The sequence below is a fragment of the Mytilus edulis genome, chromosome 2 (genome assembly GCF_963676685.1).
Source record: "Mytilus edulis chromosome 2, xbMytEdul2.2, whole genome shotgun sequence".
In the NCBI taxonomy this organism is placed as follows: Eukaryota; Metazoa; Mollusca; class Bivalvia; order Mytilida; family Mytilidae; genus Mytilus; species Mytilus edulis.
This window is the reverse complement of record NC_092345.1, coordinates 11,887,020-11,993,607: the sequence shown is the minus strand read 5'-3', so window position 1 is coordinate 11,993,607 and position 106,588 is coordinate 11,887,020. Positions and strand designations below refer to the sequence as shown.

Below are 106,588 nucleotides of genomic sequence, written 5' to 3'. Positions count from 1 at the left end.
TCAAAAGATATAAGAAGATGTGGTATGAGTGCCAATGTGACGACTCTCCATCTAAGTCACAATTTGTAAAAGTAAACCATTATAGGTCAATGTACAGTTTCAATGAGACAACTCTCCATCTAAGTCACAATTTGTAAAAGTAAACCATTATAGGTCAAAGTACAGTCGTCAACACAGAGCCTAGGCTCACACCAAACAACAAGCAATGAAGGCCCAAAAAATTACTAGGTTAAAACCATTCAAACAGGAAACCAACGGTCTAATCTATATAAAAAAACCTGAAACTAGAAACACTTATGAACAATTACACCTTAGATTTCTAAATTAGGACAGGTGCAAACAAATGCAGCAGGTTTAAACGTTTTATTGGCACCAAACTTCACCCTAATCAGACATTATTGATAATGATAAAAGTAATCAAAACCTAGTCAAACTTGACATTGGTGATAAGTCTATGTCAAAGTAATTACGGCCTGGTTAAACATTATATTGGTGATAAGTCTTGGTCCAAGTTATTAAGGCTTGTTAAACATTATATTGGTGATAAGTCTTGGTCCAAGTTATTAAGGCTTGTTAAACATTATATTGGTGATAAGTCTTGGTCCAAGTTATTAAGGCTTGTTAAACATTATATTGGTGATAAGTCTTGGTCCAAGTTATCAAGGCTTGTTAAACATTATATTGGTGATAAGTCTTGGTCCAAGTTATCAAGGCTTGTTAAACATTATATTGGTGATAAGTCTTGGTCCAAGTTATCAAAGCTTGTTAAACATTATATTGGTGATAAGTCTTGGTCCAAGTAATTAAGGCTTGTTAAACATTATATTGGTGATAAGTCTTAGTCCAAGTTATTAAGGCTTGTTAAACATGACATTGGTGATAAGTCTTGGTCCAAGTTATTAAGGCTTGTTAAACATTATATTGGTGATAAGTCTTGGTCCAAGTTATCAAGGCTTGTTAAACATTATATTGGTGATAAGTCTTGGTCCAAGTTATTAAGTCTTGTTAAACATTATATTGGTGATAAGTCTTGGTCCAAGGCTTGTTAAACATTATATTGGTGATAAGTCTTAGTCCAAGTTATTAAGGCTTGTTAAACATGACATTGGTGATAAGTCTTGGTCCAAGTTATTAAAGCTTGTTAAACATTATATTGGTGATAAGTCTTGGTCCAAGTTATTAAGGCTTGTTAAACATTATATTGGTGATAAGTCTTGGTCCAAGTTATTAAGGCTTGTTAAACATTATATTGGTGATAAGTCTTGGTCCAAGTAATTAAGGCTTGTTAAACATTATATTGGTGATAAGTCTTGGTCCAAGTTATTAAGGCTTGTTAAACATTATATTGGTGATAAGTCTTGGTCCAAGGCTTGTTAAACATTATACTGGTGATAAGTCTTGGTCCAAGTTATTAAGTCTTGTTAAACATTATATTGGTGATAAGTCTTGGTCCAAGGCTTGTTAAACATTATATTGGTGATAAGTCTTAGTCCAAGTTATTAAGGCTGGTTAAACATTATATTGGTGATAAGTCTTGGTCCAAGTCATTAAGGCTTGTTAAACATTATATTGGTGATAAGTCTTGGTCCAAGTTATTAAGACTTGTTAAACATGACATTGGTGATAAGTCTTGGTCCAAGTTATTAAGACTTGTTAAACATGACATTGGTAATACATCTAGGTTTAAGTAATTAAGGCCTGGTTAAACATTATATTGGTGATAAGTCTTGGTCCAAGTTATTAAGGCTTGTTAAACATGACATTGGTGATAAGTCTTGGTCCAAGTTATTAAAGCTTGTTAAACATGACATTGGTGATAAGTCTTAGTCCAAGTTATTAAGGCCTGGTTAAACATGACATTGGTGATAAGTCTTGGTCCAAGTAATTACGGCTTGGTTAAACATTATATTGGTGATAAGTCTTGGTCCAAGTTATTAAGGCTTGTTTAACATGACATTGGTGATAAGTCTTGGTCCAAGTTATTAAGGCTTGTTAAACATGACATTGGTGATAAGTCTTGGTCCAAGTTATTAAGGCTTGTTAAACATTATATTGGTGATAAGTCTTGGTCCAAGTTATTAAGGCTTGTTAAACATTATTTTGGTGATAAGTCTTTGTCCAAGTTATCAAGGCTTGTTAAACATTATATTGGTGATAAGTCTTGGTCCAAGTTATTAAAGCTTGTTAAACATTATATTGGTGATAAGTCTTGGTCCAAGTTATTAAAGCTTGTTAAACATTATATTGGTGATAAGTCTTGGTCCAAGTTATTAAGGCTTGTTAAACATGACATTGGTGATAAGTCTTGGTCCAAGTTATTAAGGCTTGTTTAACATAATATTGGTGATAAGTCTTGGTCCAAGTTATTAAGGCTTGTTAAACATTATATTGGTGATAAGTCTTGGTCCAAGTTATTAAGGCTTGTTAAACATTATATTGGTGATAAGTCTTGGTCCAAGTTATCAAGGCTTGTTAAACATTATATTGGTGATAAGTCTTTGTCCAAGTTATCAAGGCTTGTTAAACATTATATTGGTGATAAGTCTTGGTCCAAGTCATTAAGGCTTGTTAAACATTATATTGGTGATAAGTCTTAGTCAAAGTTATTAAGGCTTGTTAAACATGACATTGGTGATAAGTGTTAGTCCAAGTTATTAAGGCTTGTTAAACATTATACTGGTGATAAGTCTTGGTCCAAGTTATTAAAGCTTGTTAAACATGACATTGGTGATAAGTCTTGGTCCAAGTTATTAAAGCTTGTTAAACATTATATTGGTGATAAGTCTTGGTCCAAGTTATTAAGGCTTGTTAAACATTATATTGGTGATAAGTCTTTGTCCAAGTTATCAAGGCTTGTTAAACATTACATTGGTGATAAGTCTTGGTCCAAGTTATTAAGGCTTGTTAAACATTATATTGGTGATAAGTCTTAGTCCAAGTTATTAAGGCTTGTTAAACATGACATTGGTGATAAGTCTTGGTCCAAGTTATTAAGGCTTGTTAAACATGACATTGGTGATAAGTCTTGGTCCAAGTTATTAAGGCTTGTTAAACATGACATTGGTGATAAGTGTTGGTCCAAGTTATTAAGGCTTGTTAAACATGACATTGGTGATAAGTCTTGGTCCAAGTTATTAAGGCTTGTTAAACATGACATTGGTGATAAGTCTTGGTCCAAGTTATTAAGGCTTGTTAAACATGACATTGGTGATAAGTCTTGGTCCAAGTTATTAAGGCTTGTTAAACATGACATTGGTGATAAGTCTTGGTCCAAGTTATTAAGGCTTGTTAAACATGACATTGGTGACAAGTGTTGGTCCAAGTTATTAAGGCTTGTTAAACATTACAGTGATAATACATCTAGGTTTAAGTAATTAAGGCCTGGTTAAACATTATATTGGTGATAAGTCTTGGTCCAAGTCTTGTTAAACATTATATTGGTGATAAGTCTTGGTCCAAGTTATTAAGGCTTGTTAAACATTATATTGGTGATAAGTCTTGGTCCAAGTTATTAAGGCTTGTTAATCATGACATTGGTGACAAGTGTTGGTCCAAGTTATTAAGGCTTGTTAAACATTACAGTGATAATACATCTAGGTTTAAGTAATTAAGGCCTGGTTAAACATTATATTGGTGATAAGTCTTGGTCCAAGGCTTGTTAAACATTATATTGGTGATAAGTCTTGGTCCAAGTTATTAAAGCTTGTTAAACATTATTTTGGTGATAAGTCTTTGTCCAAGTTATCAAGGCTTGTTAAACATTATATTGGTGATAAGTCTTGGTCCAAGTTATTAATGCTTGTTAAACATTATATTGGTGATAAGTCTTGGTCCAAGTTATCAAGGCTTGTTAAACATTATATTGGTGATAAGTCTTGGTCCAAGTTATTAAGGCTTGTTTAACATAATATTGGTGATAAGTCTTGGTCCAAGTTATTAAGGCTTGTTAAACATTATATTGGTGATAAGTCTTGGTCCAAGTTATCAAGGCTTGTTAAACATTATATTGGTGATAAGTCTTGGTCCAAGTTATTAAGGCTTGTTTAACATAATATTGGTGATAAGTCTTGGTCCAAGTTATTAAGGCTTGTTAAACATTATATTGGTGATAAGTGTTGGTCCAAGTTATTAAGGCTTGTTAAACATTATTTTGGTGATAAGTCTTTGTCCAAGTTATCAAGGCTTGTTAAACATTATATTGGTGATAAGTTTTGGTCCAAGTTATTAAGGCTTGTTAAACATTATATTGGTGATAAGTCTTGGTCCAAGTTATCAAGGCTTGTTAAACATTATATTGGTGATAAGTCTTGGTCCAAGTTATTAAGGCTTGTTTAACATTATATTGGTGATAAGTCTTGGTCCAAGTTATCAAGGCTTGTTAAACATGACATTGGTGATAAGTCTTGGTCCAAGTTATCAAGGCTTGTTAAACATGACATTGGTGATAAGTGTTGGTCCAAGTTATTAAGGCTTGTTAAACATGACATTGGTGATAAGTCTTGGTCCAAGTTATTAAAGCTTGTTAAACATTATATTGGTGATAAGTCTTGGTCCAAGTTATCAAGGCTTATTAAACATGACATTGGTGATAAGTGTTGGTCCAAGTTATTAAGGCTTGTTAAACATGACATTGGTGATAAGTCTTGGTCCAAGTTATTAAAGCTTGTTAAACATTATATTGGTGATAAGTCTTGGTCCAAGTTATTAAAGCTTGTTAAACATTATATTGGTGATAAGTCTTGGTCCAAGTTATTAAGGCTTGTTAAACATTATATTGGTGATAAGTCTTGGTCCAAGTTATTAAGGCTTGTTAAACATGACAGTGGTAATACATCTAGGTTTAAGTATTTTAGGCTTGTTAAACATTATATTGGTGATAAGTCTTAGTCCAAGTTATTAAGGCTTGTTAAACATTATATTGGTGATAAGTCTTGGTCCAAGTTATCAAGGCTTGTTAAACATTATATTGGTGATAAGTCTTGGTCCAAGTTATTAAGGCTTGTTAAACATTATATTGGTGATAAGTCTTGGTCCAAGTAATTAAGGCTTGTTAAACATTATATTGGTGATAAGTCTTGGTCCAAGTTATTAAGGCTTGTTAAACATTATATTGGTGATAAGTCTTAGTCCAAGTTATTAAGGCTTGTTAAACATTATATTGGTGATAAGTCTTGGTCCAAGTTATCAAGGCTTGTTAAACATGACATTGGTGATAAGTCTTAGTCAAAGTTATTAAAGCTTGTTAAACATGACATTGGTGATAAGTCTTGGTCCAAGTTATTAAGGCTTGTTAAACATGACATTGGTGATAAGTCTTAGTCAAAGTTATTAAAGCTTGTTAAACATGACATTGGTGATAAGTCTTGGTCCAAGTTATTACGGCTTGTTAAACATTATATTGGAGATAAGTCTTGGTCCAAGTTATTAAGGCTTGTTAAACATGACATTGGTGATAAGTCTTGGTCCAAGTTATTAAGGCTTGTTAAACATTATATTGGTGATAAGTCTTAGTCCAAGTTATTAAGGCTTGTTAAACATTATATTGGTGATAAGTCTTGGTCCAAGTTATCAAGGCTTGTTAAACATGACATTGGTGATAAGTCTTGGTCCAAGTTATTAAGGCTTGTTAAACATGACATTGGTGATAAGTCTTGGTCCAAGTTATTAAGGCTTGTTAAACATTATATTGGTGATAAGTCTTAGTCCAAGTTATTAAGGCTTGTTAAACATTATATTGGTGATAAGTCTTGGTCCAAGTTATCAAGGCTTGTTAAACATTATATTGGTGATAAGTCTTGGTCCAAGTTATTAAGGCTTGTTAAACATGACATTGGTGATAAGTCTTGGTCCAAGTTATTAAGGCTTGTTAAACATTATATTGGTGATAAGTCTTAGTCCAAGTTATTAAGGCTTGTTAAACATTATATTGGTGATAAGTCTTGGTCCAAGTTATCAAGGCTTGTTAAACATTATATTGGTGATAAGTCTTGGTCCAAGTTATTAAGGCTTGTTAAACATGACATTGGTGATAAGTCTTGGTCCAAGTTATTAAGGCTTGTTAAACATGACATTGGTGATAAGTCTTGGTCCAAGTTATTAAGGCTTGTTTAACATAATATTGGTGATAAGTCTTGGTCCAAGTTATTAAGGCTTGTTAAACATTATATTGGTGATAAGTCTTGGTCCAAGTTATTAAAGCTTGTTTAACATAATATTGGTGATAAGTCTTGGTCCAAGTTATTAAGGCTTGTTAAACATTATATTGGTGATAAGTCTTGGTCCAAGTTATTAAGGCTTGTTAAACATTATATTGGTGATAAGTCTTGGTCCAAGTTATTAAGGCTTGTTAAACATTATATTGGTGATAAGTCTTGGTCCAAGTTATTAAAGCTTGTTAAACATGACATTGGTGATAAGTCTTAGTCAAAGTTATTAAGGCTTGTTAAACATTATATTGGTGATAAGTCTTGGTCCAAGTTATTAAGGCTTGTTAAACATGACATTGTTGATAAGTCTTGGTCCAAGTTATTAAGGCTTGTTTAACATAATATTGGTGATAAGTCTTGGTCCAAGTTATTAAGGCTTGTTAAACATTATATTGGTGATAAGTCTTGGTCCAAGTTATTAAGGCTTGTTAAACATTATTTTGGTGATAAGTCTTAGTCAAAGTTATTAAGGCTTGTTAAACATTATATTGGTGATAAGTCTTGGTCCAAGTAATTAAGGCTTGTTAAACATGACATTGGTGATAAGTCTTGGTCCAAGTTATTAAGGCTTGTTAAACATTATATTGGTGATAAGTCTTAGTCAAAGTTATTAAGGCTTGTTAAACATTATATTGGTGATAAGTCTTGGTCCAAGTTATTAAAGCTTGTTAAACATTATATTGGTGATAAGTCTTGGTCCAAGTTATTAAGGCTTGTTAAACATTATTTTGGTGATAAGTCTTAGTCAAAGTTATTAAGGCTTGTTAAACATTATATTGGTGATAAGTCTTGGTCCAAGTAATTAAGGCTTGTTAAACATGACATTGGTGATAAGTCTTGGTCCAAGTTATTAAGGCTTGTTAAACATTATATTGGTGATAAGTCTTAGTCAAAGTTATTAAGGCTTGTTAAACATTATATTGGTGATAAGTCTTGGTCCAAGTTATTAAGGCTTGTTAAACATTATATTGGTGATAAGTCTTAGTCAAAGTTATCAAGGCTTGTTAAACATTATATTGGTGATAAGTCTTGGTCCAAGTTATTAAAGCTTGTTAAACATTATATTGGTGATAAGTCTTGGTCCAAGTTATTAAGGCTTGTTAAACATGACATTGGTGATAAGTCTTGGTCCAAGTTATTAAGGCTTGTTTAACATAATATTGGTGATAAGTCTTGGTCCAAGTTATTAAGGCTTGTTAAACATTATATTGGTGATAAGTCTTGGTCCAAGTTATTAAGGCTTGTTAAACATTATATTGGTGATAAGTCTTGGTCCAAGTTATTAAGGCTTGTTAAACATTATATTGGTGATAAGTCTTGGTCCAAGTTATTAAGGCTTGTTAAACATGACATTGGTGATAAGTCTTGGTCCAAGTTATTAAGGCTTGTTTAACATAATATTGGTGATAAGTCTTGGTCCAAGTAATTAAGGCTTGTTAAACATTATATTGGTGATAAGTCTTGGTCCAAGTTATTAAGGCTTGTTAAACATGACAGTGGTAATACATCTTGGTTTAAGTAAATTAGGCCTGGCCTGGTCTTTGGTAAGAAGTCTAGGTCACTAAAGATATTTCTCCACCTTCTGTCCTTTGCTAGGCTCTCCAGATCAGGCTATTTGTACCCTTCTTTCTCCATCTTGGCTGCAACATTCCTTCTCCATGTGTATCTTGGTCTGTCTCTGCCACGTTTTCCTTGTGGGTTACACCTTAAGGCCTGCCTTGTAATGTTGTTCTTTGTCTTCCTCAGTGTATGCCCTATCAATCTCTTCTGTCTCTTTTTTAAAACTTCATCAACTGAGGTTTGGTTGGTCTTCTCCCATAGATCTTGGATTTATATCTTTCCAGGCCATCTGCTTTTAAGGATGTGCCTGAGACAGTTGTTTATGAAAACTTTTTGAAGCTGTTTTTTCTTCTTTTTTCCAAGTCTCAGCTCTATATAAGAGAAGGGTTTTTACCTGGGAATAGAACACGTGTATTTTTGGTCTTTAGATTGATGTTTATTGCTTTTCAAATTGATCCCATCATATTAAATGCAGTTCTAGCTTTGCCAATTCTGATTTTTACATCTATATCCGAGCCACCAAGATTGTCCAATACCCTTCCAAGGTCTGTAAAGGGATCAACTTCTTCTAAAGCTTGGGTGTTAACCATCAGACTTGCTAGGAACCTTGTGTTTGACTTTAAAACTTTTGATTTTATCGTGATTGATGGAACAGCCTGTTTCTGCTGCTCTCTTTTTAACCTGTGTTAGTTTGTCCTGCATTTGTTTATGGTAATGGGACAGAAAGGCCATGCCATCGGCAAAGTTCCACCAATGACCAGATTATGATTTGCACAGTAATTGACAAAGAGCTCTCCACTTTCATTCATTTTTCCTAGTCCATGTCTTCCCGTCACTTGATCATAACCGATGTTGTCCCTTCCTACTTTAACATTTAGGTCTCCAATTAATATTGTGATGTCTTTTGAGCTACATTTCCTGGTGGTTTCTTCTAGCATTCAATATAATCTTTCCTTGATGTTGTCCTCTGCGCAATTTGTACGAGCATAGCATTGGAAGATGTTTATTGATATTCTTTTATGTGTGGTCTTGAATTTTGCTATTATAATTCTGGCACTTATTGGCTCTTATCCAATTAATGTTTTCTGAGCTTCTTTTGATAGCATAACGACAACTCCTGCAGACTGCAGGGCGTTCTCCTCCATGTGTCCAGAGTATATAATCACTTTTCCTGGCGATTGTCCTGTATCATTCCATCTTGCTTCTGCTATTCCTAGTATACCTATTTCATCTGCTGTCATTTCATTTGCGATGTTGTGCGCTTCCTGGAATAATCATAGATTTATACATTCTGTGTGCCTTTTTTTGTAGCGGATTTAGTGTTAAGAAGTCTCAGCTGTGTAGCTTCCTTTCAGATTTGGCCATCCAACATCATTCTCCTTCTATTTAAAGTTCTTCTTACTCTTTCACCCAAGGTTCGTAAATTTTCGTTTAGTATTTCTGTAATCCACTTTAACCTCTATAATCGGGTGATTAGCCTACCTGAAGGTTCGAGGAAGTTTTGTAAAGCATCTGGAATGCAATCTTTCCCATTAGTGTCACTAGCCGGTTAGATACTGTTTGCCATCCTACGCCCTTTGTCGTTGTACCCGTTGACGAATATCTTCTGCTGGGACAGTGATCTCACCACTATTTGTCCAGTAGCTAGAGTGGTTGTCTTGAAAGGACTATTGGTTACCACCAACCGGTATTTGTAATCAGAGTTTTCCTTCTCCAAGACATGCCGACCCATCTTCTCGTCGCCCTTGTAGTTTGGTCTGAGGCCTTTACTCAGTATGAATCTTTTATCACGGGGAGGTACACATGGAGAGGCTATGTACTGGTAGGGAGAGACTAGGTAAAAGTTATTAAGGCTTGGTCAAACACGACATTGGTGATAAATCAGTCATAGTAATTAATACCCCCCCCCCCCTCTTATTTTTTATTCACCTACCCCTTCCCTTATTTCAAAAATAATCTCAATTCAAATTTCTAATGGACTTTGCAACAATAACTACTCATTTAAATTCATCATAAAATATTAGAATATAAAATGACATACATGGATTTACTTTTATAAATTGTTATTTGATGGAGAGTTGTCTCATTGGCACTCACACCACATCTTCCTATATCTATGGTTAAAATTGATTAATTGTAACTTCTAAATATAAATTTACAGCTAATGATCTCAAGACAATAATAATTTTCTAGAAACAGTTTAAAAAATTTCATACTAGAACTAGCAAAAAAATAGCAAAGAGTACCAACATAAAGAAACAAAGCTTAAGTAATTGTCCATGAACCAGGAAACCCTTGTTTTCCCTCTTTTTGCCCCTAATTCATAAACAGATTTAGTCATAACTCCAAAACTCCAATCCTAACCATCCTTTTGTAGTGTGGAAACTGGAGATATAATTTCAGGCAATTCTATTCCAAACGTTATTGTCTGGACATGGATGCTAAAATGCTTATGTGGACCCCTTGTATACTCCTTTAATATTCCTAAACCAAAGGGACCAAAACCCCCAAATCAATCCAAACCTTTCCAATTATACTTAAGTTATTGGCAAATTTCCAATGAAGTTTATTAAACTGAAGTTATTGGAAAATTTCCAATGGAGTTTATTATTATACCCCCGCTTTAAAAAAAAGGGGGGGGGGGTATACTGTTTTACCTCTGTCTGTCCTTCCATCAATCCGTCAGTCCGTCAGTCAATCCGTCCGTCCCATGAATATTTTTCGTCGCATTTTTCTCAGGAACTCCAATACAAGGATTTTATACCCCGCTTTAAAAAAAAAAGGGGGGGTATACTGTTTTACCTCTGTCTGTCCTTCCGTCGGTCTGTCAGTCCGTCAGTCAGTCCGTCCCATGAATATTTTTCATCGCATTTTCTCAGGAACTACAATACAAGGATTTCTGAAATTTGGTTTCAGGGTTTATCTAAGTCAGCAATACCGTGTGATGCGTTTTCAGATTGATCACTTGACAACTTCCTGTTTACCGAACACTTGTATAATTTTACACATGATAGCCAAGTTGAAAATTTTCGTCACATTTTTCTCAGGAACTACAATACAAGGATTTCTGAAATTTGGTTTCAGGAGCTATACCGTGTGATGCGTTTTCAGATTCATCACTCGACAACTTCCTGTTTACCAAACACTTGCATATTTTTACACTATTAATATTATCCACTTGCAGGGGGGGTATCATCAGTGAGCAGTAGCTCGCAGTTTCACTTGTTAATACTGAAGTTATATATATTGGCAAATTTAAAAAAAAAAATGCACATATTTAAAAGTTGTGTGAAGTTGTTCAAAGATTACTTTTGGATTACCTCCCTTACACTGCTTTCAAATTGTCCTAACTGTCCTTTAACCAGGAAAAAAACCTTGTTTTTCCCCTTTTTTGCCCTTAATTCATACATGGTTTGAGCCATAACCCCCCAAAGTCAATCCTAATCATCCCTTAGTAGAATGGAATCTTGTGGTATAATTTCAGAAAGAATCATTTTACACAAGTTATTGTCTTGAAACTACAAAAATGCTCGTTTTTGGCCCCTTTTTGGCCCTTTATTCCTTGACTGTTTGCCCCATAACCCTTAAAATAAATCCCAACCTTCTTCTTATAATATTAAACATTTTGGTACAATTTCAGAGCAATTGAAATACTTATACACAACTTATTGTCCTGAAACAAGATAAATGCTTGTTTTTGGCCACATTTGGGCCCTTTATTTCTAAACCTTAATGAGACCATGACCCCCAAAATCAATCCCAATCTTCCTTTTGTGGTTATAAACATTGTGTTCGAATTTTATTCATTTCTATTTACTTAAACTAAAGTTATTATCCGGAAACCATCCGTCTTTGGATGACGCTGACAACGACGACGTAATACCAATATACGACTGCAAAAATTTTACGGTAGTATAAAAATTACTCAACCTAAATAAAAATGATTTAACAAGTGAACCTGTGAGCTACTGCTCACTGATGATGCCCCCCACCGAAATATTTCAATTAACAGGAAGTTGTTGGATGATGAATCTGAAAACACATCACACAGTATAGCTGACCTATATAAACCCTGAAACCAAATTTCAGAAATCCTTATATTGTAGTTCCTGAGAAAAATGTAACAAAATTTTTCAACTTGGCTATCATGAGTAAGTTGATACGAAAAATATTCATGCGTGGGATGGATGGACTGCCGGATTGATGGACAGAGGTAAAACAGTATACCCCCACTTTTTTAAAGCGGGGGTATAATCAGTAACTTCTTATGAAATGATTTATGATATTCCAAATATCTTATAAATATATCAATGTATGCCTAATGTCTAACAGCAATTATAACATATACTGGACAATAAAATGTTATATAATATGAATATATCCTGATTTGTACTATACATGTACCAGCAACTTCTTCATCATTTGTTCTCTGATGGAGAGTTGTCTCATTGGCAATCATACCTCATCTTCTTATATCTATATATCCTGATTTGTACTATACCAGCAACTTCTTCATCAATTGTTCTCTGATGGAGAGTTGTCTCATTGGCAATCATACCTCATCTTCTTATATCTATATATCCTGATTTGTACTATACCAGCAACTTCTTCATCAATTGTTCTCTGATGGAGAGTTGTCTCATTGGCAATCATACCTCATCTTCTTATATCTATATATCCTGATTTGTACTATACAAGCAACTTCTTCATCAATTGTTCTCTGATGGAGAGTTGTCTCATTGGCAATCATACCTCATCTTCTTATATCTATATATCCTGATTTGTACTATACCAGCAAATTCTTCATCAATTGTTCTCTGGTGAAGAGTTGTCTCATTGGCAATCATACCTCATCTTCTTATATCTATATATCCTGATTTGTACTATACAAGCAACTTCTTCATCAATTGTTCTCTGATGGAGAATTGTCTCATTGGCAATCATACCTCATCTTCTTATATCTATATATCCTGATTTGTACTATACCAGCAACTTCTTCATCAATTGTTCTCTGATGGAGACAGGGTTGGCAAAAACCCGGGTTTTATGAGTATTGCCCAGCCCAGTGGGAAATACTGGGAAAACCCGGGTTTTACTGGGTTTTAATGGGTAATACTGGGCAATACTGGGTAATATAAAATACTGGCCTGAATTTTAAAGAGAATTCAGTGATCAAACTCAATGGCAATGCATTTAAGATATTTATAAACACATTTTGATTTATAAATTAGTTGACTTGTTTGAGAGTGATGATAAAAGTGTATATATACATTTGAAAAAGTACTATTCTTGCAACTATGAGACAAGTAAACATGTAGGCACATTTTACACAAATATTAATGGAATAATTCTCTTCTGAAAGTCTATTAAATCACCCTCTCGTCTAGATTGGTCAAACTGTTAACATAAATTCAAAGAATTCATTTTTCAAATGTATATATCTTACATTAAGAATTAACAAGAAAATGTAAGAAAAATTACTTTTGCATTATTTATATGTACATCACTAATTAATAAGTAATTATTCAGATTAGGACATTGATATGTTTATATAACAATATTCAGCCTTTTCATTTCTATAAGGGTTAATGACTTGACCCTGTAGGGTGTTTATTTAGCAATATGATTGCATAGACATTTAAATTTATAATTCACATAAACACTGGTTTAAAATGCATTTTTTTTTTAAAGTTTGGATAGTTGAAACAACACATGGAAATTAACAAGGTATTAATAATCCTAAAATATTCAAATTTTGTATTCTGCCTACATAGAAGTAGTGGAGAAAAGAATGAAATTGAATTTTCAATCTTCTAGAAACATGACTCTCAATGGTTATCTGTATAAAATGTATATATTTAGCTATAATACTATGAAACTACAACAAGACTTTACTATTTTGTGTTAAAATAAGCTTAAAAAGTCTTATTGCCCAGTATTACCCAGTAATACCAATTTCTGGGAGTATTGCCCAGCCCGGAAAAACCCGGGAATTCCCGCCTGGGTTTTCCAGGGCGGGTAATACTTTGCCAACCCTGGATGGAGAGTTGTCTCATTGGCAATCATACCTCATCTTCTTATATCTATATATCCTGATTTGTACTATACCAGCAACTTCTTCATCAATTGTTCTCTGATGGAGAATTGTCTCATTGGCAATCATACCTCATCTTCTTATATCTATATATCCTGATTTGTACTATACCAGCAACTTCTTCATCAATTGTTCTCTGATGGAGAATTGTCTCATTGGCAATCATACCTCATCTTCTTATATCTATATATCCTGATTTGTACTATACATGTACCAGCAACTTCTTCATCAATTGTTCTCTGATGGAGAATTGTCTCATTGGCAATCATACCTCATCTTCTTATATCTATATATCCTGATTTGTACTATACCAGCAACTTCTTCATCAATTGTTCTCTGATGGAGAATTGTCTCATTGGCAATCATACCTCATCTTCTTATATCTATATATCCTGATTTGTACTATACCAGCAACTTCTTCATCAATTGTTCTCTGATGGAGAATTGTCTCATTGGCAATCATACCTTCTTATATCTATATATCCTGATTTGTACTATACATGTACCAGCAACTTCTTCATCAATTGTTCTCTGATGGAGAATTGTCTCATTGGCAATCATACCTCATCTTCTTATATCTATATATCCTGATTTGTACTATACCAGCAACTTCTTCATCAATTGTTCTCTGATGGAGAATTGTCTCATTGGCAATCATACCTCATCTTCTTATATCTATATATCCTGATTTGTACTATACCAGCAACTTCTTCATCATTTGTTCTCTGATGGAGAATTGTCTCATTGGCAATCATACCTCATCTTCTTATATCTATATATCCTGATTTGTACTATACCAGCAACTTCTTCATCAATTGTTCTCTGATGGAGAATTGTCTCATTGGCAATCATACCTCATCTTCTTATATCTATATATCCTGATTTGTACTATACCAGCAACTTCTTCATCAATTGTTCTCTGATGGAGAATTGTCTCATTGGCAATCATACCTCATCTTCTTATATCTATATATCCTGATTTGTACTATACCAGCAACTTCTTCATCAATTGTTCTCTGATGGAGAATTGTCTCATTGGCAATCATACCTCATCTTCTTATATCTATATATCCTGATTTGTACTATACCAGCAACTTCTTCATCATTTGTTCTCTGATGGAGAATTGTCTCATTGGCAATCATACCTCATCTTCTTATATCTATATATCCTGATTTGTACTATACCAGCAACTTCTTCATCAATTGTTCTCTGATGGAGAATTGTCTCATTGGCAATCATACCTCATCTTCTTATATCTATATATCCTGATTTGTACTATACCAGCAACTTCTTCATCAATTGTTCTCTGATGGAGAATTGTCTCATTGGCAATCATACCTCATCTTCTTATATCTATATATCCTGATTTGTACTATACCAGCAACTTCTTCATCAATTGTTCTCTGATGGAGAATTGTCTCATTGGCAATCATACCTCATCTTCTTATATCTATATATCCTGATTTGTACTATACCAGCAACTTCTTCATCAATTGTTCTCTGATGGAGAATTGTCTCATTGGCAATCATACCTTCTTATATCTATATATCCTGATTTGTACTATACCAGCAACTTCTTCATCAATTGTTCTCTGATGGAGAATTGTCTCATTGGCAATCATACCTCATCTTCTTATATCTATATATCCTGATTTGTACTATACCAGCAACTTCTTCATCATTTGTTCTCTGATGGAGAGTTGTCTCATTGGCAATCATACCTCATCTTCTTATATCTATATATCCTGATTTGTACTATACCAGCAACTTCTTCATCATTTGTTCTCTGATGGAGAATTGTCTCATTGGCAATCATACCTCATCTTCTTATATCTATATATCCTGATTTGTACTATACCAGCAACTTCTTCATCAATTGTTCTCTGATGGAGAATTGTCTCATTGGCAATCATACCTCATCTTCTTATATCTATATATCCTGATTTGTACTATACCAGCAACTTCTTCATCAATTGTTCTCTGATGGAGAATTGTCTCATTGGCAATCATACCTCAACTTCTTATATCTATATATCCTGATTTGTACTATACCAGCAACTTCTTCATCAATTGTTCTCTGATGGAGAATTGTCTCATTGGCAATCATACCTTCTTATATCTATATATCCTGATTTGTACTATACCAGCAACTTCTTCATCAATTGTTCTCTGATGGAGAATTGTCTCATTGGCAATCATACCTCATCTTCTTATATCTATATATCCTGATTTGTACTATACCAGCAACTTCTTCATCATTTGTTCTCTGATGGAGAGTTGTCTCATTGGCAATCATACCTCATCTTCTTATATCTATATATCCTGATTTGTACTATACCAGCAACTTCTTCATCATTTGTTCTCTGATGGAGAATTGTCTCATTGGCAATCATACCTCATCTTCTTATATCTATATATCCTGATTTGTACTATACCAGCAACTTCTTCATCAATTGTTCTCTGATGGAGAATTGTCTCATTGGCAATCATACCTCATCTTCTTATATCTATATATCCTGATTTGTACTATACCAGCAACTTCTTCATCAATTGTTCTCTGATGGAGAATTGTCTCATTGGCAATCATACCTCATCTTCTTATATCTATATATCCTGATTTGTACTATACCAGCAACTTCTTCATCAATTGTTCTCTGATGGAGAATTGTCTCATTGGCAATCATACCTCATCTTCTTATATCTATATATCCTGATTTGTACTATACCAGCAGCTTCTTCATCAATTATTCTCTGATGGAGAGTTGTCTCATTGGCAATCATACCTCATCTTCTTATATCTATATATCCTGATTTGTACTATACCAGCAACTTCTTCATCAATTATTCTCTGGTGAAGAGATGTCTTCTTGGCAATCATACCTCATCTTCTTATATCTATATATCCTGATTTGTACTATACCAGCAACTTCTTCATCAATTGTTCTCTGATGGAGAATTGTCTCATTGGCAATCATACCTCATCTTCTTATATCTATATATCCTGATTTGTACTATACCAGCAACTTCTTCATCAATTGTTCTCTGGTGAAGAGATGTCTTCTTGGCAATCATACCTCATCTTCTTATATCTATATATCCTGATTTGTACTATACCAGCAACTTCTTCATCAATTGTTCTCTGATGGAGAATTGTCTCATTGGCAATCATACCTCATCTTCTTATATCTATATATCCTGATTTGTACTATACCAGCAACTTCTTCATCAATTATTCTCTGATGGAGAGTTGTCTCATTGGCAATCATACCTCATCTTCTTATATCTATATATCCTGATTTGTACTATACCAGCAGCTTCTTCATCAATTATTCTCTGATGGAGAGTTGTCTCATTGGCAATCATACCTCATCTTCTTATATCTATATATCCTGATTTGTACTATACCAGCAACTTCTTCATCAATTGTTCTCTGGTGAAGAGATGTCTTCTTGGCAATCATACCACATATCTTATTTTTTTATGAACTACCGGTATATTTTTGATTTGATAGCTCTTAAAGTAAAAATCTGCAGGAAAGACATGTCACTCTACTTAGACACATTATTGCGACTTCCTTTCAACAAATATTTGTCTTTACTTCTAAATGATGCTGGTTAGGCATAGCAACAGCAATTTTTTAATTCTAAATTTTGACACTGACAAGGATCAAACTTAAAGCCTCCTACACTGACAGCAAGCACACTACCACAAGAGTTATTGAATAGAATAAGATTGAAAAGACTAAAGTAAACCTGATATGCAGATTGCATAGCAAGTTATAATAAACTTGTAAATTAAAAAGAAAAGATAACTGTTTGCTTAATATCTGGAATTTATTGGATTTTTTTGTAATATTATTATTTTACACTGTACAACAATAAAAAAGCTAAATATCAATATCATATTTTAGCACTAAATTGCACATTGTTTGCTGTTTATAATGAGACTGGTTTTGAAACCCTATTGGTAAAGAAGTACAGTATACACACATGTCCAACTCTTGGAATACATTTATATCATGACTATCATTGATTCAACCCTAGACATAAAGAATTGATATTTCATCAAAATGACTGTCTATAACAATGACAGGTGTATAAATGATGATCAGCAGATCATCAAATATCTATGGCAGTATAGATTATACTCAGCAGCAAAAAAAATGCAGAAATTAAAAATATCAGTGGAATGTTTTACTGGCTGGAACAAATTAAGATGATAAATTTTGAAAAGTTATGTTTGTTCTGTTTTGTTCAGAATATCATTTCCTGATGATTACTATATCAGTAAATTCATTCTAAAGTACATAGTATGTAACTTCAGAGAAGATATTTAAATAAACCTCAGAAAGCATTTTGGGGTTGAATTATCTTTAGTATACTGGTAACAAGATTAAGACCAACTTTTTTCAACAAATGAAATTATTGTAAAAAAATAGGTCTATTTGTTAATTATTGTTTGTAGAACTTTTTAAGTAGCATATTCTTAACAGTGAAAATAAAACCGGTAAACATGTTAAAATTATGTACTTTTTTCAAAAATTTTAAGTGTTTAAATGTGGCAATTACCTATTACTTTAAAACCTGTTTTATTTTATTTCTTAATTATGCAGCTTTTGTTTGAAAAATATTTATTGCTAAAAAAAAGTTTAATTTTTCAAAAGCATTTCTATTTTTGTTACATAAATATCACAAGTTATTGATTCTATTGCCAGAAATATAATAACAGAACTTGGCAATACTTAAAAAAGGCCCATGTAAGTAATACCTCATTAAAATGCTAAGACTTGGTTAGGTGGGTAAAAATGTGTCTTAAATGATTAAAATGCCAAATGGATGGAATAAATAATTCTGTATGAAATTGAAATATATCACAAAATTATGCCAAATGATTTGTATAACAAAACTATATACAACATGTATCAATAAAATGACTAGAGTTAAAAATTGACCACTTATCACAAACTTATACAGTTGTTTGCTTCTTACATACAAAACTTGACCATGTGCATAACAAACTTGTTAACAATCAATGAGGGGTATTCCTTTAAAATGGATGAAGGAGGTATGAAGAAACTGGATAATTAACATACTTTCTAGTCACTGTTAAACTAAAACAGCAAACTGTTACCTGAAGCCAGGAGTAAAGGGAAACAGATAAAGTCATCAAAGAAAACAGCAGTATCTGATTCGTTTTACTTTATATCAGAAAAAAAAACAAATAATATAATATGATTTCCATGCACACAGAATTGAGGAAATGAGGTAATAAACCAATCAGATTAATACATGTTGTCAACAATTTAATAGCCATCCAACAGTCCTAAAATTATTCCCTTGAAACAGTCATTTTGAAAAGTTGACCATGGCCATATCATAAATATATTTAAATAAGATCAGAAAATAAAACATAAGTTATAACCAATTTAACTGTTCTTTTATGTTAAATGCATTCAACATTGTAAATCAACCCTGTCATCCATAACTATCTTTATACAAATTAAAGAAAAGAAAAACATTCAAATAAAAAATGTTCAATGCCCTTAAAATAAACAACGCATAAGCAGTAGTTAATCTGCAAGGACTTCTAGAGGTAATAAATTGAGAAGGGTTATAAAATCTTTATGTCTTTGGTATCCTCTTCCACAGTCATAACAATTTCAGTTATTCTTCACAAACAAATTAAAGCAAGATCAATCTTAACACTTGGATCAACTAAAATCAGATTATACTTTTAAGCTTTCTACATAAAATGACTTTAAGGTTTAAGTACCAAAATTGCATGAATATCCAATTTCCACCCATTTAGCATAAAGGGTCTACTGAAAAAAGTAAAATCTACTCATCAATACAGAATCTTAGACTGTTTGGAGGTAGGATCAAATCCATTTTCTATGATCAATATAGATACAAAATTAAAATTAAAAATATGTAGAACTTAACTAAGGATACATCTACAAAATAAATTCAAAACAGAAACTTTTTTCTAATTTTTAAATAAATGGATGTGAGAAAACTGTCAAAATAGGTGCAAATTTGGTACCTTGACATTAGAGGCTTTATAAGTTAAGCTCTAGGTCTATATGAAGTGACATTAGAGGCTTTATAAGTTAAGCTCTAGGTCTATATGAAGTGACAGGATACAAATACAAAGGCCCATGTCTTTCATAAACGTCCTCCCTATTTTAATTTTTCAATTCAGTATAAATGTCAGATTTGTTTGTTTAAAAAACATGTTGGTAACAAGTAAAAAATTGTCTGAATGTTAATATCCATTACTATTCCCTTGACCATGCTGACAGTAAGGCCAGTATTATTTTTTCCACTTTGTTTGTGTGTATGGTTTTACTTCTTCAATGGGAACATTTGATAATCAGCAATAGTGTTAAATACTCAGCTCACACTTACAAAATAAATACATCTGAAATCCCTCAACAGCTATAATAGTTTCACAGCCTTAAACATTCAAAACAAAAACAAAACATAAACAAATCTATAAAAACAGACATTCTACATCCACTGTTGCTCTGATATAATGTCAACTCATAAATACAAAATCTTTCATCCACAAACAAAACAACTGAAACATATCCATCCATTTTTCTTTTACAAAATAAAAACTTTTAACAAGTTGTAACGTTCTAACTAGTAGTTACGTTCCTTCCTTTATATGATTATATCCTTTAAAGAGTCCATAGTCTTTTTGTCAACAAGTATCTAAAATTATTGTAATTCACTACAGTAATCTGCATGTCCTTTCTTGCACGATTTGTCCCCTCTTTTAAAGAGTTGATAGTCATTTGAACCCGAGTGTTTTTTAAATGATTGTAATTCCTGAACACTAGTCTTTAGGATCCTTCTTTGTGTTATGATTTGTCACCTCCTTTAGAGAGTTGATAGTCTTTTGAAACCAAGTGTTTTTAGAAGATTGTAATTCAGTTATAGTAGAGTTTAATTGATGTGTTAAGTCTTGTGTTTTACATTCACTTTCTACTAAAGCTAGCTTTGTTTGAGCTAGTTCCAGTTCAAGCTCTCTAATCTGTGCCTGGAGGTCTAGATATTTGGGGTTCAGAGCATCAGGGTCAATCTTTGGTTCAGGAAGTTGTATTTTTCCATCATCTTTAAACATCTTTGAACAATTGTCACAGGACTTAACTTGTCCCTAAAATAATATATAAAGAAGCTCAACTAGAGAAATGTATCATAAAAATTCTCATATTTCAAATAGTTTTAAACATTTCCAGCATTACATTGACGTTTAGTTGTTAAATTTTATGTCATTTGGTCTTTGTTGGAGGAGAGGTGTCTCATTGGCAATCATACCACATCTCATTAACTTTATTCAAAACACTTTTCTAAGGCTCAAATGATTATGTTATCATTAAATACAAGAAATTGAAAAAGAGTTTTTTTTAAATTTCCTCCAAATACTATCCTTGATCATGAAGATGCTTCTGTAAAAGTTTCATGAAATTCTTTGAATGTTTGAAAAGTTATTGATATAAAAAAAATAACAGATAGAACCTAAATGGTGAGGATGCAGACAATACATTAATTCTTAAGGGGGCTCACGGGTATAAAACAATATTTTTTTTAATATAGGATTTCGCTTTATTTTTCTATAAATGAACTTTATCGTATACTTAATAGATAAATGAAATAAAAAAATGGGGTCACCATTCATTTAAGTTTACAATCTGCCTTTGAAAAAAGCAAACATTTTTGTTAATGTCCTTTTTTTCTGTTGAACTAACAGAAGAAATAGAGGTAATATCGAAATAAAAAAAGAACTAAACTACAGAAATCGCTTATATTTTACAATTATTTAATCGCTTATATTTTACAATTATTTAGTTTATGTACAGCTTATTTGAAAACAATAATAAAAAATATAGGTCACCAAAGAGTTAAATAAGATATTCCAATTTGAATGCAAAAATATGGCATTTTTGCACCAAAGGGAGATAATTTAAAGCTTTTTCAATCATATAAACATTTCAAAAGTTATCTGGGGCCTAACCAAATTGATTTTTTGGGGTTGATTTTTGTACCATATCATAAAGTTATTACTAATAGTGTGATAAATAAAATTTGTAATAAAAAATCAAATGTTAAATTTTTGCCGAAATTTTTGTACCCGCGAGCCTCCTTAAGTTATTATGTCTGGCCGTCCTGCCATCTTACTGAACAGGTGACACAAATATGTGTAAACTGTAATTCAACAGATTGTGAAAGAGAACTGTTTTCTGCGTGATACTGATGGAAGGTACTAGCTATCTAAAATGTTATCAACATGAAAATGATATAAATCATTTGATAAAATATTTTGCATTTTATATTTCATTGATATATACTTAAATAACAATACAAAAAATATTTCATTTAAATGCATTACAAATTTTCATTTTCAGTAATTTTATATATCAACAGGTTTCTGTAAGCCGCAAACAAGGTAAACACATAGAGATATGATATAGACATCAAAGATTAAAACAACCCAACAACACACTTGTTGCAAAAAATGTATGTAATATTGAAAAATCATTGGTTCTTGAATTCTAAGAATATTTGTTTGAGATTGTACTATAATGACATTGTAACTATTTACCTTAATTCTTCCTATTTCTTCTTTATTTGCTGTTTGTTGTTTTTCAAGTCTTTCACTCAACTGAGAACAAATCTAAAAAACAAAATTGAAACTTGTCAATAAATCAATGTTTTTAGAATAGAGTGGCAAGAAATTTATATAAATACATACAGATTCATTAACAACAAGGTTGTTCTTGTTTTTTTTTATTTCAAAAAAACATTTATAATAAGATGTTTTTTATTAGCAATTCAGTTTTGGTTATTTGAGCAAGGACTTCTTTCTTCCCATATTTGACCCCCCCCCCCTTTTTTTACAAGAGCTTCTTCATGCGAACTCTTTGATATGTTATTTAGATATGCAATTTTAAAACAAACAGTTCAGTGATCAATTAAAACTAGCTGAAGCATCATCAATTGGAAAGATCATTCTTACACTAAAAGAATAGAAAAATTCTAACCACAGTTTATACAATGCATTTTCAAAATAATACCACAGTTGTCTGTATTTAATTTGAAGCTATTCATATGTTTGTTTTCAATATGTAAAGTTTAGGATATCAAATATTGGTTGCTTGTATTAATTTATAGTGCATTTCTGATTTCAGATTTTATATTATTCATATGAGGGCATGTTGCCATTAATTTTTTTCTATAGTCATTATTTGATGTTGACAATATTATAATATTGATGTTGTACATATGAGGAATTCGGGCGTATGACATTTGCGCCGATTTTTAAAATTTTCATTCTTTCATTTCCGCCGATTTCATTTTTTCATTTGCGCCGATTTTATATTTGCTCCTAATTGGATTTACAGGTAAGTTAATACTTGTACATGTACTATACCGTGCAGGTATATTGGAAAAATCTGTTTATAAACAAAGGTTTTAATTTTGATTCATATTGTTCTGAACTTTGCTGTAATTGATGGACATATTGCACACTGCAACGAGCCGAGGAGTCAATTTTTTTTAACCATCCACGGCCATACACATAAGTACGTTAATAGCAAGACAAAGAAAAGATGAATTTCGTTATTGACAATTACAACAAATATAGAAGAGACGAAATCACAAGAAAGGAATATATTAGATATGTTGCCTATAAATACTCAGCAATAACAGATTTATGATTTTAATGTATTCCGTTTTTATGGATTGGAATGCTGTAAATAGATTTTCAATTCGTCATTTTAGTATAAACCAGAGTGCTTTTATCTAAAGTTTTTACTTCTTTATTTTAAAGTATGTGAATATAGTGTACAACTGGATGACAGAAGAGGTCTATAATGATAAATTTAAAATAACATGACTTGGATGGAGAGTTGTCTCATTTGCACTCATACCACATCTTCTTATATCTTTTCACCTGTAATTAACCTGTAATTTACCTGTAAAAAATCGGCGCAAATGAAAACAAAAATCGGCGCAAATGAAAGAAAAAATCGGCGCAAATGAAATGCAGATCGACGCAAATGCAAAACGCCGGAGGAATTCACCTTTTCCAACTCTTTGTTACCTGTTTATAATCTGCAATGATTACAGCATTCCTTTTCCCATCAGCTTCAGATTTTTCCAGTTCCCTTCTACACATTTCTTTTACCTAAATTCCAAATGATCATGAAATAGTTTGTGTAATATAAAATATATTCTTCATGCTGAATTAAAAAATAATATACAACTTTCTTCATATCGTTCAGTGATTTTAGTTACAATTATTTGCTCTACATTTCATGTTATTCTGAGTTTAATTTGGAACTAAGTCTTACATATCAACATAATGTAACTACATCTAAATTTATAGCTCCCTTTAAATTTTTCTCCATTAAATTTATTAATACTGATGTGAATTAAATGAATAATATCTGCACCTCCTTTTCATGTTTCCCCTCTTATTTTGTCTTAAAGCTGCTTTGATGGTCTTCTGATAAAATGCTGGTTATGTTTGAGGTCATTGTTAAAATAATCCAATATTAAAACCAGTCACAAAACAGTGAGATTTTGAATTTGATTAATGACTAGGTTGTAAAACAGACTGGTATCTGCTTCTTTTCTATAGAGATTGTAGCATGTACTAATAGGCAAAGACAGATCAGTTGTAAGTCAGAGTAATTGTTCCATAACATAAGATATAAGCAGAGGAAAGCTTGCTACTATGTTAAAACTCTCATTAAGAGATTCAGTTTGAACAAAGGATAATTTATCTTTATATAACATCAACATATAAATTTCTGAATAATTCATCCCTTCATCCAATAATTCTTGTGCAATTTTTACAATTAAACAGAAGGGATAAGTTGCATGTCCCAATATCTACCATTGGTGCTAGTTTGTAACTTTGTAACACCTTTTTGAATGTTGTTCAAATGTCATCATTCCTTCCTTACCTGTGATGATTCTACTTTTAATCTTTATTTTTCCTCGTGAATATCTTTGAGTATTTTTTTTAGTCACGACTAGCTCACCAGATATTGTGTCAACCTTACCTGTGACGACTCTACTTCTTACCTCTGTTTTTCCTCTCGAATATCTTTGAGTATTTTTTTAGTCACGACTAGCTCACCAGATAATGTGTCAACCTAACCTGTGACGACTCTACTTCTTACCTCTGTTTTTCCTCTCGAATATCTTTGAGTATTTTTTTAGTCACGACTAGCTCACCAGATATTGTGTCAACCTAACCTGTGACGACTCTACTTCTTACCTCTGTTTTTCCTCTCGAATATCTTTGAGTATTTTTTTAGTCACGACTAGCTCACCAGATATTGTGTCAACCTAACCTGTGACGACTCTACTTCTTACCTCTGTTTTTCCTCTCGAATATCTTTGAGTATTTTTTTAGTCACGACTAGCTCACCAGATATTGTGTCAACCTAACCTGTGACGACTCTACTTCTTATCTCTGTTTTTCTTCTCTAATATCTTTGAGTATTTTTTAAGTCACGACTAGCTCACCAGATATTGTGTAACCCTTACCTGTGATGACTCTACCTCTAATCTCTGTTTTTCCTCTTGGATATCTTTAAGTAATTTTTTAGTCACGAATAGCTCACCAGATATAGTGTCACCCTTACCTGTGACGACTCAACTTCTAATCTCTGCTTTTCCTCTTGAATATCTTTGAGTAATTTTTTAGTCACGACTAGCTCACCAGATAGTTCCTCACATTGATCTTTATACTGAAAGTTAAATACAATATTAACACATGTTAACCAAATCTGTCCACTATAATGCATTCAATTATTGTACTATTAGCATCCAGCGTTAACAGTAGGTCAAAGTTAATTTATTAATCTCAGTACAATCTGAAAATGTCATTGTCAATACATTTTGTACTAATTTTCAAATGTTATTCCAATTTTAAACATATATTTAGTTAAGTTCTTTCAAACCCTTTCTTATATTTAATTGGTTATAACTTTTTTTTAAAGTTTATAAAAGTAACATGTTTTTATAAATATTAATGAAATGAAACCTTATTCGTAATTTTTTCGTAATTTTATACACTATTTTGGAAAAAATGTAAAGATCACAATCCTCATACTGTACATGCTTTTAATAAATAAATATGTGGTAAAAATATCCATCAACTTAACAGACTATTTAAAGCTTATCATTTGTCAACTGTCCATAATTTTGATGGAAATGAGGAATTAACCTCAGTGATGATGAAATTTGTGAGTGTATATGTAACCCAAGAATGATATTTATAAAGGTTGTATGTGGGTATATAACTGGAGAAAAAACATGATCACTGCATTAAGTGTAAATTTGCTTGTCATCTATTATTATAAAAGGCATGAACAGGAAATTATGAGCTTAACTACGGAGTCATTCCAAAAGTCAAGATAAAAGTTCAATGTTGAACAGCATATGAAATATGCACTGGGCAAAAAAACAAAAAAGGTGTTTCCAAAATTAATTTTAAATCAGTCTCATATATCAAAATATTTTTAATGTAGGAATGTTTCTATAAATCAATGACTGAATATTATGGGTTTTCTGGGTCATTACAACACATTTTAAGTGAACAAACTATAGATATTAATGAATAGTTTGTTTACCAAATCTTTCTTTTGTTTACTCTCACAATGATAAGAAGCAATTATACTTAATACAAAGCATCAGTGATAAAGGTAACAGTTTTCAGGTCACAACTGCAGTTTTATTAAAGCTTGAATCTATATGTATGATAATGGATAGCCCTCATGAAGTTTTAACATCTTGTAGATGAAAGGAAACTCAATTCTAAAAAAAAACCCAATTGACCAGACCATTTAACATTTTTACCCCCATTTAATCAATTGATTGAAAGGTGTTTAACTCCTTTTCAGCACTATTGTGTCGTATTCGAACTAATTAACTACCCTAGTTTTTACAGGCTAGCGATACAGTAGTCTGACTACTTAGACCCCTCAGCCACCCTTATACGTTTAATGTTATGATTCTAAATTCTCAATATTCTGCTGGTAGTTGCAGAAAAAAAAAATACAAGAAAAAACACATGCATACCCAATGACAGATAACACATAAAGGTGTTGAATATTAACAGCCTCTTTATATCTAACTATGCTTCAATTATATATTCCCTGTATTAATTGTCTTGGAAATAATTTGTGATTTGAAATGTATGATTTTTATTTTGTTTTAAATTTACAGACATATATCATATTTGCAATGCATAATATAGTATTGTTAAAGTCATTCACTTATAAGAAACACAGTTTTAATTTTGTAACAATTTAAGTATATATATATAAGCAAAGTTACTATAGTTCTAGACATATTTGATAGACTGTGTATTAAAGTTAGATATAAGCTTCCTATAAATGGTGACACATAAAGTTCATTCAACAATCTGGCATCCAACTGTTTACCTGCTCTAATGGGTCTTTCTCAATTTCTGGCTGAAATATTGTCATAATATGTGTACTGTGACTGTTTAAGTTATAACTGATGTATGTATTCTTTAATTTTTTGTAACAAAAATGTGTTCCTTTAATACACACACACAACTTCTGAGGATTCATTAATATTCTTTGTATACCGTTGAAGTTTGGGGGCACAGGTGAACACTAATTTAAATGTTCAACAAAGTACAAATTATCTATAGTCTTGTATGCAGACCTTGCGAAAACCACAGGGGAAAAAAACTTTTCCTCAATCCACAAGTTTAGTACCCACAAAAATAAATAAATCAACAGTAATCGAAATTTAATCACAATATAGTAATGTGTTCCTTGTTCTAAGAATTAAAGTGTGCATAGGTGAGAGTGATACACTACTGTAAGTTTGTGTATGTTCAACAAATCAGAAAAGTTGATTCACAGACCAAATATTTTTTCACATTTAGATGATTTAGTTTCATAAAAGATAAATGTGTTGCCTACCAAACATCTCTGGTTTGTACATTTGTAATACATATATGAATAACACATTTCACTTTACATTATTCTTATTTCATCAAGGACTTCTAATTCTAATCTAATCATAAGGGTAACCATATGCATACTTATATCTTAGTTATTTTATAAATCATTTTAAGGTTATAATTTTTTTTTAAAGAACTCTTAAAGAGGTATATTTATAGATAAATTATATCACATATGAATGTTTAATAACATTCTGGTCTATTTTTCAACCAGAAATAATCAAGTGCAAAACTGGCATGTAATAAAAACTAACACATATTTCATGCAAAGCTTCTACTGGGATTTTTTTTACATGAACAATGCCTACCGTGCAAAATTAGCCATTTTGCATTTTGCATTTCTGAGTTAGAAACTTTAACTTCAAAATATGGCAAATTTTATCATCACAAAAATCTTGCATAAAGTGATTAATGCCTTCACATCCCAAATCATATATTACAAACATTTCTGAATACAGGCATTCAACTAGATTGAAGGAATCGAAACATTAATTAAGAAACTGAAAAACAAGATATTTTTTTCAAAACACATTTTTATGTTATTTTCCTAGCATTCCTACAGAAATTCTATGTATTAAAATGTAGCATGATGCGGCAACCCAAACTTTAACCAGATGCTCCGCAGGGCGTAGCTTTATACGACCGCAGAGGTTGAACCCTGAACGGTTAGGGCAAGTATGGACACAACATTCAAGCTGGATTCAGCTCTAAATTTGGATTGTGATTAAATAGTTGACACAGCATAGGTTTCTGACACAGAATGAATGTGTTCTAATGAACTTAAAATTTTTGTTTCTCTTCGAGCAATTCACTATGCTGTTGAATATTAATCCTCTCAAAAAAATGTTTGAAGAAATTTTCTTTTTTATTTATGAAATTTCAAATGAGAAAAATTGAACCCAATTTTTTTAATCACATCCCCCTTTCCCTTATTCCAAAACTAATCTCAATTAAAATTTCTAATGGAGTTTGCAACAATAACTACTCATTTAAATACATCATAAAATATTAAGATGTAAAAAAACTGCTTGTTATCACTGAATGGTAAAGATTATTTTAATTTATCAGTTGGTAGTAAAAAGTGAATATACATTGTATATTGTATATAACAAAGATTTAAGTTGATTCTGGACAAAGAAAGATAACTCTAATTAAAAAAAAATTTGATATTTCACAATATTGTGCAATTAGATATTTCTTGCCATTGCGCAATACTGTGCAATTGAAAAGACTTGCTATTGCACAATACTTAATATAATAATTTTAGATCCTGATTTGGACCAACTTGAAAACTGGGCCCATAATAAAAAATCTAAGTACATTTTTGGATTCAGCATATCAAAGAACTTCAAGATTTCAATTTTTGTTAAAATCAGACTAAGTTTAATTTTGGACCCTTTGGACTTTAGTGTAGACCAATTTGAAAACAGGACCAAAAATGAAGAATCTACATACACAGTTAGATTTGGTATATCAAAGAACCCCATTTATTCAATTTTTGATGAAATCAAACAAAGTTTAATTTTGGACCCCGATTTGGACCAACTTGAAAACTGGGCCAATAATCAAGAATCTAAGTACATTTTTAGATTCAGCATATCAAAGAACCTAACTGATTCATTTTTTGTCAAAATCAAACTAAGTTTAATTTTGGACCCTTTGGACCTTAATGTAGACCAATTTGAAAACGGGACCAAAAGTTAAGAATCTACATACACAGTCATGACAGTTAGATTCAGCATATCAAAGAACCCCAATTATTCAATTTTGATGAAATCAAACAAAAGTTTAATTTTGGACCCTTTGGGCCCCTTATTATGTTGGGACCAAAACTCCCAAAATCAAACCTAACCTTTCTTTTATGGTCATAAACCTTGTGTTTAAATTTCATAGATTTCTATTTACTTATACTAACGTTATGGTGCAAAAACCAAGAAAAATGCTTATTTGGGTCCCTTTTTGGCCCCTAATTCCTACACTGTTGGGACCTAAACTCCCAAAATCAATACCAACCTTCCTTTTGTAGTCATTAACATTGTGTTTAAATTTCATTGATTTCTATTTACTTAAACTAATGTTATTGTGCGAAAACCAAGAATAATGCTTATTTGGGCCCTTTTTTGGCCCCTAATTCCTAAACTGTTGAGACCAAAACTCCCAAAATCAATCCCAACCGTTCTTTTGTGGTCATAAACCTTGTGTCAAAATTTCATAGATTTCTATTAACTTAAACTAAAGTTATAGTGCGAAAACCAAGAAAATGCTTATTTGGGCCCTTTTTGGCCCCTAATTCCTAAAATGTTGGGACCAAAACTCCCAAAATCAATACCAACCTTCCTTTTGTGGTCATAAACCTTGTGCTAAAATTTCATAGATTTCCATTCACTTTTACTAAAGTTAGAGTGCGAAAACTAAAAGTATTCGGACGCCGGACGACGACGACGACGACGACGACGACGACGACGACGACGACACCGACGCCAACGTGATAGCAATATACGACGAAAATTTTTTCAAAATTTGCGGTCGTATAAAAATGACTCTTAAATTCTTTACTCTGTTTAATACATTAAATGGTGAAATAAATCAGACAACTAGCAGTAAACACCTCCTGTTGATGAGAAATTAATCTAGCAAATAGGATACATAATCATACATTTACATCATTTTTCTGAAAGCAAAGTTATATATATTTATTAGTCTTGATATCATTTTCTATCTACCTTTCTGTCAACATAATGTACCATAACAAAGTCACACGAGAAAAGTTGAAAATAATTCAAATATTGTCAAGAAAATTATGGAAACTATTTTGTTTCTTAACATATCAACAGAAAATTTAACCAATTTCTAAAGGACTCAATACATGATTTAATTTTCAAACAGCTTCTCATGTTATTAGATAATTTGCTTCACTCAATTATATTTTAGTGATAATTGTCTTATTGGAATGGATTTATTTATTCAGTGAGAACATAAATACTTTAAATCACATGCATCCAAAGAATAAAAAGATTTAGTGTTGAAACAACAATTCAGTTCTTTGATTAACAGGTCTTTCCTAAAGCTATGCTAGAACACATTACATAAGGGTTTCTAAGGGCACTCTTTAAAAGCCACTTTTCGGAAGTCACCAAATAGTTAGTGCCAAAATATGTTAAATTTATTTGAAAGAGCCAACAATGGCTTTAGATAACCTCTTCAGGGACAGTATATAAAATGTGTAACTGCAATTGATGACATCATAGACTCTTACTTTTGTTTTTACAATACCCAGCAGTAGGAATGCTTAAACCATTAATAGAAATAAAAGAAGGCAACCCAACACCACTTTATCTAAATCAAAGCGCTGTAAGCACTGTAGGCAGTTAACCAAAAACAAAGGCAAACATAATAGACAACTTTCGAGTTCGATGCATTTCCGTCAAAAACTCTGGTTTTAGTGAACGTCATTTGTGCATTCAGGGGCGTCGTCACTTCCATTCCAATATTGAGCGAGTGGTTGGAAAACTATAATTCTATATTGTACGAATTATTCGGCAAATTGAATTCTCAAAATTGACAATCAGCATTGCTGTCATTAGGGAATTGGCATTAAGTACCTACAGAATAACCATTATTTCTAGTTTATCCTGCACAATGACGATCACTAAGACGCTTGATGGACGTAAATAGTGCAGGGATACAGGCGACCCCCTCTATCTGGTAAATGACGTCATAAAGGCGCATATAATTGACCAGTTTTTAACAGCGACGGATGAACTTGAAAGTGGTCTATTATGAAAACTGTGGCAATGTTGCTTCAATTTTTTTTTTAAAGATTTAAAAGAACAAACATTAAACATTTTTATATAATTGTACATTATGTTCATTTAATGAATTAATCATTAATGCAAATAATTCATATTTTATCAAGGTTTTCAATAGCAACGTATATATCAAGTATATTTTTTTTCGTGGTCATGAGTCTTGAGTCAGCAGTGGTACAAATTCCAATGATTGCAGTTCTTCTAGTTGATCGTAATTGTTCGTATTAGTTGACTGTTAGTAGTTGAAGTTGACTTTAGTACGAGCTTGTAAAAGTATGAATGGACTTGCTTCCCTGGAAAGAAAACTGAGTTTGTGTTCTACAGTACAAAAGTTATGAGACACAAATCAGACAAATGTTTACTACTACAGGGATCAATGGTGAGGTCTGACTGACTTGTCCATAGTAAATGTAAATGACTCCCACCTTCACCCCAAGTCCATGATGTCTAAGTTTGGAATAAAATGACAGGTGTTAGGTCTAGCAAAGTGATATGCATATGTGACGCAGGGCTTCCAAAACGGTCATATATTCCGGACATTTGATTAATGTCCGGTAAAAGTCCGGCTGGGCAAAGCATGAAACGGTCATATACATTTTAGTTTTCAAGGCTTTTTCGGTCATTTTAACATAGGTCACGATCTTTTTGACCCAACCTTTTGCCTTTAACATCTACACATTTCCGGTCATAAAAGTGACATGATGATTAATTACTATCAAAACAACCCCTACTTCAATACTTTCTAATTTTAATCAAGGCTAATTAGTTGTTGGACAGGTTATATCTACCTGTTCAGTTGACAGGTAAACTATGTTCAGTACCGGACATCGTATAAATTGATCGGTCTATTCACAATTATTTTCTTACATTTCAGCGGTTTGTAGCTCATTGATTTAGTCCAAAAGATTAAAATTATAAGAAATTAGTTTATCTACATGATTTGATAAAAAAAATTTAAAAGGTTTAAATGAAAAATTGTCAGAACTACGTCGAATGAACTAGAACACGTGTGCGCATGTGCAAAGGTGGGAAATTTAATTATGCATCCTTTATTTCTTCAAAATGCTAAAATTATCATTAATACCTGTATCTTAACGTTCATTTCAAGCATTTTGTTGAAGAAATAACGTGGAAAGAGCTTCTTCACTCAGTCATGCTTTGCAAACGTACACGGATTTTACGTATCCGGTTATGGTCCATGTTTTACCATTGTCAAGTCAACATCCGGTTTTAGAAAAACGTGATTTTCAAAACACAAATATAGTTTTTGACATGTCATTTTGCACAAATAAAGAGTCTATGGCAGATATGAGCACGCTGAAGTGCACACTTTGAATGATGCACTGCCAATTTAACAGTTTACATCCAAACATCCAAAACAAAGTAAAGTTTAAAATCGTTTTTTAATCTAATGTCATTATCATAGGAATGGCCATCTGATTACCATAATTGTGACTTAGTCTTAAGGGATTAAAATCGGGATCAGATATAAAATGTCCGGCTGGCTCAAATGTTTTTTGGAAGCCCTGAATTGTGGCACCTATGAGATTGACCTTGTATGTCATTCAATATTTTTGAAATAACAAACAGGAATGAATATGGTTTAGGAGTTGGTATCTCAATCTTTTACAAGTTCTCAAAACACACACAAAAGGGTGTGGGGTGACCCTAGGGACTACCCCTATTTTTCATTTGATTTTTTATATTGTTCCATACACGAATATATATGGTTTAGGGGTGGGGATCTCGACCATTATCAAGTTTTCAAACAGGAGGGGTTAGGGGACCCCAGTGACTTCCCCTATATTTCATTTGATTTGTTATATTGTCCAATACATGAATATATATGGTTGAGGGGTGGGGATCTCATCTGTTTGCAAGTTATCAAACAAGATTGGGTAGGGTGACCCTTAGGACTCTCCCTATATTTCATTTGATTAGTACTTTTGTCCCATACATGCAAATATATGGTTTAATTTAAAGATGGGGATCTCGACTGTTTCCAAATTCTCAAACAGGAAGGGGTAGAGTGGCCTCACGAACTCCACCTTTATTTCATATGATTTGTTATATTGTTCCATACATGAATATATATGGTTTAGGGGTGGGGATCTCGACTGTTTCAAAGTTCCCAAACAGGAAGAGTGGGGTGACCCCAGGGACTCCCCCTGTATTTCATTTGATTGGTTATATTGTTCCATACATGAAGAAATATGGTTGAGGGGTGGGGATCGTGACCGTTTCCAAGTTCTAAAGCAGATGGTGTTGGGTGACCCTAGGGACTTCACCTACATTTCATTTGATTAGTTATATAGTCCCATACAAGAATGTATATGGTTGAGGTGGGGATCTCATCTGTTTCAAAGTTATCAAACAGGAGGGGGTAGAGTGCCCCAAAGGACTCCACATACATATCATATGATTTGCTTACATTAAGGTATCATATAATCTAGTTGCACTATATGTGTAAAATAAGAATCTTCCAGCTATTTTAACTGACCTATCAAAATTGAGAAAAAAAATTGAAAATTGCAGTTTACACTTTAAAAGCATCTAACTTGCTTTACCAACATTTATTACTGATAAAGAAAATTTATACTGTCACCAGGACCATATATATTGTTAGATATACTGTTCCCAGCTGTCACAAAGACTCACATTGTATTGGACTTTTTGTTTATAAAATTTGTCAAAAAGTAATTTTGAGTTTCAGTACAAAATATTGTTTTTTTCATTCTTTTACACATATCTTTTGGTTTTCAATTCTAGTGTTTATATATATTTATTTACCATGCAAAGATGTATTTTGTCATCTGTCTGATGATTTTAAAAGTTGATCGCCAAAACCCGGAATAACCCACATCCGCTTCAGGAATCGGATCCGATAATGAAATTTTTTTCTCATGTCAGCCATTTTGTTTTCAATGTTGTTTCTGTCAGATACGATTTTATTCAAATTTAAACATTATTTGTAGGCGATTTTCTGTATAAAGCTAGCGGTTGAACAAAATGAACATCGCTGTCATGAATAATACAGTACATTCCGGTTATTTGCATAGCCTATTTGTCAGACGAAATTATGCAATAAAGCGGAGTATGCTTATATCCGAAATGCCAAATTACGGAGTCAAATAACATCGATAGTGCAGTTCAACCTGAGACTAATAGTAGTCTCAGAGTTCAACAAAGAAGGAAGATGAACGTCCATAGTCCACTTACAACATATTGAATGCTTATTTATTCTAATAAAAGTTATTTGTCTAGTGTCATACATTTTATTTCATTGTGTATTCTTTCAATAAAGATTATAAACACATTTTGTTTAGTTTATTTATGTACCGATTTTTCCTTTACCTGAGATACGAAAATAAAATTGTTCTAAAAATAGATTTGTTTCTATGACCCAGATGTACAAATTACATTGTTACACCTTGTTTAAAATAAACTGTTTAACAATACTACACAGTTTATAATCATTGTAAACAATAATTGTGCAATGAACTGCCTTTGATATTCAGTATTTACCGATTACACAGTGATGTGACACTGTTACTTTAACACCGCTAGTTTCGTTTATGCAAAGCAGTTCACAGGTGATGGGGCCATGCACGGGTTATTTGCTGGACACGAGTGTTGAAAGTGAGAAATATATAATAATCAGAAGTTAATTTTCTTTTAAAAAATATTAAAAAGAAAAGATTAATGTATAAAATTCTTCAACCATATATAAAAGCCCTGTAATATTTAACATAAATGTAGATCACCCAAGCTGAATTACGAGATTTATACACATTGGATAATGATCGATAATTAGCAGGCGTTAATGTTTTAAAAATTCACCCAAAATGGAATCTATGAACAATGTTTGAAATCCAATCAATAATTAACACCTTTTGAGATAGAAGATCATAGAATGGTTGTGTTTTTACAACAATCAGCTGATTGACATTTTTATGACCTCGAGGCTTAAAATAGAATATGGGAAACTTTACCTGTGTACACATCGAGGACTTTTTTATAATCATATAAACACGAAAGATACTGTTTTAAAACTTTATTTGAATAACACACAAGTAAATGTAAAATAATAATGAAAATTATGATGCATTCAAGTAAAATATACTTACCAAATTGCCGTTTCCGGTCAAAAATCTCGTCAGTTTTAACAGAGCATATCTAGCTGGCGATTATTTTCTATGCAATAAACCGAAATGCCACTTGTAAGGCTATGCATATAACCGGACAATTTAACATTAGGTGAATGGGAAATGGTTTCGTGCAGGAGAAAAGTATGCAATTAACCGAATTATGCTATTAAGCGGTATGCAATTAAGTGGAATCGACTGTAATGCTAAAAATAAGTTTTGAGATCGTTTATTAGGAGACTTTGGTAAAAAGGTTTGCAAAGTAATTTTTTATTTCCTCTCAAGTCGGGCATGCCGAGCGTAGCTAGTAAACAAGTCAAATCCGACTGCAAAAGTGGAAGGTCGCAGACCTCGGACAACCGCTAATTTTAACCCCTGCCTCCAAATTGAAAAGATACAAAAATTTCGTCTTATAATTTAAATTGCCGCCAACAGCATGAACAGTGGAACTTATTTTAAGACTACTGACGTAGTTGACTACGTATTGACGACAAACAATATTCCTACGACTTTTGCCATTTGGGAAATCTAAACTACTTGTCTTTAGAAATTTTCGGCGATTAAACATTTCATACGTTTGTTCTTTGACAGCTTAGCCAAAATCTCAGGGGATAATAAACTACATAAAGATTCCTAATGTGCCCTACTTCTTATGTGCAACTTCAAAACTTTTGGATAAATCGACGATCATTTAAGGTTTTTCTGGTCATATTTTTTGTAATCAAGAATTAAAAGTATGAAAAACTGTCCAATTAGTTATAAATAACATAATATCCAGCTAGATAATAACAATGGCACATATTTCAGCATTTATTGGGTAGACCACAAATCTAGGGCGCTCGCATAAGGCAGCTTAACTGCCTAACAAAATAGTTAGTATTGATATTATGTGTGTTATATGATTAAATCACAACAATCTACAAAAGTCAAAAATACTAATTCAAGTTGTATACCTTGTCTAATTCACTTCCTAGTTTCAGCTTACTTTCCACCATTTCATGTGCTAAATCATCATTTTCTTGTTCCAGCCTCATGTTAGCATCCAGTAATCTCTGGTTTTCTCTCTACAGAAGATCAAACATTATACATGTATCTGACAGTTTCAAATAATCAATGATTATATCAAAACATTGCTATTCATTACATCAGTTGAATTGTCTACTCTTTTAATCCTCAGTTAGAATTACAAAAAAGTATTTAGTACCCAATTTAATTCAAAGTAAATAGTGATATGAAAATTAATATGAAATGAATGTGTCTGAAATAAACATTTTTATTGAAATAGTACATTCTGAGTGTTTGTAAGTAAAATTATCGCACACAATACATCACTGTTCACACATTAACTTGAATTACACAAATATAAACAAACCTCAAACTTCTCCACTGGATTTTCTTGCTGTAGTAACTGCTCCTTCATTGCGTAATATTCTTTTTCATATTTCTTTAACTTGTTGGTTTTTACCTATAAATATATAAATTATGTAAAAATATGTTGCTTATGTGTGTATTTTTAAATAGAAGTCAATGACGATCTATATATAAAACAAATTACAGAATGAAGAATGAAATTCACAATTCTAAAACAAATTTTAATCGTCTTTGGTTAGAAACTTATTTCCCATTTTAACTATCTTTCGTTAGAAACTTGTTCCTTAACTAATTGTTGTTCTCCTGTCATGAGTTTTAAATTCAAACTGCATTGTATATCTATACATAGTAAAAACTATTATAGTATAACTAATCGCCGTATTTGAATATTAAAAATAAGACAACGCGTGATCGAACGACGCATGGATTAAAAGAGTGCGGCGATTAGTTATTCTTTTTATTACATTGGCAAATGGCTTTTTTTATGAAATTAATGTAGAAAATGTAAGGAACTATATTTTTTTCCTACGCATTGACAATTTGTTTTGACCCGACGTTATCGACGTCTTGACAACGCCTATTGTTGTATGATGTCAGAGAGTGAAATAACCAGGTTTATTTCACATGTGAAACTATCGGTTTTTATCTAACTGGGAAATCAATGTAATTCATTGCAACCAATGTAATATATATGCTTATCAACTTCTGGTTTTTGCATTTCGCTTCCAAATTTGGGAGTTAAGTATTGTCTTATTGGCAATAATACCACATCTCTTATTTTTATAAGTATACAAATACCAAATATCAAAGAGGAGATTGCAATTTTATTTTTTTTTGGGGTCAGAATTTTAATCTTTTTCAAATAAAGATTCTGGTTTGTTTAGCCAAAGTAAGATGCTGCTGATTTCAAGCATCTTTTTACCATTGTATCGACTTCTGTAAAGGTATAATAAAATGTAGAATCAATGTTATGATTATTGAACTACTCCTTTTAATACCTTTGCATTAATGGATGCCTGAATCAATTCTTTGGCAGCGGTGTCTCCTCGATATTTCTTTGGTAAGCTTACTCTGAAGAACTTCAGTATACCTTCAAAGTCTAGTGCTAATAAGTCTTTTCTAGAACACTACAAAAAGATTCAAAACAATAAGTATTAGTCAGATTAAAATACTATTCAAATTTTTGCTGATTACAATGTTAACCAGATGGTCCGCAGGGCACAGCTTTATACGACCGCAGAGGTCGAACCCTAAACAGATGAGGCAAGTATGTACACAACATTCAAGCTTGATACAGCTCTGAATTTGGATTGTGATAAAATAGTTGACACAGCAAAGGTTTCTGACACAGAATGAATGTGGTCTAATGAACTTTAAAAAAAAAATTGTATGCTTTTGAGCAATACACTATGCTGTTGAATATAAATCCCCTAAAAAAAAGTATTTGAAGAAAAAATATTTTTAATTTCTGAAATCTGAAATGAGAAAAAGAATTTTATCCCTCACCCCTCCCCCATTTCTTTAACCTCCCCCAATCCCTTATACAAAAATAATCTCAATTTAAGTTGGCAACAATAACTACTCATTTAAACATCATAAAGTATTAAAATATAAAATAACTTACAGTCATGTTTACAATTAATATTAATTAACAGTAACTTCTAAAAATAAATTTACAGCTACACATCGCAAGAAAATTATCACTTTCTTTAACATAATTTCCAAGCAGTGTAAGGGAGGTAATCAAGTAATCAAACAATATATTTTAATTGGAATTGGATTACCTCCCTTACACTGCTTTTAAATTGTCTAAATTGTCCTTTAACCAGAAAAACTCTTGTTTCACCACTTTTTTGCCCCTAATTGCTTTACAATTTGATCCATTACCCCCTGTAACAAACTGTTTGTAGTATGGAAACTTGTGGTATAATTTCAGAGAGATTTATACACTTAAACACAAGTTATTGACTAAAAAAAATGCTTATTTGGGCCCCTTTTTTTGGACCCTCAATTATTGAAACCCCCATGGAGCAAGAACCCCAAAACTCATTTCCAGCCTTTCCTTTGTAGTATGAAACCTTGTAGTATAATTTCAGAGAGATACATACACTTAAACAAAAGTTATTGTCAAATGCTTCTTTTTGGCGCTTTTTTGGCCCCTTATTCCTAAATGTTCAGGGATATTAACCCCAAACTGACCCCAAGCCTTCCCTTCATTAAATGGAACCTTGTGGTACAATGTCAGAGAGATCCATACAGTTAAACACAAGTTATTGTCCCAAAACTTCAAACATGCTTGTTTTTGGCCCCTTTTTGGCCCTTAATTACTAGACTGTTTACCCCATAACCCTAATAATCAATTCCAACCTTCTATTTAATGGTATGAACATTGTGGTACAATTTCAGAGTAATTGAAATACTTATACACAACTTATTGTCCTGAAACTAGATAAATGTATGTTTTGGGCCCCTAATTCCTAAACCAATGGGACCATAACCCCCAAAATCAATCCCAACCTTTCGTTTGTGGTTATAAACATTGTGTTAAAATTTTATTGATATCTATTTACTTATTCTAAAGTTATTATCCAGAAACCATCCGTCTTCAGATGACGCTGACAACGCCGACGACGTGATACCAATATACAACATACCAAGAATGTGTCCAAAGTACACAGATGCCCCACTCGCACTATCATTTTCCATGTTCAAAGGACCGTGAAATTGGATAAAAAATATAATTAGGCATTAAAATTAGAAATATAATATCATAGGGAACATGTGTACTAAGTTTCAAGTTGATTGGACTTCAACTTCATCAAAAACTACCTTGACCAAAAACTTTAACCTGAAAAATGCACTTTCATTTTCTATGTTCAGTGGACCGTGAAATTGGGGTCAAAAGTTTAATTTGGCTTTAAAATTAGAAAGATCACATCATAAGGAACATGTGTACTAAGTTTCAAGTTGATTGGACTTCAACTTCATCAAAAACTACCTTGACCAAAAACTTTAACCTGAAACATGCACTTTCATTTTCTATGTTCAGTGGACCGTGAAATTGGGGTCAAAAGTTTAATTTGGTTTTAAAATTAGAAAGATCATATCATAAGGAACATGTGTACTAAGTTTCAAGTTGATTGGACTTCAACTTCATCAAAAACTATCTTGACCAAAAACTTAAACCTGAAGCGGGACAGACAGACGAACGGACGAACAGACGAACGGACGCACAGACCAGAAAACATAATGCCCCTCTACTATCGTAGGTGGGGCATAAAAAGGATATTCATTTTACAGATCTTATCATATCATTATTTTTTTATACCCACTCTCCATTATAGATACATTTTTTAGCTTCCTTAGTAACACTTTTTATCAGTCCTTTTTTCTATGTAAATGGCAGACAACTACACCTGGTAAATAATCTGGATTTGATTTATTTCATTGGCACTAAATGGCAGTAATACAACCACTGTGTTCTAAGACTTTTTCCCCAAAAATTTTACACTTTTGAAATTAAAGTTACACTAAGTGGTTTAAAATACAGATACATTGTTCAGTTCCTTCTAATTACGGATATATTTGATTAAAGCTCAAATTTCAACAATGAGGAGCCAACATTCCATTTCATGAAACACTTGTAGATGTATTTGTTCGTTATTCACAGAATTTTTATATTATATATGCGCACTAGTCCAAATATGTAGTCTTTTAAAAAAGGTAAAGATAAAACTCGTAATACTATACATTGCTGCATGTATTTGCCATAAATTGATATATACATGAAGACTGTCCAATATTTATTTCCTTAATTTGACGCTAAAAATCTTACCTTTAACAATGCCACTGCCACACCCATCAGAAATGTGCTGCCCTGGAAATACAATTACAAAATTTTCTTATCATAATCATCATATCCACTGCTTTTCTTATTTATTCTTGATTTTTATTCACAAAGTTATGAGTTTTATTGTCATTTTTTTCAAACTTATCTAGTGTTATTTCAATTGCTATATCAAAAGAAAATGTCATGTTCAAATTAAAAATTGGTATATGCTACAAAGAAATGCTTCCTAAGAAGGTATGATGTAATGTAAGTTATTATAGATTACACCTTATCCCAATTTTTCTGCCATTACTAGACATTACAGAGGTTTATTAAAATGTTGACGCTGATGGAAAGGGTGATTGTTGTATGACGTCAAAAGTGTAACCGGCTCAGATTTCCAAATAGCAATAAGGTGTATATATTACCTCTGACAAAAACATGTCCAATATATGGAATACCAAGTGAAGAGGAAACTTGGCAGTAAACAGTGTCAGGAACCATTGCGATGCAAACATGTGGATTTCTAAGCCCATCTCTGTAAAATGCTCAAATAAGTCAGGAATATGGTCCTACAAAATGAATTTGAAACATTATTTTTTTTATGTATGTTTCAAAATAATAATCTTCTTGCAAAGTCACAGCTAGTTTAAGTGGGACAGAGCTTAAATACTTGAGAGGATTTCAGTCAGACTTTCAAAACTTCAATCTGATGCCTTACACATTATAATGGAAATGTCCAATAGTTTTGCATATCACTGATATTATCGTTATGTATCAAAATGGGTTCCTTGACATATTGTTTTTTTAACAATATTTATGAGATGCTCTGATCTTGTTTTGATATATGTATTTTACAATAACTTATTAATAATCACTAAACCGCTACAGCAGAGTTATTTTTTTTAATTGAACCTGTACTATTTTTTAAGAAGTGAACAATAAAAATAACAAAACTGCTTAATAAATTTGATAACATATTTAGGAGTTGATACTGTATATGGATACTGCAAAAATGTAGGTTCATGGGCTAAAATTGGCGCTATGAATTTAATGTATTTTATTTTTAATCTGGCATAAATACTTCAAATCTCAGACAGAAATTGTTGTGATATTACTATGCGTCAATACAAATTTTTTGGCACATCGCATTACAAATTCAGGTTATTCAAGAAAATACTATGTCCAACCAGAAAGATGACAAATTGAAAAAATTTTAGAACTTAAAAAACTCCTATTGATGTAATGACTATAGTAGTTATGCCATCTTCATAACAAGTTTACCTCCATCAGTCTTTCAAGCTGATAAAACTTTAGATGTAGATCTTCAAACCCTGGTTTAAACAGCTCTCTAACTTTATAATCAAAACAAATCTTTATCAACACTGAGAAGGCCTGCTCTTCTGGCATCTATAAATATAATAAAATGTGGATGAGGGCAAGTTTTACAATAAATGTGGAATCAGGTCAAGTTTTACATGTACAATAAAATGTGGATGAAGTCAAGTTTTACAATAAAATGTGGATGAGGTCAAGTTTTACAATAAAATGTGGATGAGGTCAAATTTGACATTAAAATGTGGACGAGGTCAAGTTTTACAATAAAATGTGGAATCAGGTAAAATTTTACAATAAAATGTGGATGAGGTCAAGTTTTACAATAAAATGTGGATGAGGTCAAATTTTACAATAAAATGTGGATGAGGTTAAATTTTACAATAAAATGTGGATGAGGTCAAGTTTTACAATAAAATGATGATGAGGTCAAGTTTTACAATAAAATGTGGATGAGGTCAAGTTTCACAATAAAATGTGGATGAGGTCAAGTTTTACAATAAAATGTGGATGAGGTCAAGTTTTACAATAAAATGTGGATGAGGTCAAGTTTGATGAGGTCAAGTTTTACAATAAAATGTAGATGAGGTCAAGTTTTACAATAAAATGTGGATGAGGTCAAGTTTTACAATAAAAAGTGGATGAGGTCAAGTTTTACAATAAAATGTGGATGAGGACAAGTTTTACAATAAAATGTGGATGAGGACAAGTTTTACAATAAAATGTGGATGAGGTCAAATTTTACAATAAAAAGTGGATGAGGTCAAGTTTTACAATAAAATGTGGATGAGGTCAAGTTCTACAATAAAATGTGGATGAGGACAAGTTTTACAATAAAATGTGGATGAGGACAAGTTTTACAATAAAATGTGGATGAGGTCAAGTTTTACAATAAAATGTGGATGAGGTCAAGTTTTACAATAAAATGTGGATGAGGTCAAGTTTTACAACAAAATGTGGATGAGGTCAAGTTTTACAATAAAATGTGGATGAGGTCAAATTTCACTATCATATAGATTGTCCATTTGAACAATTTTGTGACCTGCTAGATTTATTGAGTAATTTTCTTAACCTTTCCTTCGTGTACACTATTTTCCTCATCAACAATAATCAGAAAAGGAAAACAACTGTTAATATTGTGTTTTGTTCATTATGTGTAGTGTATTGTCTAGTACAAAATGTATAATCATCTAGACAAATATAATCATAAATATTAAAACATAAATCCCTTCTGATGTTTAAAGCCCCCTCAGAACAGGTCATTGCTCTGTATTAGGACCTTTTTCAAAGCAATTAACTAATTTGTTTTCATTATTTGAAAATACACGGAAATCACATTTTAAAGTTACTATTTCAAATATACGGTTATTTTTAGTTATTCCCTTTGATTTTTTCCTATGCATAATCACACACCTTATCAAATGAGCTGAAAAGGTTTTCTTAACTATAGGTCTGTAAAACAAATAATTTATTCACATTAATCTGAGTTATACCTTCTAAATCTTATTTCCTGTTTTGAATACACAACTAGATATCCTAATTTACTTACATGAAGCAGTAAGGAAGCAGCTACAAATGAAATGCCTTGTACATATCCTATTTCTTCATCATACACTGAATATGCCTGAAATATATAATGTTATCATTACAACATATAATGTTATCAATACAATATCAAGTAACTACGGTAATATCTGAACATATAGTCTTTTTTTGTGAAAGTTATTGTCTTATGTCATGCATTCAAGCTATTGCTTTTCTTCTGTTCAAATAACTTTTAATGAATGAATGATCTCCCCTATTTGAGGTAGATTGCTTCTAACATTTTCAACTCTTCTTAAATAATTAGTAAACCTCCTGGATTTATCATATGTGATGCATTTACACAGGTGGTCAATTATTTGTAACCCTTCTGGTTTTATCATATGTTATGCATTCTCCCTGTTGGTAAAAAAAACTCATCATAGATACCAGGCCAGAAACACATTTCATCTACAAAAGACTCAACAGTTAAGCTCAAATAAAAAAAATTATAAAAAGGCCAAATAAAGTACATTGTTGAAGAGCATTATTTCAATTTCTTTTCATTTCAAATTATTCATTCAAACAGCTCATCATTCATTTTCTGTCGGAAATTTCTTAGCTGTTGCCCTTATGATATTGTTGCAGAGAAACTCCTTCTCGTTTTTTACAATAGATAATCTATAAATATCTTTTTTATTTAAAAATGTTATTTGAATAGTTCAACAGACTCTGACATGAGAAATATTAGCTTCTTGTTGGACCTTCATACAGACAATACAGTACTCACCTTACTAATTCTATATAAAGAATCTTGACCCAGTCCTCCTGTTTCTTTGAAGAAATCATGTGCTGGGAATGTTCTATTTATATCTCTTTGTATCACATCTTCATTTGGAGAATCCTTAAAAAATAAATCAAATATATCTTCATTTGGGAAATCCTTAAACATTATTCAAATACTTAGCCAAATTTTGATCACATGAATTTCACATTGAATTCACATTAATTTTGAGTTAAAAAACGTGAAATGAAATTCACTTGAAATATTTCACGTGAATAATCGTATAAGCTTGATTAACATGAAATTCACGTGAATTTTTTCGCGTTAAAATCAGGTGAACAAAATTTGTCTGTGATATCTCATTAGGGAATCCTTAAAATATTAATATATCTTAGGACATAGGACACAATGTACAAATGACACTATCACATTTCCAAAGAAAGGGAGTTCGCTTCTCAGTTTCAAAATAATTAACTTTTCAAAACACAAGTTAACTAGTTTATATTAAGAGGGGATTAATAAAGGAATCAAAAGAGCAAAAAAAATGTATAGGTCAATGTGCTTGTTTTCGAGATATTAGCCATTAAAATGTTGGCGGGAAAATATTCTCTCTTGACTTTTCATAGCTTTATCATTGACAAGTTTAAGTTCTCAAAACCAATTAAAAATAATTAAAATTGTATAAGACGTTTTACAGATGGCTTCTCATTATACATGTCATGCATGTAAAAGATTTATAAAAAGAAAAATAGGGGTCAATGGGCAATTTTTTTAAGGCATTCAAATGGATAAAACCAGAGGATTCCGAAAATCTGACAAAAATTCCAAAAGATGACAAGTGAACATCCTGAAAGAAAAACACTAATTTGGTATGTATTTTGTTTTTAAAAGTACAATCATTGTGAACTTGCATAGCAAACTTTATGTTCAGTCTTAGTTGATGAAAGCTTGACTTCATGGTTAACTGTCTTAAACTAAAACTTTAACCTAATACAATACAGATGGACTCCAGACAGGCCATAGACCATACATACATGTTGTAATGCTCCCTTCTATCTTTGGAAGCCACGGAGGGACAAACAAATTTTTTGTTAAAATGCATTCTCAGCACAAATACAAAGCTTTAATACATGTAGTACATTACATGAAAATTTATGTAATATCTTTAGCACAAGAAACTGGAATTTCACCTTAGTTATCAATACTCTGTAAGCCTCCAAGAGATCTGAGTTGTCATGACAACCAGCCAGAAGTTGCCATACTTCCCCACGGAGTGCTTCTGGAATGCCTTTCTTAACTAAATGATGAACTTGTTTAGGTTTCTGTGTTAAATTTTGATGCCACTTCTTCAGAACTTCATGCCACGCTTGCAACAGATCTTCATCTGTGATCTCTTTACTTACAAAACCATATCCACTAAGTAGTGGCTCATCTCCATCTACAATTAGAAGTTAAAGCTACAATATCCCCTTGCTCATAACACTTGAATTAACTTAGAAATGTCTCTACTCAATCAACAATTTGAAGTTAAAGCTACTATATCAAGACTCCTTAGTCACAACAATGAATCATTTAGTAATGGCTGGTCTTTAAACTTCAATCAGAAGTTAATGCTACAGTATAAGAACACTTGATCTGACTTAGTAGTGGATCATCCAAGTTAGAGCTACAATTTCAAAGTCCCCTTAATAAAGAGTGATTTTTGTCTAAGTATATACCTAACAGGGGTTAAGCAGTGTTTTGGAATACTTCAGACCATGTAAACTCACAGCTTTTGTCTATGCTAGTACATACCTGACTCTTCCTCAGGGTCCTGGGGTGTGGTTATATCGTCAGGGATCTTTTGTCTGGTTGTGTTTAGACCCTGTAAACTCATTCCAGCTTTCTGTCTATCTATTTGTGTTTGGCTGTTTACGCTGACCACGTCAAACATTCCATCATCAGACTGAAATAATCAATAACATCATCTACAGATTTTACTTAGTATCTAGAAAACTTTTAAGATTTACATTTTATATAGCATCACAAAACCATCTATCAAAAATAAGAGGGTAGTGATTTTCAGTTTACCACTACAATTTGATGAATCAGATAAACCAGTTTACTGCTGTCCTATGCATCAGCATATAGAGTAACCTAGTGTAACTGATGCTGGATAATACGAAAATAACAACTAAATAGATATGGGAAAACACAATAATAATAATAATATAATAATAATAATAAATTCTTTATTTAAAGAGGGTAAACACAGTTAGTTACAATCACTAATCTTCCCTGAGGCCCTCATATACATGTATGCAATACAAGTAAAAACAAAATGGTAATAATAAAAGAAAAAAGCAATCATACAACATATAAACACAATTGTATAGACATAATAGTTCAGTGTACATGTACCATGATTAAAAGATATAAAACAGTTAAATATCGCATGTAGTAAATAGACCTAGTATATACAAATCATTAAAATCATACATTCTAAGAGTAATACAATGTAGTTGCAATCATTTCAGACTGAATATTGGGACTGTCTCAAGTATTGTTTTATAATTTGTTTAAAAGAATAAGTGTTTTGCACTTTACGCATTTCATAGGGTAGTCCGTTCCATAAAACTGATCCAGAATAAGCAAAAGATTTTTTAAACAGTTCAGTTTTTGGCTTTGGAACTATCAAATTACCTTGAGTAACACCCCTTAAAGCATAAGGATTATTTACAGATATAAGTTGAAACTTTTGAATTAGGTACTGTGGTGCTTCTTTCTGCATACATTTAAATAGCAATAAATATTTATGGTATTTGATTCTGTTTTCTACTGTCATCCAACCAAGTTTTTTAAATAAGGGGGCTGATGGGGATAATGGGTCTGCATCAAGAATTAATCTTGCTGCTCTTTTTTGAAGTTTTAATATTCTTACTATCCCTTCATTTTTACATTCTCCCCAAATAATACAGCAGTAATCGATGAGAGGCAGAATATACCCATTATAATATGCTTTCCTGGCATTAATATCTAAAAAATTCTTTAATTTAGAAAGAAGGTATATTCTTGATGAAATGCTAGCACAAATTTGATCAATTTGGTTTTTCCAGCTAAGTGTGCTGTCAATTTTAACACCTAATAATTTCTCACATGATGAATTTTGTAGTGTTTCTGAATTTATTACTAAATTTGGTTGAAAAGATTGGGTTGATAACTTCTGACTTGTTCCAGTAACCAAACATTTAGTTTTTTTGGTATTGATGAACATATTATTCATTTTGCACCATTCTTCAACTTTGCATAAATCTTCTTGAACATCATCATGTAAATTTTCTATACTTTTCCCTGATTTATGAAGAGTAGTATCATCAGCATACAAGTCTGTTTTACAATTTTTAATGCACAGGGGAAGGTCATTTATAAATAAGACAAATAATAGAGGACCTAGAATAGATCCTTGGGGGACACCAAATTTCACATCTTTTTTATCAGAATTAACATTGCAAATGTTTACTTGCTGTGTTCTATTACTTAGGTATGACCTGAAAAAACCTACTGCAGACAAAATGACAAAGCATTATTTGTCAATAATGGGACTTACATTATAGATGGCATGGGGATTACCATTGAAATGTCATAAAAACTTTTCTAAATGACATATGATAAACTTTGAAATGTAACGGAAAAACATTCTGGATGATACAGGATAAAGAATACTGGCAGTTTAATTGAGGTCTGGAGCTACCATGTCAATAACTGCTAGTAGTCAATTGATGATGATCATTGCCATTTTGATTAGTTTCTTTTGTTACTTATTCTAGCATTTGACTCCTTTTATAAACAGTTTTACTGTGGACATGAAGTGTATTTGCTTATTTAAAATTGGGCCTGGCTAGAGGTATATAATAAGAGAGAGTTGAGATCTCACAAAACATGTTTAACCGGGTTACATTTGAATGCCTGTTCTAAGTCAGGAACCTATAGCCATGTTAGTCTGTGTTTTTTTTAAATTTGACTTTTGGTCTCCTTGTTTATATCATAAAAAAAATCATAATCGATTTAGTACCATGTATCTTTTTAAAATACTCTTCTATTAATGTGAAAAATAAATCTAATATTTAATATGCTTTGTCAAACATTAGTTGGTATTGTCTGTATCATACAGAGAAGTTATCAAAGTATTTTTAATACATGCATATGTCATTGTATGTAACTCAAACCAATGTTTACAACTAGTACAGTTTTATGAAAAAATTGTAAGTTTTGAAGACTTTCCCTATCTCATTAGTGATTACAGGAAATATCATAGGAACCAGCATTGTCAACACAGCCATAAATAGCTTCACAACTAAGCCATAAACAACAGAATATGCCCAGAAGGAACCCTATAATTGGCAAATAAACATTTGTATATGTGGCCAATATAATTATAGGTTTACAAGATTAACCAATATAGTCTACAGAAATCTCATTAGAGATAATTCATTTATCCTCTATTACATTATTTATTTGGAAACTTTGTCATTATATCTGCACCTTTATAAGTATATAAGAACTACATTCTGTGAATTGATTCTGAAGGCCCTTAATTATTCAATTAAATACTACTGTTGTATTGATAAAAAGAGCACTTTTAGCACTTTAAGGCAATTGTAATTTTATCTGATTTAAAATATATGTTACTAGTTTAGATTCATGTTTAGAAATTAATGTGATTAAAAAATGAAATTGAAGCTGAACTTTACATCCTGTGCCAGATTTTAGAACTTGAAGCTATATGAAACATATCTGGCTGGGCCATAAAAAAGAATAGGTTTGTTTGCCAAAACCCTACCTACCCAGAAAAAAGCTGCCTACTCAAATTCGTTTATTGTCCTGATTTAAAGAAGTTTTTTTTTTAATCAGATAGGCATGAAGACTAATAAACACCGGATGCTTCAATATCTTTTTTTGGAAAAAAGAAAAGAAAATGCCTACCTACCTACCCACTGTCTCAACCTTGGATAGGGTTTGGGCAAACCAAAACATTTTTAAATTGTGGCCCTATGGAAACCCAAAAAGTCTGTGTGATCAATGTCAAAATATGAGGTCTTAACTTCCCTTCTAGTAAAACAGTATGTACAGGTTAACCTTGGTTTCTTAAGGGGCATGCCAAATATAAAAAAGTTTTTCAAGACAGAAGAAGGAAGGACATTTAAAGAGTTTAATTAAATATGCTAACTCAGAGACACAGTTATCTACATCCATATATATCAGTATATTTCCCAGCCAATTAATTATTTTTGTATAATTAACGTATGCATGGTTTGTTTGGTCTTAATTCTTCTTGGTCAAAATTTGTTTATAGACCTCAAATTAAAAAGCGACCATGTGGAATGACTTCACATTGAACTAGCACATCTTTATGTAGAATATTGAAAACGAAAGATAAAGCAATTAAAACTGGACATGATAAAGCAAAGCGTGCTGAAAGTATTGTAAAACATCGAAAGATAATCAATCAACCATGATTTATACAATTTGAACAAAATTGACAACACTAACAACTGTATGAAATACTATCAATGAAATATAAAACAGTTTACCTCTAATGGTGATTTTTCCTTGTTAAACTAATTTCACATTCCCATTAACAGAGATGCTTAACGCTCATTTAAATACTCAAGTTTTTTTAATCTTATAGTTCTATCCTATAACTTTTCAATGTAAGGCCTCTTTCTCAAATGAAATCAATTTCCAAATCTATCCACTAGAAACCTCTCAATGGAAAATTCACCAATTTATAACATGATGTGTAGCTCTTATAAACAGCAGTTTTAACTCCTAATATAAGAATGTATATACTTACAAAATCAATACTTATATCCTACTCAGAATGAATAAATGTCAAATATCAGAAATATAATTATTCATCTATACCATTACCTCTTTCCAGTTAAATAAATGGTTCAATAAAACTATATCCTACTTGTCATAAAAAAAATTGTCCAAGAAGTAATAAGGCTGGAACTATTTGTTGTTGTTTATTTTTATGAAAGTCACATGACAATAACATGATTCATTCAACATCTGGCCTGTATCTACCTGTAGATTAGTATTACCTATATGTGATGCACATTTCATTTTATTGTTAATGATTTGTACTGCCAGAAGGTTGTGACTTTTGTTTGATATCTCTCAATACTAATTAAACAACAAATATCCTTATTAAACCTGCAATTAATTTAGATATAAATAGTCACCTATTTGAACTTGTAGATTCAGGTAAATAGATAGGTGGTTAAAATACTTAATTTATGACCTAACGGACAATAGTGTAACCTTTAGGGTAATCTATAAACATTTATAAAGTAAAACTTTTGGCCATGTATTTTGCAATTTTCATCTTGACTCTGGGAAGCTACCCATCTGCTTTACTGAAACCCATGTTTAGTATCAAAGAACAGTATAATATGTGATAAGAGTTTATCCCAAGTGTTTCACCCTGGAAACACTAAAACTGGCCATTATCAAATGTTTTCTTTGTTTCAGTCCCTTTTAAGGAAATGTTTCATGCTAAATTTCAAATAATACTTTCTAATGTTGTAAGGTCAATCAGAGTCAGCATGTATTGACAAGAAATGTAACAGAACTGTTAACTAACTACTCAAACCCCATAAGGTAACTATCAATATGGGTGTTGCATTTCAGAGAGTTTACAAAAACAGAATTTCTTTGATTTTCCTTTTTAATACAAATAAATCCTCTTGATTAAGATGTCATTTCAAAATGCACTGTATGAAAATCAAAGATTCTCCTTATGTAGTATTGGTATTGATATATAATATAGTTGAATCAGGCTAGAGAAGATTAATTTTCAATACCAATTGCCTTTCTAATTACATAAATTAAGAGTCAGGTATGAAATTTATACCTTTAATCCTTGATTTCAAAAGGTTGCAGGTGTCAAAATCATCTGCACAATTACTTCTAATACCAGAAAAAAATATAAAATCAAACCTTATCACTACTCTTTCTAGATTTCTTCCTAAATCTCATCATTTGCAAATAGTGCTCTTCTAACAAACTGAACAAAGAATTTCAAGATCCCAAAACTATCTAACAACATAAGAGAATGAAATTTTAAAAACACTTCCTCATGTAAACAACTTAAATTACCTTGACACAGGTGAGTTTTTAATAAATGGTATTTTAATTCCCACCCACATGTGAAGTGACAAGAGATAATGAACCCATCAACCACTTTAATGGACATTTGAACATGGAGTTAGGATAGAAAGGTGGCTAGTGGCCTATCTTATTATCTCAAGAAAGTTGTGTGGAAAGATATTGTAAAATTTCCTTATGATAAAGGAAGCAATACCAGAAAAGCAATAAATACAACAAGGATGTTTTATTGGTTACGTTTTTACTTTAATGAAGTATGTATCAGTATGTCAGACAATACAATATGAACCCCACATATATGATATCACGGAAGAGGTATCAAATATAGATCCTTAAATTTCATCTATTATTAGACTACAAAACTATTACTTTATTTTTCACACTAACTATTCTTCACAATATCAATTTATATCTTCAAGAAAAAGCTTCTACTTCATAAGTTCTTCAATGATTTCAAAATGCCAAAAATTATCTCTAATAATTCATCACACTGCAATATTACGAAATACTGTTTCTCTCCTCTTTAAGAAATCAGTATTAAGTTTGGACTGAAATTCTATCCTTAATACTCCTATTCAAATTGGTTTTTTTTAGGCAAGATATCAGGAGTGAGGAAGATAGGGTTACATTTATCTATTTCGTAAAGAGTTACACAGTTACACTGCATTCTTTTTGTGTCACCATTAAACTATTTAGCATTGTAAAATCACTTTACACCATCAGGTCTGAAAAAGACCTTAACTATCTGATAAAAAAGATAAAGTTTTCTCCCCAGGCCCAGGGCCTTTTAGCATCATGGTAATGTGATGCTATAATCTTAAATATGATGTTATCTGAAGTCGTTTTCTAATAGATAATGTTATGGATGTGATGCTATATTTTTTAGAAACAAGATGGTATTTCAATTTCCCCTGTTTACCAGGATGCTATATATGAAATATCTGGGAAGAACACTGAAAAAAGAAAGAAGTCTAAAAGGATAAAATGTCAAGACTACATTATATACAGACATATATGTAACATACAAGAGTGCTGATGATGAGATAATAACTAATAACTGAATAATTCCATAATTACTAAAGGCGGGAGGACACGTAGAAATATTACGTTAGATTAACAGACTTTATTCAAATGCTGTAATTGCATATTGGAATCTCCTACATAAGCCTATGTTTGGCAACAATGAAATAATTTGTAGCTCATTTCAGTATCCATAAAAGTCCCATAAAACCTGATTGGTTGGATATAAGGATTTCTCATCAAAAGACTTTTCAGTAATAGCTTTGTATTTCTACAGATTAAAATGAAATATTTCTCCCTTTTGTTTCTGTGGTTAGTTTTTCAACCTTACAGCAGTGGAGAAATGCAGGTAGATTTTCTAAAAACTGTTAAAAAGTGGTATATGGCACCAACATCGATCGTATGTCGATTTGCAGGTAGATGGGCAGTGATCCCATACAAGGATGCAGCTAAGATTCGATGTAACAGTTCCAGATGTCAATGTTATAAACCTATTCACAAGGTCAGTTATTTCTAATTTCTCAAACCAAATTCCAATGCTTTTATTTAGTGTTTTGTTTTATATTATTTTATTACTTTCATTGATAACATTTGATTCAATGATGAAAAAAGCAATACAGATTTTCTCTAATTGTCTAAATATGTGAATGTATAAAGAACGTTTGGTTCCAAATTCCATTTCTATGATAGGATCTATGGTTATTATTAAAATATCATCTTTATTTACAAATATCAGTTTATTTTTAGTTGCTATGATCATGAACCTGTAAGCAATGATATCAAAAACAATATAGAATATCCTTTCAATACATTTGAAGCTACATATAAAAATAAGAAGATGAGATATGATGTCAATGAGACAACTTTCCACAAAAAAAATTAACGACTGTAGGTCACAGTTAGGCTTTCATAAATAATTAAAAGCCATACCACATAGTCACCTATAAACGGCAGCGAAATAACAAATGTTATTACAATTATCATAAAATGTATAAATTATAATGATCATCCATTCATTATATTTGAACATATCTTTTTTTAAGTTTGGTTGGGATTCAATCTTAACTACTTGAGTTCTTCAGAAACTCCTAACACTAATGTTGGTCTATTTTAAGTTCCTTTAACCATGAACTTAGATGTAGGGACTTAAAGATCAAAAGCTATCATTATATGTGACCATATAGCAAAGCTATTATATGATGTAATGTTATGGAGTTAAAATCTGGAAACACCATTTTTTCTGAATAATTTCCATCTATTTTTAGTAATCATGACCTTGACCAAGGGAAAAGTTGTCAAAAAATGAATCATGATCTTTGATATTTTAAAGTGAAAAATATCCAAGTAAGGCTACAATCCTTGAAATAGCTCTTGAGTTACCATCTTGAAACCCCTTTTTTGTACTAGTTTCATTCTCTTCATTACTAGACCTTGACCTTGGACGTAGTGCCTCAATATTGTGACCATACATCCAAGTTACAATACCCCATTATTAACCATTTAGATTAATTATGACAAATATGGAATAAAGTGTGGTGCAATTCCATTTAAAGATACATGTTACTTCAAATTTATTGATAAACAGCCGGTGTAACTTCTAAACCTTCTTCTCTTACATACAAAATATTCTAGTAAAGACATAAATGACCTTCTGCTAAGGAAAATAAAGTGATACCGGTACTTAGAATGTTTATATCAGGGTAAACAAATTGTTAAGTGCACAAGTAATAATCACTCCTAAACAAACATGTTGTCATCATTTGCAGCTGTTAGACTTTAATCTTCACTTAAAACACAAACCTCAATAGTAACAGGGCCAAAAGGGGATCAGTTGAAAAACTTAAAACTTGAGTTAAATCTACAACAATATCAGTGGAGGATACAGGTGTTTTTTGTTAAGAGAAGAGTTTTACTAATGATAACCAAAAATAACATTTCAAAATCTGTATCCAAGTTAACAACTAGCACTATGAGCTTTAGTATGCTCAATAGTGTCAACCCTAAAACCTATTAAAGGGTCTAAGTTTTATCTAGGGCCCCACCATAGTTTACTGAACATGTCATCTTTGAGATAAAGTGAGGTACCTTGATAATGATATGCTCCCCAAAAGTTACCTCGATATGCAAGTTTCAATACACTAAAATTTTAAATCTTTTTTTTTTAATTCTAATGCAAGTATCTTTAAAAATATGTTATTTTCTTTGAAACACCACATTCAGCTTGTAATAATTAATCACATTGACAAAAAACAAACATGATTACAACTATTAACCTCAAATGATTGATGTCAAATATTGCTTTCAATCCAAGGTCATGCCTGTGTCAGTGGAAAGATAAAAGTACATTTGATCTACACAGAAGTTATAAACATTAATTTGGTTTTTTTCACAATTTTAAAAATGTTTAAAACAGAAACATACCAGATATTGGTTTTTTTCAGTCATTGAAATGTTTAAAACAGAAACAAACCATAAATTGTTTCTCTCTCTTCCAGTGTCATTTGATAAACTATTTAGAAAAGAAATGTAGTTTTCCTCACTACTGTTTATATCAAATCATTGTTCTTCAAGGAGGAATTAAATCATATCAAATAACTTTTTCTGTATGATGAAATTCTCAAAACATGTAACATAAGCTGAGAAAGGAAAACACTTCTAATGCCTTGTTCACACATACATTTAATTCGAATTGAATTCAAATTGAATGCAAATCTAATTCGCTCATCACGTTCACACGCTCTTCTTTTTTCCTAATTTGAATAGAATTCTAATTTGCTAATTCACATTATCCAATTCGCATTAGAAATGTGTTTTTGTTAATACGAATTAAAAGTTAACGTCTTTCGATGGTAAAGTGAATTAGACATGCATTGCAATTTGAAAAATTCATAAAACGTTTCGAATGCGAATTAAACTAATTGGAATTAGTTAATAGAATCAAATTCAAATTATGTGTGAACCCAGCATATGTAAATGATTCTGTAGATATTTAAAGCATTTAGGCTAAAAAGAGCATATTCAGGACATTTTTAGGATAAAAGTTGTATGTTAAAGACACCACACATAATTTTATAAATTGATCATATTATGTACTTTTAATTCCACTCTTTTTTTGCCTCCTTTTTTTTTGGGAAAGGGGGGGGGGGCAAAAATTGTTAATTGATATATAGATGATAGCCTTGACAATTCTAGGCTTCTAAAAAATTTGCACATTTCTGTTGGGCGACAAACTTCTTCTTTCTTTTTAACTGCATTGTAAGCAAAATTTGAAGAGACATCTTCAAATCATTTTAAAGCATGAAAGTATTAATGCATAAAAGTATAGAGCACCAATCACTGGCAATAATCTCACACACTTTGCCCGAGGTGATGAGATTGCATTTCCAAATACTAGCAAACAACTCTGCAAACACGTTTTATTCATAGAGTAAAGTTGTTTATATACTCGTAAATCCTGTTGATACTTTTATTTTTGCATTGTGCAAGGACATGCTATATACAGACTGTTTATTAAAACTTTACACTAAATCTGTTGGATGTGTACTTATTAATATTTCAGTCTTAGAAAACATAATTTATTCATTAGTTGTTATTGGCAGGTGACTCACCAATTGTTCAGATTTGCTTTGAACACCTCTCAGTTTTTAAAATAGCTCTTAGACAAATAAATATACTTGACCACCTGCGAGAATATTGATTTATATAAAAATTGGTTAAAACATGTATGTGATATTTGATTTGATTTGTATGGTTTAATGCTGTACTAAAAGTTGTATAATTGTGGATACCAATCATAATGTGTTTACAAATAATTGGTTCATTGATTATAAAATTCTAGATCTTAGAAGAGGCAGATGTAATATATCATGTCCTGATCAATGGTTTTGTTATATTCATTGGCAATTAGAATTAATGGTTGACTGTGCTAGACCCTCATGGATTGTAAAGTTCGTTAAACACCCCATTATAGAAATATTAATGTTTTTAAAAGTAGAAATTAGTCAACCAAAATTTATACCAATGGAAAAATACTCCATCATAAAATACCAATGTAGCAAAAAATACTGAATATAATTTTCTTGTATTTTTCAGACATTCCTTCTATGAAGAAAAGCTGAGGAACTATTAAAGGATGACACTTACAGATTAAGGATTTGATAACAAGAAATAAAGTGACTAGAAAAGTGGATTTATACAATGTATATTAATGAACAGACCAAAATCATGTATAAGAAATTCCAAATGTTTATCAAATAAAGTGAACAAAATATTTCACTTCCTGAGTTGATATACTTTAGTCCTATGAAGTTCATCTTTCTTTTTTTTTTTTTAAATTAGAACACCACTATCTGTTAGAAACAAGAAAAGTATTCAGTAATTAATAAGTTTGTTCAAGTGTTAAGTTTGATCATTTCAAATATAGTCACAGGGTTTTCAATATAAAAAGCCTTATTGTCAATCACGTTATGAACAGTCACAGCACTACTACTTGTCAACTTAAACTCAAAGTGACACACTAAATACAGAGTCAACTTAAACTCAAAGTGACACACTAAATACAGAGTCAACTTAAACTCAAAGTAACACACTAAATACAGAGAAGACATAATTTGTTAGTATGATCATAAAGCCAGTGATTCAAATCTACCCTTCTTTTCAACTCTCAATGAGTACACATAGCCATATATAATTTAGACATGAACCTCTGGATTATTAAATCTTTAACCTTGACAAGATGTATGACTGCCAATGAGACAAACTCGCAACTAGAGACCACATAATATAGAAGTTTAAAACAACTATCAACCTACGACAATTAGTAAAACACATACAAAGGGCACTGAAATGTGATAGAATTCAAAAGAAGAAAACTTATGGCCTGATTGGGGCACAAAACAATAAACTTAAACAAATATGATATACAGCAACAAACTAAAACTACTGAGTTACAGGCTCCTGACTTGGAACAGCCACATAAAGAATGTGGTAGGATTAAACATGTTTGCAGTTGCTCAAATATCCACTCACCTGGGACAGGGGTTTAAATTGAAAGGCACTTGAAGTTGTCAAATTAGTAAGCCTACCTGTTTTAAATTAATGTGAAACAGTTCCTGATGGGGACGCTTAGTAAAATTCCAGAACCTTTCAGTCATTGGAAAGATCTTGGCTTTGGTTTCTATGGCAAATCTAACTGGTTCCTGAATTCCATGGATCACTAAATCTACGGCCACTGTCAGGAACACTCTGGTATCTGTAATGGAAACCAGTTGTTCAAATAATGATCTATTGGTATTAGAAATACAAATTTCTATGCACAAGAGCTGAAATTATGTATCAAGCTAGAAATCAACCAAATGTTTTGTTAACCCTATCCATCATATTCATTTTTTTACTTTTATTTATAGATTACAATTTAACAACCAATAGCAAAATATCATACATATCATACATATATATCAATTAGCCAGTTTATATCGCATACAAGTGGCATAATTTCTATGAGAACATATATAGGCTGTAAAGGAGGTATACCTTATAAGGTGTTCTTTTCATATAAATATCGGTCTAGTAACAATAGTTCTTTTTGGGCCAACTGTTTGTTTTACAAGACTTCCATGCCAAAGACTTCTTCTTTTGTTCAGTATTGTATTTCTTTTTTATTTATCAATCAAGCAAGAAAAGCAAAAAAGATAACAATTTTCAACAATGACTAAGTGATATAAGTATATCACAAGTCACCATTCAAGCAGAAGTAAATTTTACCTTTAGGCGTCTCTGTATTTAGTACTAGAAAACATTCTTCTGTTGGATCCCAACTCCCTGATACCAAGTAATTCTTACCGTCTGTATATCCCATGGATTTCTGAAATAGTCAATGCACATGAAAGTATATAAGTTTTACTTATGTCTGCTATTGTTATGTAGGGAACAAATTTAAGTCTTTTTAATCAAATTTATCAAACATTTATTTATATAAATATATCATTTTTTATCATTATGATTCATTCCATAAATTTTTTGGGATAATTCTACACCAATCATCCAAGGTGCCAACATACTATCTGAAACATGCCATGCCGGTTACAGTTATGTAAATTAATTTACTGACCCAGTAAAAACTCAAGGAGACTCAATTTGATTGTAAATAAACAAAGAATTTAAATATTTGATTTAGTATTTGAAACTATAGCTAATGATTTCTGAACCTCTCAAATTTTCTAGTTTATTGTTCTTCAACACATTATTCATTTTTCAGAATATATCTAGACTATATATCCTCAAGTTATCAGAGATTTGGAATCCACAAAGTTTGATACATCAGAATTAAAAATACATTAAACAAGCTAGAATTTTACAAGCGACTGCCCAATGTTTTGACTTATCAGAGTTTTTAAAACAAGGAGAACTGTATTTGAATAAATATAAAATAGTTAAAATAGTGTATGATTTTACCATTTCAATCAATTGCATATCAGCATGTTTAACATTTCTACCAGGAGATATCAACAAACCAAAACATCTGTAAATAAACAAATAAACAAAGATAATTTAAATAGCAGATTTCGTACTTATATTTCTCTTTCTCTCAATATTATACACTCAGGTTAAGATGAATCATTTATCTAGCTTGGTTACAAATTTTTTTCGAAATTGAGGAAAATTGTATTTTCATTAATAAAATTTATGGTCATGATTAAGACAAAGACTGAGATCTAGATAATCATAACTAAACAGAGGCACATGGTACAAGTACAATGGATCTTATAGCAAACTAAATTGCTCTTTTATCAATGACATAATGCTTGCCTTTCTATCATAAGTTCTGTATCTCCTGTCTGTGAGACATTGATCACAATTTTCTTTTCATAGTTACTCCTGAACTTGAAGATATTTTTATCCTTTGGACAAGTCGTAAGATTGTTTTTCCCATCATCTTCTTTGAATTCTAATGAGACAGAAAATGTAGATACAAATTCTTCATCCAACATAATTTTAGACTCTTTCATTTCTTTTGGAACTTTTCTAAATGTTGTAGCAAAGCAATACAAAATTTTCCCTACCTGAAAAATATACAATTGATATGTTCAATAAAAAGAATGATATCAAATTTCTGCATATATTTAAGAGATAACTGTATTGTATTTGAAGCTTTAAGGACGTCCATCGGTAGTTTTACTGTCGCAAATTTAGTTTACCTGGCGACGCGGAGCGGGGACAGGTAAACAGGTATTTGCGACAGTAAAACTACCGATGGACGTCCTTAAAGCTTCAAATACAATACAGTTATCTCTATTCTAATGCAAAACAAGTTCATAATTAAATTTCAATCATTATTTCAGTGTAAAATCTTCATTAAAGAAAATTCCGCGAAAAGATGTTATCTTCTTTGGTCCCTACACTAGGTGACGTCATAGGTATGCTTCCGGCGTCAAACATAAACACCGGGCGTTTTCTGGCTTCTGTGCCGCTTCAAAATGTAATAAAATTTGATAAAAAGAAGATTTTTAGGCGCAACAAGTGAGTTTTTTGTTTATTATTGTAGAAATAACATGTCAACACATTCCGAAATTCAAAATGTCGGCTTCCTTAGTTACAGACAAGGAGATAGAGAATTTTACGCTTGCTGTCATCCAATCAGAACAATTGTTACAAAATAATTGCATTAGAATTATTAGTTGATCAGCATCAGCATGATGTAAACATGAATGTACCATATAAAGTATTCCAGGAATACCCTTGCTTTGGCTTGTGCAACTCAGAATCATCGTTGCTTGTTCAAATTGCTACAGTTGTTTCACAAGCAATCTTTTCAAATCTCCTTATTTTTTTAAATATACAACTTCAAATACAATTGGCTTTTCAAAAGGGTGGGAAGGAGTAAATTTGTTCTCTTATTATATGTATAGTAAGAAAGTTAACTATTGGCAAAGAGAGATTACTCATGTTTATTTGCCAGTACATGTATGAAAATTATAATTATATATAAAGTGGATCCCTTAACAGACTAATAGTATAATGCATTAGTTTCAAAATCATTGATCTATGCTAAAGCAAAAGTTGACATCACTAACGATATGGTGTACCATCATGTAGTTGTGATGTTTAATTTTTTGTATTAAATTTTCTAACTGAAATAACAAAGTGTGTATATTTTGTAACTGAATCCTTAAAACCAGCTGATATAATCAATGGAAAATACTCACAGCTTCTTGTATTTCACATCTAAACACATGACACTGGAATATTGCATTGTCAGCAGAATCACCATGACTACAGGTGAAAGCAAAACATTTCTTTTCGTTACTTTCATTAGGCCCTCGAGCACAGAACAGAATACGATGGATTTTGTAGTTTGCTATTTCTGAATCATTGGTTGGATCAATTAACCTGCAAAAAAAGAACTATTTTCAAAGAAAAAAATCCTTTTATAACACATTCACATAAGACATTTGTGATATCCATAAATATCTAGTTGTCAAACCTAAATAAAAATATTCAAAATGCATATTTTTCCCCATATCTTTAAAAACAAATGAACTTAAAACATTCAAACTGGACCTTCTCTATAAGAAAATAAATAATCGACAAATAATACCATAAGTGTTATCAGTAACAATGAATTCAATAATTGAAGTTAGAACAGCCTTTTATAGCTGACTATGAGGTATGAGTTTTGCTCATTGTTGAAGGCAATACAGTAACCTAAAGTTGTTAACTTCTGTGTTATTTGGTATCAGTGGAGAGTTGACTCATTGGCAATTATACCACATCTTCCTATTCTAATATACATTAAAACACAACTCACAATAGTTTCTCTGAATATACCTGACAGACAATCCGTTTTTGTCAATATTAGCCATATGTAAGAAATTCATTGATATACAAAATCAAAAATGGAATATAGACATTAATGACCGACTACCACAATATGTTTCTAAAAAATTGAAAACTCATTTGCACTCCTCATGTCACACATACTGAAGCTGATCTTTTACAGTGGTTAAAAAGTAAGCTTGAACTATGGTACTAACATAATGTTGAGAAAATTCAGAAAAAACTCTTTTTCAGTTAGCCCACTACAGGACTACTTTGTGAACTTTCTGCATCCAAATATGTACAAGTAATTTATTCCTGAATGTTGATAAGATATTGGAAGATAATAAAGTCATTATTTAACATATAAATGACAGTACTTACTCATATAATGTTTCATTATCAACAAAATATAACTTTCATGAGAATCTAAATTTAGTTACAGTATGCCTGACCAAACAAATCTGGACTTCATCCTAATGATTTTAATGATCTACTATACAAATAGTAAAAGGGTACATTAGTGTCTAAGAAAAGATAACTTTGTAACTTTATCTTAAGGTGTTCAACCTCCATACCGTTAAACAAATGTAAACATCCCAAAGGTTAGTTTGTAATCAGTACATAGAGCTAATGGTATGTCATTTTCTTAAATACTTCTGATTTTTTTTTTAAATGAAGCCTTTATTTCACATCATGAAACAAGTTGATATTGAAAAAAAATACCTTTCTCCTTTCCTGTAATTTTTATGTGGTTAAGGTCATAAGAAGCATTTTATAATAAACAAATCGCAGTATATATATAATATATAATTATATCTTGTACCTATCATTCAAACAACAGTGGTAAAACACAAAATGTTTAGCCAATATTATTATATAGACTGATATTTTTCCAAGGATTTAAAAAAAAAAACCAGAATTGATTTATCTTTAATCATTAGAATAAAAAAAACACGATATTTATAATATATACCATAAAAAAGATCATTCGAACCATGTTGGCCATGGGTGCATATTGTTTCAGGGGAGAAGATTTAAAAAACAAGAATGTGTCCTCAGTACACGAATGCCCCACTCGCACTATCATTTTCTATGTTCAGTGGACCGTGAAATTGGGGTAAAATCTCTAGTTTGGCATTAAAATTAGAAAGATCATATCATAGGGAACATGTGTACCAAGTTTGAAGTCGATTGGACTTCAACTTCATCAAAAACTACCTCGACCAAAAACTTTAACCTGAAGCGGGACAGACGGACGAACGGACGAACGAACGAACGAACGAACGGACGGAGGACGCACAGACCAGAAAACATAATGCCCCTCTACTATCGTAGGTGGGGCATAAAAAGTTTACTAGGATGACTACAGATGGCAGGGGCAATAACTCCATATCAGCTGATCATGACATACTACACATTTTTTCTCAAAATTAAAATTTCAATTAGAACTGATTTTTTAATCTGATCAAGATATTGTCATTTAAACCTCTCAGTATATTTTTTTTAGCTTTAAATCATTTCTGTAATGTATGTTGGAATGGATAACACAGTTAAAATGTTTGTGCATACTACAAGGTGAGTAGTGCAGTAAATAATGGGTCTGCAAAGTGTTAGTGTTCATTCAGAATAATATTTAATCAACATATTCATGGAATATTATAGATTTTTATTGTGGAAAGTGTGGAGTATTATGAACCTCAATATTAATAAGATTATGAGAACCCTATAGCCTTTAACAGAAAAAATATGAAGGACATTACAGAACTAGATAATTTATCCTTAAAAACAATCTTTAAGTTTGAGCAAAATTTTAAGTTTTCCAAAGAAATTTAAAGTCCGAAGAAAGCAAATCCATTTTTTTTATATTAAGCACATGTACCACAAAACTATCAACATGAAAGTTGATCATATTGACAAAAATTACTGCAAATTACTTAGTTGGTACACAAATGTACTTGCACAAGCTCTGTATTTACAAGTTCAAAAACTATTCATGAAAACGACCCAAATCTTTGTATTTTTCTCTGTAACTGTGTAACACATACATGTATATGTAAAGGGCTGTTTAGTTTGTACATAAAATCCATTTTTTACCCCAAAACATCATTTATCAGAACACTTTTGGTTTATACTTTGCCACATCTCAACTTTAAAACAGACATGAATCAAAAGATTAAATTACATGGATGTTCCAATTTCAGTAAAGTAATCGCACCCTGTCCTTTGAAATAATAGTGTAATTACATGTTCTTATAAATTTGATGTAAACATTGTGAAATAATTGAATAAAACAAATGAAACAAACACATCTTAAAACTAAAAGAGTTAAAAAGATCTCAATTTGAAATTAAAACTCAACTTTTGCAAATGTGATTGAAGATTAAAATGATGTGTTAATTGATTAAAACAAAAAGTTCAGATTTGGATGGAAAAATGGTAATATTGAAAAAAACATGACATTAGTCGACCACTTTTTAAGAAGTCTCAATCACTCATTATGTATAATGTTATTTCTTCAAAAGATATGAAGGCTATAAAGTCAGTGAAGCAACTAAAATTAATACACTAAATCAAAGAAAACGTAAAACAAGCACAAAACACCAGAAAAACATAAAGAGAGGGAAATGAATAAAATGCATACCGAACCAATTTATCCTGTCTGCAATGCAAAGATAAAACAAAAATACATTAAATCACAGTTAACATGGTAGAAATCACCTTAAGAAAGTTCACGAAAAAAATATGGAAGTTTTTAACAACCTTGACTGGCTATACAGCCCTTGCACGGTCAGTATACTTATATAGTAGTTTAAACAAAATTACTTGTGCCAAATATCCTTATATCTTTTTAACAAGCTTGTTTGATTATTCAGAAATAAAAACTTATTTCACATTAATTAAATTTTTTGAAGTAAAAATTCAATGGTGTAATATTACCTGCGAGGGCACATTACAGAACAACAACAGATAATTATAAGTAATAGTTTAAGAATTTAAAATGACAAGTAAATTGGTTCTAGTTAAATAAACTGTATACAACATAGATACTTGTACCCTATTCAACTTATGAAATACTTCCATGTAAGATTTTCACATAAATACATGTATATCTATATGTCTACCATAAGGTGTTTGAAAGCACTTCAAGTAGTGCAGGTTTCTGAAAATGGGCCTTTTAAATAACATGAATAATAATTCAAAACTTTATGCAGTCAGAACCATACACAAAGTGCCTATTGGCCAAACTCCAATCTCAAGTCCTGTTTATTAATTAGAGCATCAAAAATCAACCTATATATGAATGCAGCGCAAAATTTATCAACAAAATCAAGAGCCATCTTTGGCACAGTATGTCGAATGTGGTATTCATAAAAGCAGATTACACATAAATTTATACTTGACACATAATACTAACAAAATGACATTAGTACAACATGAAATAGAGTCAGCTCTGGTTACATTAAATTTAAATGAATAAGCAATGCAAAAAAGATTTCAGGTTTGAATTTACATAATCACATGCACTAGAAGAATTCATTGTGACTATGATTAGTTTGTCTAAAGAACAGTTAAAACTGGTTAGGTATGTAGTTTGAAAGTTGAAAAGTCATCACCGACAAACAGTCCAAACCTCATAAACCAATATATCCTCTTAATCATAGTTCTATTTACAAAAATGCAAGATGATTTATTGCAATTTCAAGAAATAAAACATGTAGATAAAGCTATCTGAATTCAATATTCAGCTTTTCATTTATTTCACACCCATCTGGAGTCTGGACACAATTTTTACAACAATTAAAATTCACAAAAATTTCTGAACTTGAAGGTAAACGAAACTTTCACATTTAGTAACCAGAAAAGATAAATGACCGACAGGAAAGCAACACTGCAGCCTAATATCCTAAATCAGGATGCTTTCTTAGGTTATATAGTGTTCATGAAAGGACCTGTATACATTGTGTATTAATGAGAATTGTGGTGACATGTAAACATCTTTTATTTATTTATATTAAACATTTAAACATTTATAAGCACAAGATTTTCAAGGGTCAATGTCAACAATGGTTATCCATGAGTGCACTGCATAATGTTCATGTATAAATCATACACACAAGTGATAAACTGAATTTATTGTGAAATCAAATAAATCTGTTACTTCAAAATTTCTGTTTCTCAAAGGAATCGATTGGTGTATCAACACTATTGGGCAATGTTGTGGTAAGTTTTTATTGGTCAGAGGAGATTTGAGAAGGAACCCAGAAAAGCTCTGATAAATTCTTGATATTTTTCCAAAATCTAATTTTTAAGATATAACCAGAGTTGACTCAATATTCTTTTCCTATTCAGGTCTGACATTTACCTGATATTCCCTATCGATGTATTTGGCACGGACAGAATGATAGGTATCACCATCTGTGTTTGTTCATTTAATATGGCCATGTTCCTGTAGATTTCTACCTCACTCCTTGGAGCATTGACAAGAGCACATCCAAGGTAGGTAACTCCATTGAACACAGTGTCAGTTTCCTCCAGAGAGGTTACAGGAAGTGAAACTGATCTTTCCTTTGCTAGAAAATATGAACATCAGAGAAATAGAAAAGTGACATGTCAAACTTGCAAACATTTGTGTTAGACACACAAACATATAATTAATTAGAATGCCAACATTTATTTAGCAATGCATATTTATGGGTATCATTTTCTGAAAATTTTGACCCTAGGAATTAATTAAAAATGTGTAAAGTAGTTATTTTCATAACAAACAATGTCAGCAGGATGTTGTGTTTTTTTTTGTGGGGGGGGGTAATGTTACTGGTGGAATAGCAAATTTCACTTGTAGTTCTTTATGTCGGTTCTTTTCTAAAATCTTAAGAGCACAAATACTTGTTTCTCAAAATTTGTGATTTTTTTTTAACAATAAGTTAGTTTTAACTGAAAAATTGACACTGGGAATCAATTTGGTATAACACATTATTAATTTTTGTCAAAATACTAGCAGCCAAAATTGTCTCTCAAAAATTCGAGATTTATTGACAAAAATTCAGTTTTTATCACATTTTCTTGGTACATTTTGTACTGACAATGATTTGTATAATAAATGAGACTTACATTTGTACATATCTAAAGTTTTACACATCAATCTGAAATAAATTTCATGCATTAAAATAAATTTTTGTTGAAATCGTAGCAAAGCACCAAAAAGATGTTTCTCTGAATATTAAAGCTTTTTAATAATATCTGAGTTTTGGTGCAGTACTCCTCTATTTGAATTCATGGAGAACACTGATATGTACAATGTAGATTTGTACCTGCATTTTTTTGCTGTAGCTTTGATGACAATTCATCCACTGATTGGCTGCTTTGTATTGCATGGTGCTCATTAAAATCATTCTCTTGTTCTTTATTCAAAGAATCTGTTGATGTTAATGTTGATGATGAAGCCATTCTGTCAAGGATTTCATCATTTATATCTCGTATATCTCCAGTTATTCTCAGCTTTGGTTCCCCATTGACCACAACATATTCATCACCAGTAGAAGAAGAATCTTGAGAGCTTCGACTGACAGTGTCTTCCATTGTCACACAGACATTGTAAACAGATTATTACCCATCTGGACCTAAAATAATTATTAAAATCGCATTTTTAACTTATTCATTCATGTATTGGCAAGAAATGTTTTAAGAAAAATGTCTGTTCTAATATATTTTTTTTTTTTTTTTGTACTTTTTTTTTTTGTACTTTCAAATTTCTAGACTAAAACTTGTATAAGCATGTACTGGTATTAAAGAAATGTGTTGTTGCGCTCAAAAAGGGGGATGGTTTGGCACCAACAAACATGTCTGACCCTACCATTGTGACAGTGTGTGTGCCTGTCCCATGACAAAAGCTGAAAACCCAGTGATTTCATATGAAAATTGTTGCTATACGTGCTATATACATGTATCCCATTTCTTTTTCATTGTACATTTGTCATTTTTAAGGTAGCAATACACAGTTAGAAGTTTAGTTTTGGCCATGGGGAATTTTTTAAATATGAAAGTTTTTGTACATTAAAATTGATTTTTAGATAATTCAAGATTCTCTTTCTATAAATATATACATGCATAACACAAATATTAAGCCTTATTTGCTTGAAAGGAGGGGAAAGAGGGCGTTTAAAAATTATGATTGTCAATTTTAAGGTTTTTTTCCTAACTGTGTATTGCTACCTAAGGCTTTTCATAGTTTACTATGTTACATGGCTCACACTACTTCAGAATCATAGGGAGAAGTGACTTCTCTTTTTGAAACTGATAGGGAAAAGTGATGAGATTTGAAAGAGAAGTGCTCCTTTGAGCGCTGCGCTACAATGTATGGATTTTACTTTAGTATAAAGGGTCATATGTAAATAATATTCTTTTTATATTGCTCAATTCATATCTGAGTTTACAAATGTATAATTAAAGTAACAAATTCAAAGTTGTTTAAGTTAGGTTCTTGTGAGAAACTACCAACTAAATATCTAGCACTAAAAAGATTTTTTTATGACAAAAAGGTAAAGAAATTATAAAATATAAATTACAATTTAAATAAAAACTGTCTTGTTTATCATGTTTATGAAATTCAGTGTTTCTCATCAAAAGATAAACAAAGTTAAGTTAGGCCATAATATATTGATATGAGTATAATAGTCTCAGAGTTAAACAACTTAAATTTATATTTTGAAACAATCCATATAAATTATATCATGTATATGGAATGATATACATTAATCAATTAGATCTAACCAAAATAAAAATGAAAATGGAAAGTCTGTTAATGCGTAATGTTTCCTTTTGACATCGATATTCTACTGTCAGCTGTTCCATTCATGCGTCCGTAGTTATTATTGTAAAAATACTGATTTCTGTCATAGCTGGTTCCGGTTCTGATCCGTAGTTAGTAAATGGTCAATTGCGGATGAAGAAAATTTACAAAAATAAACGATGTTTGACAAGCTATTTGGAAAGGGATATGACATTTTTAACGCAATAAATGGATTAAACTGCAAGTCTGGAGGCAACTTTTATCATGTTCAAATGGAGTAACAAGCTTATTTTACAGCCGAAAGTTAGATTGATCTACACGAGTAACAAGTACATTTGTACATATGATACATTTGTACCAGAGATGAAGTGATAAGTAATAACCTGCTACACACTGTAAAGTCAATGCTTTAACCATGTTAACCTCTTTTCTTATGAAAATGAATTGCTTAGGTCTGAATTTCTTTAATTATCCATAAAAAACTTGGGTGTTTCATCAACTTGGTCAAAATTGAAAATGTCTAATGACGAAAGCAACTGAAAGCGAGTATCATAAACATCAGGGTGACTTGTTTTCGCTTTAGAGGGTCGGGAAAAGCAAAGTGACATACAGGAAGTAATTTCTTCGCCCTAGTAGCCTGGTAGTGTGAGCCCTGATGTTATATGGACTTAGCTCATTGTTGAAGTGAGCAAGGTGATCTAAAGTTGTAAACTTCAACACCATAATTTGGGTCTTTGGTGGAAAGTTGTCTCATACACCAATTTTGTTTTTTTTTATGTTTGAGTAACACTGGTTGACTCTGTGTAAACGATGACAATAAACTATCAGTTCATACTGAGCTATAATAACATAGGCATTGTGACATATATGTCATGGGGGTCTCATTGGGGGGTTCTGATCCCGGATCCCGCTTATCGTTTTGTCAGATTCCCGTATCCTGCTTACACTATGTACGTAAGCAATTCTCATTTTTTTTTTTGCATTTTTCCTGTGTCCCGCTAGACTTCATTTCCCGTTTTTCACGGCACAATAATTTGACTTTCATGTGTCACGCTTACAAAAAAATTGGCAATCCCGCATCACACTTAAACCCCTAAGAGACCCACTGTCATGATATATGATTATGAAATATTTCAAATAATTTATCATAAAATTTTAAGTGTATGTGGTTTTCTTTGGGTTTTTTTTTCAATGCACGTAGTTAATAACAGTTCTTACATCTGAAATGAAGAAAAATCACTAATTATTTAAATCATTTTGTATCATCTGTCTGATATCAAATCAAAGTGAAACGAATCATAACAACAAGAGTTGAGACATGGCTTACTGTAAAAAAAACACTGGTTTTTCTCATAAATTAAGTTAAGGCATAATTTTTTTAAGCTAATTTCTTAATAATGTATATGAATAACAGTTGTATCAACTGACTGTCAAATCTAGTTGGGGTTTTAAAAGTCTTTTATCAACTGTTAAACTGACTTAGTCTGGATTTTTAGATTTTCATTAACGATGTTGATTATGGTGGCGCTTCATTTCCTACATCCGGTTGATGTCATGTGGTCGGCACATTCCGTCAATCGTCGTTTTCCGGAGAAAAACTAGCAGACGAATTTCTTACATGATCATGTAAATATATTCAAGATAATATTTGGCTAAGAACTATGTACTATAAATAATTAAGTTAACAGGTTGTTCTATATTTATATGTAGTTTGTCATTTCACCTTGGTGGCACGTGCGATTGGTGACGTAGTTGTATATAAATCCTGGCCAACGTTTGAGCGTCAGTCACTTTGAATTTGTAGTCAACGTTGCACTGACGGCAATTCTTTGAATCAACTATAAGAAAAATGGTAACGTATTTTTGACTTGACAATATTTGTTTACTAAAGTTAAACCGTACTGCTATATTTAACTGCAGTCAATTATTATTTGTTTTATTTTTAGGCATTTTTATGTAGCTCGGTATTTTCATTCAACATGTTTACCGTTAAGAAATGTAGGACATCTTTTAGATTATGTAATTTCTTAATACATGGAATGTCCATCTTTTAGCTCACCAGCACACAAGGCCACGTAAGCTTTCTCACCACTTGACGCCCATCGTCCGTTAACTTTTACCGTTTTCTTCTCTGAAACAACTGGCTCAAATTTAACCAACTGGCAACACGAGTCGAGGACTTTCTATTAACTAGTATAGAAAGTTCTGCTGCACGAGTCCGTGGACATAAAACAAATAAAAATAATAATAAATAGCCAAATGATGAAAAGAAAATATTAAATGACAAATGTACCCACACAAGAGACAGATTATTCGGTCTACCGAGATTTATAACTGAAAATAAAAAATAAGGGTAAAAATTATCTTGAAATTTACAAGAAATACTGACCCTCTGATTTTAGTTAACAATATACAGACTTCACAGTATCTGATAGTGATACCTCGCCTGCATTTTTTTGCTATATATTTCATTCATATAAAATTACATGTTTTTCAAAAAATATTAAATTTTATTTTTAAGGCATTTATGGTTGGATTTGTCTTAAGAATATTTGTTTATTTGGCCATTATTTTGTTTTCAGTTGTTTTTGTTTTCTTTTCATGTGAACACTGATAATAAAATTTTATGTTTTAATTTGGTTGAAATAGCAAATTTCTGAACAGAAATAATATTTGTGTTTATCTGTCATGTCTGTGAGAAAATGAAAATGACCAACAACAAAAGACTGAAAAGTAATATTGTTACAATCTTTATGCCCCTCAGGGCCCAAAATTGGATAATAAAATTTATCTTATCAGGGGTGGATCCAGCCATTTTAAAAAGGAGGGGGGGAGGGGGTTCCAACTATATGTCCCCATTCAAATGCATTGATCGGCCAAAAAAAAGGGGGGGTTCAAACCCCCGGAACCCCCCACCCCCTGGATCCGCCAATGCTTATCTTAACTAATAAACCTGTCAGTCCTGTGACAATTCTGCTTCTATTGGTACCAAGTTGCTTTAACCCTTTCAATGCCAAGACCAAAATTCAAAATTGCCAAGACGTTACAAACGTAACAATATTACGACGTCATCGATAGTTTCCGATTTCCAACGTTGACGTTCCTACTGCTTTCGTCAGCTATTGCTACTCTTTTTCAATGCATAGGACACATACTATTTATTCATTGCACGCTGTGGCGATTGTGGATGGTTGCGTATCTTTAGAGGGAGGAGCAATAATCATTAGTAATATAGAAATGAGTTGAATATTGGAGCATAAAAAGAAAAAGAAAATATTGCAAAAAACAACAGTAAACTAACAAAACAATGCAAGTTAGAAAAGTCGATAGTTTCAAAAAAAAAATATTACAGAATAATGGGCAAGGTGTCTAACCATTTGATTGTCCTTTCATGGACGTATTTACCACATCTACTTTTATTCATCATTGACGTATTTACCACATCTCCTTTTCTTCATCATTGACGTATTTACCACATCTAATTTTTTTTATCATTGACTTATTTACCACATCTCATTTTATTTATCATTGACTAATTTACCACATCTCCTTCTATTCATCATTGACGTATTTACCACATCTCCTTTTATTTATCATTGACGTATTTACCACATCTCCTTTTATTCATCATTGACGTATTTACCACATCTCCTTCTATTCATCATTGACTTATTTACCACATCTCCTTTTATTCATTGACGTATTGACTACATCTCCTTTTATTCATTGACGTATTTACCACATCTCCTTCTATTCATCATTTACGTATTTACCACATCTCCTTTATGTCACCTTTGACGTGTTTATCACATCCCCTTTTACTCATCATTAACGCATTTACCACATCTCCTTTTATTCATCTTTGACGTGTTTACCACATCTGCTTTTATTCATCATTGAAGTATTTACCACATCTCCTTTTATTCATCATTGACGTATTTACCACATCTCCTTCTATTCATCACTGACGTATTTACCACATCTCCTTTTATTTATCATTGACGTATTTACCACATCTCCTTTTATTCATCTTTGACGTGTTTACCACATCTCGTTTTATTTTTTATTAGTTGGTTTATATTTCAATGCTTACGTGTTTTTTTTACATGATTGTAAGCTAATAAAAACCACAAGAAAAAAAAAGATATACACGTAGTAAACTTATGAAGAATCCGGTTGAAATTCAAAGAAATGTAAAATTCTACTAGAATGGGATAATTATGAACTATGAACTATCTTGTCTTCTTTAGTTTATTTTTAATTTCTTGTTTTGTACTTTTTTCTTAACTGTGGTCTTCATTTTCACTCGTGATATAATTACATTATGCAACAGCTGATAAAACGCACTTATATAGATGTAAAATTAATATAATGCTTTGAATTCGCCGTAAATTAGAATTTCGTTCCCCGAAATTCGATTAGAAGACATTGCATAGTTTCCTTCTATTCATTCTCCGTCTTGCAATTTATTTATTTTTTGGTTGGAGGAAAGTCAGAGTGGCTTATTTATAGAACCACCGACCTTCCGCTGGAAATCTTACATTAAATTTTTAAAAAGTGTTATTTGATAAAGTTAATTGCATTTTTTAGGGGGCAGTTTCTCTACAACTAATAACACATTTAACTAGCTCATGAACAAACTGGAGGCGTCATAGTGGACGAGGGTTAATTGATTTTTTTTTATAAAACATGTACAAATTTATCATAAATCTTAGAAAAAGATTACTAGGTTAACAATAAATTTCTTCCACATCCTTTCATCTTTGTAGAAGGCTGTGAACATATCATTCCGATCGAATTCTCCCATAGTTTTGCTAAAACTTTCTATAGCGGTTGGTTTGCCATGTGGTGAAACTCCTGGTTTGCAAATTTGGACACTAAGCAAACTTGTTTCCGTTCGTTTTGTCTGTATGTACATTGAAAGCAATGTTTCTCGTCTTCTCATAAATACAAAGTCATCCGGACGTTATTCATGTTTTTTTTTAATTCTTTGGAGCATGTTACTTCTCAAAGTTCCAGTCATAAATGTCCTTCTTACAAGCAGTTTTAATGCTAGTGATAGACTAGAAAAAAAACTATCGCAAAGCACTTGGTATCTTTTATTAAATAAACAACTAGCAATCAGAAGACTTTTAACTTCTTTGAAGTTCCCCATCAGGCACATGATCAAAGTTACGGCCTCTGTAAACAGTACTATGAATGAGATAACCGGAAATATATTCAACCAGCATCCAAAATTTAATGCCAAATTTGAGGCTTTTTGATGGTATATATTGTGTCATTACTGAGCGTGCACGTATTCCAACCAAAGACTGGTCAATCAATCGTTAGGTTTCTTTCAGGTGTATGCATGCAGATATTTAGATCGCATGTTAAACGAATCAAGAATCGGCTTAAACTTTACCGATGGGTCATTAGTGGTATCGTTTCTGCCTGAAACTTTACGTTTTGTAATACCGTTTTGTAGATAATTTAATATGAGAAATCAATCAAAAGTCGAGTTAATCGATAAGTTCGAGAAAAAAATATCCGAAGTTAGATATTCAGAGGTAATAATTCTGCTAACCGCATCATAATTTGCAATTGTCTGTTAACATTCCGGTCCGTTAATGTTATGTTCATGAAATTAAAAACATTTTACCATTTTGATGATTTTTTGGTAAATATGTGTTTGGTGTTTTTGTGTTGTTTTATTCTATTTGGAGCGGGATTCGTGGGTATCTATAAATAATTCATACTTAATGTTTTAAAATATAAAGGAGTTTCTCACTAATCCAATTAAGAAATGAAAAAAAAACGGGAATATGTTGTTGCATTCAAATAAATGATTTTTGTTAATTCAAAAAGAAATATTGAATTTCTGAGATGTTTATAGTATAACATTATTTTCGGCAACAAAATAAGAATTGGACTTCAACGATCCTTAATTGTGTTCAGTCGCAAACAAAGAGTAGTAACACACGATCATTATCATACACTTACAGTTAACATTCATGATACGCACACCCTCACCCTCATCCTCACCAGACTCCCCCCCCCCCAAAAAAAAAGTAAACCCCACTTCGTTAACTTATCATATTGACATACTGAAACATTTTTCAATAATGCCTTTGGTTATATTTACTATGATAGTTCCTCTAGACTTTTCACTCCTTTTCTTCTAAAGGTTGTACATTGACTACATTAGTTATTTTGATCATCGGGAAATTGAGCTTATATTTCTTTATTATGTTTTTGGTTGGAATTAGTGAAGTTGAGGTGAAAGAATCATTAGATAAAATTTTAGGAAATTCACATGCAGACAGAAGCTTTATTAAACTGTTTCTGTTCAATTTATACTGATATCTACTGATATATATATAGGATAATCAAAGTCATGAGCCAACTCAATTACCTCCATGTTTTTAGTATGACAAAATTGATACACTCTATCAATAACATTGTATCAGTTTCATGAAAACAGAACTGCAAAAAGAGCGAATATTTTTACTTGTTTGTTTCAAGAACTATCTTCTTCATAAGATAAGTTGTAAACATGAGCATAAAATATGCTATTGCAGGCATATTCTTTACACCACTTTCGACAGTAAATTCGGGGTCTTCAGCACTTTGAATTTCTTCCGGCGGAAAAAAAACGGAACCAATGAGTTGCCATATTTGCCATATTTGCAGTATTACGCAACTCTCCATTTGACGTCATAAATTCTTAGTCGACTTTCATATTCGTGCATTTTTCCGTAGTTTTCCTATTTCACAATGTTAATGGTATTTGGGGGAAATGTCAATTTTGCAAATGCACAGAAAATGCTAATAGAATTACTTGCAATTGTAAATGCTCGTCAGACATTTTTTTAAGTATGCAATAAACATTCCAATTGAAAAAAAAAATAATGCTATATATCGTATCAGTGTATTTTTAAGACTTGATATTGAATTTTACATGAAACGAGTGTATTGCAATAACAGGTTATTAAAATTATTGAACTAATGAATGCTACATGTATATAAAGAAATAATTCAAGTATGAACGTTTTTTACATTTATTACAAATCTATAGCGTATTGTCGACAAATAATATTTCATTCATAATGATTGCTTGTTGATTGCAAGTTACTTTCGGGTGTGTTGCCGAAGTTTACTGGTTTATGGCATTGATAAACAATCAACACATAGCACGTGGAGCATATGAAAAATAAATGAATTGATAGAGCCATATTTTTTTTAAACATTTTCTATCAAACTTTTTTCCTTTTAACATATTGCTAAATGATTTGGTGTATTTAATTTGTCGCTTCAAAATCTTTTTTATTATTTACATTGAAGTATAATTACGTTTGTTTACATTCGTTCGTCACGGATTCTCCCTTGCACTTGCAATGTGCGCAGTCCTAACAGGTAGTAATTCGTTACTCTTCATTTTTAAATTTTTGCCCGATAATCCCTACTTTTCTTTTCATGATTTTATAACATATAGATAATTATTTGATAGCAGTACACGTACGAAGATTATGATAGTATTAAGGATTAATTTTTCTTACACTTGTTTTACAATAAAACCTATAGTATTTAAGTCTGTTATCAACTTTTCTTTTAAATTTGAAGTTTCATATGACTACAATTGTCAAGATGTGACAGTACTCTAAGTTCTAACGTTTTGTTTGTTTCAGCGCGGGTACCTGTTGTTGTTGTGAAAGTGACGTAATAAACGTCAACGTCAAACTACTGTTTACAGTATACGAAATAAAACCGTTAAATTATTTAAATTTAACTGTAATTATTAAACCAACGTATTTTTAACATTTTTGAAAGACATAACGTCGTATTTGTTCAAAAATTATGATAGATATTTTTACCAATTAAGGGCCAAAATATTGGCCTTGTGGCATTTTTCAGATATTACCGAGGCCAATAAGTTGGCCCTATGGCACAGAACTCGTTAAAACAAACCAGAAATGAAAAAATGTAGTTTTTATACGCCCGTCAAAATTATGGTATACAAATGTCCGGTGTCCGTCTGTCTGTCTAGCGTAAACATGTCGCACCGTAACTTGAGAACGACTTATCTAAATTTCATGAAACTTATTATGGTTGTTTTTTATGATGGTCAAATGATCTGTATACTTTTTGGTGAAAATGAGATTTAAACTTTTTGAGTTACAGCACTTTGTAACAAACAGGGGTGTGTTTTTTTTTTTTTCACATGTCGCGCCGTATCTCAAAAACGATTCTTGATTATTGCTTAAAACTTTACACACTTTTTAGTTATATTAATCTTAATATCTGTATACTTTTTGGTGATGATTCAAAATTTCATTTTTGAGTTATTGAGTATTTTGTAAAAAAAAAGGGGGAGGGGTTTTTTCACATGTCGTTCCGTATCTCAAAAACGATTTATGATTATTGCTTAAAACTTTACACACTTTTTTGATATATTAACCTTAAGATCTGTATACCTTTTGGTGATGATTAAAAATTTCATTTTTGAGTTATTGAGTATTTTGTAAAAAAAAAAAAAAAAGGGGGGGGGAGGGTTTTTTTACATGTCGTGCCGTATCTTAAAAACAATTTATGATTATTGCTTAAAACTTTACACACTTGTTATATTAATCTAAAGATATGTATACTTTTTGGTTTGATTCAAAATTTTATTTTAGTGATATTTGTAAAAAAAAAACAGGGTTCAGGGTTTCACATGTCCCGCTGTGTCTCAAAAACAATAAATGGTTATTGCTTAAAACCTTCTCAGAAACTATTTATGAGTATTGCATAAAACTTCCACACAAGACGTCGGGTGTATCATGCGCTCATGGCGCAGCTGTTTTATATTAAGAAATATATCATTGGGAAAAATTTCAAGTGACGAATACTTATGGCCTGGCCACACTCTGTACACTTGTCACTTTACTTAAGATATTCACAATACACCTTATCACTATTTGGAAATATAGATACTAGAACCGTGACTGAATGTCCATATGTGTATAACAATATTCAATTAGACAAAAGATATAATGATAACTGTTGAATTTGTAAGATTTTAGAATAAGATTATTTAAGGGCATATGCAACAGTTTATTTCTGATTGTGAGAATTTTTCCATTTAAGACATTTAGACTTTTTTTTACCTCCGTTTATCAAATATGTAATAAAATAATATACCTTCATGTGCTACTTTTTGAGTAAAATTAGGTTGAAATTTCAGATATTTATGCAAAATTTGGATTTGTGGACGTATTTTTCCTCCAGACAGAAATCAGCACAACTTTTTTGTTTTAAAACTCAATTTGTTTTTTTTGTTAAGTCATTTATAGGTTCTTTTTTATATAAGTATCCTATAAATGTATGAAATATTTAGTTTAGAAATAACAAAATTTTATCAAATGTTCATGAATGTAGAAAAAAAACATCATTTTTTGCTGTATATATTTATACAAATCCTTGATCAAATTAAAAAAAATTGCATCATTGATTTTTTTCATGAAATTTGATACAAATAATCTTCACAAGTAATCAAACCAAATGACATTTTTAAAAAGAGGGGTCAATGAACTTGTGAACTTGTTTCAAGTTAAATCCGTTTGAACGATAAAAATCAGTTGAAAAATGCATTTCCCGATTTGTCACAGTTCGACTTCGCTAAAATAACATTTTACGTTAGCAATGTCATTATCTCCCCTGTAACTGTATTGTATGCCCTTAAAGCAGTCTGCACGGTTAGCCACTAGTCTGATGCCCCAGACTAGTTAAATTTCATTCGGGATAGTAAGTATTTTCAAAACTTTGTTTGGACCAATAAGAAAAATGTCAGAATATTGGTCTTCGGACTAGTAGTTGAAAAAGTTTTTGGTGCAGACTGTTTAAAGGGACTCAATACACATCAAGACAACATGGTATAAGCACCATCTCCAAGTAATTCCTCCAGCTACAAGTCAAACAATCCAACAACATTTTACATACCCTGCCCTGGGGTTGCACTACCAAACTCATCTGCGCAGAACAATATAATAAAAAAAAACTTAATTTTTACCCTGCTAATCTGTTTACCAGAGTGATTGAGTCTTAAAGTTTTGTGCATTCTCAATTTCATTTTTCAGCGAGAGTGTATTTCCATTCATGTGGGCCAAGCTGGTGTCCAAATTGGTAATGCCTGCTGGGAGTTGTACTGCCTCGAACATGGTATCCAGCCTGATGGTCAGATGCCAAGTGACAAGACCATTGGTGGTGGTGATGACTCCTTCAACACTTTCTTCAGTGAAACAGGAGCAGGCAAACATGTCCCTAGAGCTGTATTTGTTGATTTAGAACCAACTGTTGTCGGTAAGTTTACTACAATTTACAATAATTATTGAGTGATCATGAATAAAAAAAACAAAAATCCAAAGAACAGTATAATGTACAATATAAAAAAAGGTCTTAACCCTTTCCTCCATAATGACGCCTGTCTAGTGCCTCAGTTGAAACGGTTTGCCTATATGAAAAATCTGTATCAGACTTAATAAAATTTGTATCTGATATATTGAGAGGATATTCATGCAAATATCTTACTGGAATTTCATTGATGAAATATTCGTTTTCACAATGCAATAATATAACCTGATGATTTTTTTTTATTGAAAATATCATTATGCGAATCGGGTTTTAAAAAAAAATGTCAATGGAGTAGAGGGTTAAGATTACAGTACCTAAACGATAAATATTGAGTCAATTAAATAATATATAGGTACCTGTATGCCATTTTTCTTTAGTAATGACAATAGTAAATACCTGCCTGGTCTTTAGTAATTAGTTCACCAAAATATTTCATGATTTATAACCAATTTTCTTTTATGCCCCACCTAAGATAGAAGAGGGGCATTATGTTTTCTGGTCTGTTCGTCCGTTCGTCCTGCTTCAGGTTATAGTTTTTGATGAAGTTGAAGTCAAATCAACTTGAAACTTAGTACACATGTTCCCTGTGATATGATCTTTCTAATTTAAATGACAAATCAAAGTTTTAGACACCAATTTCACGGTCCACTGAACATGGAAAATGATAGTGCGAGTGGGGCATCTGTGTACTATGGACACATTCTTGTTCATTCCTGTGACGACTCATAGTTGCTCTCCACTAGTTCCAGTTTGTTTCGTTTTTTTTTTCAAAATTCTGACCAAATTGAAATTTGTTTTGTAATATAAATCCAAACTGTTCAACTGGTCAGAATTTAAAATAAAAAGCAATAAAGTGACTATAATTTCACAAAAAAATCTTAAGATATCATAAAAAATATTGTCATCATTTCAGTGCAAAGGTTTCTTGTGAAATTCTCCACTAAAATTTGAAACACAATTTGCCTATAATAAGTATATACGACTTCATCATTCTGACTCATTGCTATGGAAAATATAAAAATTTAAAAACACATTATGGTGTTGGATGCAAAACCTATTTTCCAAAAGGTTTTAAATTTTACCTTCAAATCACTAACATCCATCACCAAATTTTATTTATATTTGAACAGATGAGGTGCGTACAGGAACCTATCGTCAATTGTTCCACCCAGAACAACTTATTACTGGAAAGGAAGATGCCGCTAATAATTATGCTAGAGGCCATTACACCATTGGGAAAGAAATTGTAGACTTGGTACTTGACAGGATAAGAAAACTGGTATGTAACAATGGAAATTATATTGTCTACCATTCACTTCTCTGACACTCATATTTGCTTTAAAAAGGGTTCTAACAAATGTTGAAAGTTGTGGATTTTGAAGAAGAAAAACATGTTGTTCTGCATTGTTATATTGGTGTCAAGAGAGAAGGGGTTCAATATCTTATGCAAAGGACCATTTTCAAATTTTTTAAAGAAACACTTTTTTCAATAGTTCTGTGATGGTACAGAAACTTTGGTTTCAATAAAAGAAATGATAGAACCTGGTTTTAGAAAGTTGCCAAATTCCAGTATGTTCATGGATGTCATTTAAAGGTGGATTGGCTGAAGAAATTATAAAAGTTTGCTAGCCATAATGATAATATATGTGACCATCTAAAGCCAGGAGGAACCTGTAATCCAGGGTTTTCATTGGTCTCCATATTGTGTTTTCTTTCATTTCTTGACATAGAGAAAACAATAATTACGTTAGATGTATGTTTCATTATAATACTTTATTCTGATTGGCCAACTGCACATCTCGGTTTATTCCTTAATCAATTGCATTACACAATAAAATTTTAATATTCATGATGACACGAGGTCCAACAATAAAGTGCACAGGTGGATTAAATAAAAACTTGATTAAAATTGTTTTCGTGATCCTAGCTAAAAAATGTAATTATAAATATTGAATGCTTCTTTTTGTAACTTCATAGGGTTGTAAAAGCGTTGACTGTGCGCAAATTTTTAGAATGCAGCGCTTCATACAAAATGTACTTCGGTCAACGCTTTTACACCCCAATGAAGTTACAAAAAGAAGCATTCAATTCTTAAATGCATTCATTATAAGTTTTCTTTTTTAGTTTTTTAGATTGTTTCACGCGTAGTTATACTGATGCCTTTCAAGATAGCTTACTTCATAGTATGAATTATGCTCTTTGTTATAAATAAATAATGAACACACATTTTAGATTAAATTCCAGTGCTATTTCGAAACCGTTGAACATTGACATGTCCTTTATTTTTACATTATTTCATGAATTATCAATATACAGAATAAATTATTATTTATTATTTTTTTAAGGCTGACCAGTGTACCGGTCTACAAGGGTTCCTGATTTTCCACAGCTTTGGTGGTGGAACTGGATCAGGATTTGCTTCCTTATTGATGGAGAGATTGTCTGTTGATTATGGAAAAAAGTCAAAACTGGAATTTGCAATTTATCCAGCTCCACAGGTATTATAACAAGCAATTTAGTAGGATTTACACATCCATTTTTTCATTCTATTTTTTATGCCAAGTGGAAAGGCAATAATAACTGATTTCCTTCTCCGAACAAATATGTCTCAAAATTAGTTGAGAACAAACTTTAGTCTGCATAGACTAAATGTTATGAAATAAGTATTTCCTATGCGACACATGACGCTAACAAGTGTAAATAGACCAAATTCCTTCATCAGTGACCTTGTATATCAGTTCAAAACACAGTCATGATACTTACTTTTAAGTATTTCTTTTACAACGAAGCCATCTAAGTTCAAAACTGAATTTAGGCATGTACCTACTGTACAACAGTCAGCTGATTTTTCCTCTAAAATTAAAAATTCCTAGGTAGGGGTAAGATTATGCAGCACTACAAGCAAGAAAATAAAAAGTGTTAAAATAAAAAGTGTTACAAAAATGGTTTACTACATTTGCCTCCATGCTGGGGTTGTTTTTTATTCTTTCAGCAAATGATTGATTTCCCATATATTTCTTTTCCAATTCTTGAATCTTTTTGGCTTTTGATCTGCAAAATTTATATACAAAATGTATATTATATGTACATGCTGTATTAAGGAATGTAAATCTTTTACAAAACGGGGAGATTTTTACATGTAGACATACTAAGTACTGTCAGATATTAGAGTTATTTCAAATATTGTTATATGCATTTAGGAAGTAAGATTGAAAGTAAACTGTTTAGGGGTTGATATTTAGTTTTTACTTAGCTCTAGCTATTTCATAGATATTTATAAATGCAATCTTTTTGTAGGTTTCCACTGCTGTAGTTGAACCTTACAACTCTATTCTGACAACTCACACCACACTTGAACACTCAGATTGTGCTTTTATGGTTGATAATGAAGCAATCTATGACATCTGTCGTCGTAACCTTGATATTGAGAGGCCAACATATACCAACTTGAATCGTCTGATTGGTCAGATTGTCAGCTCCATTACTGCCTCACTTCGTTTTGATGGTGCTTTGAATGTGGATCTTACAGAGTTTCAGACCAACTTGGTGCCATATCCACGTATTCATTTCCCACTTGTAACTTATGCACCTGTTATTTCTGCAGAAAAAGCATACCATGAACAACTCTCGGTAGCAGAAATCACCAATGCCTGTTTTGAACCTGCCAACCAAATGGTGAAATGTGATCCACGTCATGGCAAATACATGGCTTGCTGTATGTTATACAGAGGAGATGTTGTACCCAAAGATGTCAATGCTGCAATTGCAACCATCAAAACAAAGAGAACCATTCAGTTTGTTGATTGGTGTCCAACTGGATTCAAGGTTGGAATCAACTACCAGCCACCCACTGTTGTTCCCGGTGGAGATTTAGCTAAAGTACAAAGAGCTGTCTGCATGTTGAGTAATACTACTGCTATTGCTGAAGCCTGGGCTCGTCTTGACCACAAGTTTGATTTGATGTATGCTAAACGTGCCTTTGTTCACTGGTATGTAGGAGAAGGTATGGAGGAAGGAGAATTTTCTGAAGCTCGGGAAGATTTGGCAGCTTTAGAGAAGGATTATGAAGAAGTTGGCGTAGATTCTGTTGAGGGTGAAGAAGAAGAAGGAGAACAAGAATATTAAAATTCTTGAAGATGAAAACTTTGAAAAAATTATAGCATTATTCGTCTATTAAAGTTGGATTGTTTAACCCACTATTTTATTCAATTTTAATTTACAATTTGATTCAGTACATAGTTAATTTATTGTCTTGCACAGCAGCTTTTTCAGGGTTATAGAAATTTGATACATCCATCTATTTAATGGTCTCTTTGTGGTATGACAAAAGTTCCTGAGGCAAAATTTAGGCATGCTGTAAATGGCTGCAAAAACACAACTGTTATTAAGTTTGTGATGAGAGCTATTCCAGAAAAAATGTTTATATGGATGTTGGAAGACGAGTGTCTTGGTTGTTGGTGCCGAAACTGCCTGCCTTACAAACCCCTACACCTTTTTTTCTTTAATAGCCCTAAGTTGAAGGTTCCCTACTAAAAGAGAATGGATATTTAGCCCTTGAAGATGGTCCATTGACAATGAAACTTTTACATGATCAGTTTATTTTTAAGAGGAATCACTGACAATGGTATTTGGTACAACATTATAAACAGTTATATACTGCAGCTGTGCTATTTGAGCAGTCAAATTGCATAGACTGTATATTCATATGTGATATACAGTCACTGACTGTATATCACCTTGTTTATGACATTGACAATGCGTTCCCGTAGAGTTTTATTTATGACGTCAATTAAACATACAGGTTCGCGGCAATTTTACGTTGTCCGCTCACAATTAAAATAGGACGTTTTTTACCCTAAATACTTCATTTAGAACAGTTATAAGAGTTGCAGTATATAAAGAATAACCATACATTGTCTCGAAACAGCCAAGCTTTCTACCCTTGTACAAATAACATTGATATTTCGAGACAATGTATGGTATTCATGGTTATTCTTTAGTTATAAGCTATGGTATATTTTCTATAGTGATTTTTGTTCTTGCCCCCCAAGTTTTGTCTATTGAATTGAAAACTACACCATTTTATTTTATCTAAATTACCAGTCTATAGCAACAAAATAAAGATATTTTATTATAGTATAGGATCTGATTTTAGTAAGTGCCAAGTGAGTCATTTTTTTATCACTTGTTCGATATTAAACTTTCAACAATCTTTACTGAAACCACAAGTTTTGCAACTTTGCAGTAATGCATACCTGCCAACATTTCAAAATGTCCATTGGGTTTTTACATGCAAGAATGCACTCAGTCATACAAAACATTCAAAGGGCCTTCAAATGCATTTGTCTATAGGTATTCTTATTTTGTTTCTAACAGTTGAAAAATATATCTGCCACTGATAAAAATTGAAGTGATTGTACTTTCTGGTATCTCGAGATCGAGTTTCATGCACCTGCAATATAAGGAGGGAATCCTGTCTGTTTCTGTTTCTTTCGGATAATAGCCTCCTTCAACAAACTGAAGATTCTGCTATATATGTTGCCTGACCACGGGGGGGGGGGGTCTCTTCCCATATAAAGGTATATACATATGTGCCGCTGGAATGGGTCCCTTTTTTGATCTGTCAAATATATCAATGGGGTGCAATTTTACCGAGGAAATATATCAATAGGTAGTAATTGACCGATATAGGTACTATTTGAGCTGATAAATATATGAATGGGTTATGATTTCGCTGTGAAATATATGTATAGGTAGGGATTTCACAATTATTCAATATATGAATGGGGGGTGTTTTCAAAATCCCATGTTGAGACCCCCCGTGTGCCTGACCTGCCAACCAACTGAACAAAATAGCTAAAACTATAACAGGTTAAAATGCAGTTTTGTCAATTGTCTTGAAAGTAAACAGATGAAGGAAATCTGACAAAACAAATATTGAGTCGTAGATGTAGAGACTTAGCTCTACCTTCTATTCATTTACACAGTCAGAACCCGGTTGAAATAGAACAAAAGAATCGAAGCAAGGCATAAATGCTTACTGTAATGTTTACTATAGTGACAAAAAATTTAAAAGTTAATTGAAACAAACATTTCTTCTCAATTACGAAGTGTTTTATTTTAAAAACACCATTTGCATATAAGTTTTCAATTTATCAGAACAATTGGATATCAAGTCGACGACATGGATGATTCAAGTTAGTTGGATGTAGAAAATGCATAATTTAACCTCCAATTTTTTTTTTACCTCGGACGGAAAACATATCAAACTATTAGTTCAGTAATTTTCGTGTCTGCCCTTCCATTATGTGACTCGAGAAAAAAATCCAAAAAATTGGTAACAATTGTATCGAAAAGAGAAAATCGAGTTCATCTTTTTATGTTGGGGAGTGTTTGAGTTGGATATATTGTCTTGATATCGCAAAAAGCAAGAATATTTCATACATCGTCTCGCTTCAGATTCTATCATTTTTATATAGCAAAGCTACAGGTTGATTTTATAACATAAAAAAATCACAGAAGTAAAAGATGAAATACCTATGTAATGAATACCAAAAAACAGAGTAGGTGTGTTCGAATAGCTATTTTTTTTACTGCAAGTACTTGACCACTGTCTTTTAAGTTGGATGATGAAAATGCATATCTTCGAAAAATTATAATTTTTTGTGTGTGATAAGGATTTATAGTCTTCAACCACTAACAAAATCTAGTCTGCCATTCCACAAAATATTTAATTAGAAATTTTTTTAAATGTTTTATATGAATTTTCGAAAATTCCACCTGACAACCAATCAGACATTAGTTTTAAGTTGAATCAACGCAGACAAGATCATTAACTGGTTGATCCATTTGTCTTTTTATAGTATACAACTGACATATAAGGCTCGTAATGGTTCAACGTGGATAAATTTATCGGTTTCCGAAAGCAAAATTGGCAGCGCGTCATCCCTACAATGGCTTCCATTTCTACGATTGTGAAAATAAACTGGCGTAATGGTAATGGTGAGAAGTAGAATCCTGACCGAACACTGAAACAACTGGCTAACAATTCGAGTTATTGCCCTTTAATAGTGAGTTCCATTTTTTGCATAGCATCCCCTCAGAAACTAGAGAAATTTAAAGAAACAAACAAGAGTGCACACGCTAAAATGCCGTCCCTGCTTTACCTGTGATTGAACTTTTGAGCTGAAAGTACATTTAAAGTGTAATATTACACATAAAGGTCTCCATGACCTGATCATGTAAATGAGATCAAGGTCAAACGAACTCTCCAGGTTGTTAACTTCTATGCCATCAAGTTGTCGATGGTCTTATGAAATTCAGTGGCTCAAAATGGTCTAAATATATTTCTCTTTCATCAAAAGTTTCATTTCTGTAAATTGGTTGGTTAGTTGATGTAAACAAGGACATCAACAGCACTATTTGTGTCTAGAGTAGGGCTACTTTTACATACGTTCGTAATTGGTGGTCTGCCGGACACCTTATACCTCGCGTTCTTTCAGTATACCAATATCCCATGTATCCGCACACTAGACGTTTATTCCTCACAATAGTTCAATAAAAATGCCAATGCATGCTTACAGTATATACAACTTAACATTGACCGATGAACCATGAAAATGAGGTCAAGGTCAGATGAAACCTGCTATTCGACTTGTGCATACCTTCTTGAAATCCGATTCATTGATTTCAATACACCAAAAATAATTGAGCTATTCACGTCTTAGGGAGCTACCATTTTATTTTTAAGGGGGGGGGGCTAGCCGGATGAAATTTGGAAAAAAAGGCAGGACAGGAGTTTTGAGTAAAAAAAGGCAGGATCACAATTTATGTAAATAAAGTCTGGATAAACTAAGAACAAAAGGAAGGACCGATAAGAGTGAAAAATAAAAAGGAAGGACAAAATTTTTCATCCTAGCTCCCCCATAAAAATCAAATGGTAGCTCCCTTATAGAAACGGACTGAATTTTAACCTTGACATCTCACAATTATTCATAAAATGAGGTTTATATTAGATCAGGTGAACCCTGTCTGACAGACATAAACCAAATATAGTTATTACATCAAAAGTTCAATGTAGGATAAACAAAAAAACTTAATTCACAGTTTTTTCACTGACCCCCCCCCCCCCCTCCCCCTCTTAACTTAATTTGAGACACAATATGGATATATATGTAAAATCGATTTTGGACAACTTGCAGCAACTTTAACAACCCTTCCAAACTATTTGATTTAAGTTTTTTATCCTTCAATGATCGTTCGATGTCGTCGCTTATAGTTCATAAGTGAGTATTGCACATGACTAAAATAATATTTATCAGAAAAGAAAATTTGCAAGTTTATCAGGAGATTTTAAGAATTTCATTTTGATTGCAGACGATAAGAATACAAGAATGCTAATACTACAAGCTATGAAGTTTTAAAAAATAAATTATATTTTCAATAACATGTTAAAATTCTTGCTAAAAATACAATTAAAAAATACAGAAAGTTACTCGTATGTAGAATAACGAAATCCGAGTTTTATGTTTTAATTAGATGGGCCTTTATGGTACATTTTAAGTCTGCCATGCATGGTTTTAACCTGCGTTCTTGTAAGGTTTACCAGTTTAGATTATATATATATTATATGTATCATTTTTGACGACACTACTGGTTTTGTGGTATTTGTTCAATGTATATCGTGCAGCTTATTCAAGTCTGTATATGTTTTCGGAAGTCAGTGTGGATCCCAAATCTGCAGCAATATTCTAATGTTGGTCTTATTTTAGTTTGATATTCTCTTTCCCTTACTGATTTTCAGTTAATTTCTAGATTTTGTCCGATCATGATGAATAATAAGGATTGATTTTTCTTTTGCTGCGGACGTGATATATGTTTGTTCTAATGGAGATTGAAAGAAAGTGTATTTCCTAGATAATTTGCTGATTGGACCTATTCTATATAGATACGGCCATACATGATGTTATAAAAATGTCCTCATATGGAGTCTGAAATAAAGATGTTCTTATCTTAAACAGTTTGAAGCCCTAAGGCCAACATGTAAGGGAAATCCAGTAACATAAATACTGATGTCCACCAAACAAATGTCATATATGAACATCCGATGGATAAACAAAGAAGATGTGACTGGTATGATTGCCAATGAGACAACTCTCCACAAGAGACCAAATGACACAGAAATTAACAATTATAGGTAACCGTACGGCCTTCAACAATGACGAAATCCCATGCCGTATGGTCATCTATAAAAGATCCCAAAATGACAAATGTAAAATAATTCCATCCATAAAACTGACGGCTAATTCATGCACAAAATAATGAACGAAAAACAAATATGCAACGTAGCAACAAACGACCAATGAGGTTATAAAGAAGGTTGACAAACGATGTCATTTAGAAGATTAATTGTTTTTCGAAAAACATTAAAGTGGTCTTGTCCATTTATCCTACATATACAGGCGAATTATTGGAGTAATGGAATTGGATATGTTTAGCAATGAATGTTATTTTCACGAGATTGTTTAATGTGTTTCCTCAAACTTTCACTCACAGTAAGCATTATTAAATCCTTCTGAATCCTTTTCCAAATAGATAGATGAACCGAATGAGACTTATCACCGGCTGTGACTACTTACATGACGGATGCCATATTTGGAGAAGGATCTACTTACACTGCCGGAACACCAGGCCTTGAAGGCATAAAACTTTGCTCAGTACTCGGAGCACAAAAATAATGCTCGAAACATGAAATCCAGCAGTTTGATTGGTTGATTTTCGAGTCTGAGTACAAAAATCATGCTCGAAAGTTTTATGACCGTGAGGCCTGATATCACCTCTTTTTTGTTAAAAAGATCGTGTTGCTCTTGCTTTGCTTTCAAGTGCTAATCTATGTGCTTATTTATGTCCCACTGCCTGGTTTTTTCCCCAGTAACAATCTTCTTCTTCCAGGTAAGACAGTCGTGGGTATCCTTTGTTATAAAAAAAACCCTTTCAATTTTAAAATTTCATACTCGGTCAAGTTTAAAGATTAGAAATATTACATGACCTATGATTTGCAAATTAAGAAAAGAGTCGAATACCAACACGCTATTGTGTGCAGATTTTGTGATGCATTATTTCTTCATGTAAACTATCAACATATTTTAGAGGCTTAACACGACGGTCGTCACATGTGGAACAATATTTGCTAACTCTTTCGGAGCATATGATATCACCCCCTCCCATGCAGGGGCGGATCCAGTCATTTTAAAAAGAGAGGGTTCCTAACCCAGGACACAGGGGGGTTCCAACTTCATGTCCCCATTCAAATGCGTTGATCGTCCAAAAAAGGGGGTTCCAACAAACGGACCCCCCCCCCCCCCCCCCACATTGATCCGACACTGCACTCCACCTTTTGCTCGGTCTTTCTTATTATATGGTATGTTATGTAAACTATTTGTCGTTATTCATTCTTGCTATGGCTTTGTCAGTTTGTTTTCAACTTATAACTTTGATTATCCCTTTGGTATCTTTCGACTCTCTTTTGTGAATCAATATAATATTTACAGTGTAATTGAACATAATAACATAACTTGTATGAAATCAGTATTTTATTAACGTTCTTTTTAATACCTGAAAAGAAATGTTAATATTGCTTTCGAATGTTTTTAATTGTTTAATATTCTTCTCCTTCCTCTTCGCCTTCTCCCTCTACAGAATCTACGCCAACTTCTTCATAATCCTTCTCCAGAGCTGCCAAATCCTCACGAGCTTCTGAAAATTCTCCTTCCTCCATACCTTCTCCTACATACCAGTGAACAAAGGCACGTTTAGCATACATCAAATCAAACTTGTGGTCAAGACGAGCCCAGGCCTCAGCAATAGCAGTTGTATTACTCAACATGCAGACAGCTCTTTGTACTTTAGCTAAATCTCCTCCTGGAACAACAGTGGGTGGCTGGTAGTTGATTCCCACCTTGAACCCAGTTGGACACCAATCAACAAATTGAATGGTTCTCTTAGTTTTGATGGTAGCGATGGAAGCATTGACATCTTTGGGTACAACATCTCCCCTGTATAACATACAGCAAGCCATGTACTTTCCATGACGTGGATCACATTTCACCATTTGGTTGGCAGGTTCAAAACAGGCATTGGTGATTTCTGCAACTGAGAGTTGTTCGTGGTATGCTTTTTCAGCAGAAATAACAGGAGCATAGGTAGCCAGAGGAAAATGAATACGTGGATATGGCACCAAGTTGGTCTGAAACTCGGTAAGATCTACATTCAAAGCACCATCGAAACGGAGTGAGGCAGTAATGGAGCTGACAATCTGACCAATCAGACGATTTAAGTTGGTATATGTTGGCCTCTCAATGTCAAGGTTACGACGACAGATGTCATAGATGGCTTCGTTGTCAACCATAAAAGCACAATCTGAGTGTTCAAGTGTGGTATGAGTTGTCAAAATGGAGTTGTATGGTTCTACAACTGCAGTGGAAATCTAAAAAAAAAAAATAAGGAATATAGAAAACTGTAGAAACGTTCTGTATAAAGGCCCTACAAAGATTCTGTGATTTTAGTTATTGAATTATTTCGATATCTTACAAAATTGAATTTTCCTACTTGTCATCCCCTAGGTTTTAATGTTCGGATTTACTGAGTTAACCTATTTTATTTCTATCCCTCTTGATCATAGTAGCTCCTAACATTGCAGTTCGTAAACCATCCGAAAATGTCTATATCAAGTCAGGAATATGACAGTTGTTGTCCATTCGGTTGATTTTGTCATTTGCTAAGATTTTTTAGGGGACAGCTGAAAAACGCCTCTGAGTGCGGAATTTTCTCGAAGTGTTGAATACCTGTTGGTGGCCTTGGGCTATTTTCTGCTCTTATGTCGTGTTTTTTTCCCAATTTCCATTCTCGATTTTGTGTTATTCTTAAATGCAAGCATAACAATTTCAATTCGTAGATGGTTCTCTACGCCTCTTTTAATCGGTTATCCAAATGTACTAGTATTCATTTAGACTGAATATATTTATAAAAATGAAAGTTGGAAACAATAATTATAATAGAAGGCATCTTACCTGTGGTGCTGGATAGATAGCAAATTCCAGCTTAGATTTCTTTCCATAATCTACCGACAATCTTTCCATCAATAGTGAAGTAAGACCGGATCCAGTACCGCCACCGAAGCTGTGGAAAATCAGGAAGCCTTGGAGACCAGTACATTGGTCAGCCTAAATTTAAATGTAATGTAATACATATACGACAATAAAAGTCAAAAAGATCATTTTCAATTTTATAAATCATTCATGCAGAGAATATTGTTCAGAAGAATATTGCTCATTTCAAAACTTTTGAATAATTTCTACAATATAAAAAAAAATTAACAGATTTTCCAGAGCTTCAAACCTTACAAATAATATGATTCCAAAATATGTTATAATTGATATCTAATATGTATAATAAACATATGTTGTATGGCAGATTGTCATAAAAGTTTATTAATTATCAATGTCATTGCAAAAATAGTGACCAAACGAAAAAATACTTTAAGTAATTATAGTTACCAATTTTCTAATTCTGTCGAGCACCAAGTCAATGATTTCTTTTCCAATGGTGTAATGACCTCTGGCATAGTTATTGGCGGCGTCTTCCTTGCCAGTGATAAGCTGTTCCGGGTGGAAAAGCTGACGGTAGGTACCAGTACGGACCTCATCTGCAAAAGATGAAAACATCTTAAAAACACTAAAACTTAAAGCCAATAGAGATTAATAAGACTGTCTTTAGACTCAATCCGTTCAAATAGATGTTTCCTGATTGATACTTTAGTCTGGTAAAGTATGATGTATCTATTACTAGCAGTTATTGGTTTTGAACGAGCTTTAAGTAGCAGTGAGTACTCTTTGATCGGTGTATTTTGTCTTTTTATGTTAGTTTGTTTTTGTATGTCGTGCCAATATGACGAGTCGCGTCATTTCCAACTTATTATAACAGTTTGTTCGTATGTTGTGCTAGTATACCACTTTTCAGTATAAGGGGTTGGTGGGACCTCACAATATACATTAGGCTAACAATGTATTTAATTGTTCAAATCTCACCGACAACTGTTGGCTCTAAGTCCACAAATACAGCTCTAGGTACATGTTTGCCTGCTCCTGTTTCACTGAAGAAAGTGTTGAAGGAGTCATCACCACCACCAATGGTCTTGTCACTTGGCATCTGACCATCAGGCTGGATACCATGTTCTAGGCAGTACAATTCCCAGCATGCATTGCCCATCTGGACGCCAGCTTGACCCATGTGAATTGAAATACACTCCCGCTAAAAAAAAAAAGAACATATATAACATCAACTCAGAGAGCTTACACTTCAGTAAAAAAATTTAGTTTCATCTCGGACATGTGTTTATAAAATCGGTAATCAATGCTTCCAATGTATTTGTTAAATAATTTTGATCGGTGAAAAATAAGATTTAAAAATAATCTATTGTTTAACTTGTTCAGAGAAAGTGTTTACAATGAATGAAATGAAAGTTTCCAACATTCGGTATATTTCCACGAGACGGTAACCTAACAACACAAAAACAAATTAGCTGAGAGGTCAGCATATTGTTATCAGTAACTATTGTCTGAACAATATGTTATTCTATGAATTTACATATTACAGCCGATTGCAGTGAGTGTGCAGAGAAAGGTCGAATCCTTGATTAACTGGCTGAACCGTGAAGTCATTATTAGGTAAGGTATACTACCCTCCTTTCGAAGTAGTCGTACAGCCAGATAGATTGGTTATCTGTCGGACTAGTCTACTCTTACCTAACCTAATATTGACTTCACGGTTCAGCTAACAAGCAAGCTAACCAAGGATTCTACCTTTCCCTACACACTCAATGCCATCGGCTGTAAGTCATATTTTCACTGTCAATCTACCTAAGAATCAGACAGAGATCTGAAGGGGGAAAATGCTCATGTGTACATTACTTTATGTTCAAAATGTATAATGGTGCATGCATACAACTTTTTTTTCGTTCCTGTTCTGGTATTTCAAGGCATAATTTGGTTTTAAAAAATGCACTGGAAATTAATAATTAAGGGGAGCTAACCGTCCATAGTTTGCTATCATTTTTCGGTACCAGACACTCAGAAACGACAAATCTGCAATTTCTAATCAGGCTGATAATAACTTTGAAAAAGGATGGTTAGGTCAACAGATTTTTTTCCGCCTTAAGAACTGCAGCATGCATTTCCTGACAGCAACATCAAGTAGAATTTATTGGAGATATTCTTAATGGTAAAAGCCATCCATTTAACCAAACATGATGCATACAAAAAAGGAAACTAATTTTAGGTCATTATAACATATGCAGAGTCTGTATACCGATGGAGAGGAAACGAAAAACGAATGCAAACGTACATAAAGGAATTCATAGAAGATAGATGAAAGCAAAAGCATCGGCTTTGTTACTGATCGAACGTCTTCTAAAATGAACATGAGTTGCATGTCCAAAAATCCATTTTAAACATGTCGAAGTTTTCGACACAAGAACTTCGACACGAGTGATCATTTCTAAATTATTTTATAGTCGCTTTATATACAATGTATGTTCAAAACAATATATGACTTATAAATTGCATACCAACTTACCATGATTGTAGTTTAAGTTAATGAATTTGTCCAGGAATGGTAATGTTAACTGAACAAAGTTGTTGTGTGGAGGATTCTATAATCCGTTCCCCTTTATATTTCTATTTACCATAGTACATTCATATGTTCCCATAGAGACAACTTACAACCGTTATTGTTATTCTAATTAATGTGTAAAACATCCCATCAAATGCATTTATATTAATAACTATTGATTTTTAATTGAAAAGAATCTTTTAAAAGGGTAAATGAATAGTATATCAACATCTAGCCTAAGCATTTATGATTTATATTTATCCATCTTATGAAAATTCAATATCCTTTGAATTTATAGATGAAATAGTTTAAATGCGTTCTTTGTTTGAATCGTTATCCTTTACGCATTAATACCTATTTATATTTAATGCAAATTACTTCTTTATGATATGTAAAAGAAGTCAACTATAGTCTGATTTATAATATACATGTTTGGCAATGCATAACCGAAGATCAAACAAATTTTGGTGCAAACTCAACGGAGAGAGAAAAAAAGGAAAAATTGGAAATCACTTCAACGTGTTGTGCTTTTAAAATATAACTCTATTAAACACGCAGAGACATAAAAGTAAAATATAAGTAATTTGTAAATTTTAAATGTTATCGTTTTATCGAAAAGGAACTTGTGGGGGATTGCTTAGTGAGAGTAAGCATTCACAAAAGCGTCATGTAATGAAATTTCCTAATGATCTATGACCGCTTTCACCGAACGGCGACGAAACAGATCATGCAATTGATGGTATAGACAAATCTGGACTTGCACTAAATTTGTTCTACTTGGGACAATTGGGATATCAAAAGTATATAATTACTAAAAGCATGTCTAGACGTTGCCACCAAATAATTGGTGATGAAAACGTTATATACCCTTAAAATTTGTTTTACGGTCATGGTAAAAAAAATGTTTTCTTTGTCGTTTTATCTTTTGTCTTTTCAAATGGAAAAGCTTTGATATAAAATGTACCATTTGACAAACAGGAACTCTGTGCGTCAATCTAATTAAAATATTAATCTCTGATTACGTTATACTACTCATATGCATGCATCTATAATACTAAAATAACGAGGTCCAATTTGTCAGCCGTCGTGGGGTAAAAACGACAAATCAAAGAATTCAATTTTATATATAGCCATTGATATAGGACAATGCTGTTGATTAAAAATTACACCAGGCCAGACCCTTTTGTTTTCCACATATAATTAACAAGTTCAGGGTCGAATCCGATACCGATACCAATAGTATATTCATCTGTTACCTATTACCTTATCTGTACGTTCCGCATCTGACAGGCGCACCACCAAACGGTGTATTTCGGATTTTGCTATATACACGGGTCATTATCACAGGGTTGACAATACTAAATTTAATCATTGTCAAATTGTTCCCTATTGTAGAATTTTAATCAATAAGAGATAACAATACGAATACTAAAATTATTAATACTGTTGATTAAAAAATACTCGATTCCAGGACCTTTTGTTTTCCAAATAATTAATATTACCAAAAATTGATAAATATAAAAAAGATGTTCCAGGTCGACGGGTTCAAACAGAAAGATTTTGAAAGCAGAGAAAACTGTGCGTCTTATAATCGGCATGACTTTATCAGATGACAATCCCAATACTAAAATAAGGCTTACGCATAGTTATATACCTAAATTTAGTCACGGACCCGCGATATCACGGGTGTGTTCTACCGGTGTGTGCTCTAGTAATCAGAGATCAATATTTTGATTAGATTGTCTGTGCGTTTTCTTTTACTTTGAGTTGTGTTGCCTTTTGTTGACTTCTTCTCCATTCGAATACGAAAGTTTTGTTTTGATTCCATTTACAGATAACAGAACAAGCATAAGCTCAAGAGAGCTTTTACATATCTACCCTTATTCACATGGCAACTAATAAAATGTATATTATAATTCTTGGTCAGTGTCATTGCGAGCAATTGATTTAGTAAGTGTCTAAATGCTGCCATGTGTCTCTTGTGCACAATGGTTTAAAGTTGATTTAACATTCTGGAACACTATTTTTAAATTATTCTGTATTTTATTGTCGCAATCTGAAATAATTGTGTATTAATTAAGCCAGTATCCTGTAAAGTGTGAATCGTAATAAAAACGGAAACAACCCTGAAAACGAAACGGTTTGGCAGCTCGAGAGGAACATATGGAACTTTTCAACAGTGAAGACGGTACTAGCATGACTAGGGTGCCGTTTTAGTATTGCGGTGAAGCGAGAAGTGTTTTTTTTTTGTGCTCCATGTTGAAGGCCTTAGCTCAACGTGTTTGGGAAAGACAAACATGTAAAAACAGACTGGCAAATATATTCTAAATGGATGACTACTATTATAAAAGACATAAACAAATTTTTGTTTGAGGTTGTTTGAGGTCATCTGTTGATAAATTTTGGTAATTTTGTTTACCGTGTAGCAATTTGGTTTTGATATAAACAATCTTTAACAGTCTTTGTTAATATTTTTACATCTTGTTCAGAACAATATCGGTTTACATCTTAAAATGTACCGAACTCAACTTGACAATTGTAGAGGCAGAATTTTGACATGTTTTTCTTGTATCTGAATTGATAGTTTGCCGCCGTCTCACCGGTGGATATCCGATCTCCTCTTATTAATAGACCTTTTCAACATCTCTCGACATCGACTAATGACACCTACAGTTTACAGGTAAAATGGATGGGTCGTCTCAAAGACAAAACCTTCATGATTATCAATACGTTACATATTGGATTGGCGCCCGCAGCGGTTATATACTGTCTTGACTATATAGCTTCAGAATATATATCTACCAAATAGATTAAAATACATATATGTATCTGTCATATAGTTTTCTTATTTTGTATGTATTTACACGACATTTCATGTTGAATTGATTAAAACAAATACAGCAACCATTCTGCATCCTGGTCCGCTTCTCTTCAATTTTATGATTATGTGAGTCTTTTACCAAATATTTGACTCAAGTAAATAACGATTAATTTGTTGGTGTAAAAGCTTTGATGAAATTTTCCAAAATTTATTAAAAAAAAGAAGTAAATACTGGACTGTCCGTATGTCCGTATCACACTTGTGAACACGACCAAATTGGTATTTTTCAACCGGTCTTCACCTTAGTTGATGTACATATTCAATTTCTGGATGGATAATCACAAAAAGATTTTGAAGGTCCAAGGAAAATATCACATCTATTTTTTGTTTTTTGTTTATCAACAGCGGACTTCTCCGCCTCGAGATATTTTATTAGAGTTGATGTTTTCATGATGAATTTTTAAGAAAAAAATATAATTGACTTCTCGTTTTAATGTTACAACATCTAAGCAGTACATAATTTTTTTTACATACATGCGTATGGAATTTATATTTCTAGACATTGCAAAATCAACATGGTCAGTGCTAAGCATGGGCTTGGAGACCAACGTCTGATGTCCCGAATACAACATACCTTGTCCCTTCATCATAGTGTTCTTCCCCTGTTCCTGAAAATGACCTTTTGGTTTCTAACAAAAAGTTGACACACTGTCATTGCTGTATTTTGTTTTGTTTTCGCCGGGTCAGAATGTGTTTCTCTATATCCAATTTGCGGAACAAAGTTTTGTACCTTTTTCAGTTCTTTTTTTTTTCGTACTTTAGATTTTTTTTTTATTTCATCTATGACCATACATAAGGGATGTTTTTGGATCAAAATAAGGAGAAATAGTCTGCCGCATTTCCCAGAGGACTGTGTTCTCCTAAGAGACAAAGTTTATCCAAATCGTCATCCTTTAGTTACACCATTTACAACACCTCAAATTAATCGTAAGCCATAACATTTGATAAAAAACAGCAAATTTAATAGCGTGATTGGTGAATACATAATTCAAGTGGGACACCAAATTGGTGAATTAAAAAAATGCAAGGTATTGAGTACATTATGGAGGCAACCAAGGCCCAAACTAACATACACTTTGGAAACATGTGCCGCATTTGTCAACAGACATAATACATTGTTTAAATGAATTTTAACCACAATTAAGCATGCTTTGTTCTTTTCATTTTCCAAATTCCACCAGGACAGCTAGAAGCTCCACGTCTCAAAAGAAAAACTATAAAAAAATAATGTTATTTGGACTCTGTACACGGCCGACACTCGGCTAACCGAGAGATTGGTCGGTTAATCTATATTGAGTATGCGGCTATATGGGCGATTGGTCTGTTAATCGGGTTGGTTATACGTCTGTTAAGAGTAAAACGCTTAATTTAATGTTAAACTCTATTAAATATACAGATTTTTGGCATGTTATAAGAACCAAATCAAAAAAAGAAAAGTGTCTGACCAAATGATATCTATCATAGAACATTTTGCACTTGTAAAAACATTTCTTAGTCTGCGCAGTTTTCAGTAAAACTAAAAGGCGTCGCGCAAGTATGTAGTATTTATGCTTATACGCATAGCAATTTTTTAACAAAAGGCGAAACAAACAAATTTAGATATCATTTAAAGGACAAAAAATAGTACTGTGGTTCTAAAAAATAAATTGACATTAGTTAATACTTCATGATTGTAAAATAACGTGAGTAATACTCCGTTTTAGTGAAAATTATGGGAATAAAGTCTGTTAATGGGTTGGACAATTGAAATTGTGTCAGTTAAGAGTTATTTAGCCACGACAATAATTTTGCTACCTTTATATTTTTCTCTTGAAAAATTTAAGAATGAGATGTTCCTGAGTAAACAAAAATGACAATACGGTGCCACAGTATCCTAGAAAGAGCATTTTTATTTTGACTTTCTTTGCATTTTATTGAAGGGTGTGTCACTTCAATATAGCGTGATATGGATTGGCCTCTTGAATATGCATGAATTTTTTATTGACGTTTATAATCAGCCTTAATTTTTGTGTCTGTTTGAAGTAGCACGTTCTCAATTCCGACTGCAAGTGTCTTTCTAATACAACACAGGGTACATATAACGTGTTCTCGTTCACATATGAACATGGTATTTGTCACTGGACGTTAAACCCTAATTCGCCAGCATCATCCAATTGGTTCTTTTCTTCTATTACTTAATCATAATTATGTTGTTTACAAATCTCTCTAAAGAAGTAAACGGAAAGGAGAGAATGCAGCTACATTTGGTTATTTTAAGTTTCAATTCTTTTATTCCGTTTAGTGCCTTTCTACATAAGTGCAGAGGAGAACTACAGTTGTCTATGGTGGCCGGTGAAGTCCATTTCGCGTTTTCGCGATTTCGCCTTTCATAGTCTATAGGGCGAAAACGCGAAATCGCAAAGTCGAAAACGCGAAAACGTGAAGTCGAAAACGAGAAATTCGACTTCGCAATTTCGCGTTTTCGCTAAAACGCAAAATGGCATTAACCTGCCACCATAGTTGTCCACATGTAAACTTTTAGATTTGTCACCAATATATTAAGTACATCGCAATCCGTTACTGTTTCAACAGCCATCGGTGTTTCATGTGTGTATTCTTAAATAAGTATTATTTTTCTCTCTAGTTTTTAGCAATGTATCACTATCTACTGTCCTTATATATTATTCTATATTCTGCGTTTCCATCCAGATTCTCGTGTATCCCATGAGGGTCCGGATTGGGGGTATTGTTTATTTCTGTATTCTTTAAATTGTTATGTCATTTTTTTCTACATTTTATTTATCTTACTCAATATTCTTTCTTTCTTTTTCATATTTTGTCATCCCAATATATTTTACTTGCTGATGTTTAGTTACATTACGACGGTTTATCTGATTTATATACTGGTTACCAATCACAGGCACTTGTCTCAGAAACAAAAAAATCATATTAAGGTATATTAGGGGGGGGGGGGGGGGGTCTGAGACAAGTGCCTGTGTTACCAATGTAGATGACAAATTTGTGTCATTCATGACAATTGAACAGAATCAACATGGTATATGCGATCATTCTTGGACGAAATTAATATTACTTTAATATTACACATTTTGAAATCATTTTTATCAATTTTCAATTTCATGTGTTGTTTCCGTATATGTTATGTTTCATTGCTCGTTTGTTGTTTTCGTATATTTTAGCCGCTCGTCTTGAGCCTACTCATTTGATCCGATAACACTCCATATAGCAATAAAATTATACTTTTATTGCCATTCATAACTCTTAACAGACCAATTAACAGACCGGGTTTTATATATCCGACCCATTAACAGACCAGGTTTTAAATAAAGGTTGATTAATGTCACCAAAATACAGATTTTCTTGCAGATTTTTCACACAATGATATCAATATGGTTAACAAACATAATGCCTTTCTTTTTTCGATGTTCAAAATATTGAATGCAAGTTAATTTAACCAATGTGTCATTTTGTGTACATTTTATGTGTGTAAAATGTGTATAAATTTATTGATGAGTAACCCGCCTTTTCATTTTATAGATCGTACATCGAAGCTAGAAAGATAATAATTCAGTACATTGAATTGTTTTGTTAGACATGAATACTTTTTATGAGGAAAATATATTTAGAAAGTTATACAATGAAACATGCTGAACTTTCAATGGTTTTCTCGATATCACCTGATTAACAGACTTTAGCCAACCCGATTAACAGACCAACCGCCGATATAGCCGTATACTCAATAAAGATTAACCGACCAATCTCTCGGTTAGCCGAGTGTCGGCCGTGCTGTAGGAAAGTTGTATCATTGTCAATGAAAGTAATAAAATCAATAATGATTTCATTTTTTTCTATTTTTAAGACAACCCTTCACAATTTACCTGTCTTAGTCGTTCTCAACTGTAGGTGTCGAGAGATGTTGAAAAGGTCTAATGATATCTGTTGGATACCATAATAAATCCAGGTAAATTTATATCAAAGAAGAGAAAAACAATCTTATCGTATTTCTTAGATAATATTTAACAATTGATTTTTAATATCTGGTTGCAAAACAGAGAATAAACATCCGAAAATTGAGTACGACATTCACGTCTATAAAAGTGATCATATCTTTATAGTCAAATATTATTTTAATATTCATCCCCTTCTTGTTCTTCTTCTCCTCCCTCTGCAGACTCTACCCCAACTTCCTCGTAATCTTTCTCCAGAGCTGCCAAATCTTCACGAGCTTCTGAAAACTCTCCTTCCTCCATACCTTCTCCTACATACCAGTGAACGAAGGCACGTTTAGCATACATCAAATCAAACTTGTGGTCAAGACGGGCCCATGCTTCAGCTATACAGGTTGTATTACTCAACATGCAGACAGCTCTTTGTACTTTAGCTAAATCTCCTCCTGGAACAACAGTAGGTGGCTGGTAGTTGATTCCGACCTTGAATCCAGTTGGACACCAATCAACGAACTGAATGGTTCTCTTTGTTTTTATGGTAGCAATTGCAGCATTGACATCTTTGGGCACAACATCTCCCCTGTATAACATACAGCAAGCCATGTACTTTCCATGACGTGGATCACATTTCACCATTTGGTTGGCAGGTTCAAAAACGGCATTTGTTATCTCAGCTACAGAAAGCTGCTCGTGGTATGCCTTCTCTGCAGATATAACTGGTGCATAAGTTGTCATTGGGAAGTGAATGCGCGGGTAGGGGACTAAGTTTGTTTGAAATTCTGTGAGATCAACATTGAGGGCGCCATCAAAGCGGAGGGAGGCAGTTATTGAGCTGACTATTTGGCCAATCAGACGATTCAAATTTGTATAGGTTGGTCTATCGATATCCAAATTACGTCGACAAATGTCGTACAGAGCCTCGTTGTCGACCATAAAAGCACAATCAGAATGCTCCAGGGTAGTATGGGTATTCAAAATGGCATTGTACGGTTCAACCACGGCTGTAGAAACCTGGAAAAAAACAATAATACATGATATTTGTCCAATTTTCGTATAGTTTTTTCAGATCTTCTCTGTCTCAAGTACACATTCAAGTATTGATGCATCCTTGGCTTTCGAGTTTTTGGGTTTGATGTACCTAAGAAGGTTAACTACATTGAGAAGAATGTTTATGACGCACAAAATTTATAAAGCTTCATTTTAAAAAAATCTATTTTTATACACAAAAAAATATACTATTTACTTATTGTATATGAAATTTAAAAAAATTAAAATATATATTCTTATAAATTTGTTTTTTTTTGTTGTGTTTTTCATTTACACTTTGATTTATGTAAAATTAAGCCAGTAAATAAGTTCAATTTCCTTGTAGGAAGTATTGATACACACAATTCAAAATACCTGTGGAGCAGGGTAAACACAAAATTCCAGCTTTGATTTCTTTCCATAATCTACCGACAATCTCTCCATCAACAGGGATGTAAATCCTGATCCAGTTCCGCCCCCAAAACTATGAAAAATCAGAAATCCTTGAAGTCCAGTACATTGATCCGCCTAGAACATTGAAACAAAATTCATAATCATTACAATTAACATGTAATAACTATAGAAACCCTTGCGTATTTGTTTGAGGCATTGTAACAAATAAATAATTCTGACACAAACAAAGCAACATGAGGGTCTGGATGGGGGAGGGAGGGGGGGTATTTTATTTTTTTTAAACCAATTTTAGTTTTTCTTTACTATTTGGTCTTTCATTATCTATACTTTACATTCTAGCACCCGATTTTCTCTGTTCTAACTATGATGTCGTTTGAATTGTGGCACTTATATTAAAAAATATATTAATCGGGAATAATTTTAGCCATACGGAATCAATTTAGAATAGCATGTTTTCATTAAGATTCTAGTACTCATATTTTTTTAAAACAAAGTCTTAGTTTATCTCAAAGAAGATTAGCAAGTCCAAACCTAAAAAACATCAATATAGAATTCTACAAGTTTTTTTTTTAAATTAATTGGTCAAATTTCCCACACACAAGTAATATTCATCTATAAAATATGCTTAACAACGCTAAATATATAAACAAACTTTTCTCCTGAAGTTTTTGGTTTATTCGTTTTTGATTTGGGTTGAGGCTATTTTTATGGAACACGTTGAAAAATTGTTAATAACCTTGAATTAAATAACATTATAAGCCAGCTGCCTGCCTACCAAACCTCATTTTAAAAACTCTCACTATAGTTTTAAAATACTATGGTTATATTAACATACTGATTTCCTAATTCTATCAAGAGCCAAATCTACAATTTCTTTCCCAATGGTGTAATGGCCTCTAGCGTAATTATTGGCGGCATCTTCCTTACCAGTGACTAGTTGCTCTGGGTGGAACAGCTGACGATAGGTACCTGTTCGGACTTCATCTGAAATAATAAAACTAAAACGTAAATATGCTATTTTTTTTTAATTATTCCGACCACTGAATGTATGTCTCGTCCCAAATGAACTATACGTTACTCTACTCCCTTAATTAAGTCATTTTACATTTGTCACTTTTGCAGCTTTCTCCGCGGTATAGGTTTTACTTATTGTTGAAGGGCGAAGATGTAGAGAAACATAGTTGCTAACTTCTACATCTCAACGTTTCTGGCAAAGAAATATTTCATTATAATCTTTATTGCAATATTACACTCATAAGGGTCAAGCAATACAATCAAACAATAACTTTATACAATACAAATCAATGCAATACAATGTAATACAAAACAATATATAGAATAATAGAATAATAGAACATATTAGAGTTCAATTATAAATGTATGTAAAACACCATCATCAGCTTGTCTGACAATTCCATTGGCAATCAAACCATATGTTCCGAAGCAAGGTTGTCGGCACTCTGGACATTCCCGAAGTCCTGCGTTTAATAGCAGAGTTTATGAGCTTCGGTCCTTTTTCGGAGGTTGATATGGTCCAAGGACACAGTTATCGTCCTTTGGTTTTATATAGTCCCTAGTGTGAACAGTGTATAACTTGCATTTTTTATTTGATACACTTTCCCAATTTATTTCTTGATATTTAATGCATAAACTATTAAGTAGGGGGTGTAATTACATGTTTAAAAAATTTCGGTGCTGAATCTTTGTTAAGTATAGTGATTTGGTCCAGTTAAAAAAAAGGTCAAATTATTACGTCGGAAGCTGTCAAACTGAATTTTAGACCCCCTTATCGCAAAATTGTCAATATTTTGAGTAAGAGCTGGTAAAAGTTTCTATAAATTTGATTTTATTTGCCCACTAGTAGTTCACTACACTGTAAAAATCTCTTTGAGATAGATTAGGTGGGATTTTTTTAATTTGAATTTATTGCCTAAAAGAAATGCACTACGAAAAAACTGTGTTCTCGGGCCATATGTTTTTATTTTCATATGTTAAATTTGAAATAGTTTGTATTGATATTGAAATGTTGATATGATAATTTAATAAAGGAGTAGGTCCGGTAAGGGCTGATTTTGGCCTCAAATTTCAAGTTCATCTGACGAAAGATTTTGGACACTTTTTAAACACTAAAGTGCCTATTCCAGTTGATTCAATTAGTTTATGTGAAAGATTTTAACTGATTTAGTCATTAAAAACACTCCGATGCAAGCTTAAATATGAAAAATCTATCAAATATGTCGAAAAATGTCACTTTTTAGATGGTTTTTGACAAAAATGAAAGTGGCCGCATCCGTGTTCATCCTCAACCTTTATATATATGTTATGTATTATCATCAAATACAAAATACAGTTTAATATTAAGGATGAACACAAATGCGGCCACTTTCATTTAAGACGGAAACCGTCAAAAATTTAACTAAAATTCTAAAATTCTGAAGATTTCAGTTATTTAGCATGACTTAATGATGCTATTACCCGATATATGTGCATTATATTGTCAAAAACAACCCAAATGTATGTAGCAGAAACATTTTACTTTCCAATAAATAACTAAAAGTTTACATTTTAACAATTTTGTAAAATTGCTATATTTTTGGGCCAAAAAAGGAGTCTTACTGGACCTACTCCTTTATACAATGGAGTTTAAAGCTGATATATACCGACAACAGTAGGTTCCAGATCTATGAATATAGCCCGAGGGACATGTTTGCCTGCTCCTGTTTCACTGAAGAAAGTGTTGAAGGAGTCATCACCACCACCAATGGTCTTGTCACTTGGCATCTGACCATCAGGCTGGATACCATGTTCAAGACAGTACAACTCCCAGCAGGCATTGCCCATTTGTACCCCACATTGGCCTATATGAAGAGATATTACCTCACGCTGAAAAAAAGATTGATCTATTGTTACCAATTCTAGTTTTAAACGACAGATATACTTCTCGTCATTTTATATATGGCACATAGCTGATCCTAAAGAAATTGAAACCTTAATTTCTGAATTATTTCTAAATTCATCTACAAGAATTGAAGGCCGGTATGTTATACTGCACAACATATGTGTACACATCACAACAATAAATGATTTAAAATACAAAGAAGACCAATATCAAAGAATAATAGTAACTTGTAAGATTATTTTTGACCATATTCATCAGTATATTAAGACAGTTTGTTTTTAGAAATAATTAATTTACAATCCAATATCAGACTACTATAATAAGAAAATAATTCTAATTTATTATGATAAAAATAAGAAGAAAAAAAAACTTACCATATTTATAGAATTACGAGTTGAATAAAGCAAACAGTAATTGCTAAGTGGTGATTTTAAACAAACAAATCATTTTATAATGTTCCTAACTTAGTTTTCCCAATGGTGATTAAAATATAAATATTTATAGAAATCTACTAGTAGATATAACTGATATGATATGATCAAAGTAGACCAAGTAAGAATAAGGTGATGTGGGACTTTTATTATTAATATTTAAATATTTTCGTGAAACCAAGAGGTAGTTCGGAGAGATGTCAATGGTTTCTGTATATAAAATAAAGAAGATGTGGTATGATTGACAATGAGATAACTATCCTCAAGAGACCAAAAGGGCGAACAGGTATAGGTCAACAATGAGAAAAACAAACAAATACATTACATTATAGTTAGAGCTATGCAATGCTGTGCTTTGGCAAAATTTCAATGGTCTTATTAATGGTAAACAACAAACAAAAAAGATGAAAGACAGCAACCTACGAAAAGTACTATACTACAGACTGCTGACGGTTTTGAAAAGGCACATAAAGAATGCGGCGAGAATAAATACTTTTTTGAGACCGTGCTGTAATGTTTAGCTAAACATACGAATAAACTATAATATATGTTGCAAAACGCTTGACTTATCACATCGATCAAAAAGAGACAAAAACACAAAGTACAGTTCTGTATGTAAATGCAGTTCAGAGCCAATTCCAACTTGCAAACAAATAAGTAAAATTTCAATCAGTACATATCCAATGGATTAAGTGTAAAGACATCATAAACACCTTGAACTAACCATGCTGCAGAATACACCAATCAACTTTTAAAATCGGTCAATGATGTCACTTTTGTTCTCTAGCTACATAGTATTTTATCTATACGAAGTACTTGCGTTACCCTCAAAAGTCTCATACTTTTTTTTAAAGTTACTTTTCGTACACCATAATTGTAATGATCTTTTCATATCTTTGAAAGCGAATAGAAAGAGGTATGGGTCATATGTCAACGAGACAGCAGGGTAGTTCTTTGTCAGAAGTTTTTAAAGAGCCAGAAACATAGAAAAAAACAAGTTTCAGTCACCTCGTCAGTTTTTGACATTGAAACACATCGAGCTCTTTACATTTTTCTGTTCTTATATATCCTTGGCTTTCAATTATATGGGTTTGACCGTTCCCGATAGAGGTATATTCAGAAGCGCAATTTATATGCAAGTCTGCCTTCATAGGTTTAATAACAACAGCATAGGGTAACTACTGCTTTTATATTTGTTTTATAGTTCCAATGAATACTAAAGTCAATTCTGAATTTCTTAGGATTTATTTGATAGAGGAGTCTTGAATTAGTACAGTTTCGTAGAAATAACAATTATCACAAAAGTAATAATGAAGGAAGACAGTCAAACAAGGTTTCCAAGCCTCTATATCTTGGTCTTTAAATTGTACATGGCGATAGCTAACAAAGTATTGTGCACCAAGCGACCAAGGAAAAAAATGTAATCAATCGTTTAAAATCACATTTTTTAAACAATAACGGGATATTAATTTAAAGACAATTTTGTTGTAAAGAATTCAAGATAT

At 32.2% G+C, this 106,588-nt stretch overlaps 4 protein-coding genes and 1 long non-coding RNA gene across 11 annotated transcripts; 2 read left to right on the top strand and 3 right to left on the bottom strand.

Annotated features, from left to right (window-relative positions):
• Positions 1–17,675: 17,675 nt before the first annotated feature.
• LOC139510140 (rab GTPase-activating protein 1-like) lies at positions 17,676–70,036 on the bottom strand. Of its 7 annotated transcripts, none has more exons than XM_071296453.1 (24): positions 69,933–70,036; positions 66,976–67,284; positions 66,027–66,234; positions 64,305–64,322; positions 61,051–61,234; positions 59,654–59,907; positions 59,300–59,366; positions 58,610–58,709; positions 57,931–58,097; positions 46,469–46,619; positions 45,865–46,112; positions 44,681–44,794; positions 43,919–43,993; positions 42,319–42,444; positions 41,463–41,606; positions 41,041–41,082; positions 38,204–38,332; positions 37,207–37,299; positions 36,788–36,898; positions 27,327–27,356; positions 25,524–25,628; positions 23,969–24,052; positions 22,469–22,540; positions 17,676–21,022 (listed from the first exon to the last, which is right to left on the bottom strand). In XM_071296453.1, the coding sequence occupies exons 2-24, from the start codon at positions 67,241–67,243 to the stop codon at positions 20,702–20,704; spliced, it is 3,111 nt and encodes a 1,036-aa protein (XP_071152554.1). In that variant the 5' UTR covers positions 67,244–67,284; positions 69,933–70,036; the 3' UTR covers positions 17,676–20,701. The 7 variants fall into 7 exon arrangements, with proteins under 7 accessions (XP_071152554.1, XP_071152555.1, XP_071152557.1 ...); XM_071296454.1 differs by having other exon boundaries at positions 69,882–69,990; XM_071296456.1 differs by lacking the exon at positions 27,327–27,356.
• Positions 53,215–57,121, top strand: LOC139510143 (uncharacterized). The gene is made up of 2 exons (XR_011661839.1): positions 53,215–53,348; positions 56,939–57,121. It is a non-coding gene; the product is annotated as an uncharacterized lncRNA (long non-coding RNA).
• Positions 70,037–70,162: 126 nt separating the features above from the next.
• On the top strand, positions 70,163–83,018 carry LOC139510141 (tubulin alpha chain, testis-specific). The gene is made up of 5 exons (XM_071296461.1): positions 70,163–70,305; positions 78,548–78,770; positions 79,952–80,100; positions 81,167–81,319; positions 82,119–83,018. Exons 1-5 carry the CDS (start codon positions 70,303–70,305, stop codon positions 82,944–82,946), a joined length of 1,356 nt encoding a protein of 451 aa, XP_071152562.1. The 5' UTR covers positions 70,163–70,302; the 3' UTR covers positions 82,947–83,018.
• A 6,377-nt stretch (positions 83,019–89,395) lies between these two features.
• On the bottom strand, positions 89,396–93,608 carry LOC139510142 (tubulin alpha-1A chain-like). Its single transcript, XM_071296462.1, has 5 exons — positions 93,453–93,608; positions 91,907–92,129; positions 91,376–91,524; positions 90,890–91,042; positions 89,396–90,306 (listed from the first exon to the last, which is right to left on the bottom strand). The coding sequence occupies exons 1-5, from the start codon at positions 93,453–93,455 to the stop codon at positions 89,479–89,481; spliced, it is 1,356 nt and encodes a 451-aa protein (XP_071152563.1). The 5' UTR covers positions 93,456–93,608; the 3' UTR covers positions 89,396–89,478.
• A 6,745-nt stretch (positions 93,609–100,353) lies between these two features.
• Positions 100,354–104,631, bottom strand: LOC139511461 (tubulin alpha-1D chain-like). Its single transcript, XM_071298221.1, has 4 exons — positions 104,414–104,631; positions 102,589–102,737; positions 101,715–101,867; positions 100,354–101,324 (listed from the first exon to the last, which is right to left on the bottom strand). The coding sequence occupies exons 1-4, from the start codon at positions 104,592–104,594 to the stop codon at positions 100,494–100,496; spliced, it is 1,314 nt and encodes a 437-aa protein (XP_071154322.1). The 5' UTR covers positions 104,595–104,631; the 3' UTR covers positions 100,354–100,493.
• Positions 104,632–106,588: the final 1,957 nt, after the last annotated feature.

Excerpts from the sequence above, each read along its gene's own strand:
- LOC139510140 (XM_071296453.1), bottom strand. The coding sequence starts at position 67,243 with ATGGAAGACACTGTCAGTCGAAGCTCTCAAGATTCTTCTTCTACTGGT. Across the intron at positions 37,300-38,203 it reads AGGCATCCATTAATGCAAAG|GTAAAAACCAACAAGTTAAA; the intron begins GTATTAAAAGGA and ends ATATATTTATAG. Across the intron at positions 24,053-25,523 it reads TAGAAGTTGAGTCGTCACAG|GTAAAAGAAATGTGTAGAAG; the intron begins GTAAGGGTGACA and ends TTTGGAATTTAG.
- LOC139510141 (XM_071296461.1), top strand. Across the intron at positions 78,771-79,951 it reads TTTAGAACCAACTGTTGTCG|ATGAGGTGCGTACAGGAACC; the intron begins GTAAGTTTACTA and ends ATATTTGAACAG. Across the intron at positions 80,101-81,166 it reads TTGACAGGATAAGAAAACTG|GCTGACCAGTGTACCGGTCT; the intron begins GTATGTAACAAT and ends TATTTTTTTAAG.
- LOC139510142 (XM_071296462.1), bottom strand. Across the intron at positions 91,525-91,906 it reads CTTAGAGCCAACAGTTGTCG|ATGAGGTCCGTACTGGTACC; the intron begins GTGAGATTTGAA and ends CATCTTTTGCAG. Across the intron at positions 91,043-91,375 it reads TCGACAGAATTAGAAAATTG|GCTGACCAATGTACTGGTCT; the intron begins GTAACTATAATT and ends ATTTAAATTTAG.
- LOC139511461 (XM_071298221.1), bottom strand. The coding sequence starts at position 104,594 with ATGGGCAATGCCTGCTGGGAGTTGTACTGTCTTGAACATGGTATCCAG. Across the intron at positions 101,868-102,588 it reads TTGATAGAATTAGGAAATCA|GCGGATCAATGTACTGGACT; the intron begins GTATGTTAATAT and ends TCAATGTTCTAG. Across the intron at positions 101,325-101,714 it reads GTGTTTACCCTGCTCCACAG|GTTTCTACAGCCGTGGTTGA; the intron begins GTATTTTGAATT and ends GTTTTTTTCCAG.